The sequence below is a fragment of the Ciconia boyciana genome, chromosome 16 (genome assembly GCF_034638445.1).
Source record: "Ciconia boyciana chromosome 16, ASM3463844v1, whole genome shotgun sequence".
Classification (NCBI taxonomy): Eukaryota; Metazoa; Chordata; class Aves; order Ciconiiformes; family Ciconiidae; genus Ciconia; species Ciconia boyciana.
In genome coordinates this window covers 7,738,219-7,861,342 of record NC_132949.1, presented here as the reverse complement: position 1 = coordinate 7,861,342, position 123,124 = coordinate 7,738,219, and the positions used below count along the sequence as shown (strand labels likewise).

Genomic DNA, 123,124 nt, shown 5'->3' with positions numbered 1-123,124 from the left:
ATTCACAATAGCTAGAAGAGGTTCGGGACTTGATCCCTTTTCGTTGCTTTTTTTGAGAGGGGGAAAGCCCCATCTTTCATAGAATCATAGATCATTTAGGTTGGAAAAGACCTTTAAGATCATCAAGTCCAACCGTTAACCTAGCACTGCCAAGTCCACCACTAAACCGTGTCCCGAAGCACCATGTCTACACGTCTTTTAAATACCTCCAGGGATGGTGACTTCCCTGGGCAGCCTGTTCCAATGTTTGACAACCCTTTTGGTGAAGAAATTTTTCCTAATATCCAATCTAAACCTACCCTGGCACAACTTGAGGCCATTTCCTCTCGTCCTATCACTTGTTACCTGGGAGAAGAGACCGACCCCCACCTCGCTACAACCTCCTTTCAGGGAGTTGTAGAGAGCGATGAGGTCTCCCCTCAGCCTCCTTTTCTCCAGGCTGAACAACCCCAGTTCCCTCAGCTGCTCCTCATCAGCCTTGTGCTCCAGACCCTTCACCAGCTCCGTTGCCCTTCTCTGGACACGCTCCAGCACCTCCATGTCTCTCTTGTAGTGAGGGGCTCAAAACTGAACACAGTATCCGAGGTGCGGCCTCAGCAGTGCTGAGTACAGGGGGACGATCGCTTCCCTGGTCCCGCTGGCCACACTGTTTCTGATACAAGCCAGGATGTCATTGGCTTTCTTGGCCACCTGGGCACACTGCTGGCTCATATTCAGCCGGCTGTCGACCAACACCCCCAGGTCCTTCTCCACTGGGCAGCTTTCCAGCCACTCTTCCCCAAGCCTGTAGCGTTGCCTGGGGTTGTTGTGACCCAAGTGCAGGACCTGGCACTGAGCCTTGTTGAATCCGATACAATTGACCTCGGCCCATCGATCCAGCCTGTCCAGGTCCCTCTGCAGAGCCTTCCTCCCCTCAAGCAGATCAACACTCCTGCACAACTTGGTGTCATCTGCAAACTGACTGAGGGTGCACTCGATCCCCTCATCCAGATCATTGATAAAGATATTAAACAGAACTGGCCCCAACACAGAGCCCTGGAGAACACCAGTGGTGACTGGTCACCAACTGGATTTAACTCCATTCACCACCAATCTTTGGGCCCGGCCATCAGCCAGTTTTTTACCCAGTGAAGAGTACACCATCCAGGCTATGAGCAGCCAGTTTCTCCAGGAGAATGCTGTGGGAAATAGCATCAAAAGCTTTACTAAAGTCTGGGTAGACAACATCCACAGCCTTTCCCCCATCCACTAAGCGGGTCCCCTTGTCATAGAAGGAGATCAGGTTGGTTAAGCAGGACCTGCCTTTCATAAACCCATGCTGACTGGGCCTGATCACCTGGTTGTCCTGTACATGCTGCATGATGGCACTCAGGATGATCTGCTCCGTAACCTTCCCCGGCACCGAGGTCAGACCGACAGGCCTGTAGTTCCCCGGATCTTCCTTCCATCCCTTCTTGTAGATGGGCGTCACATTTGCTAACCCCCAGTCAACTGGGACCTCCCTGGTGAGCCAGGACTGCTGGTAAAGGATTGAAAGCGGCTTGCTGAGCACTTCCACCAGCTCCCCCAGTACCCTTGGGTGAATCCCATCCGGCCCCATAGACTTGTGTGTGTCTAAGGGTATAGCAGATCGCTAACCATTTCCCCTTGGATGATGGGGGCTTCATTCTGCTCCCCATCCCCGTCTTCCAGCTCAGGAGGCTGGGTACCTGGAGAACAACTGGTCTTACTATTAAAGACTGAGGCAAAGAAGGCATTAAGTACCTCAGCCTTTTCCTCATCCTTTGTCACTGTGTTTCCCCCTGCGTCCAATAAAGGATGGAGATTCTCCTTAGCCCTCCTTTTGTTGCTAATGTATTTATAGAAACATTTTTAATTGTCTTCTGTGGCAGTAGCCAGATTAAGTTCTAGCTGGGCTTTGGACCTTCTAGTTTTCTCCCTGCATAACCTCATGACATCCATGTAGTCCTCCCAAGTTGCCTGCCCTTCTTCCAAAGGTCATAAACTCCTTTTTTCCCTGAGTTCCAGCCAAAGCTCTCTGTTAAGCCAGGTGGGTCTTCTACCCCGACGGCTCGTCTTTCTGCACATGGGGATGGCCTGCTCCTGAGCCTTTAAGATTTCCTTCCTGAAGAATGTCCAGCCTTCCTGGACTCCTTTGCCCTTCAGGACTGCCTCCCAGGGGACTCTGTCAACTGGTCTCCTAAACAGGCCAAAGTCTGTCCTCCGGAAGTCCAAGGTGGCAGTTCTGACCCCCCTCCTTACTTCTCCAAGAATCAAAAACTCTATCATTTCGTGATCACTGTGCCCAAGGCAGCCTCCAACCGTCACATCACCCACAAGTCCTTCTCTGTTCACAAACAACAGGTCCAGCGCGCGCCTTCCCTAGTTGACTCACTCACCAGCTGTGTCAAGAAGTCATCTTCCACACGCTCCAGGAACCTCCTAGACTGTTTCCTCTCTGCTGTATTGTATTTCCAGCAGACACCTGGTAAGTTGAAGTCCCCCATGAGAACAAGGGCTAGCGATTGTGAGACTTCTCCCAGCTGCTTATAGAATATTTTGTCTGCCTTTTCATCCTGGTTGGGTGGTCTGTAACAGACTCCCACCGTGATATCTGCCTTGTTGGCCTTCCCCGATTCTTACCCATAAACACTCAACCCTATTGTCACCATCATTAAGCTCTAGACAATCAAAACACTCCCTAACGCACAGGGCTACCCCACCGCCTCTCCTTCCTTGCCTGTCCCTTCTGAAGAGTTTATAGCCATCCATAGTTTATAGCAGCACTCCAGTTGTGGAAGTCATCCCACCATGTTTCCATGATGGCAACTATGTCATGGTTTTCCTGCTGCACAATGGCTTCCAGCTCCTCCTGTTTGTTGCCCATGCTGCGTGCGTTGGTGTAGATGCACTTCAGTTGGGCTACTGATCCTGTCACCTTTTTGGGGTGAGAAGGCCTAATTCCTATGTGACCATTCTCAGGCGCTTCCATGGTTTCTAACACATCCATAACTCTTGTGCCTTTGCTGCCGCATGGATCTCCATCCCCTACCTCCACTGAGACCGCAGACCGAAGGACCTTGCTAGCACACCGTCCCTTCTTCCTAGGAATGTACATCAGTCATTGTTTTGTTAAGCTGAGAAGCACCAGTCCCTGTTTACTTTGTAGTTATGGACCATGTAAGCATTACAGAAGTTAATAAACATATGTGATGAGAGATTAGATATATATGTCTCCCACTAGCCATCTTATTTAAGTATATGTTTGATCAGGAAATGCAAAGCCTACTGGTTCAGTAATGCTAGAGCAGTACTGAAATATAGATAGTACTGAGTGGTGGGAGCAAGAACCCTTCTGAAGGGCTGATACCTCTTCCACTGTAAAAGCCAGCTGTGAAGCCATTATAGTCTTGGAAGACCTTGGAGTCAGTTTTCCAGTGGTTTCATCCAATGTGGGTTTTTTTGGTTGGTTGGTTTGTTTTGCCTGGGGACCCCACAACTCTAATGAAAACTGTGGTTTTGTAGCTAGGAATTTGATACAGCAGTTCTCAAGATAATAACTGCAGTTGAGTTGAAAGCTGTCACTTCTTCCATTTCACTCCCATTTTATGCTGCTGTCTTTCTGATGGTTCTAATGTGCTGAGTAATCTTCATCTGCAGTGCTTTGTGAGCTCTCTGCTTCTGTCAGATCAGGAATGATACAGAATATAAACAGTTTACAATGCAAGCTGATGCTGGGGGAGGCTGGAGGTTGGTGCACCTCTCATCTGAGTACTTACGAGCGTAACTCTCAGGAGTGTAGCAAGAAAAGCTACTTACGTCAAGGCTGTATGGATATGAAAGTCAGTAACACTGACTCTTCTCAGCATACTTTTCCCAACAAATTTATTTGTAAGTTGTGCTTATAAGAAATATAAGTTATGCTTGTGCAAACTTCTCTATAATGAGAATGCTGGTGTAATTAAGTCTGAGAGTCTTAAGACTAAAAAGCTAAATTTACATTTACAAAAGGGGGAACTACAGTGGCTTTGAATTTGGCCCTATATAAGGATGCATACACTTATTCTCAGGTCTAGTAACACCTTCCCTGCCCCCCCGCCCCTCAGAAATGGGTCCCAGTTAATGCTGGAAAGAAGTGTATTTAAACAAGCCATGAGTCCTGTTTCATGATATATCAGGAAGCACTTGAGATATCACTAGTTATACAAAAGAGTCCCTCTAAGGTTTGGGTTTTTTTCTTTTTGATGCTCTGGAGTTGAACATTTGAGGCTTTGAAAATGTCCTTGGCATGAAGAACTCATATATATACCTCGTAGGAGAAAATATTTGATCTTACTAGAGACTTGGCTGAGTTCTGCAACCCATGCAGCAGCCTCCTTATAGTATTTAGAGAAGTGGAAAATAATAACACACTTCCTGTGGAAAGTGTCTTGCCACCCCCGACATGGGAAGCAGCCAGGAAACTTCATATAAGTCTGCACCAAAATTGCATGTTCAGATGAGGCAATAATACTTCTTTGTGAAAGAACTACCATTGTGCATAGCCATTAATACATATTGTCCAGTGCTACCAGCTGAAATGTGTATGTGAAATTCCAGTGACTTCTTAAAGGCACTGACTTAAACCAATTGAACTGACACAGCTTTTGTCCCTCAGTGCTGGTTACCATGGCTGTTATCCCACAGTTTGCTTTACGAAAGCGCAGTTCTCTTTGTCCTTTGGCTCCTTGGCTGACGCTGGGTTCTGGGCTCAGCCTGTGGTCTGGATCGCTCACGTGGAGTCTGACACGGCCCCATGGAGTGAAAGTGCAGGGCAGAAGGATGATGGCAGTTGTGGAAAGCAGACGCTTCTTTTCTCATCTGCCATCAGTGCTGGCCCTTGTGTAGCTTTGTACAGGCCACATAATTGTTTGTGTTCCTCCTTTTTTTTTTCCTTCTTTTCTTTCTCTTCATATGCTTGTGATGTACACGACTGCTGGAGGGGATCGACTCTCAGACTGTGGTTCAGTTGGCATTTCATTGTATTGATATCTGGAGGAATTACCCAAAGGTACTTTTGAAGCTTCTTTCAATTTGTTTTTTTTTTCCAGAGCACAGAAGCTGAGCCCCATGAATAATGCAGCTGATATCAGGAAGAAACTGGAGTTGTAGAAGACATAGTGGAAATCACTAGTTATGTCCACCAGGAGACCTGAAATAGAAGCCACAGTTTAGTCGAAGAGAAGATGCATACTAAAGGCAACTGGGTGACATTTACATAAATGTTAAACTAAATCATTCATCAAACTGCCATATACAAAAGATAAGCATTCACAGATGGGTTAAGTTCTCTTCTCTAGATTCTAGAGTTTGTTTGGTTTTTTTGTAGTCACTGTACAGGTGATGTTTCTGCTTCTGTATAAACTATTTCTCGATACACAGAAAAATCAGGAAAGAAGGGAAATTGTAACTTTTCTCAAACCTGCTGATTAATTTTGTTTGCTCAGCAGAGGACCCCTGTGCCACTGTTACTCACTGGATTTTGTAATGAGTGACCCTGTTACATCACAGGTCAGAAAACAGAACAAATAAATAGAGAAATCTCTCAAAATTTGACATGTTAGGGTCTCTAAACTGGAAACTTATCTCTTATAGTGTGTAATCAGGGAGAGAAAAATTCACAGCACAGCAAGCATTATGACTAACATTAAGTGCCCTCAGTGTAAAACATTTAGAAGCATGATATATCAAATGAGTAATTTAACACTAATGTTAGAGATGGAAAGATGATACTCAGGTCAAATATATGATGCCTTCTCTATAGGCTGCTTATTTATATGGAAATACTGGAATAATGTTTGTTTGCTTGTATTCTTCAGTAAAGATTGGTGATGTTTCTTTTCATAGTGCACTTTTCTTTAGCAGATTTTAGGACTACAAATAGAAATGGAGCTACTTTTACTGTACTTTGTTTTTTACCGTACTCTGATACTTACCTATCAGAGATGTACAAGAAAAGACCTTTTCTGCACTTTGAGAAAAGTGACTGACATGCTAATGCCGGGGAATACCATGAAATATAGTGCATGTTATCATCCCATTCTTAGAACAGACATTATTTTCCTGGTGAACGGCACACAGTTCATTGTCTGGAGAAGAGAACTAAAGCCTGAACTGAGGATTCACGTTTCTTGTTTGTTAGTCTTTTCAATTTGCTGCAGTACTGCAGGAGCAGGTGCGTCTTGGACAGGTCACTTAGTGGCATTTGGAGTGAACTGTGAAATCTGTGAATAATTTATTGGGCTGGGGATCATAACTAGCTCCTTTCTTGTCTCCAGAGAAATATTAATACACTCTAGAACTTGAAAGAAGAGTGAACAGAAGCTTTTACTATAAGGCTCTTGAATAATGTAGGACTGGTAATAATTCTGATTACAGTTAATTTGTTTAATGGGATGTTCGCAATTCCTTGAGACTTCATAGATAAAACAATGCAAACTAGCAAAGCAGTGAAATGGTTCATAGACAGCAAGATCCTACCACAGTAATTCCTCTCTGTGCCTTGCCACTCACTGGAAAAAAGCTCTCCTCACTCCCATGCCTATAAAACTGCCTACCAAGTGGGTAACTTTTTCACTATCTGCTGTTGCTGCAGTGACACTTGGGCAGCTGCAGAAATTACCCTCCTTCAGCTGTGAGAAGGGGCTGATCATTCCTTTCCGACTCTCCTTTTTATATTGCTCCCTTTGCATAACTCACCTGCCTGCACGTTTGGAAACTCCCTCATTTTTCTTCTTTATGCTCCCAAACACTTGTCACTAGTGTCTAAACAACTGATTTTTCCCCAGCCTACTTTAATAGCTTCTCTCACCTGTGAGAGGTGGTCCGATGAGCAGTGTGATACTCTCCAGGATGGTGAAGAGCCCTAGAGCACTTGAGAACCTGTCCATCTCCACCACATCCATTAGCACCTGGAAGAGGAGTGCCCCGGTGCCACTCATGGCTATACTGAGGATGACACAGTAGATGATGAGCACGCTGAACTCAGCTGAAATGACACAAATGAAATTGCTCAGCCCGCAGAGGAGCACAGCTAGGCTGAACAGGTAGATGCGTCTCCCTGTGAAGACTCTGTGTCCTGAGAACAGCCCTGTCAAAGGGCGTATGAAAATGTTGATGAACCCGATAACGGAGATGAGGAGGGCTGCCTTGCGTTCCTCCACCCCGTTCTGGATGGCATAAGGCACAAAGTAGACATGGGGTAACGCAAACCCCATCATCATCCAGGCCACTCCAATAGTGTAAATCTGGTAACCTTTGTTTTGACAAAAGATGTCAAAAGCCAGGTACTTCTGCAGCATCTGGAAGCATGCAGTCCTTCTGGTTTGCTGCTGGAGCTCAGGGTGGGGGGAAGATGCTCCACTGGGCAGTTGTGCCCCTTCTGCTCTTCTCCCTGGCTCCTCTGCAGGCTTGGGTGACTGTAGTGGTGACCCTGATGCAAGCTGAACTGGTCTCATGATGGCTCCACAAACACAACAGTTCAATAGTATTCCTCCAAAGATGAGAAAAGTGTTTCTCCAGCCCATCTCATCCAGCAAGTATTGAGAAAGCAGCGGCCACAGCGTGAAACCGAGAGAGACGCCAGTGGATGCCATAGCATTGGCCAGCGTTTGCCACCGTACAAAGTAGTAGCCCAGCGCAGTCACTCCTGCCTGGAAGCTGAAGCATGATCCCAGACCTAAAGGTAGGAATGAAAGAGAAAATGACAGTGCATGATCCCTCTGCCTTGTCTTAAAGGGTGAAAAGAGCCCAAATCCAGAGTGTACCCGCAGATGACTTCATCTGCCACTGAAGCATTTCCTCACCTGCCAGGCTGCAAAACCCCCAGTGATTAATACTCAGAAACCCCACACAAGGGATGAAGAAGGATGTTGTGCATAAATTAAACTCCTTGTGTTCTTGGGTATACTAAATAGACTGATCTAAGCTGACATCTGTCTGGGGCACGCAGCCATTCCTAAAATTGTTATGGAATTGTTCATTAAAAACTTGGTTTTTATACCGCATGCAACAAGCAGTGCTGCTTTCCTGATACTTTCATCAGGGCTCAGGGAGTTACTTGTTTTTCTCTCCATGCAGCGGACAGAGCTTAGCTTGCAAGATCCAACAGGATTGGTCCCAAAGTAACCTGGCTGAAGAAATTAATTTCTCTGTGTTAGAAAAAAGCAAGAGTTGAACATCAGTCGCATAGGAGAAATATTTGGAAAGGAAAAGTTCCCATCTGTTACTTCTGTTCAAAACCAACACGTTATTTTGTTAGAAAAAGGTATCTCCACATTTCCCCAGACTGGGAGTGGTGAAATACAAGCCCAGGGAACTTGGGAAGGACGTTGTCCCAACTCATGACGTTCCAAGATTGAAAAAAAACCTCCCTTCTTCAAAGACAAAAGGCTGAGAAGCTACTAAAAAGAACAGACATCTTTGCTCTCCATTTTGCCCTCTGGAGACCTCTAGCTTTTTCCAGAGAGAAGCACTTTCCAGTGAGCTTGGCTGGATGAGGTGTGTGTTAAAGGGGTGTGAAGGGCAAGTCTAGCTGCTATACGATTCCTGCTGCACTGTGGGGCTTTTGATTTATCCTATTTCACAGATGAATGGAAAAACGTGAGCACTTAGTTGGGACTCTTACTATTTCCCGTCTCTGAAGTCAAGCACAGCAGCTGAGTTTTCCTGCTGTTCTTTGGTTCTTACCAGTGATGAGGCCAGCTGTTAAGTAAAGCTGGCTGATGGACTTGCAGAAGGAGCTGGACACCATGCCCACTCCGCTGAGCAGGCCTCCCAGCATCACAGCAAACCTGCAGCCAAATCGCTTCACCAAGATGCTGCAGAGGGGCCCTGGAAGCAAAGAAGCAAAAGGGAAGCAGTTAGGGAGGAAGGAAATATTTCGTACCTGCCGGACTGCTGCAATTATCAAATTATTTAGTCTAGAGACCCTGAGGATTGTCCCAGCCGCATAATGTCGTAGGGGAGCCAGGAAGAGAAAATATATTCCCTGATCCTCCCAAGTGCATGGTCAACTTGTCAGCTGAGGGGAAGGTTCCTGTGTTCTGCTTGGATTTTGGCCATCAAGTAGGATTTCTAAGCTTCCCTGTGATGGATTTTAGTTAAAACTCTTGGAAATGGACTGGAAGAAGGACCTTCAAGTGTAATTCTGTTCTCACATGATATAAATACTGGGAATGATTTGAAAAAGGAGAGGACTTGGATTTCTGTGCCTCTGAGTAAGAGATGCTAAGCAGGGTGATATTTCTGTTTGCATATTTCCACTGTCATTTCACTGTGTTTTTCAAATATTCTGCCACAAAATCTCCTAAATTGCCCTTGGTGTCCCACTACCTAGGTGAAACTCCTTGCAAGAGAAGGCAGATTGACTCTGAACTAGATCAAGAATGGGAGAAAAATAGACGTCATTGAGGAGGATTATTTGAAAATGGCTGGAGAGGTATATTCATGTCTGCATGGGAATCAATCTAAGCCTCAGGCAGTAGCATCCAAGCTGCAGCTTGTGGAGTCTTGCAGCTGTCCTGCAAGTCATCTTCCCCAGGAAAATAATAAGATGTTGTTGTCAGCACAGCTCTTTGCACATGCCTGTCCTGGCATACCTGGCAGGGGCGGGTAGGTTTAACTGTCCACTTCCAGGAGGACACAAGCCTAAGAGCAGACTGTGCACATCCCGGTTCCCGCTCCCACACCGCTGGCACAAACACCGCAGAGGCGGGAGTGAGACCCGGGTGGTTCCGATGGGCCAGAGCCCAGCTCTGCTCTTCTTGGGCAGAAATCTGCGTTTTACTGTGTACTTACATTGCTGGCAGGCTTTACTAGGAAAGAGTTATGTTATTTCATCAGAAAAAGCGATGAACAAATAGGCATGGAAGTGTATATTTAAGGTCAGTTAATTCTTTAACTTTCATAGACTTTTGGTGAATTTCATGAGATTGTGGTAAATTACCAGTTTGTTAATGTCATTTAGCATCCTCCATTTTGGGGTAGGAAAAGATTAGTTCAGACCTGCAGACCATCAGTGGGAAACATGCTTCTCTCTGCATGCTCTGGCAGAAGAGAATCTGAAGTTAGTTTATTTTCCTGTTCCTTTGAGGATCCTCAAGGTTTTCCAGGTTTTATTAATTTTTTCCCTCTTTCGAACACTTAAGGTTATATAAGCAAAAGCAAAATGACTGTAAGCCTCAGAATTAGGAGTCAATCAATGTAGGGAAAAATAACCTGTGGCATATTTGTGACCTAAATCAACATCTGGTTTGAAATAAAATCCACATAGTCAAGTGAACAGTGGAACATTATTAAAATTAAGACTGCAGCTGTCTGTATTTTGATCTGCTTGGGAGATTTTCACCTCAGACTTCAACTGGCCTTTGAAAACGTGTTCAGCAAACTGGTGACTGGATTATTTTTCCTCCTGCTGAAGACATTAAGGATGGTACTGCTGTTTAACCAACCCAAGTAGCCAGAAGTCATAAATTGAACACCCCAAAATAATGAGATTGGCTCTAAAAATCTTAAGGGTTTTTCATTATTTGTTCCTGTTAACTTGCTTTCTAGGTTTCAAACATTATTTCTTGCTTCCCTGGGGCTTTTGTGCTTTCCTTTGCAAAAATAATTCCAACAAAAGTGCTTCATTTGTATGAGTGTGATCCAGAGAGTTACGTGTGCGTGAATATCTAGGAGCAGGAACCTGTAAGAGCCTGAACTCTTGCATTTCCCCTTTCAGAGATGGCCACAGGATCCTGAGGTCTCTCAAATGATTCTTATAACAAAATAATCATTAATCGCTTTTACCTAGGAACATAGCATGGGTAATGAGATATGTTTGGCTTAATAAGTTATGAGCTATTGTTTACACTGTGCCCTTCCCTGTTTCCTGCCACAGCTCTGCTGAGCTGAGGTTAGCTCTCTTGCACGGGACCTTCTCACTCCACTGACCACTCTGAGGATGGGCTGCTCTGTCCATTCCCCTTCCTGTTTACCAGTTTTTGCAATGAATATTTTTTTTCCCCCTTCAGTTTCTCTGAATTAAAAAGAATAAAGGAGAAGAAAAGAGAGAAGCACCTTTAAGAGACACTGGTGACATAGCAGAATGCAATTTTGGAAAAGGTTTAAGTGCCAAGGTGATGGATGTAACCAGAGAACCTGAATCAAACAGAGCCTGGCCCACCGCAAAGGAGGTCAGAAGTTGCAGCAAAAGCCATACATGCTTGGCCTGAGAGGGAGTCTTTTATCTCTGTTTTTTCGTTGTTTTTTCTTCCTGGTTTATCGTTGTGTTACTCCTGCCTTATGCTATTGGGGGATAAGAACAAGCACCCCTCTGCTGTAACAGCCTGCAGAAGGAGACATAACTGGCAAGCAAAGTAACAACTCTCTTGTAATTCACTGGCTATGACCTGACAAATTCTGTTAGTAAATATAATTAACATGAGGCTATTCTTTCCTTGTCTAATTTGTAACTTTTGGATCTATTTATTGGCTGTCTTTATATCACCTTGTACTGTGGTCCCAGCCTCCTACAAAACAATTACTTCATTAAAGAAGATAGGATAAGTGATATTTTCTTGTGGATACTGCCAGACTTGTCCTTCTTGGATATGTTGGGACTGAGCTGCTTCTGAGACCATTTCCCAGAGCCAGCAGGTCCCATTTGGCTCCTTCCCACTAACCGCAGCAGGACCCCAGGGGATGAAAGGCAGCACAGGGAATGCCCAGCAGTTTCCAAATTCAAAGCCCCAAGGACACTGCTCTATTTCTGCTGACCTTCAGTGATAACTCCTCCTATAGTTGCTTCCCCTGAGGTCTCTGTCCATCTGCGCCTTGCAATTCTGGACCCAACTGCTTCTGCTAAGGTGCAAACTCTCTCTCTCATGTCAGGTGGCTGTCAGCCAAGTCCTGCACAGGAGAGACTGAACCTGCCACAGCCTTCACATCAGCATGACTCAGGGCTCTGCTTTTTTTTTCCCTTCATACTATAGTGTCACCTTTCACCAGTATTGGAAGGAGGCAGGTATGAACTCAGGGAGCAGGTCAGATACGTGAGCGTCACTGGATATTTTGCTTCTTTTGCCTAGGTGGGGTCTGGGTAGTCGGTTTATCAAATAAGCACAGGAGCTGCATGTGGAGAGGCCAGCAGCAACACGGATCACTCACTGGGACATCCTCGAGCTGCTGGGGATTTGTTTTTCCCTTCTATGCAGAAATATCAGTCTGGGTGGGGGATCTGGGGACCCTGTCCTGTGCAGGTCCCACATTTTCTTTGGGAGGAAAAACAGTGATTCGCTCCACTATCCACAAAGCACAACCTTCCTTCCATCCCCCTTCATCTGGAGGGTGCCGCCTGACCCACATTCTGCATTAATCCAGCTATGCTCATGTCCACCCTGATGCCTGCTTGGGTGTGCACTCTGTGCCACCGCCCAAGCAGTTGCTTTTAACACTCTGCCTCAGCTAGCAGCCTGGAGGAGCTTGGCTTTTGGCATCTTTTCAGCCATGGAGAACACAGTTGTCAGTGGCACATGGAAGGAGATGTGCTCTCGTGGACAGAAGATGAATCAAGAAAGCACCCAAGCTCCAGTGCTACCTGCCAGCTTATTCAAAGAGCTGCTATGGGAAATAATGAAGTTCTCACTGGTCTGGAGAAGCTGGGCTGAGAAAGGGATTCACCTTCTTTGACCAAGGGTCTTGGTTGTCTCTTAGTGGCAAAAGGGAGCTTGATATCTGTGGACACTTAGCTTTGGACTGTGTGATCAAAGTGGCTGGGAGATGCTGTGCACTGCTGTGCACTGCCGACGAGCCAGTCTGCTCAGATCTCTCAGTCTCTTCCACCATCTGCCTTAATGAAATGCTAAAAGTGCCCTTGAAATGGCCCCTCATCAGCGACGCAACCGCAGGAGGTGATGGAGGGCATTCTCTGCGGCTGTTACTTACCGCCTCCGTGCAGCACGGCCACCATGATGGATGGGAACCATGACGTCTCGCTATTGCTGGCCTGGAACTCATGCTGGAGGTCCGTGAAGAAGACACCGATGCAGGAGGGGAAGCCCAGTGTCAGCCCCTGCAGCAGCACAGCAGCAAGTAGGACCATCCATGCCCATCCCCCGTCCTGGGGTTTGGCAGCTTTGCGTTCTGCTGCTCCTCCTTGGGACATGATAACTTCTTTCTCCTCCTAAGCCAGCCTGCTGGGGAAGGGAGTGCAACTACCCTGCAACCCTCAGCCCAGCGAACGGACCTACAGAGAAGAGCTGGTGGTATTCCCGAGGCTCAGAGGCACCAGTGCGTCCCACACCTTTTGCAGCTGACACTCTGGAGTTCTTGCTGTGCATTTCTTCTAGCACCTCCCTTCCTTCTCGCTACAGGATCCTGGCAACAGATCGCTTCAGAAACAACTGCCTTCCCCTTTTATATTTCACAAGACTGTGACCACAGCCAGGTACAGAACAGGACCACACCTCCTCTGAGGTACGAATTGGCCTTACCTAGTTCCCGCCCTTATTTTCCCTTTCACCTGCTTTCATCGTACGGAGTCCCCTTGCTGGCAATTGCTAAGGTCACTCAGTCCTCGTGCTGAGAAGGAAGGAAAAACTCTGCAAATGCCAAGAAAAATAGAAACATATAAAGCTTGCATGTCGCAGCAGAGCCCAGTGCAAACCTTTCCGGAAAACTGCACCTACCTACCAAGTGCTAGTGGTGAAAAAACATTTTTAAAGCCGTTAATTAATTAGGATCCAGTGATCGCAGATAGGCTTTTGCTTTACCTCTGTTTAGATCTAGAGCTTCTTCTGAGAGATCCTAGTTTTGATTTCTTTGAGACCAGCAGCACGAAACGTATAGCAATAGCATTCCCCATCCTCTCCACATGAATAAACATGCATTTAAAAAAATCTTTGGCAGCTGGATGAGCTCAAAAAAAGTGCCCATAAGGTCACTGCACAGGGCAATATTTATTTAGCACTCAAATAGTGGTTTTTCCCTAAAACAATAGCTACATTTGAGTTTTGTGTGCAGCGCTAAAAATGAATAATAGTTTGATTTTGCTCATTATTTCAAATATGCCATGGTGACAGAAAGTTAGTTTCATACCTCAGGCTGAGACCAGAATTGGTCAAACGAAGGGCAGCAAGCGCGTGGCTGCGTGCTCGGTGCGGGCGGCTCATCCCCTGTGTGTGCAGCCCGGTCAGCTCATGGCCCACGGTTAGATACTTCTGCTTCAGTAGCGACTAAAAGCTTTGATGAAGCCTTTTGCAATATTAACCTAGGCATTACTTCTGCAAACAGGGCTCTTATGCCGGCTGGCTCACAGCCAAAAAAAAAAAAAAAAAGGCTGGGAGCGGAGGGGGCCCGTGGGAAGGGGCTCTGAGATGCAAATCACGGTGGTGGTGCTCAGCACACTTTAATCCTTTGTCCACTTTAGCTGGGCACAGATAATGCAACTAATTCAAGTGCTTGTCTCTCTGGTGTGAATTAGCTGGATGACAGCCTAAAACCTCTCCCCGGCAACAGCAAACCTGCAAAAAAAGGCAGAAGCACAGCTCCTCTCTGTTCCCAGCTGCCCTGTCCAACTCTTGAGTTTGTCCAGCAGAAGATTTCTGGCTCCCCTCACATCTCCCTGTGTGCCTGCTCACTGGGGAGGACTCTCCAGTGGGGCTGCAGACCCCATGGCTTTTGTCCACCTTCTGCCCCTGGCTGCAGGACACCTTTCACCCTGGGCAGCCCGACCTGCACACTGCAAGGACCCTGGAGATGTGCTGCCAAGCACCGCATGGCCTCCTCGCTGCCTCCTGCCTGCATAGAGGTAAAGGAACAAGTTTATTCCAGCGCTGGCTACACAGAACAACAGCAGTGCCACAAAACCTTGATTTAACCCTTCCCAGGGTAACTAGATAGGATGGACAGTGCAAAGGTGTAGGGCTAGTGCGTGCTTTTGTGCTCCTATGGGCTCCACGTTCTCAGGCAACCTGCTCCTGGTGTTGAGCAGTAAACATGAAAGTCTAGGGACATCTGCGAAACACAGGCAGATTTTCACATGCACGTGATCGTCTCATGCTAATGGTGTTGGGAATAGGGTTGAAATTCACAGCAATAGCCACACCCGGGTGCCTACTGCAAACAGTGCACAACAAAAGTTGGGAGCAGATGAACCAGTGCAAAGGTGCTTCCGTCTACCAGCCTATGCAATGCCTGCAACAGGTACCCTGGATGGGACAACGGAGAGCACACTGCTGTTTTCAGTCTGTCTTTCTGGCCACTCTCTGCCAGTCACCATCTGCCCTGATGAGCTAATTCTGTCTTGTTCAGGTCTGAACATTGTTTCTTCTTCTTCCAGTGACCCCCAAGACGCTAGTATTCAAGCCTTCTTGGATTTCCCTAGCTGTGATGGAGCAGCCCTAGTAGTTGTTTTTTATGACAGCCCACCAGGAGTGCTCACACAGTGATTCTCCCTGCTTCTCCCGTGCCTCAGTTTCCCTCAGCTGTGATGGGGGACAAGCAGCTCCTGGGATGAGAGCACCCAGGGTTGCTGGCTGCTGCCTGCAAGGGCAGGCAGCCCTTTATGCTGAGAAACACAAGGACATTTATGGAGCTCACCTCCTAGGAAGAGGTTTATATTTAGCCTGCAAATGATGACGGTATCTTTATATCATACTCAGTAAGAGCAGCCCAGTTCTCCCCTACAGCTGCTCAGGAGGGTGACCCAGCAGCAGGGTCCAGCGGGCAAGTCAGGAGTGTGGCTGATGGGGAAGGCAGAACCGCTGCCCCCAGTGATAGGGCTTGGAGGGGCATTCAAAGACTGGACGATGCCTGTGGCTTGGGAGCAGGGATGGAAATGGAGAAGAAAGTTTCTTGTTCATGGTACGTTAGGTCTCTATATCATGCTGTGTAGCTTGCAGCAGCATCCTCCTGCCGCCCCAGCTCAGCCCCGGTGTGTGCTAGACATGTAGTTTATGAATGTGTAAAATAGGCTGCATGCACAGAGCAAGATGTTTACCGTCAACTGAGCAGGGTGGTAAACTGTTTTTTGAGGTCACTCAGTGTCTGTTGGGGGTAGGAAAGACAAGCACTTTTCTTGGAAAATACCTTTATAAGTGACTTTTTAAGTACCTTTTCATCCTGAGATCTTGGTTTGCTTTACCATCCTCTCCCAGGTAGGTCGTATTATATCCTAGCTGACTTTTCCAAGGTCACCCAGTAAGCTGACAGCACAGAATCCAGCTCTAGCTCCGATTAAAGCGTTGGCCCAAGTGGTGCAGCCTGGCCCAACGCTATGGGCTTGCGTCTGCGGGATGTCACTTGTCAGCAGTCACTCCACAGCCCTTAAGGGACAGGCGGATGCCTGGGGCATGGTGGAGGTGGCTGCAAGTCCCCTGCTCTGTGCATATCCTTACTGGCACGTTATGGCTCTGTAAGCCAGTCCTGAGCTCAGTAGCAGTTTTGGGACAAACCATGTGCCTTGAAACCAAAGTGCAAATGCCTCAGAGCTTGCAAATTGCTTTTGAGAGACTGGTTGAATTTGTTCCAGAGATCCAGATTAGCAAATCATCTGACAGATTGAATCTCACAGAGGAAGTGGTGGTGGGGAGGAGGTGTTTGTTTTGTTTTGTTTTGTTTTTAAAAAAAAGCAAGGGAAAATAAGTGACATTTCAGCTGTGGGCCTGCAGAGTGGTTTAGGGCAGGGAGCTATTCCTGCCCCAGGTTCAGTCCCAAGTTAAACTCCTGCTCTGATCCTTCCCTTGAACCCAGACAGACCCAGCAGAAACTGAGCTCTCTGAGCACCTGAGCTCTCTGAGCACCTGGAAACAGATTCCTGCCCTGAGACTGAGGCAGGGACAGGATCTGAACAGCCCCGGCAAGTCCCCTACGGACCAGCTCTGCTGGTGCCGCGAAAACGGGACTGTGCCAAGGATGGGGGAAGTGCTGGTTTATCATGAATTTCCCAAGCAGTTCCCATGGCATTGCTCACTCCCACATCCTCCCCCTGCAAAGGGCATCAGGGTCCTGCCTGCACTAATAGGTCTTAATTAGCCCGACCAGCCTCATCTGGGGCCTCCTCCCACATCCCCTCCACCCCATTTGTTCCCCAGCTGCATTTAAGCCTGGCTCCTTGCCTAGATTGCTCTTTGATCTGTCTTACCACTGTTTTCTGGGTGACTTTGGATCTGCCTGGCTGGCTGCTTTGTGCTTCTTAATCACCAATAATGTGGGTATAACACCAGGTGAGAAATCCCACTTTTGGGACCAGGTTTAATGACCATTAGCCAGTACCAGGGATAACACTGCTTGGCATGGAGATGGGAAATGGGGGTTGAGGAGTTAGCTAGCACCAGAGCATGCACTGGCAGCTCTCATCAGCTCACAGGAATCCAGCAAGACATGGCTTGTCCCTGCTCTTTACCCTGATGGCAAATCTCCGGCTGGTGGGTGATTGCAAATGGTTTGCATGCAAGCTGGCCCTTGCCCTCCTGACTGCTGCCGTCCCCCTCGGTTGCTGCCCGTGGCTTTCCCAGAGCCTGTACTTTGTGCAGTAGGTGGGCAGGTCGGTGCCAAGAAGGGCAGCTCTCCTTGGGGCAACAGGGATGTCTCCAGAGATGAGTCTGAGAAAGATGTGCTTGCATAAATTCATGCTGAAAGTGGCTTTGGAAGTGGCTCTGGCTCATGCTGTGTGACACCCTGACCTGCCATGTTGCCCTGTGCTGTGGGTTTTTGCTGCCCTGGGAGAGGGGCAGAGACAGGGACCGATGCTGGCACAGGGCTACCCAAACAGACAGAGGTCTGTGCTAGGAACCTGGCTGAGGTTATTGAGGGTATCTGGAAGCTGCTGGTGTTTTTCTTCCATCAGTAACATAACAATAAGTGAGGAGCGTGGTGTGTTCCCTGAAAAGTGGGGCTTTTGAAGAAATGGAGTTATCGTATAATTAGCAGAGTGAAAACTAGCTAGTAGATGAGGATGAGGCACAGGGAGGGGGCAATGGGCTGTGTTGCAGCTGTGGGTGAGAGTCTAACCCTACTGCAGCCCATCTCTCCCATGGTTTGACATCGGGGGACCCTGAGCAGTGGCTAGGGCAGGTTCCCTCCAGCAGATCTTGTCTATCAAGCTCTTAATTGTCATTTACCTTGGCTTTTATTAATGAAGAATAAGGGACTTGGTGGGGAAGGATTAAAATAAGTGTTTCCCTGTGGCTGGCTGCTGGATCCTTGGAGCAGGTGGAGGAGGCTGTGGGGGATTGAAGGTGTGCAGCCAGAACTTGTGGAGTGTGGTTTTTAGGAAGCCAGCAGGTTTTTGGGCTCCAGCTACCCAAGAGAAGCAGCTTTGGCTGTGCTGCTCTCAGCAGATGCTCTGCCATCCCAGCCAGGTCCTGCTCAGGTCTCTTGTCCAAGGACAGTTGCTCCAAGGAAGGTACAGGTGATGCCTAGAAGTCACAACAGGGCAGGAAAGGAGATCCAATAACTTAGTGCTGATACTTAGGCTCTTTCTGCCTACACCCAGAGGGATCACGATGTTCAGCCTTGTGATTCCTGGAAAAGGAAAGACAGGAACTCTTCATCCCGCTGGGAAGTGCAGGTTGCTGTGCGCCTTAGGGTCATGTTGTCAGCGGTGTGCGTGGAAACAGCAAAATGTGGCCTTGAGCCTTTGCTTCATGGGCAAAACCCCTTTGGTTTGGCAAATAATGACCATCCCCTTCTTACCTTTTATGTGTTTCTCTGCATTCAAATTTTAGATTAAAACCCACTGAAATATTAGGACGAGGATGACTGTTCATTAGGTATTTCCTAGCCCTTTAGTGACTAATCCGACTGCTTTTCTGAGACTTCTTGAACTCGGTGCCTGGGTTAAGGGCCTGGCTCTTTGCTTGGTTGCCCAAACAGTTTTCCTCATTTTTAGCCACTGTCATTTGAATGCATCAAGATCACTGATGCGTGTTTTCCTGGCTATGCTGAAGGACCTACTGCCCTGAGCTAAAGCATGGCTCGCCTTTCCCAAGGATTTTCTCAGTGACGTAGAGACCAGCTGAGCTCTCGGCTCACCGAGGATCTGTTTGTGACCCATGAAACTTTGAGAACTCTTCGCACTTCAGACTGATGATGGACTTGTCAGACTCCCATCTGCTGAAGTCTGGGGAACCCCTAGGAGGGATGGAGGTCTCTAATAGGACATATTGCCAGAAGGTCAAATATCAATGCCTTTGCTCATCTGTTGCACCACAATCTGAAAGCAATTGCTAGGGGATTGCAGCTCCTTCTTTACCGTGGTTTGGAGAAACCAACGTGTTTCTCTAGCCCTGGAAGGGAGAGGGTACATGGGGGTTATTTGCCCATATGAAAGTTGGGTTAAACCTTCAGTGACTGCCTCAAAACCAGATCTAGGTGGAAGGACTTGGCTAAGGTCCTTGTTTCCCAACCAAGTTAGTAAGCTGGGTTGAAAATACCTGCAAGCTTTCTGACTGCAAATAGATCTGGCTTGATTACTTTGTTCCAGGTGAAGGTGGGTGGGTAAGTGACGAACTGATCTTTGTCTTTACGCGAGAGCCTGAGGCAGAGCAGAAGAGCATATGTGTTGTGCAAGATGCACTTATGGTTGTGGCCAGACCTCTGCACCGCTGGGTTTTACCCTCCCAGATGTGTGCAGAGAGGGGAAATGCAGCAGCAGTTTCCACTGCTTTTTGCTGGTGCCCCAGGCTGAGAAGTCAGATGCTGATAGGTGCCTCGACACTGCTAAAACCCTTTCCTATCTTTAATGTCAATTCGGGTTTCCTCTTTGTCCAGCAACATGAGTGGGCAGGCTAGAAAAACAAATGAATTGTGCTCCAGGCAAAACTGGCAGAGGCAAGGGGAGCTGCTGGCTGGGGTGACTAATGGGAGTTTTGCGGTATTGCGGCAAGGTGAGCTTCAGCCCTGGGGAGCCAGATGGCCCCCGGACACAGCGTGGTGGCCAGGATGGGCTCAGCCCGGGTAGGAGCCTGAGCCTTTCCTTTCAGAGGAGGGATGTGGGATTGCTCCTTTTATGCCCTTTCCAATACAGAAAAGGCTAATAAATGGGTTTTAAAGTGCCTCTGCTGCAGCTTGCCTGCAATAAGTCATCCGATATAGTAAAGTCATTGGATAAGTCATCTGGATGAGTAAAGTCAGTAAGAGGATGCTTATTGACGTTACTCTGTGGCTATCAGAAAATCTCAGTGATGTCTTGTTACTCATCTTCCTCCCAAGCACCTGGCAAAGCCACCTGGGGAATTTATTTCCCCCAGTTGCCTCTGGGGGGGTAGGAGGGACCAAATCCTGTCATGGGCAGGTACTAAATTCCTTAGGTGTTTTTGTGCTGCCGTCCACCTCCTGCCTTGGTGGTGGCACAGCCCCAGGGACAGAGCCCCTTGCTCACAGGAGCTGCTTGTCCCTGGGGAGGTGCCTCCACCAGGTATCCCATATATTCTTGGGGCAGCAGGGTTTGGAGGCAGCCTGGGGTGCTCTGACAAACCCAGCCAAGAGCCAGGGCCTTAACCCTCTGCTGAGGCCAGTTCTGCTGCAAACCGTTCCCCTCTTTCCTTTCTCCTGCTGCAACAGATGTAGAGCAGCCTGGGTTTTGGCAACAGGGAGAGCTGAGCTTTGGCCTGGCCCCTCGCAACACCAGGACCTGCTTATTAAAAGATGGTGCATAGGGTTCATTTTTTATTCTGGGTAAGGTAACATGCGCAGTGCTGCTGCCTCTCCAGCACAGACTCTTGCTGTTTGGTAATGCTGGGACATCGCCTGTTTTCTGCAGCAAGAAGTAAATAAATTATTTTTAAAAGGAGTTAAGTGGGTTGTACAGCCTTGGATGGGAAAGGGAAGGATGGTACAAAGGCCTGGTGGCTCCAGCTTGCAGTTTCTGCAGAAAGCGCTAAGTGACACTTGTGTCTTCTGCAGGGTGATGTAGAGGGTGTTAGAGGAACGGCCTGCCTGGCAGACCTGGAGCTGGTTAAAGGTCCTGCACAAAGGCGGCTTTTCCAGCCTATGTGGCCTTACAGGACAGCCCTAAAGTGGGAGAGCAGGGAGGTTATGGCTGCAGGCCTGAAATGACAGCTGTAATTTGAATTTCTGCTGACAAGTCCTGCCTTGTGAACGTGATCGAATATGCATGTGGTGTCAGCAGTGCCAGCCCTGCAGTTTCCATCTCTGCCCAAGATGCTGCTGGTACTTGAACATGGCTTTGCTTTGGGCAAGTTCACTGGCAGTCCAGACCTGCAGGCAGGTCTGGCATGGAGATATGGGGATGGGTCGAGGAGGTTTGAAAAGTACCGTCTTAAATCAACCCATGCTATGGGGTGACTTGGCTCAGCCATGGTTTCTGCCCCCCATGCCTGTGAGGTCCCCGTGCGTGGCCCCGTCGGGGGAGAGTCTGGTCTTCCAGTGCATTGGTGTTAAACCCTGTTTTGGGGATGTGCCAACCCCTTCCCTGCTTGGCTGCTTTGAGGCTCCTGTTGCAGTGGGGATGAAATGGAGGCAGGCAGTGTCCCTGCTGGGTCGCCTTCAGAGCAGCTATAGTGGTCAGCAGCCACTTGTAGTCAAAAGTAAGACTAAATTAATCCAATTTTTCCCATTCTTCACTTAGTCTTTGCTTCTCCTCCTTTTCGCCCTGTGTTGGGACTGAATTGTCAATGTTGTCCAACTTTTGGCATCACCAAAGCTTGAATATCTTGTTTGCCTCTTTGCCCCCCCGCTGCTTATCCATCTGTTGGTACCTCTGTGTTTCAAGCATTCCTGAGTTGCAATGCTCTGTAAACAGGAAAGAACCTACATCTCAGCTAATCTACCAGTCTTGCTAAAGACAAACACAGGGAAGGCTGGCAGCTTTCGGGGCAGAGGTAATAGAGCAACTATTTAAAACATTCTGCAGGGTTTCTGGGCTAAGACTACATGCCCAGGGCAGTCTCTTGCCCAGCAGTCAGTTGCAGGCTCAGAACACAAGGGGAAGCTAGCTTTAAGAAACTCCAGTTATTTTTCTCATGTTCATTCCATTTGTCTTGGTGATGGCAAGAACCTTGTATCTCTGGTCTTGGGTGGGAAAGTGGAGAGCTGTTTGCAAGCTTCTGAGGATGTCTGGCGTGGGCCTTTTGTGGTAGAGGAAGGGGCAAAGCTGTCATGCTCAGAGCTTTCTGCCATGTGTGTTGGTCCAGAGTCGAGTAGGGGTTTAGCAAATGAAAGTTGACAAAATTCTCTCCCTTTCTTAGCTACTCACATTTAATGCTTGTATTGACATTCTACTTGCTTGTGGTTGTCAGTGGAAACAGTAAAGAGAAATGTAGAAGTTCAGGTTCTTTTGTATAACAGAAAATCAGAAACATGCTTCAGTTTGCCTTTTTCTCTGAAAGTAACCAAGGACTCAAAAATCTAATTATACTCTCCTCTTGGCAAATCATTGTTATAAATGAACTGGAGCCACAAGCAGGTACCCAGTTTTCACATTCTTTCCCCATAATGCAGTATTTGTGTGGTAAGGCGGCAAATGGATGCAGAGAAAGCAGCAGGCTGCAGACCGTTTGTTCAAACTTTTCAAACCCATTTCAGAATCTTTATTGAAAAAAAATTAATCACAGGATCTCAACTGTTATTCAAACACATTTAATAAACAAAGAGAAACAGTAGCAAAGGGCACTGACACGTGACAAACTGTACAAAACCTCTGGGTTTGCAGGCAAACCCGAGGGGAGGAGCCCACGGCCCAGCTGCAGGACTGGGGAGCTGCTCCATCCCATCGCCCTGCAGCGAACCATGCCCCCTTTGCCTCAGCCCACTCAGTCACCCCTGAGAAAAATCGATTTTTAAAAATGTGCAGAAACAAAGACACTTTAAGAGGTTATTTCCAGTCTTGCCATAATGGAACAATTTAGGCCACTGGGAAAGTTTAAAAAACCCAAAGTGTCACTCTCCATTCCCAGGATTAATGCTTTAAAGCGAACCTTCCCAAGAGGCACAAGCACTCTTGGATATCCAGTAGATCTACCCCTGCTCACCTACCCTACACGCTACCTTTTTTAGAGTGAATGGGACAAATTTCATCCTAATTCAGCGCTAGTTTTGATATAGTTGTGACTGAGTGAAAGGCAATGGAAGGAAAAGCCCTGTCTTGAGCACAGAAGGGATGCAACTGGTGCATAATGCTGAGACCAGCCTTGGTCTCAGGGTAAAGGTGACCTAGCACAGTCGGGAAAGGAGAAATCCTCCACTGGGAATGTACCTGCTCTGGATGGACTGCATGCCTGGTCCTAAATATCACCCAAGAACTCAAGTGTCCAGTACCAATGATTGGTCATCTACCATAAACTTGTTCTGTTGAACTTAAAGACCCTGCAATAAAACCCAAAGAGTCTTCAACCCCCTGGCACGTCCTTGCAGAGAGTGGCACGGAGGGGAAAACCAAGATGCAACTTTGATAGTCTTTCTTGTGCATGTGAGTTAAATAGCTGTTCCACTCAACTGGTAATTTTTAGGCTCTCTGGTTCAGAGGGGAGCATGATGGCATCACTCTTGCAATCAGGCAGTCCTCTGGTGGGCTTCACCATGTATGGCATTTTTGGTGATACAAAAAAGCAACGAGGTATTGTTTTTATCTACTTGAGCTGTACTGGACAGAAAGTCTCCCTTTGCAACTAGTGTTGCTTTGAGCTCCATGGTTTGAACAGCAAGGTGCTCAGCTGGCATCTATGTGACAAAAGCAGCTCGACCAGTTCCTGTTGCCTGTAGTTTGATACTTCTTGACCAGTTCCCAGAATCTCCCTCCTCTGAGGAAGGGAAAGAAGACAGATGAGAGTGTTAAAGGGCTTTTTAGGCTGCTAACTTGCATACATGCACTTCTTGATTTCCTAGCTGTGAGCACAGACAGACAATGGCTGAGGCTACAAGATACTGACAGAGGAGAGATATCTATACACATCACAGTGTTATTTAGGCCCAGCCAAGGCGTACGGTCTAATCACACCAATACCATCTCACCACATTATAAACAGGGAAGATGGAGGGAAGAAGAAAAGCTGGGTTCTTCAGCGTGATGGCAAGCCAGCTGCATTTCAACAGCCTGTAACTGACACAATGTGAATTCAAAGACATTTGGCACAGTCTGTTGTTACCAGGATTAAACTAGCACAGATAACTAACCAGTCTTTCTTGAGAATGAGGCAAAGCCTCCACTGGAGGAGGTACATTGGCAAAGCAGGATGGGAGAGGACAGGTGAGAGTAGGTACAGAAGGAATGAAAAGAGGCAGAGTGCAGCGGTGTCAGTGTCTTTGCTGCATGTCTTGTTTGCTGAACTGGTTGGTGGAACGTTGGTAATGCTGCTGCAAGGCCCTGTCAGCAACAAGTGATAAGATGGGAAACCTGCCTAATTCTATTTCAAAACTTTAAGGAAACCACAGGTAGCTGAAGTCCTCCAGAAAGGAGCCCAACTCCTCAGTCCAGGTGAGGAATTTTCTGATACCTTATTGAGAAACATCTGCTCTGAGCTTGTCAATGTCTGTGAATTCCAGCATCTCTGAAGCTTTGTGTTTAATGTCAGTTTGGGACTTGACTCAAAAACACCCAAGTGCCTGGACACTTAGGCTACAAAGAACAAAGCCAGGATGAAAGGGGAAAACATGCAGCAAATTCCTAAGAAATTCCATTTACCAGACTAGGAAGAACATGCCCTTGGTTAGGGATGGCACAGATTAACAGAGGGGAACCAGTGAATGCAGTTTGGCTACGATCAGAATTCAAGAGAGGCACAAACGAACATTTTGCACATCCATCCAAGGCATTCAAAAAAAAAAGTCACAGAAGTCGACACATCACTTTGGACAAGAAACATTACAAGTTTGGCAACTTTTCACCAAACCCCCCCACCCCAACTCTGTGATGCCCCTCTGTAGTTTGAAGTGATCTCTTAAAGGTGGGGACATGAGGGGGCTGCAGATAAATCACTGCATGTAAATAGGGGATCTCCTCCGCAAAGGATCTCATGGGTTAAAACAAACCTACCTGCTTGCTACAGTACAAAAGAAATTCTGCCTGAAGCCCTCCCTTGGTGAGAAGGAAGGAGACAGAGCCCATGCTGCTGGAGATGAACAAGGCAAAGCTGAACTTGGCAGCAACAGTCCCTAACCTTGTGACTTTGCACCAGGCTAAGATACAGCCGCGGCAAGGTATTGGAGGGGAAGATGTCACCATTGCTCTTCAGTAGAGAAGTATAAAGGACAGAACTATCACTCTATTGCTGTTCTGGGTGAACACAGGTCTCTGTTTATGCATGCGAAGTAATGGGCTTTGGAAAATGCCAGGAGCCCATATGCAATAGTGTTAACAGTGAGACCCATGTTAGACATACACACACCACCACTCCCCTTAGTATCTAAACTCAGCTCTGAGGAATTGAACAAGGAACAAATAGACAGAAAGAATGGAAAAAGTTTGTGTGGGTTTTTTACAAGTGGTTGTTTTGTTCCTCCTTTTAAAGCCCTATTCTTCTGATTTGGGAGGGCTGGCTGATCAGGAGCGGGGGGCACTGCAAGGTCCCTGCACTTTTCTGGTGGCAGACCTGGGTGCAAGAAATGGCACAGCTCAAATACAGATCTTCCCACCTACGCCAGCCTGTGGAAGATGGGACTGATTACAAGGGCCTGTGGACCTGAGCAACCTTCGCAAAGGTTCCGACTGGGAATCCGGCCCAGACATTGTTGGAAAAATTCAATACAGTGCTGGCCAAGAAAATAAAACAAATGCTTGTGGAAAGGACTATCCAACTGTAAGAGTCTCTTCTTTCCTTGGTTTCCAGGGTAAGAGGGAGGCCTTTGGTTATGACCAGAATTATTCGCCATTGGCAGGATGGGCTCGGCTTTGCTTTGCATTAGCTTGGTTACTGTACAAGGGCAAGGCTGCACTGCGGAGAGATGCTCTGCTCAGCTAGGCTGCCCTTTTGACATCTGGGAGTTTTAATGGAGTGGACACTTGAATTACATCCGGGATCCTCGCTCTTGAAGAATCTGAAAAAGAAGAGAGCTTCTATAAATACCTTGGATGAGTTTAGATGCAAAAGTGCATGTTCAAAGTCCTTGCTTTTTGCAGAGAAAGGGAAGATGGACTAACGCGAGAGCAGCTTGCTGGCTTTTATGCTACCATAACAAATTACAAGCTGGTTAAAGCTGACTGAGCCCTTCTCTAGAAATTCTGCTTAGCTGTCTGCCAGGCATTAAGAATGTTGCCTTTTGTTGCTATCCTGGGGGGAAAAAAAGAATGGATTGAAAGAGGGAAAAAAAAGCTTGTCTCCCTCTCTCTGCAATATCCTTCAACCACAAAATGTGACCAGTCTCAAAGGTCTTTGCTATGCTGTCCTTCTTTTTCAAGTCTCTCTTTCCTCCAATTTTTTGGTCTTAATTTGAAACATACAAAGAGCCTTCTTGTCCTACAGTAAAACACGAAATCTTCCAAGAGGGGGAGATCATGCATACAGGAGGAAATAGGAAAGCTGGTACACAAAACTGCTACTGCAAATTATGGATCTGCTAGCATAAGAAGGTTTTTTTCTTTGCATAGGGGAATTCAAGTCAATACATCTGAGCAGATGCCTTACCTTTGCCTTCTCGCTGGGCTCCTTGACAATGCCATTGGTAGAATTGTTGAGCTCCCTGGACACAACGCAGAGGAATTCTGCCTGGTCTTCATTTCCGTAGTTATAGGAAGATCCAATGCTGATTAGCTGTGCAACAGGAGACAGCCAAGGTAACTATCAATAAGTCCTGACTTTTGCTTTATTCCTACAATTGCTTTGTGAGGTACGACTGTCCAGGGAGACCTGTTCTGGACCTGAAGTGTCTCCCTGGAGGCTCTTGTGTCACAGGCTTTCCTGTGTGTGTAAGGCAGGGACGCAGCCGAGCTCCATAGCCCTCTAGTGGCACCGGGAGCCCCAGGAAGAAATTCCAGCCTGAAACTGCAATGCTGAACGCAACAGAACATTTTCCGGTTACTGAGGGCAGAAAAAGGAAAAACACGTGAGATTTTGCAATATATAATATCCAGCCAATTCAGATACAGGGCAGGCAATGGAGACTTCCTGGTCCAGGCTACACTGAACTCAGCTCTCAACTTGCCTTTTGACTTTGATGTGTAAAAACTGGAAAGGCAATTCTTTACCACAGACAGATGTCAGATTAACTAGGGGACATGTGGCAAACTGGCACCATTCTTTACGTAGATGCTGTCAAGATGGAGTTTGATATCTGTATAAATGGGATTATATTCTATTACTGTTGTGATGAGGGGTCTGGACTCGATCCAAGAAATCTCATCTGTCTCATTTATCATTATTACATTAAAAGGACATCCTGGAGTGCAGAGCTAATTTGTAATTTACAACTCAGTTCTGCTTTCCAGATAATAAATCTAAGTAACCTGAAGAAAGCAGTATGAATCTTATCAACTGTGTGTATCTAGGAAACTTTAATATGCAGCGTGCACCCTAACTTCCATGTCCTAATGAATTTCAGAAGAGAGAGCTCCATGTTTATATGAGACAGATGACTATCTATATGGTTACAATGCAGCTGCAGGATGACTTGGGGGTCGTCGTACTGACTGACCTCTGGTACTGTTTTAAATAGGTTTTGATGTTTGTGCTGAGTGCAATAGACACAGGATTAAAAAAAAAGGTATTTTTTTCTTTTGCTTCCCTGCTCCCTGTCTTGACTGTTTAAGCTCTTGGATATTTCAATACCACACACCACTATTTACTCAACAAACACAAAGTATCTTTTGATAAAGACAGCAATTTTCCAGACTACTGAACTGTAGGTGGACAGGAGAATGGGTTTCTGTTTAAAATAGAAAATTTCTATTCTATCCTTAATTTAAGCAGGACTGAATGGTACAAGGCAGAGAACCTGAAAGGCCACATGCTTGTCTGAGAACTCAAGCCTGACAGAAAATAAGGCTGAAACATTTTTTACCACTTCTGGCTTTCCTGCAGGTTTCTGAACCAATTTTTTTGATGTTACGAAGTGACTGGATCAAAAGAGCCCATGAAGGGAACGTCTGCTCTGTTCAGTCACTGGCATCCAGGCTAAAATTTAGCAACAGGCTCTCTTTGTCCCCAGTATGCAGATCTGTTACCACCTTTCCTAACATGTCTCAGCATGCCAAGTGCTGTGATTTGGGGGAGGGTAGAAGCCATGCCTGGTTGCACATCTGGGGAAAGACCCTGGCAATAGGCTGCAGCTACAATGTGCTTCCCTGCAGGGCCTGTTTCAGCATGGGACATATCCCGTGCTGCACCATTGCTATGTTCCGGCTCTGCGACCCAGTCTGGACCGTCTCACAGCTGGAGAGAGGCTGTACTACTGTGTGAGGGCTAGCCCTGACCAAAGCATCGTTATCTGTCTGTCCTGTTTAGGCTTGCTGCTCTTGGGGGTGTTTGAGCTGAATGCAAGTCTCGGGAGAGGGCAAGAACAGCTCCTGATGGTGGGAGTGTGCTGGAGCAGGATGTGCAGGAAATTTTCCTGGTGCTTGCAGTGTCCAGGAAGGAAGAGGCTGGTAGGGATCTCGGCAGTTTGTGCAAAGGTTGTGGATGGCAGAGGGAGGAAGGGAACACACTAGCACTTGCTTGTAACCAGTATCTCAACCCTATTGTTATAGATTTGAAAAGCAAGACTAGGAAAGATGTAAGGGTGCAGATTCCTGTGTAGGGCACTACCTGTAGCCTTTTGGTTTTGGGGATGTGTATGTGCATGTGTGAAAGGCAACATCTGTTAAGTAAATGTTTGGACAGCAAAACCTGGGTGTTGGAGAACTGCATTGTCCATAAAGCAGCTAGTGGCTCTTGGTCACAAGATTTCACTACCAGCTCACAGGGGCAAGAGTTTTTGGCTGCCTCTCCACTATGCAATAGGAGTTTTCAGGCATTATAGAACAGATACATATGAACAAGTGATGCAAAGTGCTGTTGCTAATCCTATGCCTCACTTTGTGTCAGCACATTTCCCACAACATCCACTGGTAGTGAAGCTGGACTAATTGGGAAGACAGCAGAGCTGTAATCCACAGAGCATATTCTGCAGTTTCTTAATATAGCATTAACATGCAGGCAAGCTGGTTTTCAGTTCTCCATCCTCCTAAATAAGAGGACTGTATTCAATTTCAGAAACCGAATCTGGAAGTAATGCCATATGCAACTTCAGTGACACCTAGCCCCAAAACTGGCTGCATTACAAAGGAATCTGCAGGAAGTGTATTTCTCTTGTCACTCAGCACCTCTTTAGCAAATGCAGGAGTCATGGCTTTGAGCTTCCAGAAAAGTCGTGCTCTGTTTTTTCATGGCTCTATTAATTTTCCTGGATAAAACTGTTGTACTGGGGCCTGGTATATGTGATGAAATGCAGGAGAAGGGAAGAATTGCTCTGGGATTTGACAAGGATACAAGAAGTCCTGAGAGAAAATGAAATCTCTCTTGGCAGTTTGCGTGAATTCTGCCTTTCCCTGTCAGTTACTCTACATAAGTGGACTGCTGCTCAGTTCAGACTGCTTATTCAGAAGAGAAGAACAGTGTGAAGTGCAATTAAATAGCAAACTCTGCTTATTCCATATGCAGCTTTCAAAGGGATTCTGCTGTTCTTTGGTAATAGTACCTGTTCAAATTTCCAGCCGTCGGACATAGTGGACACCATCTGTGTGAGCTCCTCCTCTTGGCACTGCAGGACTCTGTACACATGCTTCACAGGTCCCTAAAGCATGGAGAATAAAAATAAGCATGAGTTTAGTAATTGTTTTACTAGTATCAAGCTAGGAAATTACTAAGCATCTCCTGCTCTGTCATCTTGTTATTTGAGGAAGTCTGAGCCCTACAGGCTTTCTGAGGTGTCATCCTTCTGACCATCCAACCGATTCTAAAACAGGCACATACGGTTGGCATGCTTCTCTTAAAAGCCTTCTAGATGTGTAAGAGCCAGTGAAGGCAAAACTTCTTTGGCTTTCAAAGAAATTAATTTCATTTGAAATTCAGATTTCATTTACTGCTTCTTGAAAGTGTTTCTCTTCTGCAATTGAATCTACTGGGTGTGTTAATATAAGCTGAACAGCAATGGGAAAAATTGCCACAGATGGATATAAAGGGAAGAAAATGGTTTAGAGAAGGAAGAGTTTGAACTATTCTTTACCTACCAAAGCAGTATGCTTTGCTTTATAACTACCCATCTTTGCTCCTGGCCCCTTTTGCTTAACTGTTCATTGCCTTTCCCTACAATGCTAACAAGATGACTCAGTGGTCTGTGCTTATAAAACCATAATGGATACTCTTTCCTAGCTGTGCCTTGGATCCACCTAAAAGCACTTATTTCCCCCTGTTAAAGATGACTACCAAACCAAAGAACTGCTACTGGAAGTGTCTACAGCCACATGTCCTTCTACTATGCTACAGAAAATGACTGGCTTCATAATGCAAATGTTCCTGTGCTTTACTTGAGAGGTTCTGTTCTCGTTATCCCGTATCCGCTCCTTCACCAACCGCACAAGAGATGCAATATTGTAAAACTCAGCTTCTTCCAGTACCCCTAGGAAAGGAACCAAAAGCAGAGAGAAATTCTGTTACTTTGCATAGGGCAGAATGAAAATGATTCTGCTACAAGATTCAACACCTGCTCCTGACTCCAAATCTAGCCCAGATGTGAGAAAACCCCAAATGCTGAGTAGACTGTGCAACTGATCTCATGTTCCCAGGCTGGAAGAAAATTACCAACTAGCTGTCACCTCCTTTTGTGACTCGGAGGATCTTTAAGAAGGATTATTCTCCTTTCCCTGGGATTGTCAGAAACCTCGTGGTACAATCTCTACTTTGTTTGCACAGCCCCATTAGGGGAAAGTCAAAAGCTGCCTGCTTGTAGAGAACTGCTGCCTGTGGAGGGAGAGGAGATGTGCTAACAGATCTTTTGCTCTGCTAACAGAAGCCTTTGAGCTAAGCGGAACAGCGATGGGTTGTGTTGTAAGCTGCAGGCCTCTGCTTTCAGGAAGATACAGAATCTAATGATTTAATCCCTGTTAATGAGCATCCTTCTGAGAAACTAATGGTACTAACAGCACTACTGGGAAATGCAGCTTGCTCACACCCTTACACATAGCCACGTCAGGAACCCTGTGCACTCAGGCAAGTTTCTGATGATGGCTCTCTGATACCACTATCAAACAGCATTTGCAGTTCTTCCCCTGTATTTTTCTCTTACCTTCTTCTGCAAGCTCCTTGTTTATGATGAGCTTCCCATGTCGGAGGTAGTTCAGTATTGGACCAAAATATGTGGGGTCTCTATCGATGAGATATGCCCCTGTCTCATCCTGTTGAGTGTAGACAGGAATGAAGTGGGGATGGTTAAGTAGCACCAGGAAAAAATAATTTCAGTTGAAAACAATAAATTGTACAGTTTCTCTTTGAGAACCTGGATTCATTTGCCTGTGAAAGGTGTACTAATGACTCCACATTTAAACCAACGGGGTTTTTTTTTCAGTATCTGAACTCAGCTACAAATGCTGCAGCTCAATAATGCTGGCAGATGCTTCAAATTAAGCACTTCTATGAACACAGTTTATACACTCTGTTGTGGTTTAGCCCCAGTTGCCAACTAAGCCCCACACAGCTGCTCACTCACCCTCCCCCTCTGGTGGGATGGGGGAGAGAATAAGAAACATAAAAGTGAGAAAACTTGTGGGTTGAGATAAGAACAGTTTAATAATTGAAATTTTTTAAAAAATTGTAATGAAAAGGAAAACAATGAGAGAAAGAGAGAGAGAGGAACGAAACCCAAGAAAAAACAAGTGATGAAACTGCTCACCACCCACCAACCAAAGCCCAGCCAGTCCCTGAGCAGTGATCACTGCCCCCCGGCCAGCTTCCCCCCAGCTTTATATGCTGAGCATGATGCCATATGGTATGGAATAGCCCTTTGGTCAGCCTGGGTCAGCTGTCCTGGCTGTGCCCCCTCCCAGCTTCTTGTGCAGCTGGCAGAGCATGGGAAGCTGAAAAATCCTTGACTAGTGTAAGCACTACTTAGCAACAGCTAAAATATCAGTGTGTTATCAACATTATTCTCATACTAAATCCAAAACACAGCACTATACCAGCTACTAAGAAGACAATTAACTCTATCCCAGCCGAAACCAGGACATAACCAGAGAGAAAAGCAGGGCTTAGCAGTTTTTCTTCACTGCAATAATAAAAAACAAAAGCTGGCAGTTGTGTTTTCCAGACTAGTTTATCTAGGAGACTCTGGAGGAAAACTGGATCTCCAGTTCTAGCTAATGGCAGATGATGGTTTAAGTAGCTCTCTTCCTTCTTTCTACTACTGAAAGTTCATGTTGCAATGTAGCAGCCATGTCTCTAGCAATACAATACCTATTGTCATTAAATAACCAACAATTCACAACCAAAAGCATCTCTTGAGCCAGCTATGAAGCGTTGACAAAGCCTGTCCAGAAATCTTTCATATCACTCCCTTAAATCACTTTAAAGCAATGTTTGTCCTGCCAATCAATCTGCTCTAAAGCAACTAAAATCTGAGAAGACATTATGAAATGTCATCTCCTCTGTTCACTGATGCTGGTGACTGCTATTTTGATCACAACCAGGATTTATCTTTTGACTAAACTCTGAACGGAGTGACAAGAGACCTGACTAATTCTTAGTCTGACCTACCCACAAAATATTTACAAAACCTCATGCAGCAGATCCTACAGAAAATCTGCAATTACAAGAATAACTGTTCGCAAAATCCTTATGATAAACTGCAATGACTTCAAAACTATCCACCCACGTCAGGAATGTGCACCGTGATCTTTTATGAGAGCAAAGTGAGATATATTAAAAAAAACCACCAAACATGCTCAGGGTGAGAAATCATTAAAATTTCTGTTTCTCAGAAAGTTTCCTTCTAGTTCCTTCTCTGCTCTAAGTAACCACTGTGTGAAGGTGCTGGTTTGCTCCTTGAGGGGAGTCATGTCACAGCGAGAGGTGGAAGGCATCGGTGCCTGCAGCACCAGGGTGTTATGGGCACAAGGACAGACTCTAAGCCCCGTTCCTGGGGATGCGGCCAAAGCTGTGGCCATGTAACGGGACACGAGGGACAAGGAGATGGCGCGTGTCAGAGCGACATGCGGCCGGGGGGACCGTGGGAGTGGGGCTGTTGTGGAGATCAGCCCGTCCACGCCGCAAGGTCAGGGGCTGCTGGGGCCGTAGAGCGGCGTCGGGGGTGCTGGCCCTGGGGACACCGGCAGCTGGGGCTGTCACCCAGCCCGTACAGCGGGGTCGGGGGTGCTGGCCCTGGGGACACCGGCTGCCATGGGGGCTAAGGCAGCTCCGGGCGGGGCGGTCGCCGCCAGGGCGCGGGGCCTCGCCGTCCCGGGGTGGGGTGGGGGGTCCCCGCCGCGGCCTCACCTTGTCGGAGCCGAGCTCGGGCCCGTCCTGGCAGCAGAGGCGGCACAGGAAGGACTTGGGCTCCCGGCACAGCGTCTGCCGGGTGCTCACGAAGTACGTGCCGCCCACGTTCAGGCGCACCCACTTGGAGGCAGCGGGCGGCCGGGCCGCGCCGGGCGGGGACAACGCCCCACCGGAGCCCGCCGCCGCTCCGGCCGCGCGGGGGCTGGGCGGCCCCGGCGCCCCCCCGGGGCCCGGACTGGGCGTGCGGCCCCGCGGCGGACCCTCCGCTGCCGCCGCCAGCTCGGCCATGGCGGTGCCGCTCAGCGTCCCCGCGCCGCCATCGCCGCCCGCTGCGCCGCCCCGCTCCGCCGCCGCTTCCGGCACGCAAAGCACTTCCGGGGCACCAGCGGCGGTCACCGGGAAGGAGAGGAAAGACGCTTTCCGGTGGGACCTCGCTCTGATTGGGCGGCGGGGCCGGGACTTCCGGCGCCGCTCGCGTCTGCGCCTGGGGACGGCGGTGGCGGTCAGTGAAGGTGAGAGCGGGGCCGCGCCGCGGCGGGGCCGGGGGGGCCTGGGGGCGAGGGACCGGCCGGAGAACCGGGGAGGAGGATCGGGGACTACCGGGGCTGGGGGAGGGAACAGGCCGGGGTGGGCCTGGGCTTTGGAGGGGCAGGGGCGGGGGGCGTGAGGCCGCGGCGGGGCGGGGCTGGGCTGGGCTGGGCTGGGCTGGGGAGCGGCTCCCCGTGTCCCGGCTCCCCCTCTCGCCCCAGCCCGCACCCCTCGGTGCCGGCGTTCCTGGACTGGAGCCGTCCTCCCCAGCCCCGCGGTTGCTGGGCCCTGCCCGCTCCCCCCCGGCGTAACCCGCCTGGTGTCATCTCTCCTGGGCGCAGCCTGGAAGCATGGCGGGCCGCAAAGCTGCCATCAAGGCCATTGACTGGGCGGCCTTCGCCGAGAGGGTGCCCTCGAATCAGAGGGCCATGTTCAACGCCCTGAAGACCCGCAGCGATGCACTGTCGGCCCGGTGAGTGTCTGCCCAGATCCCATGTGTGGGGCAGTTCAACCCCTTGGCTGAACCATTCAACCTTTGTGCTACCGGCTTGAGCCAGTGTCAGTAATTGTGGTCTTGCAGAAGTGTCCTGACAGGTATTAAAACAGGTCACCTTCAAGACAGCTGGTGGCTTTTTTTTTTTGGCAAATCATCTTTACTTAATTCTCCCCAGAGTAAAACAATAACTGCAACGTAAAAAAGCAGTTCTGTGAAAGCAGTTTGTTTTGGCATGTTCAGAACATTTTGCAAGCTTTGTTATTCTGTTAAATGCTGCACAAATTCACGAGTCTTCTCAAATGCTTCAGCATCTGCTGCTTGATACAAATGTTGTTGGCTATTACAGTTAATATTGCTCATTGCCTCCGTGTGAAAACTGCCTAATCTTTTCCTACAGGGCTGCACCCAGAGATGCCATATAGTAGTTTGAAGTGGAGCAGGGCTGCAGGCTGAACTCTCCTTGTCCGTATAGCGAAGTCTGTTTGAAGGGCAAAGGCATTTGCAGAAGTGGTTCATCACTGCTTGTTAATGACGGCCCTGAAAATATTTAAACTAAACTGAGCAGGCTCTGTTGACACTCTGGAAAGTAACTGTGGCAGAGAGCAAATGACAGCACAGGGTTGCTTCTAGTGCTGGTTGTGACTGCTGTCCTCTGTCTCTTTAGGTTGGCTGCCCTGCCAGAGAAACCCCCGACCATCGACTGGGCTCATTACAAGGCTACTGTTGCTAAAGCTGGCATGGTGGATGAGTTTCAGAAGAAGGTCAGTATCTTTGCCAGCTGGGCATTGCTCTTCTTGGAGGTTTAAATGGGGAATGTCTTTGGTGTTGAGAGGAAAACACCAGAATTGTCAGAGGAGGTTGGTTTTGGCTAGCAGATGCCCCAGCTTTACATCCTGCAGATCAGTGTCGCTAACCTCAAGGAGGTCGCTTGTTGAGGAAACCTGTGGCACTGCATGGTGAGAAAGTTGGTGAAAGAAAACTTGATAAATTATTTTGGCTGCAGGAGTGAATTATTGGGTAGTGCCTCTCCTGAAGTAACCATTCAAAGTATTTCTCTAACTCACTGAATGGAGGGAGGTGGTGAGTGTAGGTCTGCACGCTGTGAAATGTGTAAAGCTAGCGGATGCCTGCAGGGGTTGCCCTCCTCTTTATAAGCAGGAATTGAGAAGCACGAGGGAGGCTTTTGCCGAAGGGCACATGGTGTCACTGGCACCATGAAAATTGGCCTCCCAAGACTGGGAGGACCCACTGACCTCAGGTGGATCTGGGAACTTTGTCTTGGGGGAAAGAAGTCCGTGATATGATAAGTCTTTGGTATTAGACTTCCTTGCTTCCCTACAATGCTGTGCTTTGCTCTCTAGAGCGCTGTGATGAATGTGTGTACTGTTACGTGTCCTGGTGGTGGGATGCAGTATGGAATAGATTGCTTTAAACTCACAGGTGAGCAGCGCTGCTTGTGAAGGACACAGTCAAGCTGTAGTGATCAGTTTTAGAAAGCTCGGTAACTTACGCTGTTGTGAGCATATCCTGGGAAGAAAGGAGGGAATGTTCCCGTGCCGCTAGGGAAAATGACCTTAGTGTGAAGGATTATTTCATATAACATATAAAACATTGTCTCTTTCAATTTACAGTTCAGTGCACTAAAGGTTCCTGAGCCAGTGGATACACAAACTGCCAAAATTGATGCGCAAGAGCAGGAAGCTGTAAGTGTTTAAACTGTTCCCTAATGCCAGGGTTGTCTGACTTCTGTGAAGATGGGAAGGGGTGAGAGGGAGGGGATGTTCTGTACGAGCATCAGCACAGGCAGGGCAGCCTGAGCGAGAGCATGGCTCTGGTCTTCACATGTGTCTGCGGCTAAGCAAGAGGTTCTCTGCACATGGAAGGGTTTGGCTGTTTGGGATTTGATCAAGATTCTGTCTGCTTATCTAGTGTAACAATGATGAATTTTAATGCCAACTTAAAGCATGGGGTTGCAGGTTCACTCTAGGTCACTGTCTTCATCATAACCATATTCACCACCTTGTCTGCTCTCCTGCAGGCAAAGAGCACTGCTGAGTATGTGCAGGCTTCCAAAGCTCGTATTGCCCAGTATGAGCAACAAGTAAGTCTGGATTTTGCTTAGTGAATATTCTCTTTAACCCAGCCTGGCACACACCTTGTTCTTACTTGTGTGTGCTTTGCCCTTTCTTGCTGACAAGTGACTTGTAACATGTTTGTCTCTGCTCCCACTTCAAGCTTCAGAAGCTCAGAAGCATGATTCCCTTTGAACAGATGACATTTGAAGACTTGCATGAAGCCTTCCCTGAAACCAAACTGGACAAGGAGAAATATCCGTACTGGCCCCACAAACCGATTGCTGATCTGTAAGCTTGTCTGGAAGCAGTTTGTCTAAGACTGTCAGGCTCGATCATCTTTTAAATAAAATGCTTTCCCTCCTGTTTGTGGCTTAGATCTTAGACATGAGGTTGCAAGGTTTTGAGAAACGTGGAACAATACACTAACTTGCAAATAGCCCAGTTTTCCTGGATTTTGTCTTTTCTACCTGTGAGCTTGTTTTTGTATGAAAGTACTGCCACAGTAGGTGACCACAGAAAATTCTCCATCATCCAGCTCTTCGATGTATTCAATGATGCTCAGGTTGGTGGATTTCCATTCTCCATCAGTTAGGAAGTAACTCTGGCTGTCTTTCGTCATCTCAGCTGGTGTCCGTCTCGTCTTCATGATGAAGTCTGTTACTGCTTGGGCAGGAGGGAGGGGAGGAGAGAAGTTGCAAAATTGAGGTATTTATTAGAGGTCAGTTATTTCCTCTCCCTTTCCCTCCCAACTAAGAGTGTGTGCAGATGGGGAAAGGCAATGTTTCTTGCACTGCTGGGGTTTCTTAGCCCATCAAGGAGAAATTAAAAAGGGCTCTGGTGAATAAGGACAATTGTCCTTTGCAGATGGGAGCTGGAGGGTTTTGTGTCGCCTCTGCGTATTTTTCAGCCCTTCCTGTTGGGATGAACTCTGACTGCAGTTTGCATCCCTGAAACTGTCCTTAATTTCCTCTTGTTTCCATGGCTTTCAGTATGTTTGAAGATCAGTCCTGCAAAATCATATGTGAACAAGTGGGGTTGCAAGAAGCCTGCTAGTCTCTTGGTTCGTAGAGACCAATCCAGGGAGGGGACGACTTAGCACAGAACATCCAGATGCTTCTAGAGATGTTGCTGGGAAACGTGCCAAAACAGAATAATAGTGTTTTAGCTTGTTTTCCCTGGTGTTACATGACCTCAACCCCACTAACCAAGTGTGAGTGTGTGGTGCTGCTAAGGGAACCCAGGAGTTAGCCAGGGTCCATCTCATCTATTCCTCCTCCTGCAAATTTAGCCCAGCTATGGTAAAACTCAGCTTGCCACTGTACCTGGGTAGAGAAATGAAGCTATGCTCAGGTTGCACGTCTGGGTGTCGAAGGGAAACTTGGGGATCATCAAGCTGCACATTAAGGTAACCTGGAAGGGCTGGGTGGAGTTGAAGCTGCTGTTGTGCGTGACGGCCATATAATCCAATTTTGAGTTTTGTCTGTTCACTCTGGAGGAAACAAAAGTGGAGAGCAACCAAGCTCCGAGACGGTGCAATGCTCCTCGGTCCCACAAACGCCTGGGCTGTAAGCATCCTTTTGGGGGGCTCCATGCTGTCATCCGGCCATGGGAGGTAGTAGTGAGGAGAGGAAACCTTGGGCTTGAAGAAGGGCTGCTGAATGCCTCTGGGCTAAGGTTTGTAGTAGCTGAACTCACACACCAGACAGCTGGTTTTTCCCCCTGCGCCTCCTAAGGAAATTTCTTGCTCTCTCCCCTCTGCTTCCCACTCTCACCTGGGGCAGGGGCTCATTGCAGGCTCTGCTGTGCTGCAGAGCTGCCTCCCCTTCCTTCCCCCCCAGCCAAAGAACTAGCAGTGGTGCCCGGTCCCTCTGTCAGACCCACAGTGGTCTATCCTCTGTCTTACAACAGACTGCTGAGGGTCATTCCATTCCATGACATTGCTGGCCTCTGATGCTTCCTCAGCTTTAACTACAGCCCAGAGGGGACATTTCTGGAGATGTTACAGTATTACAGAGCCACAAGGTGCTTTGTATAAACTGTGGTCGCCATTAATCTAAATTATGAGGTTCTTGGCTACAGAGAGCTCATGGGAGCAACTTTTAACCATGTGAGTTTATCGCATTTCCTACAATATTACCAACAGTTTGCATCCATTGTATTTCTCTTCAGCCAGTGGATAAAAATGAAAGGGGAACCTACTGCTCTAAAATGAAGATGGAGGGAGATCAATACATACCTGTGGGCAGAACAACTTTGGAAATGTTACAGAAATCCTGTGGGTCCCAAGTTGCAAAAGTGTTTTTCCACGTCTGGGGGAAGAAGTTGCAGGAGAGAAATGAGTGCTGGGCTCGGCACCAGCCATCTTGCTGGGCATCACGAGAGAAACACTCTCAAGGGACCTACCGGGTTCAACACAAAGTAAAAAGTGACCGTCTGGAGCTTTTTGACCTGGAGAAACAAAAGGGAAGATATTTAGCTGATTTTCTTAGGTACTTCCAATGCAGAGCCCAGAAGCTCTCTCCTGTTCTTGCAGTGGATGGCACAGGCTGCAGAAACTCAGCTCAGGAGGAGACCTCAAGGATCTTGGTCCTACAGCTGAAGAGAAGAGGGAGCATATGGTCCAATGGTTTGAGAAAAAATAGATTATGGTTAACATTTACATGCCAGTGCCCTGCAACTGCATTGCTCGGTTCAGGCACACTGCACAGTTGCTTCTAAAGCCTGGTAAAAAGTGGGCTGTTTGTCTGTGCCTGCCTCTGGACTTTTTCCTGGAAGTAGGTGAGAGAAAATACTCCAGATCTTCCAAAAATGCTTTCAAACAGCAGACAGCTGAAGAAGCAGGGGGGGGCTGATTTTCATCCCCGTGGCCTTGCTGGCCCAGCCCTGCCTGGCAGAAGACTCAGACCCCAATCTAGCAATCACCCTGCTTTCTGTTATAAAGACTCGACAGGAGTTTTGGGTCCTTACCACAGAGAGAATAGCCACCAGCATAAAATCCATCTTCACTTCCAGAAGCTCCTTCAAGCTTGTTTTGGGCAGTATGTGTGCATGGAGCTTGCTGTGAGAGGAAATCTTCGGTTACTCAACAACATTGTAGTAGGTGCAGGCATACCTCGGAGCAGCCCCTGCTAGAAAAAAAATTCCACTTGAATCAGAAAAGGATCAGGCAAGATCTCAACCTGTGAGAGAGAGATGTACCAAAAGAGAAAGGGTATGGAGCTGTGGATATGAAAATCATCATTAACACAGGCAACTCCCTTCTCACATAGATGAGAAAAGAATTCCTCCAAGCTTTTCTATCCCTCTTGAACTTACCTGTCCCAAGAGAAAAGGTGAGGATAGCTATAAAAGCTCGCTGCATTGTCTCCTGCTTCCGAATAAGGAGGCAAATGGTACCGTGTGTCTTATGAGCAGTTCCAGGACATGTCATTTGTTACGTAGAAGTTGATTTGGTATTTATTAATGAGAGACGGATATTTTGTAAACAGAAGCTAGACTTTTTATGTATTTATTTGCATTGGAAGGAAGAATTTGCTAATGGTTTGATGCACTCAGCTGGCTCTTGGGAGCAGCCTTTAGTTCCAGTAAAGGAAAAATAAAGTCATTAAAAAAAAATCCAATTTGAGGGAGAGGAAAAGAAAGGGCCCATCTCCACAAAGAAAAGGCAAGGAGAAACAAACTCAGAAACAAATTTTGTCTCATTTACAGAGCTGAGACTCTGCTGCCGCCCCCTTGAAATGGAATAGGAATTACTGCTTGTGCACCGTGAGGGGTGGTGGGGAGCCAGAGGAGAGGCTGCTCTCCTCTGAGCCCCGTCCTGTTCCATAGCAGCCCAGGCTGCGGGGTGTTAGAGCATGTCCCCATTTCCCAAAGCACTGTCCCAATTTCACGCACCCACTGATTTTCTGTTTCTACCTCCTTGCTGATCTCCCGTGCTCTCAAGGTGCTGCTCCAAGTCCTCATGGTTAAGATGAAAGACTCAGAGACTTTTTTGTTTACAACTCCATCTGTCTTTCCCTCAGCCACGCTCCTCTCCATCACTCCCTACTTTTTATGCTGTGATTGCAGTCATACCTTCAGGTGCTCGAAGTGATGGTTCCCTTGCAGGGGAGCAGCTCCAATTCATGTGTGCTTGGAAAGTCCCATCCTGCTGGGACGTTGTAGATGGCACCTTATTACTGTGACCTCTGGTTGTGTCAGATAGGAGGTGGGAAGCGTATGGACCATAAGACGGGGTTTGACTTAGACATAAGGGGCACGAGGAGAAGTAGGGGTGACCTCTGTGCTGGGGCTTCAGGGCTGTGTTGGTTGTAGGAGCTTACGCTGGTGGGTGACAGTGTCACTGGAGGTGGGACAAAGTTGAGCCCCCAGAAGGGTGCTAGAGGTGACTTGGCCTTCAGCAGTCCCTCATGTCTGGCAGCAGCTGGTGGGATGTGAGTACACGGGAGCTGCAGATCTATCCAGTTGCTCTGCAGACTTTTGGCACCCAGAGTGTCCTGTCGCAGCAAGCTCCTTGGCCCCACCGTGCACCCTGCGCAACGTCCCTTCTGCGGCAGCTCGCCGTGGGGGGCAGAGGAGGGAGGGAAGCCGGGTCCATGTGGCACTTGCGAGGCTGGGTGAGGCGATGGGGTGACTCGGATGCTCGGCGAAAGCCCTCCCTGCGCAGCACCCTGCTTCTGCCTGTCCCCAGCAAAGCACCCGAGCCCTGGCTTGCAGGACCGTCCCCCGGCCCCAGCGCAGCAATGGCAGCCGGCAAGTCCCACCCTTGGCTTCCCCACGGCCTGGCTGCGGCAGCGGGCGGTCCTTCCCCCGCCGTGCCGCCTGGCATCCCACCGTGCCCCCGGCACCCGGGCTGCTCCAGCGCTGGTGCCCCGGCAGCGCAGCCGGAGGTCGGGGGGGCCGGGGGGGTGGGAGTGATGCTGGGGGTTGGCAGCAGCGCTGGGGGGGCTGCAGCACCGGTGACCGCGTGGCCTAATGGATAAGGCGTCTGACTTCGGATCAGAAGATTGAGGGTTCGAGTCCCTTCGTGGTCGGCCCTTTTTCCCCCGCTTTTGAGCCCGCACCAGCTTTCCACCCTTCTCCCCTCGCGCCTCTTCCCTTTATAGCGGGGTGGGGGGAAAAGGCGAACCCAGGTTTGGCCCCGTGCCCCCGCCGCTCCTGCTACAGCCCAGCTCCGCTTCCGCTGCAGCCCCGCGGTGGTTCCTCCGCGTGGGTTACACGCGCGACCACCTTTGCGCCCCCGCAGCACACGGTCCCGCGGGGCGGGCGGGCGTCGGGGTCGGGGCCGTTTCCGCGCGCCGGGGCGCGTGCTTCGTGCAGCCCCAGTGGCCTAATGGATAAGGCACTGGCCTCCTAAGCCAGGGATTGTGGGTTCGAGTCCCATCTGGGGTGAGCCCCCCCTTCCTTTTGCCGGTGCCAACCCCGTTTCCGTGCTCCTCTTCCCCGTTTTAGTGCCGCCAGCCCCGCGCAGCACTGCCAGGCCTCCTGCTGCTGCTGCCCGCGGGACGCTGGCTTTGGCTGCCAGGTGGGAAGACGTTTCCCATCCCCGGTTGCAGATGTCAATTAAGGAGATTCATGCAATGGGAGAATCCAGAAGTGCAAATGAAACAGCGCTGCTGAATGTGCGTGCGTGAGCGCAGCTGCTGGAGACAGCTTGCAGAGGGGGAGACCGAAGAGGGAGGTTGGGGGTGCCATGACGAGTGTTTTGGGGCAGCGAGATCCCCGTGGCAGCTCCAGGCTTTCTCACTGTGCCAACAACTGCTGTACGCAGGCCGTACATGATGCTGTTGGGACGAGGTGGTTCTCTGCCCCTGGCCAGCAGTCCCAATTTAGATCTCATGAAAAAGGGAAGCAACGAGGAGCAGCTACAAACTGCCGCAGGCTTCAGTGCAAAGGCGGATGCTTTATCCGGCTAGTCGTGTGGTCCCGTGTGCTGAGAGCTCGAGTGAGGCCGTTACTGAGGGAATAGCTACCAGCTTTTGCCTTGGGACCTGTTAATGAAAGGATGATTTTTGGAGAGGTGTTAATGAGCGGATGGTTTTTGGAGGGGAGAGCACATCCATCACTGGCTCTGCCCCGTCCGCCTGGAGCACGGGCACCTTTCAAGGTGTCCCAGAAGGTGCAAAAGCAGAGCAGTTAAAGCTGGTTTTTCAGCCTTGTCTGGGCAGAGCTGGGCCTGTGTTGGGTCAGGGCTCAGCAGGTAATTTTGGCTGCATTTTTACCCCCTCTGGGTGCTCCCTGCATCATCAGCTGCATCTGACCCCCAACAAAACGCTCATTGATGCTGGGGGATGACTACCTTGCAGGTATCATGCAAGCCTCTTCCCAGAGCAGGACAAGCTCTAATGGGAAGATAGCTTTACTCCTCTGCCAGAAACCGCATCTCCGCGAGGGGCTGGTGGCTGGGGATCGTGCAGTTTGGCTGTGCTGCCCTGGGACCAGAGTCCTCCACATAAGTGCCTTTGGGATAATGCCCTCTCAGGTCTGTTGCATTAAAAAGCTTCTTGGAAGGTCTTTTCCTATAGAGTTAATGGATTTTAAAAGGCAACTGCAGTCAGGGTGATATTACACTAGTAAAACCTAAAGTGAAGTTTCTTTCTAAGTAATTTTTCTCTATTAGGTGTGGGAGGAAATGACTCTGCTGCCTTGAAAGGAGTAAACCTGCTGAAGCCCCGGGCGCTGGACCACCGGCAACCCCAGGCAACCGAGCTGCAGGGCCCTGCGCTGCTCAGCAAACCCTGCCTGCTTTGAGGGCCAGGGAAAGGGGCTAAAGGGGTGTATCCAGGCTGGTATTACCTGGGACCAGTTGACTTCCACCTCTGTGGGTGATTAGCTTCAGGGCTGTGGTTGAAAGCATGGTGAGAGCACAGTTTTTGCATCCTTCTTACAAGTTGGCATAGCATCAGGTGGCTCTTGGGGGATTTTGTTTCAGGAACAAGATGATCACTTGGCTTCCTTGGGGTAGCATTTTCTTTGCAGCTCCTGGAGATGCTGTACCCGCAGTACCGCTGGGATGTCCTGGTGGCAGCATCGCGAGGGGCCTGGGCTGGTTCACTGCATGTTCTGAGGGACTTCCATCAGTGATGGCCTTGCTTGGGCAGCACTAGGTTTTGTTCCTGCTGTTTCTCTCCTCTCCTGCCCCTGGACCACTAAGTCTCAGGCAGCAGAAGGCTGAACCTGTGCTGCTCCTCATGAGCGGGAGCGTCTTTGCTGGCCAGTGGGTGAGGACCAGGGTGCAGAGAGGGAAGAAAACAGCCCCAGGGAGAAACGCTGCAGTGACACGAGGCTTTCTCAGGGCTGAAAATCCCCCGGTGCTGGGTAAGAGCAGGCAACTGCTGCCAGCAACAAGGAGCCCTGCCTGCACCCTGGCGTGAGACCCCGGGACCAAAGGACACTCAGCCATGGGGGGCTCAGACCCTTGACCCCTGCTCTGCCGTCAGGCACCAGACCCGTTTGGCCATGCTGTCCCCACCGCACATCTGGCATGGTGCTGCCCACCCGTGCCCCCCATCACACTGGCCTCTCCCCTCCAACACCACTGGGATTTGCACCCTACACCCTCCCCATACCCCCCCCACCTTGCTGAGCTCTTGGGGGGGCCAGGGGTGGATTGAGCTGGGGCAGCTGCTGTGTGCTCTGGTTCATCTGCTGCGTGCTCCAGTTCATCTGCTGTGTGCTCTGGTTCATCTGCTGGCTGCTGCCGCCCGCTGTACTGGGAAGCTTTGCACACCCGCGGAGCACAAGCGCTCTTCTCGTGCAGCCCTTTCTCTCCAATGTGTGTCTGCTCAGCTTTCGTTTGACAGACACATCGGAAAAGACACGCTGGCTGAAGCTGAGCTGAACATACCCCAGGAACCACTATGTCCCCAAAAACCTCCCATGGCTGTGGAAGAAGTTAAAAACGTCTTCCTGCCCTGCATCTGGCTTTGGGAAACTCTTTTTTTAGGATTAGATGAGAAACGCAGGTTTTGGGGAGAAGCAAAGCTGCACTGGGAGGAGAACACAGGTGTTATTGATAATGAACAGGAGCTTAACAAGGCCTGTGGTGTTTCTCATTGTGTCACACTGTTATGCTGTAGCGGTGCTACGTTACAGCAGGTGCCCGTCACCAGTGGCTCATTGGCACTGTGACTGCCACACTGAATGCTGTCACGGGAAAGAATGAGTTGTCTCCAGGGTCCTGGCTGTCCCAGTCCTTCTTTCTTCACCAGCAATGCCTGATCCTGGGAGTGAAACACTCCTTCTCTCCTGCTTAAGGAGCTGTAGCAGCCTTGGCTGGACATGACGGTCTTGGCTTTGCATTTCTGTGGGGCCGTGGTACGGAAGGCCTGGACTCGTGGTACCCTCGGCAGCTGGAGGAGGAGGGTGACCCCAGCTGCTCTGTGTCAGGGGAGTGCGGATGTCTCCTGGATGGTGTCTGCTGTTTGCATTTTGGGTTGCATTTATGTTCCGAGTTGCTGGCATCCCCAGCACATGGCTTGAGCGGCGGGCAGTGAGGCTGGTGGCAGGAGGGGGAATGTCGCCGCTCCAGCCTGCAAGATTCCTGCACAGCACAGTCTCCGTCAGCACACACGGGGTAAACTGAGGGGGGGTGTCTATGATGCCCTACTGGCACCCGGGGTCCCATGGGGGGAGGCACCCCTCGCCCACTCACCCACATCGGCAGCGTTGGCCCAGGAGGAACGGCTGCAGTCCCAGGAGGGATGGGAGTGTGGGTGATGCGCGGGGGGTGCAGGGACCCCCCCGGAACCCCCCCGGTGTGTGTCACGGTCCCCAGAGCAGAGTTATGGGGGACCACGTGGCCTAATGGATAAGGCGTCTGACTTCGGATCAGAAGATTGAGGGTTCGAGTCCCTTCGTGGTTGTTTTAAAGCCACGAGAGATCCTCGAGTCGTTTAATTTCCCCGTGCCGCTGGCCTGGGGGGACGGCGATCGGTATGCCGCGGGGTGAGAGCACCCCCGGGGGTATCAGTGGGGCAAAGCCCGCGGGAACGTGCCCGTGCTGGGGGCAGCTTTGGGGTGGGATCTGCCCTGCAAGTCCCCGGGGATCTCCCGGCCATGGGGTTCGTGCCCCTGGGGCTCTGCCCCACGGCGGGGCAACAGCCCAGGGCGCCCTGTTCCGGGCGTGGAGGCGAACCGGAGCCCGGCCCCACGCCGTGGCGCCGGGCGGGGCCTGAGCCCCAGCTGGGGCCGGTTCCCGGGGGGAGGTAAAAGGGCGGGGGCGGCCCGGGCTGGGGCTTTTTGCCGCTGCGGGGAGCGCCCGGTGAGCTACCGCGGGGCTGGGGCGACGCCCAGGGGTCTGTGTGTAAGGGGGGGTCCCCACGTCGCCCCTCCCTGCGGGGCGCTGCTGCAAGGAGCCGGGGTGGGAAAAAAGCGGCGGCCACCCCAGGTAGGACTCGAACCCACAGTGCCTGCCTTAGGAGGCCAGTGCCTTATCCATTAGGCCACTGGGGCCGGGCAAGAGCCACTCCCCTCCTCTGCCCCGCGCCCCCCCCCTCGCTTTTTCCGCGGGGATCCGGAGCAAACGGCCCCGTCGCTCGGGGCGGGCGGGGCGGCTTATTGCACCGAAAAGCGGCGGTGGGCACCGGCACCTCTCGCCCCGCCGCCGCGGGAGAGCGGGGTGAGGCCGTGCCGGCGGGGCTGGGCCCTTCGCAGGGGTCTCCAGCCCCTCCTCGCCTCCCCCCCGCCCCGCCCCGCCGGCATTTCTGGGCTGTGCACAGAGCTGGGGCTGCCCTGGGCGGTTTTACTGGGCCATGGAGGGAGGAGAGCTGCGTGGCTTGGGGGGGACGGTGCTGCCTTGCGCCGGGGGATGTTCAGCCCCGGGGGTCCTCCATGGGCTGCGTGGGACCCCCCTCCCCGCACTCCGCGGGCACGCTCCCCTCCGGCCATCAGAGAGTTAAGTTAGGCACCAAAAATACGTTTGTAGGCAGCCCCAGTGGCCTAATGGATAAGGCACTGGCCTCCTAAGCCAGGGATTGTGGGTTCGAGTCCCATCTGGGGTGACTCTTTTCTGCTCCGGGGATCCACACCAGCTCCTGCGGTGCCCCGGCCTGGGGGGTTCCCTGCTGCGGCTGGGGGCATCTCACCCCTTTGTGGGGCACCCCCAGGGTACCCCTGGCTCAAGCAGGCTGATGTGGGCAAGAAGGGGGTTGCTTGGTGTAAAAACAGGCACAATCTTGGAATTTGGTTTTAATCCCTGAAGCGTCCATCTCCTCCAAACCCGGGCATCGTGTGCTGGCTCCAAGGCTTTAAGCAAAATTTTGCAAATCTTCCTGTAATATCTGGGAAGGAAGACCTGAGCCCTCATACGTGGTGTGCCCGGATACGTGAGCCACAGAGGTCTCAGCTGAGGCTGTTGCTGCCCCAGGTGATGCTCATGTGATGACTTTCGGTGTCAGAAATACGTCTGCAGCAGCACCACCCCATTGCTTGTAAGGGCCAGGGCACAGCACAGAGCTGCAGACACCTTTGCCTGTGAGAGGGGCAGCTGGCAGCCACCTCCCTCCCATGCAGAAAAGCTTTAAGCAGGAGAAGAGTTTATTATCTTTGCTCCCCTTGCTGGGCAAGGTGTGCACAGAGGTGGAGGCAGCCAACCTAGGGCAGGGTTTCCTGGCAGCGGTGTCAGGATGCATCAGCGTGCTCCTGCACACCCCCCCCACCCCTGGGCAGCTCATTTTGGGGAGGATGTAGGATTTGAGCTCTCTGCTTTTTGCAGATGTAAATGCTGATCTGGACCGTGGAAGGGCAGAACTCAAAAGTCCCCCTTCCAAAGGGGACCAGGCACTGGCTGTAGCAGAGGTGTGAGTGTCAGAGCAGAGCCCAGTGCACCTCGCTGTGCCCCAATTAAACTCCAGGCACCAGTGGAGAGCACTTTCCCCTCTTATTTGGTTCTTGCCTAAAACAGAACCACCTCTCCTCACCCCAGGTGGGACTCGAACCCACAATCCCTGACTTAGAAGGCCAGTGCCTTATCCATTAGGCCACTGGGGCCCCTTGAGCAGATGAAAAAAGTGTAATTTCAGTATTTTGAGGTCCCCCCAGTAAACTGATTGGGTGAAATCCAGATTAAACCACAGAACTTTGTTCTGTTTAAACAGGATCCACTAACGAGGGACTCTTGAAGCCTGTAAGACTTTCGTTTGTGGTTTTATGGCGTTCTATCTCAAGGCCCAGAAGCCTCCTGTACTTACAGGGTGGTTTCTGTCTTTTACTGCTAATACAGAGCAACTGCCTCCTGCCAAATTCCTGCCATGGCTTTAGGTTAATTTAATTTAACAAAATGACATGCACTTTTTTTTGTTAGGAAAAAATTAACTAAAATGGAAGGAAAGTGCTCGAAATGTTGCTACTTAGGTAAGTGGTTAGACTGCTTTTACTCTTCCCTTTCTTTCTCCAGAAATCTACTGCTGCTTATGTGTTCAGCAGCAGAGGGTGCTCTCATAGAGCAGAGGGCTGGACGAAGGGGACAAAGAATAAAAAGAAGTAGCTGACAAAAATCTGACTTTTTAGTTTCTCTCAAACATGAACAATAACTTTTCTGCAAAATAACTGACAGGCTGTCACAGCGTATCATTAAGTTCAAAAGAAGATGTAAAATATTTTTATTTACATTTTTATACCAGTTTTATTCAACCCAGCTCATGAGTTTAGCATTATCTACAGCTGCCAACGCCATTTCTTTAAAAAGATGCTATGCCAAGGGCTTCGATCTCTGCTGTTCTCAGTCGAAGTCTGCCTTCCTGCTCTGTTTTATATTTGAGTGTATCTTTTTCTGTCGTAGTCGTTCACGGTTCATTTTTTCCACCCTAAAACAAAATGAAAAGATCCTTTAGTGTACAAAGAAAACATGTAAATATTCAACTTTGAGCACAGTTATAATGTAGATTTGATGAGCTGACAAATGTCCACAGTCAGAAAAAACAGTCCCTGTTCTTGGGATGCTACCCAGGAAAGCAGTTAAGATCTAACAGACCAGTGATTTTTTTAAAAAAGGAGTATGAGTATGAAGAGGCTGCAGACTAAATCATGGAACATGATAATCTGAATCAGTCTCAAATAAAGGCCATTTCAATAAAGATACCTCTCTATGAGTTTCTGTGTAGTCTCCTTAGACACCACCTTAGGCTTCTCGGTAGCCTCTGTGACCATGGTTCTGATTTTTTCTAAACAAATCGCCAGGTTCCTCATTTGGTAGCGACTCTCTTCAGAGTTCACAATCAGCTCACCAGCTCGGTTTATCTTATTCCTGTGCTAAAGAGGGGAAACCATGATGTGATCGCTGAAACCTCGTTAGACTTGTCATGTTCTGTCTGAAAGTGTGAAATTGGGGGGTAGTTACCATCGATGCCATTTTTTGTCTTGCAGCTTCTGGAATCCAGTCTGCTGACGCGAGGTGGAACCGAACTTCTGCCTTGGTATTCACTGGGAGGAAAAACAGGATTTTTTTTTCAATATAATGGCTCGCCTTCCTAAGTTTTATAAGATAATTCAGTCTGTTCACTGCTGGCTTTGAACACAGGATGATTCCAGTATTAACTTCCTGAAAGATCACAATTTTTTTCTTGCTATATTTTTCCATACCACTCTACAAGACAAACTAAATTTTTATGGAGACTCTGTTACAGCATTTGCCTTTCTAGATACCACAAGATTTATTGCTATTACCAGTCACTAACTACCTTATTTTTAATGACAATGACAGAATGGGAAGGATTTTTAGTTTATTTGAATTGAGCTGAGAATTTTTTGCACTGTGAAGTTTCAGAATCCAGTTGGCTTGTTTTACGTTTGATTAATGAAAACAGATTAGACAGAAGTGGTGTTTCGTGTGACACGTGTAGCAGCGACGATCCCAGTAAGAGCGTTTCTAGGAGAATCCAACATGGCACCACTCGTCTCGAGCATTGTGAAGACTTAGAAGTTGTGTTAAAACACAGGGTAATGATAATGAAAAATCAGCACTGGGCAGCACAAAATGCTCTTTAGTTTCAAGCTCCCAATACTTCACCACAAAGTATAAAGAAACAACTTAAAGAGTAGGATTTCTTGTTCAAAGTCTTTTCCTCACCTTTATTAACGTGCTGCCCGCCAGGGCCGCTGCTCCGGCAGTAGGACACGGTCAGGCGAGCTGGAAGAGAAGAGCGGCAGCGCGCTGACCCGGAGACACGTCCCCGGCTGGTTCTGCAGCGGGCAGCAGGGAACGGGGACGATCCAGGCTGCAGCACGCAGGCCTGAGGGATGCCTGTGACCCGGTGGCGCTTGCACTCTGGGTTTAGCTCTGCGCACGGACTCCGTAGTCCGGAGCTTAACCCACCTCTGGGCACTTAACCCAGGACAGGCCCAGCCCAGCACCCGGGCCCAGGCCCGATTCGGGGGGGAGACTCACCCAGGGGGATGTCGAGGGCGGCCGGCTGTGCCTCCTCCTGGAAAACACCGCGGGATGACTGCGTTAGGCGCAGGGGCGAGGCCGGGGGGAGGCAGGGCCACCCCACCGGCGCTTCCGGACCGGCCCCGCTCGCCCCCGGGGCGACAGCCACATCCCGGGGGAACCGGGGCTGCCTGGCCCCGCCCACCGCGACAGCACCGCCCCTTCCAATAAGCCCCGCCCACCAACCGCAGCATAACACTTCCGCTAAGCCCCGCCCACCCGCGACGACACCGCCCCTTCCGCTAAGCCCCGCCCACAACCGCAACATAACACTTCCGCTAAGCCCCGCCTACCCGCGACGACACCGCCCCATCCGCTAAGCCCCGCCCACAACCGTAAACAAAATCGTGCACTAAGCCCCGCCCACCCGCGATGGCACCGCCCCTGTGATCAGCCCCGCCCACCCGCGATAACAGCCCCTTGTGCTAAGCCCCGCGCACGCGGATGGCACTGCCCTTGACATAAACCCCGCCCACCCGCTCTAGGTCACTCAGGCGCTAAGCCCCGCCCCACCCCTCGCTCGTCTTCCTCCCCCCCCGCCCACTCACCGGGGCTCTGGTGGCGGCGGCGTCGTCGCCGTCCTGTCGCGGCGGGTACAGCTTGTCCAGGCTGTAGGCGCTCCGGTACTCGGTTCCGGCGGCGGGCCGCTGCGAGAACCGGGCGGCGAGAAGCCCCAGCCGCGGCCGGCAAAGGCCCCGCAGCGTGTGCGCCGCCATCTTGGCTTCCGCGGTGCGCCCCCGCCACGGCGTCCCTACGGAAACGGCGGCCGCGCGCCGCGTTCCGGGGCGGGGCCTGCGGGGTTTTGCTATATGGGATATATGGGCTGTGTGGGGTCTGTGGGGTGTACGTGTGGTGTGTGGGGATGCATGGGATCTATAGGGTGTGCGATGTCCGTGAGGTCTGGGGTGGTGTCTTTGTGGGGTCTGCGGGGTGGGGGTGGGGTGTCTGTGGGGCACTGTGTGGGGGGTGTGGGAGGTCTGGAGGGGTGTATGGGCTCTGTGGGGGATGTGGGGCGTTGGGGTTGTGTGGGGTCTGTGGGCACTGAGGCAGGCCCTGCTGTGGCAGGTGGTGGGATGGCTGGGGAGGAGGATGCTGGGGTGCGGTGGCTGGGTGGTGCCCTGGCATCACCCGTGGGGGGCACGGTGTGGGGTGTGGGAGGCTCCGGGGCAGGTACCAGGGGCTGGTTTGGGCAGCTCATTTCCAGCTCCCCACGGTGCGGGCAGCGGTGGGGCAGCGTGCTCCTGCCTGCACCCCATGCCTGCACCCCACGCCTTCGTGAGCTGAGCGGTGACGGCCAGCGTGAAAGTGAAGATACGTCCAGTGGTTTTTATGTACTGTCTAGTCTTTGCACCTGGGGTGCTTCAGATTTTCATCTGCTCAAGAGTGCTAAGAAGTTATATATACATGTGTATATACAATTTTTTTTTTTGAATGCTGATACAGCAGCACATACGCGTTTCCAGGTCTGTAAGAGAGATGCCGAGGTGGATGGGGGATGCAGGGGCGTGAAGCACTTGTGGAAATCCTCCAGCTCTTACTCCTGCTGGAGCTGTCAGGTTGGCTTGACAAGAAGGGTGTGTTTGAGAGGGGCAGGGATTGCTATTTCTGGCAGCAGGAAAATGCACAGGCAGGGATCGTGCTGTCATTAGCTCTGGTGTTTTGACAGGAGCTGAAGATCTTTTGTTTAAAACTGTGGGTGAAGTCAAAATGGGTGTTTCGAAGCTGATAGAAAGACAGTGTGTGATTGAGGATCTGAGCTGGGTCCCATCTAGATAATCAGCACAAAATCAGGAAACTCAGTCCTTGGGAAAGGAGCAGGTCCCGAATGTTGATGGTTGCTCTGCCCTGACTGATGCTGAGCAGTGCTTGGGAGCCAAGGAGGGTTCTGCGCTTTGTTTTAATTGAATCTCTGTGTCCTGGGGTTCTTCTGCTCTGCTTCCCCTGTCCAAACTTGGCTGAAAACAGAATGCTTTAAGGACAAAAACCAGAACTGTCAGAGACAAACCATGCCATCTGGTGACCTTAATTTCTAACAGGGAACAGGTAAACGTTGTGATTTGTAGCCAGAGGGATGGGTAAAATATCCAAAGCAGGATGACTCATTTTACCAACTGTTGTCAAACATGTCGGCGTTGTTATTGTGCTGGAAACACACACTAAGGACGGTGTCATTGTACAGTGCATAGAGGGGCTGGGAAAGGAGCTTGAAGGTCATGCAGTTGAAGTCAGACCCATCTAAAAGGACCTTTCTGTGGTTTTGCTTCATTCCCACACTGCGCTGGCTGATGCAGACATCTAAAGAGCCTTGGTGAAAAGCAGAATGACCTCCGCTTGGATGGCTGGAGACAGGTCTCCATGGAAGGCAGGGCTTGGGATGACAAGGTCTTACTTTGGCATGACCCAAGAAGAGCCAAGCTTTTGACGTATAAGCTGGAGAAATGGACTGCCTCAGTACTGATGCTGGCTTAGCAGGCTCACCTCATTTGGTGGTGGTGGTCACTGGTGAGCAGGAGCTGTAAGGAGCCATCCCTGAAATGTGATGCAAAAGCTGATGTGTCCAAGGAGCCAGTTGCTCCTTGTGTGAGTGAGGGCACAAGCCATTAAGGTAGGAGCATGTCTGATCTTTGAGGGACCTTCCAGAAGTTCTCAGCTCCTGTAAGAGAGGGAAGACTGCTGAATCGGGAAATCTCCTTCCCCATGAGAGTTTGAGCTCTGTAAGGCCCTTGAATTTGTGCTTCAAGTGGTCCATACCTATTTCTAATGATGGGAGCTTTTCTGAAGGGTTATTCAAACTGGTGGTAAAGTAAGAAGCCAGACTAGATCTGATGGAAATGCACTTGTCTAAACGTCATCTTTCAAATTCAGCAGAAAACCAAATTCTTGACAAGCTGTGCCCTTATTGATCTTAGTGGTGTGAGCTGAATAGGGTCATTGGTTTTGCCAAATTCTGAAATTAATCATTCTTTCCTATTATATTGTACTTTTTCTCATCCATTTTAATTGCATGCAGTATTTTTCTTTCTGTCCTGAATCATGGGGGTGTGCTATTAAATAGCTGCTGCTCTCTATTAGACCAGTTTCTGTGGTGAGCAGTGTGGTTGTTTAATACTTTCTTTTTACCTTGTAATGGAGTTGTGTAGTTTTCCTTGGGGTTTTCAAAGCAATTTGAAAAGTTTAGATAGAAGGTGGGATAAAAGGCCAGAAGATGCTTATTTTTTCCTCCTTTGATCGCTGAAAGCCTCACTTAAGAAAAAATCAAGTGACTCTGACTCACACAGTCATCAGGACGTATATATATGGCCACTAACATTTTTGGATGCAGAAAAAATGCCCTCAGCACTTTGCTGAACAAACTGCTGATATACGGCAGCTGTTCCTTTGTTAAGCCAAATACTAATATCATGTTACTTACATCAGTCATTTTTGGATGTGTGGTTTTCAAGAAAGACCAAAACAAAAATAGCATTTGAATTGCAAGCTTAGAAATTGTGCAGTTTTACGGAGACTTTAGAGCTGACAAAAGAGGGGTTTTTATCACATGACAAATGTTAGTAGTCCAAGTGCATAAAATGTATGTTATATAAATAATGCAGCAGTATAGTTCGGCATATCCTCTCTGCTTTCTGCAAAGGAGCCTGAAGCATTTTCTTGACCCAAATCATACGTGAAAATCAAAGAAATAACTCTTCTGCTGTTCTTAAAAGTAAAAAGAGCTGTAAAGAAAGTCTCGGCTTTGAGAATACCGGTGTTTCTTTTTATTTGAGAAGAGAATAAAGCATTTGAAAATATATTTAATCTGCTGTACACTTAACTGTGATGCCGATTCACACAGGATTGTTTGAAACGGAAAGTGAAGGTGATCCTCTTCTGACACCTCTGCAGCAACCAGATGATTGCAAGAGTAAACATTGGCTGACTTAAACCAACATTGCTTCAGATATCCCCTGCTACAAATGTTGAAGCAATAGGGTGGTGAATGCTCCGAGAAAATCAACAACGATGCTTTTGTTGCTGTTGTTGTTCATTTTTATTTATTTTATTTTATTAGACAACTGCTTTCCATTATAAATAAATAAGGCATGAAGGTTCTCCATACTGTTACAGAGCTGGTAGCCACAGTCGTGTGTATGGCTCCTAATGTTTCTTGAGTTTGGGGCCATAGGGCACCTGAAAATGCAGAGCATGGAAGAGCGGAGCATTTGGTGGTGGGTGGTTTGAGGAGGAGACCTCTGGAGCGGGCATGGTTTGGGCATTGCACTCCTGCCAACTTACCTGCCAAGAAAAGAGGGTATTTTGGGGAGTATTTTTGCACTAATTCCATGGTAAGTGAAAGAAAGGTAGCTCCTCGTAATGTCAAGACCCTAGACTTGGAGGATAATTACATTTTAACAGTCTTCCCCCTCCAAAGCCAGATTCTCATTTATTTATCTCAATGTTGCAAAAATGCCAACCATTTCCCCAAGATTTTGGGATGTAAGCTGGTGAAAATAGAATCCGAATCTGGCCTGAAGTTTCTCCAGGCAGGTACAGAATAGGTAGCTTGCACTGAACTGCTCATTTTTTGTGGCTCAATGCTCAGGGTGTTGCCTAAGCTGTAATGAAATGCTGCTTCTCTGCCTAAAATGTGTGTCTGACCATACAAGGTCAACATCTAGTTCATGAAAAATGGAAACTGGTGATTCCTGAGACTGCAGTGGCCTTTTGGCTGTGTGTTTGCATGTCTGTGGAAGCAAAAGTGAGGAGATTTCAATGCTGGAAAGTGAACTGGAACATGACAGGTGACAACCTTTGGAGACAGTATCTCAGCCAAGAAAGATTATTTTCAGCAGAAAACTGAAATCTGTCCTCTCGACTGGGGAGATGTTCAGAGCAAAAGCGTGGGGCAACGTGTGATCAGTGCTACTGCCAGGGCCAGAGCTCCTGACACCACACGAGTGTGATGCTTTATCCTTCTGCTTGCATGCAAGTCACTGGTAGTCAGTTTTGCAAGCCCATGCAAGCTGTATTTGAGGAGTTTGCTACAATGGGGCAATGACAACCTCTTGAAGAGCACAGCACAGAGGGCTGGTACCCAGACCATGAGATGAAAGCATGTCTCTGAGACCGTAATAGCACTTCTTGTCTAGCTTATGGGAAAGCCCTGGTCATCAAGTTCCTACCAGGCACAGTGCTTCACCTGGGCTGAAATACTGGGGCAGATTTAAAGCAAGGAAATCCCATATGCCTACAAAGTCTGGAGAGTATGGACTGAAATACTAAGTGACACTGATGAAGACAGAACAATCAATTTTGTGTTTCTCTTCAAGTTTTTCCAGTTGCAATGAGCTTGCATTGTAAATAGCTGAAAAACCTGACTGATAAGAGAATGGCTTAAATAGCAAGAACATACTGCCCTTTGGGGAAGGGGAAGGCGTAGACAGAAGTCTCTTGGGTACAAGCGTAGGTTCTTAGCCATAAAACCAAAGTGGAGGGTTGGGCTAGTGTGCTGGAGCAGCCCCTGAAGTTCTGATGGCTTTTTGTTTTATTTTGAAACACTGCGCTCCAGCTGTGGCAGGATGCTGGAGGACATCCAGGCTTTTGCTTGCAGATAATCGGGCTGTAAGACAAGCTGAAAAGGGTGGAGGAGGTGATTTTTTTTTTTTTTTTTTTTTTGTGGTGTGGTTTACGTTGCTCTTGTGATGTCTGGCAGCAGCAGCAACTCAGCAGCAGCAGAGATCCGTCATACAGTTTCTGAAATCTTCTAACTACAATGTACAATTGTCCCAATGAGTTGTCCAGAGCCCAAGCTTAAAAAAGTGAGTTGAGTCTCCGTGACATTTTCTTGCTGTAGACCTCTTGAACCTTCAAAGCAGTGGGGCCACGTGGCGTTTCCTGGGGCTGAAGAGAAGACTTGGCTGTTGCGATTGCACGTGGGAGTTTGCAGAGAGGCAGGACTCATTTGCTGCTCTTGTTTTTCACCTTTGTGGCATTGATGTCTGCTTTTGTTTTCTGGATGCGGGAGAAGATCTCCTTAAAAAGAGCCTTGTACTCAGGCTGGCTCTGCTCCAGCCGCTTGTCCACCGCCTCCACATGTTTGCTGATGGTCTTCTCCATGGTTTTCCGCTCTTCCAACTCGTGTCCCTCTCCCCGGAAGTCTCTGAAGGAGCTGTCGCGAGAGATGGGCCGGGATGTTTGGACCCCTGTGTGGCGCACACTGTCCTTGTGCTGCCGGCATTTGCTCAGGAGCTCTTCGTACTTCTCCAGCAAGGCGTGATACTGCTCATCCACTTCCCTCAGGATGGACATGCCCCGTTTGCGCACATTGTTAGCATGCAGCGTGTAATTGCCCTCGTGCCGGCTCACGGCATCCTTGGTCACGATGGCATTGAGGGCTGTGTCACTGCAGCTTTTCCGGACAGGGTGGTTTGGGGAAGGTGTCATTGATGGCCCATGACTTTTCCCTCCCTCCTCCTCAGACAGGTCGATGTAGTCTGCTTCTGGGGCATTATTCAGTGGCTCGAGGAGGGCCTCAGACAAGTTGTCTTCTCTGCTGAGCAGATACTTCTTGACTTGTTTCATCTGTTGTAGCTCTAGGAGCTCTGCTTCCAGTTCCTTGATGCGCAGTTTGCAGTTCTCCATCTCACACACCCGCTGCTCGAGGTCCGAGTACTCCTGAATAACGGAGGTGTACTCTCGCTCGACCCTCTCCTTCCGCTGCTTCTCCTGGTTGACTTGGGACCTCAGGGAGTTCACCATGGCTTGGAGACGCTCATTCTCCCTCTCCAGTGGCTTCTGGTTGAACTCTGTGGAAGAGCTGTGGACCTGGAACGCGTCCTCATACCTGAAAGAGAAGAAAGACCCTTGAGAGAGTCTGACCAAGTGACAGTCCATCGGGCACTCAGATTGTGTCTTACTGTCGTGTAAGTAATTCCATTGATGGCCAGAAAGGAGACCAAGGAGACCATATGCCTCGTCCCATGTGCCAGGAGACCACAAGGTGTGGCTCTGGCTTTTTTGGACACAGAGACCAGGCTCTGTCTCAGAGAACCTGCCGTCTCATTTGATAGCAGTGATGAAAGACAGGAAGGAAATGAAACCCTAAAAGGCAAAAGACTCATCTAGTTAACAAACAAGCCACCAGCGTTGCCATGAAGCAAGGATGAATGTTCAAGCGCTACCAGTTCAAGAGCTGAAAGTAGAAGGCTTTGAGTTTTTCCTGCTGGAGTTCATCAGCTGCTCACTGTATCATGGAGTTCATCAGCTACTTGCTGCACCCGCCAACAACCCCAAACCCCACCCAACCAAAAACCAGAAGTGCAGGCTCTGCTGTCCTGTGTCTGGGAGGTGCTCCAGAGAGAGTGGGAGAAGATTTATATAGCAAGGCAGGCAGAAAGAGACTTTTGACAGTGACCCCTTCATGGCTCACTGCTTGGGAAGCGGTAACATGCACTTCCCACTTCCCTCATGGTGCTGTCGGGAAATCATGTTTTTCTCCTCCTCAATGAATGCCCATGGCATCCTATCTGGTTAGAACAGATTGGAAAGAAGCAAGCACTGTGGCTTCCCCTGGGAGGCATGACCGGTGGCAGGGGTATTGAACAGATTTCCAAGTTACTGAAGGGCAGCCTGACCTTCAGAGCCAACTGCAGAGCTGCAAGCTGAACTGAGGTCCCGAGGCACTGGGGGGAGAGTGGGATTGGGGGACGGGGGGAAAAGAACCACAGAGACATTAAGTGGATTTTGCTGGGGGTTAGGTTATGGCCTCATAAACATCCCCATTGCTGCTGCAGTAAGTGTCTTTTGTTTGTATCCTCTGACAGAGGATGCTTTCAGTAACAAAGTTTATCGATTGCTTATCTATTTAAAGAAGCCTCTATTATGGACAAAGCTGAGCAAGAAATGCCCTCACGAGGTCAGTGGATTAACACAGTGGCTGGGTTTTAAGGAGAATGAGGTGTGCTATAGTGCTGAAGGTGTTTGTATAGCACTTGGCAGCATGTGGCGTATCTTGGTATGTGACTGGTGCTCCTGGTGGGTACTGGAGTCATACAGGACAAAATGCACCATCTCAACTGGTTTCAGTGAGCCAGAGATGCTGGTACTGTGCTGGGAGGCAGCTGCAAAGGAAAAATGGGCTGTGCTGCTTTGGGAAGGGAAGCTGCGTAGGCAGCTCAAGGTAAGGGTCCTCTTCACGTGATGTGTTATTGGGTGGGCTGTACCGGGAGAGGCTGGTTTGAGCCATCTAGAGCTCAAGCAATGTGTCCTGTCTGGTGTGTGTTCCGACACAGCTCCCTGCCAACGTGCCAGCAGAGTCCCAGCCCCTCCAGGCAATGCCTGTCCCCTGCAGCCTGGCCCGGTGCAGCTGCCTGAGGTATCCAGATCCTCCTGGGTAGCCATTCTTGCCCTCTGAAAAAGAGATTATGTCTCCCCATTCAAGGCATCACTGATGCTGGGATCATGAAGGCTCTGCTTTGCCAATGCCACCTGCTTAGGCGGGCAGGTAGGGGAGAGAGAGGTCCTCCCTTCACCTCCAGCATTGAGTTTCAGGCTCTGATGCAGAGCCTAGATCTCTGTGGGGGTGTATGTGGGGTTTTGTGCACCCCCAAGGGGCTAACCCACTGCATCCCCTGTTCATGGGCAGAGGAGGTGGGGGAGAAGGTTGGAGGGGTTGCTAAAGGCAAGGCTCCATACCTGGGGCTGGAGCACAGCTCCTTAAGGCAGGGGAAGGTATGGATCGTTCGGCGCCGCTCCCTCTTCTCCCGCCGAATGCGGAGCTGCTCCAAGCTCCGCATTTCTTCCACTTGCTTCTGCAGCTCCTCTACTTGGTTCTGCAGCCCCTCGATCGTTTCTGTCAAGCTGCAGAGAGAGGAGAGAGCATGGATGAGGAGTCAGGCACTACAGGTCCTTGACGCTGTTTTTTCCCTGCAAGGAAAGCCAGTCTATGGAAGGTGCTTCCAGTTTCTGGCATGTGCCCTGGGAGCATGACAGCACTTGCTTTTCATGGCAGTGGTTGGTCTTTCTCTGTGTGGTCGCTCTTGAATGGGAGTGTTTGTAGAAAAGGGTGGAGGATTGAAGCAGCGGCAAGGGATCATACTAATTTGAGACCCTCTGTCCTCAAATCAGTTGGCTAAAACAATCACCTCTGGGACATAAGCACTGTCCTGGAATATCTCTGCACTAAAAGCAAGCAGGCGAGCTATTTACTCTCTTCCTCTTGTTTCTCTTGTAGAGATAAACACAGAGAGACTGGGCAGAGATTTAGTTTTGTTCTAGCTGTGAACACAGTTTGTAAAACGCTACTCCGAAACTCCCTCTCTGCACAGTCGCTTGCAAAAGATGCTGCATTGCAAGGACATGGCTTAGTCTGTTGTTTCCAGGGATGACCTTATCGTGGGCCTATTTTAGGAAAGAAAAAGTTATTGACAAACTGGTGTTTCAGCACGGACTAGCCAGGGTTTCGCTGAATGCTGGATCTGTGCCTAATGTTTCTGCTGGGCTGTATGCTGGGGACCTCCCTGATATTATTATGTGCCTTGTCTTCAAGGAAACGCATCTGAGGAGGAGGAGGAGAGGCTGCCGTGCCTCTCTCCTGGCAGCTACAGACACTCCTTTATCCAGCCCTCATCCCAGGGGTGTCTGTGTTGTGGCTGACCTCTGCTAACCAGCATCGGTGCAATGAGCTTATGTTGTAAATAGCTGCAAAACCTGAGTGATAAGAGAATGGCTTAAATAGCAAAGACATGCTGCGCTTTGGGGCAGGGGAAAGGTGAAATGAAAGTCTCTTGGGTACAGCATTGCTGCAGTGGGAGGAGGGGAGACCGTACCACTGTATCTTCTGTTGGGATGTCTTGCTTTCCAGCACGAGCTTCTGGTTAGCTAGCTCCAGGTCCCGTGCTGTCAGGTCCAGCTGCTCGTAGACTTTCGCATGCTGTTCATTCATCTGCCGCAACATCTCTAGTTGCTTGGTCAGGTACTGCAAGAAAAAGTGAAACAGAAACACTCCACATGCAAAATCCAGGTTGTTTCACAGGCAGAAATTCCTACAGCCTTTGCTTCCTCTGACAATGTGTTTTGTGGCTGATTTATCCTCTACCTGGTTGAACCTTTTTGCACAGGTGAAATATTCATACCCCTGCCCACTGTAAATACTTTTGTGTCTAAAATAAGATTGAACTTCCCTTGCCCTCTGTGAAGGGCACTAACCTCAATCTCTCTCTATTCAGCTGCTTTTTTATTCCCCGTACCCAAAGAAAGGTGATATCCCTGGGACTTTGACCCTTCACCAAAGTTGACTGAAATTGGCCAATTGGTTACTGGATCATCTAACAGATCGATTGCAGAAGCTGCATTTCCTTGGGAATTCCGGCTAAAACTCTGAGTCCGTGAAATGTGAGGAGACTCACGGTTTCTGCATGTTCAAAGACCCCTTTCTGTGAGTCTGTCATTGCAAGATTTTATCCTGGGAGAGGGGCATCTACCCAAGAGCTCACCCTCAGCTGGGACCAGATCCCAAATCCATGTTGGACATGCTCCTGAAGGGCTGCTTGGGGGGGACAGCTAAATCCATCCACCAGTTTCCTCGGACATCAGCTGTCAGATCCCTGCAGCCATCGCATGCTCCTCTTCTGAACTCGCAGCCCTCCTCTGCCCTGCGTCTTTTTAAAACAGGGGGTTTCTGATCTTTTTTAATTCACAGATCCCTAGAAGTTTTCCAGTGGATGAAAACCCTCCCAGCACAGCAGGTTTAAGCCTCTAAGCGCAGTTCTGTGGGCTCTTAGAAATATTGCCCTGACCCCAAAGGATGCTTGAAACAGTGGTTTAGATTGCAGCTCTTGGAGAAAGAGCTATTTTATGCTTCTAACAAAGGGGGCTGTGTTACAGGCGTGCCGAGGGGCCAGCTGGGAACAAACGCGATTATGAATAACTGGAATCAAGAGGAAGCAGCAGCAGAGCAAAGAGAAGTGAGTGTAAAGGCTGGTGGATGGGCAGGGAAAGGCCAAACATGCCCCAGATGCAACTCGGTGCCAAAATCTGGCATGCACATCTGGGCAGGGGGTGGGGATGTCAGAAGGGGGAAAATCCCAGTTAGTGGGGAAAGGGGATCCTCTCCTGGCCTGGGATGGGCTTTAACTCCCATCCCCATGGCATATCAATTCTTTTCTCCTGGCATCTGAGCTGTTGGCATTGGTTCAAGTGCCCCTTCCTCACCATCGCCCTTAGGTGACGGTGGTGGCTGAGCAGCTCCCGTCCCCACCCCTGGCCCAACTATGTCCCTACCTCGATTTCCTGCACTTGTTCTTCATTGGTGGTGTACATCTGCTGCAGGGAGTCCTCCAGCTCTTTGTTGCGCTCCAGCAGCGTCTTCCCCAGCTCTGCGGCCAAATGCAAGTCTGAAAAGCAGATGGGACAAAGCTGCTGCAGTTCCCGTGGCTCCGCAGGTGGAGTGGTGAGGTCCCCAAATGCTACCACACCAGACACAGTAGCACGTTTTGCATGGCGCTGGTTTTATTGGCAGGTTTTGATATGGATGCATGCTTATGGGACATACGGGATCTGGCCTCTTTTGTCTTGCTGGGCTGCAGGAGCAAGGGGAGGCTGAGCTCGGGACATCTGCAGTTCCTCCATGCAATGAGGATTTGGTGCCTGGCTGTCTGCATAACTATTCTGCACTGCACTACACACTGCGTAGCCAGGATCAGGCCCCAGGCTTGGCTGTGGCAGGTGCTCAGCTCCTCCATCCCGTATCACCAAGACCTGTGGGGCTGAGACGGGCTCAGCATCTGCTCAGAATGAGAGTGAGGGTTGGTACAGCCCTGCAGGGCCTTGGGGATGCTCTGTAAATTATATTAGTATCTCTAATGAAGGGAGTGGCTTGCCTTCCCTGTCAGCCTCCATCCATCACCTGCTAATAGACTGACATGAGTAATAAAGCCACGCGTGGCCCGAGGGGGCTGGAAGCCCCTCCTGCATCTGCCACCCGGGCAGCGCTGCGTCGGCCAGGTCTGCGGCTCTTTCCTTGAGGCAGCTCCAGGATGAGGACAAACTGCTTTGTGTTCACTCTCTGCCGCCTCTAAACGCCCTTAGGAAGCTACTGAAATAGTTAGACTTTAGGAGAAGTGCAGGAAAAAATAGATGTTGACAGTGTGGTCGGCTTAAAATACTGAGTTTGCTGCCTCCTGGGTAAAGAGAAAGCCCCAGGACCCTGTGAGTCCTGTGTTGGCCAAAGCTTGAGCACCTCAGGTGATGCTGTTTGTGGGGCTGGGATGGCACAGCTGGCTCTGACAACATCCCTTTGTTTTCACAGAAATTAGTTGTCTTCTTAAAGCCTGACCTCCTATGATCATGTGGGTTTCTATTTTTCCTGGTGCTTTTAGAGGTGAGTTTCTAGCTCTTATGGTGGCAGCCTGAAAATCTGACCTTAAACCTTCAAAAAGGTAAGGAAATGGGTCCTGGCATGTGTTATTGCTCTTTCCCTCTCTGGTACGGTTATCATGCAGTTTTAGATAATTAAGGAGTGGCAATCCTGCAGTGTGTGAGGGGACCTGGGTCTCCTGCCCTGGTGTGTTCTCAGCCCATCGTAACGCTCCTCTCTAGTCTGCAGCTAATGATGTGTTTTGCAAAGGCTCTGCCAGGGCTGAGAGCAGCTATAATTTCTTCCAGTGGTTAATTTGGCCATGCAGTTGATTGGGAAAGAGGGATACTTGGTGAGTAAGACAAGAAGAAGGGGAACCAGGATGCCTAGGATGTATTCTGAGCCTGGGAAAATCACAGATCTCACACTTCAAATGGCACATCATGGAATGAGGCTCATGCTGACCTCTCGGACACGAGTGCTCGCTGGAAGGAGTGCTATTAGTGCTGTCAGTGCTTGGGATGGGGCTTTCCTGATGGATAACACTGCACTGTGGGAAGTGCTATGTTATTAGTTTGGGTGATGGCTGTGTTTCTTTCCATGCGGCTCCAGCGGTGCTGGAGGGCTGGCTCCCCAGGTGTGGCCCAGCCAACAGCTGCTCAGTGTGTCCTCACATCTCCCCTTTACCATGGGAATGCGCTCTCTGGCTGTGGCCTGCATTGCAGGGTGTTATTCTAGGCCGTGACCTTTTTAATTATAATCCTCATCACTGCACAGTGATCTGGTCTGAGGGCTGCAATCCCGGCTATCAGTGCAATCAAGATATTGGCATGTTTCCCCATGGACAGACCTCCTCTACCTATTTTTTTTTTTTTCCAAGCACCAAATTTCCCTAGTTTCCAAAGTGCCCTTGGGAGACCGAGTGTTTGCTACACCAGCTGGGGATGGGGGAACAGCCAGATGCCAGCAGAGATGGAGGACAATTTGTGCCTGTAAGCTGCTTGGGGCTGTATTTAATGGCAGGGCCACCTTGCCAGAGCCAGTGGTGTCGTTGGTGGAGGCCGGCACCTTGTAAATTGCATCCCTTGCAGCAAGCAGGACCCCAGCACAGAGGCGTGTAGCAAGAGGGCTCTGTGCTGCGCTCCAGGTAATGAGTCAAGTGTGTCCCCGGCCCTGTGGATTACACCAGTGCTCTCCCACCATATGGCATCCAATTTAATCAGCTGGGGTTGAGTTAAGTGGATTAGGCAGTGTAAGATCCTGCATTGTAATTTAAAGGGCTCTGTCAGCAATAATTTAATGGGGGAAATGGGCAGCGTTTGGGGACGAGTGGGAAAGAGGCAAGAACAGGGCTGAGCTCTGAGGAGGAAATTGATTCTTCATTTCCATTTTGAGCATAAGGGCCTGGGAGACTCCAGGCTTGAAGGACACGGGGGAGTTGGTTCTTTTAGTGTCTTTTAACTGCCTCAGACCTCATCACACGCACACTCACTCACTCTGCCTGCCAGCCAAAGCATCCTCTGTAATCCTGTCTCATCCATCCCCTTCGTGCCCGAGTCCTCTTCCCCACCTGTTGGTCTCCCCCAGGCTGTGGGACTGTGGGGAGGGAGGGGATGCTGCGTGGAAGTGCTTTAATGTTGTCTTTAGACCGGATCCCTCTTGATCTTTGCACTAATTGTGTCTCTGCACAGGCTTGGGGAGCACACAGCTCCTCTCCTTCGAGACCTCAGAAACCTGAATGTGAATTTTTCAACAAGTTGTTTGGGGTGGGGGGAAAGAACTATTTAGGAATTTGGGGATTCTCTCTGCATAATGCTGTGGTTTCCCACAATTTTTTGTATTCCTCTTTGCTGCTCCACTCTCAGATCAGCCAGCCAGTGCTGTACGACTTGCCCTAATTTAGCAGATATGCTGATGCCTCCCTTCCCCCTCCCCTCTCAACACAGAAGGAGAAATAAAGTGGTGGGGAGCGGCTGTGCTGTGTGTCCACTCGATGTGCCCGACCCCTCTGCAGCCTGCCTGCGCTGAAGGCACCGCTCTGAAACGGCCAATATTCAACTTAAAAACGGGGAGCCTTGGTGTTGCCCAAGTCCTATTTTGGAGAGGACTGCGGATGCAAACTGTCCTGGGCAGCACCAGCTCGGTGCCCTCTGGCTCTCTGTACTGCAAGTGCTGACGTGACCCTTCTAATTAACACCAGCCAAGGAGACACCCCGCGTCCCCAAACAAAGAGCTGCGCCTACAGAGCAAAGCGGAGGGAGGGACGGAGGCTGCGTTTCCCTGCAAGCTGCCACGGGAAAGGCGCCTGAGCAAGAAGGGAGGGGAAGAGAAGAGAGACCATATGGTGGGAAGGGAGCAGGAGTTGAATCCAAGCAGCGCTCAGTACAGGCGAGCGTGGCCAGGCAGTGCACCCAGGAGGCAGCTGTCCTGGAGCTGCAGAGATCATCGTCATCAGCCCAGAGATAATTCCGTTGGCTCTGTGTTGCTGGGGAAACTTGAAAAAAATCCTGATCCAAAAGCTGTAGCAGGTTATCTTTGACTGAAAGAGGCTGAGGAACAAACTGCGGAGTGTTCCCCCGCTGCAGCATCCTGTGGCAGCGCTGGCACAGGCAGCTGTGTGCTACACGGGGCTGCTGCGGAGCTGGGTGCTTCCCCAGCCTTTGCAGCAGCTTGCAATGAGGTTCAAAGAGTGTTTGGAGCTGTTTCCGCCTTCCCAGTGCTGTCCTGCATCTATTTGGGCAGAGCAGACTTTGCCACAGCCCACTCTCTGAAGGGGGGGTTTCCCTCCAGCAGCTCCTGGTTGTGGCTTCGGGGGAGTGTAAGCCTGGTGCCGGGCAGGGGAGGTTTCGGCTGCTCTCAGCATAACAGTGATCCAGTAGCTATTCAGATGGTCCTCGTAAATATGGCTTTCTGGAGGAAGCCACCATCTGGAGCAGCCACTTTGGGCTTTCCCCCATCATCTCTCTTGCATCGAGGGATTTGTGTGTTTAGGCTGTGAGAGAACGTGCCCGCTGCTCTGAGCACAGGCGAGGCGTGCTGTGCTTTGCTCCTCACCTTTAAATAAACCAACCTTCTCCCCCTCCTGCAAGACGGGCAGGCTTGCAGGGGGTGATAGAAGTCCTTTGGCTTGTGGTGCCAAAAAGCAGAGGTTCATGGCGCATGTGTTTGCAGGGCCTTTTCAGCTAAGCATCTATGAAGGAATTGCTTGTGGTCCCTTCCTAAATGTGGGGCTGCTCCTCTCCTGCTGCTGCAGATGGTGAATTCACCTGCTAAAGAGCGGGGAGGAGCAGCTAGGAGAGCTCTGGTGTGGAGGTCTCTGGAGGAAGTTCAGGGTGCTTGTTAGCTGATGGATGGGGTTGGTTGAGAGTTAAGAACTGATGTTTAATGCTGTTGACGTTTAATTTAATTGCATTTGCTGTCTGCTCCATTACACACGGGTACTTAGAGTCAAGGGTAGGTGCAATTATTCCTTTCAAAATCTAAATAAATGATGCTATGCTGGCTTACCCCAGGTTAGGGTGTACTTGCTGCTCATTTATTTTTCTTCTTCGTTGCAAGGGATTGCGCTGTCTGGATATATTACAATGAAGATCAGCTTTTGTATATCACTTACTGCTGCTCCATGACAGGTGATGGCGGCAATCTGTGTACTTAGCCTTTATAAGCCTTTGCAATGGAACGTGCTGGGGTACAGAGAAGCAAGTGCCATCTGACAGCATCTTGCAAACAACCTGCAGGCATATCTGGATGTGAAAAAGCATTTTCAACATGCCCATTCCACAGATGATAGTGTTTCCTATGGCCAGGCAGAGCTTTCAGAGAGGCACCAGTGCTACTGCTGAGGCATGGATTCTCCATCCCTTTACACTGGCATAACTTGGACATTCCTACCCAAAACAGCTTTGCACTTGATGTTCTGTGTGTTTTTCATGGGGACCTGCCATTCTGGTGTAATCAGGTGTACCACAAAGGCAGGGTTTGCTTTGCAGAGCAGCCCAATGCAGCAAGGGGGAAAGGTGCCTCTCGCAGGGCTGGGTGAGTGCAGGCAAGAGGTGTGCATGAAGTCCCTTGCAGCACAGCCACGTCCTCCCTCTTCTCCTCCTCATTTCAAACCGTGGCTCTAGCTGGGCTGAGCTGATGTTGGGTACATGGGCATTTCTGTTAGCCTAATGAGATTTGCTGGATTTCCTGCTTGCTTGCTTTCTTCCTTTTCTTTCCCTTTTCCTTCTCTTATGTAATCTGTTACGTACCCCTGGGCTCCCTTTGGCTTTGCAAGCTTCCCTGGTAGAGGGGGAGCTCGGGTGGTGGCAGAGAGATGGGGTTTGCAGGGGGTTGAGGCAAGCACAGCGCAATGAGAGCAGCTCCCTTTGTGCTGTCTCTAGTCCCCTGAGAAAAAGTGGCACCACCAAGGACTGGAAAACCCCGACAAGGGGCTCAGGGGTGCACTGTCTGGACCGTGCCGTGCTGCAGGGAAGCCCTCCAGCCTTCTCAGCCCCTGCTGCTCCCTTCCTTGCTTTCTGTATTTTTCAGTCCTATTCAGTATTTCCTTTCTATCAGCTCTTCTTTTTTTATTCTTCTCAGATGCTCATCAGGCTTTTTTGATTTAATTGATGCTCACCTTTTTCTTTCTGCTCTTCATTATTCTGTGTCCCAAAGCCTCCCCTATATGTTAACGTTTGAGACGTAGGATGGTTACCTCTGCTTATAAGCTGTACATGTCTATACAAATACATACACAGCAGTGCCATCCCTGTGCCCACAGCAATCAACGTGCATTTAGCCGAGTTGTTAGAGCATGATAACACAGAGTATGTTATTAGGCCATGGTTGGGCCCTATCTGCATCTTTCTCCGCTGTTCTTTTATCTAAACAGCCTCGGTACCCGTGTTTGCTTTGTAGGCTAAAATGGTTTCAAAGAGCTCAGTGATTGGTGGCTTGGAGGCTCTGATAGTGCACCTGGATCAGAAAGCGTCCTAAATAAATACATACAAGTCGAGTTGTTGGGGAGAAGAAGTGGAAGAGGAAAGAGGAAGGAGAAAGGCAGCCAGTGCTTTCCTGTGTGCACCCTGCCTCCAGGCAGCAAAGCTCTAACTAATTAATTATGGTGGGATGCAGAGAACTGTGAATAGAGGCTTTCACTCTTTTAAAGCTAAAGACACAGACACGTGGATTGATGCCACGTGGGAATCTCATCTCCCCAGTGTGTTTTGGGGGCAGGAGGTTGTAACTGACCCAGGATGGACAAGGAGGATTAGCTCCAGGGAGACTTTACATGTTGTCTTTTGCTGCTGCTGCACCACAGCACTGTGCATGTGCAGAGCCCCAAGCAAAGGTGACCTGCGAAGGGGAGGTCAGCATGCTCGCATGGCAGGGCACGGCACCTACAGCAATGGGCTGTCACAACCACGTCAGCTCTTCAGCCCTGCTCGTGCTCACTCAACGTATTCTCCTAATCTGAGCCATTGCCAGCCAACTCGGCTGCCCTTGCTGCCCTCTTGCTGGGGGGAGGCAGGCGGGACCACCAATCCTGAGCGGTCTCTCGGGGACCAACCAAGTTCCAGCATGAATGCCACCTGCAGCAGCCCCCAAGACCACCACCAACACCGCGGCTGCTTGTTACTCCTGTCTGCTACTTCTCATGTGCCAGAGGCATGTAGGTACAGAGAAGATCCTTCTTCCACAGCCATGTATTACATCTAAAGGCAGAAAACAGCCTGACCCTCTGCAGGGACACCAAAAACCTGCCCACCTCTTCTCTAGCAGCCCCTATCATCTTGCACGCTGCTGCCCCACTACTGCTCCCTTCCCATCCACTGCTGGGAAATGCTCTGAAGCCCTGTTCCTCCAGGTGCTAAGCTCACATACAGCCCAGCTGCCTTGTGACTGGCTATTGGTACTGGTTGGAGATGCTGCCCGTGTGGGAAGAGGTCCTGACCTCAGATGAGTGATCGGTGCCATTTGTGGAGCTATGCAGGAAGAGCACAGTGGTGTAGCCTTACAGTCTGAGTTTGCAAGGAAAGGGAGTGATGAAATACTTGATGTACTCTCAAGATGGTGTTATTTATGCCCATCACCAGTCCTAAGCAGGATGCAGGGGAAGGCCTCTTTCAGGAGCCCAACACCAAAACCAGTGTCCCTGAAGCAGCTCTGCTGCAAAGACTGATGCTCAGAGGGATGTGCTGCGCTGCTCCTTGCTCTGCCTCCTCCTGCAGAGACCAGTGCTCAGCCACCACCTCTCAGTCCAGCGTCCCTTCCCAGGACTCAACACTTGCTTGTGGGCCAATTAAACTTGGAGGACAGCATGATAATGTCCTAGCTCCGACTGCTGTTGCTGCAGCTGCATAGTTGGAAGAGGTCAGCATGGACCTGGATACTACACACTTGAAGGACTGAATTCTTCAGGAAGAAGACAAGTTAACTGAGCAGTGCCAGGGCAGCTGCACTGCACACAGGATAAACTAGTGACTTCCCAGAAGGCTGCAGAGGGGAACAGGCTGTTTAAACCATTAAAAGAACTGTCACCTTTTGGAGACAAGGTTTACAACTGCTTGTTAAATATGTATGGGGGAAAAAAAAAAGAACAAACCCTAACAAAAAATCCCTTTAAAATTTCCAGCTGTGCAAAGACCAGCAGTTGTGCAACACCTGGTCTCATTCCTCCAGGGTATTTTGTATTGGAGATATTTTCCTAAATTCTTGGCCCACATATGTGTTTTTGAGTGTGTTAAGTAGAAGAAGCTTTGGAAGCCCTAATGATGCATTTAGTGAGCACACAGATGTACTAGTTGGGTGAGGTGGGAATATACCACTGTGCTGCTCTGGGAAAGGCCTTTTAGCAGAGGAGATGGAGTGTGTGCAGGAGCGAGAAAACTGTGCGTTGGCCTGAGTGCTGGTACTGCTTTTAGCAGGAGCAGGATCGGACTCTGGTGCTGTCACAGCTCTAAGTGGTTCCTGACTGTCACACAGAGTCAGTGCATCCGCCCTGTCACCAGCCAGCACTGGCTGGTACAGGAGGAAAGAAAGAGGATTGGAAAATGCAGGGGTGGGGGGACAGCCTCTGCGTGCAGGGCGTTAGCGGCCGCTGCCTTGGCTCCCAGTCCCTTGGGCTCAGGGCTGCTGTGGGAGGAATGTCCTTCAGGACTCGGACCGTAAATCCTTCGCACATGGCCTTGCCAAGGAGAAATGCCACTGTTAGCTGATTGTTTCAAGATGGGAGATATGGAAAACTCTTTCTTTTTTTTTTCTTTTTTTTCCCTTTGCCTCTCCTTTCCTTTCCAGCAGTTCCTCTAATTCTGCTCCCTCCCACAGCTGGATTATGTGCCTGGGGTTCAGCAGATGTAGAGAGGAGCTTCTGTGAGAGACTAGGAGGGAGATCCTGGAAGTTGCTGTGTGGAGCTCTCTTATGCCTTGTTTTCTTGCTGCCTTCACATAACAGGGGAATTTTTATAGTAGGAAAATATGTGTGTGTGTGTGTGTGTATATATATATATATATATATACACGTGTGTGTGTGTGTATATATATATACACACACATTTTTTTCCTCCCTAGATTTGCAGGCTCTCCTCCCTTCCTTAGTCTAACCTAACTGTCATTTTATTTCCTTGTCTCCTGGGACTTCCCTAGTCCCTCTTGTCATTCCCAAGCAGCTCAGCAATTAGTCACTGAAAACTTTCCACTTCCATAAGCTACCTGCTCTACTGCACTGCTAAATAAGTAAGTGGCTCAGCTACTGCAGGCAAAACTCCATCCTTCTGGCTTGCCACTGGGGAGGAAGGACAGCGAGTTAACTGCTGTGCTCCTGGAGGACAGGCAAGCTGCGTGGCTTGTCCTCTGAGCTGGACTGCTGGGATAACCGCATCACAAGGGACAGAATTTAGGGTACCATCTGCTCCTCACTGCAGTGAATCCTTTGGGCAAGCCGACAGTGAGTTGCAGCTACATGGACCACCCCACGTAGGCTGGGTGATGCAGAAAACAGGCAGGTGTGGGTGCTAGCACTGATCCCCTGGTTCATCCCAACGTTGGGGGCCAATCACCAGAGTGCTGGTGACCCTGTGTCTTTACATGGATGAAGTTGGGAGTGGTGCAAGCTCAGCACCTTGTGTCATTTTCCTTCTTAGCATGCAAGCAATCAGATGCTTGGCAGGAGGAGGAGGAGGAATTAAAATAAGATACTTAAATGTGTAGACCTTTAGAGGTTACAGCTGTAAAGTCCTAAGCCTGCATTGCAGATGGTTTGGCCCCAAAGCTTCTGTGGCTGCCCAGGAGGAAAGGACTATCAGTCTTGCAGTGGCAATGAGATGATGTGCTGGTTCTTGTACTACCTCTGGTCCTGCTGGCTAACTCGGAGCGGTACAAGGCCATTTTACTTACACGAGAGGAATCACCCCAGCACTTAGGTTGTATTTAGGCTCCAGAGACTGCAAGGGTGGCTTTGAGAGATCTCCTCTTGGGCTGCACTCTCTACTCTTTGGCTTAGACCTGAATGCTGGCAGGGAGACAGGGAGGCTGGGAAGATCAGGGAATGCAGTGGGGTGACTGCGAGGAGGACTCTTCTTTGGAGATTGCTGCGGGGGAGATAGCTGCTGGGTCTGGTCTCTGCTCTGTTTGGATCCAGATGCGATTGAGTTGGCACGCAGCCGTTCTGAACACAAATGCTTCTGATGAACAGAAAAGGTGTCCCCACTTATCCCCAACTCAGACTCTCTAATTTTAGCTCATTCATTCTCTTGGGGTCTGGCTGCACGTACACCCTGTACACAGGGTATGATGCAACTGTAGCCACATCATCAGTTCTCAATGGCTGGAAAAAGGTTCACCATCACTGTATTCTGGTTTTAACACTTAGAGGCATAGATTCCCCAGCCTATGGAAGGTGAGGCTATGGCTGAACCAAAGCAGTGCTAACATCTATTCATGCTTGGAAAGCCTGGCAATAAGCAAAGCCATGCTACCAAGCAATTTGAGCTCCATTTTTACTGCTTTCTTTAAATCAGAAAGCCTTCCCAGAGGGAACATCATAAGAATGAAACACCTCAGAGGACACCACTACTGTTTCCATGTCACTGCCAAGTCTCCTGGCTGGGATTTGAGTTTCTGCTTCTATGTGCTAAGGCATCTTGGTATAACGCCTTGAACCATGCAGGCTTACGGCATGCTAGGAAACAGGTGAAGGAATCTGAAAGGCACCAGCTTCGTTTGGACGAGGCTGGAAGGGCCTTGAGGCTAGGGACCAGATCTTGCTGCCTCCAAGGCAAGCGGTGGATGCAATCAGTTGCTGTGGGCACTTCAGGGGAACAAAAGAGCAATTGGCATTTATTTTCTTGAAAAAAATGAGTTATTTCAGCAAGCCAAAGCTCTGTGGAGGATGGGGAGGAAAGTAACAGGTGCTCGGAGTGGAGCTGGAGGCATTTTCCTCTGTGGTGCTAAAATGGTTAATTAACCAAGTCATCACAGAGCTCCCAGTTAAGCCATCCGTTGCTTAGCAAACAGTTTTGGATGTAAATGTAATAAATATTTGATGCTGTGAAATGACGATAAAGGCCCAGCAACCAACTAGTTCACATAAGAACCTTCTCTGCTCTCCTAGCTTAGGTTGCTTCTCGTTTCTCCCACCCCTCGCTCCTAAGGAACAGTCTTTAAGCCTATGCTTTTGTCCTCCGCCTTCCTGGTGCTGCTGCCAGGTGTGGGTTTCTGTGTGACCCTGGACTGTTGGCATGCCAATCCTCTAAGTAATGCTGGCCCGCAACCGCCTTGTAATTGTGCTGTGCTAGACATCTTCCACCATACTTCCACCTTCCATTTCCAACCAACAGCTTCACAGCTGTGCTGTCACCAAAGACCTCTGGATGCTGCTATGGCTGTAATGCAAAGGCGCAGTGTACGTGGACAAAGTCTAGCACTGTCCTTCATTGATGCTTTGTGCACCATGCAAATTAATTACGGTTGTAATTACCCTGTAGGACCTTTCCAGTTGGCTGATTTTAGTTAAAGCTTTCCCCGTCTCTCCTTCTGGGTTTGTGCAAGCCTGTGCAGCCCCCATTCATACAGGAGGCTGCAAACCCCACAGCTGGGCTTTGTTTTGGGTCTGTTTTCCTCCAGTCCTGTATGTGCTCAAAGGTGGAGTCTATCCCCAGCATCAATCCATCATCCGGAGGCAGTTATTCTGCATTTACACTGGCAGGACAGAGCTGGGAACCTGGCCTGCAGTGGGAAGGTGGTTTTATTGTTGTGAGCCAGTTGTACGGTGCCAGTGCTGACTCATGAACCTGATACTGGGGACAGTGTTGGGCTAAAAATCAATTGGTCCCACGTTGTTCAACACTCCCTATATTCATCCATAGTTCTGCTGTTCCTCAGCCTGCATCCTGCCCCTGGACCAGTGCCCAGGCCCCTTGTGAGCCATGGGAAGACGTCACCCAGAAATGTGAATTTCTGACCATTCAAAGGCTGCACTGTTCATTCAGCTGATAGCTCCATCTCTGTGCTCTGCCCTGGCTTAATCTGAAGGTTGTGTTTCAAAGAACAGGGCCCAGTATCCTGCTATTGATACTTCCTGTTAACTGAGAAATTGGGTTAAAAACGAGCTGCAGCAATCCCTGGGGGGCTGCTTGCTGGGCCTCTGCCCTGCAGCTGAAGTTGTGTAAACTTTAAATCATGACATAATGTACTGGAGCAACGGTGGGCAGAGGCACTGCAGCTGGACGGCACGTCCCTACTGACAGTCAGCTGGCTAAAGCAAATATATAACTGTACCGTACCTATAGCGCAATGTGTCAGAGGGGTGCTGTATTTCGGTAGGAATGATTTTTCCCTATGCATTGACAAATCAGTTCAGTTCATTCCTGGGCCACTGGCCTGAAACAGGACTTCTTCCAGTTATTTACTTACTGCGTGTCGACTCAAAATATTAAGATAAGTAAAATAAAGAAGCCCCGAATACCCACAGCCACCAACTGTCCAGCCTTAGGATAAACATTACGTAGAACTAGTGCAAACGTAGGTACAGTTACTTCAAAACAAACTACACAAGTTTATCCTCTAACAAGGCTATTTCTGCTGTTTGAAACTTGGCCTTGATTTTTTTTTTTTTTCCCCCTCCTTCCCAATTTCTCCTGCTTTTATGGCTGATTGGAAAAAATCTCCAGCAGTAATGAGGTGACTTAGAAGCTGAAGACCCCTCTGGATTTAGGCTTGGCCAGCAAAAGCTTTTGGGAGACACTTTCAGCATCCTCAGCTTAGCAACACATTATTTCTGATGTATTAATTTCTAACTAGTACGCCTGCTAACGCTACCTGCAACTGCTCTGAGATGAAAGCAATGTCGTAACAACCCATGTTTGATTCTGGCAGCCAGTCTTCTGGGGAACCAGCTTCCTTGTGGATGTAACACACCAATTTTTTTACCCCCCTGGTGCTCAGGACAGATTTGGGCTCCCTGCCTCCCTCCGTCGGGTTTAAACTTTCCACGGCCAGGACAGTGGCTTGGAGCCGCGGAGCCGAGATTTCCACGGAGGTGCCGTCGCAGGACGAGGCGCTGGCTTTGCCAAGCAAGTATGAGCCTTGAGAGAAGGTATCCCACCCTCCTGTACCCGGGATTTGCCCCCTTTTCTGCCCCCGCATCCCCCTGGCCCCCCATCCCTGGCAGCTTGCGGGGTGTCCTCATCCTTACCCTGCTCCAGGTCCTGCTGGTCGTACCAGGGCTCCTCTTCCTCGCTCTGAAACTCCTCCATCCTGTCGGCGCTCAGCATTTAGCACCAGCGGCCCGGGGAGACGCGCAGCATCCGCCGAAGGGGACCCCGCCGCCGCAAAGCGGGGATGGACGCGGGGATGCGGGCGGGGATGCGGCCTCGGTGCCCCGGGCGGGCCGGGAAGCGGGGGGTGGCACGACGTGGCAGCCGGCGCCTCGCCGCTGCCCCGGCTCTGCCTGCCCGGGGGGCGGCTTCCTCCTGCCTCCAGGGCCGGGGGAGGCACCGGGGGAGGGATGGAGCGGGGACGTGGCGGCCGGGGCGGGGGGGCACGGCTTGCACGGGGCTGGGGGATGCACAAAGGAAGGAAGAGGGCCCGGCGCAGCCAGGCAGATCCTCTCTCCGCAGCTCGGTGGAGACCTCTAGCATGGAAATGCTGCAAGGAAACCTGGCGAGAGGGAAGGGGGAGGCGAGGCGAGACCGGCCTCCTCCTCCTCCTCCTCCTCCTCCCCTCCGCCCAGCGCTGCCGCGGTCAGCCGGGCGGCGTGGGGCCGCGCCTTGCCTCCCTCCGGGGGGCTGCAGAGAGCGGGGTTTGGGCCTGGCAAGGTGGGGGTGACCCGGGCTGCAAGGCGGAGGGAGCTGCCCCGCGGTCCCCCCTGCCTTCACGCCTCCGGCTGGGTCCCCGCACCCCGGGGAGGTCAGCCAGGAGCAGGACTTGCTCTCGCACCGGTTGGGATGCGGAGGGTGTCCTGGCCTTGCCGTGGGCAAGGCGGTGACTTCGGGCAAGTCTCGGGACCCTTCAGTGGGGATGTCAGTGCCTTCCCTGCCTCGGTGGGTTTGGATGGGTTGCTCTTCAAGGTGGGGGTGTTTCTAAGCTCCCTAGCTGGGGCTGTGAAAGGGGAAACCCCATACAAACAGCCCTATAGCATCATCTTAGCATTGTGTCTTCCCTAGCTCTTCCTCCAACTCTGTGTTCTCCCTGTTTTGCACTCTGATGAGAAATCAGTGCTTCTGATGCAGGTTTCTCTCTTATTTTTGAGGACAAACTCTTGTGTCTTTCTGAAGGGTAGGAGGAGCTTAAAATTGAGGGAAATGAGGATTCGTAGAGTTTTGAGGAGGAGATGTGTCTGTTAAATACAAGTAAGTTCAGAAAAGACTTGGGATTTTGGTACTTGCTTTTCAGCTTAAGGGAATAAGGGTTAGAGAAGGTGGCCTTTCTCCTTCTTGCTGGTGTGGAGTTTGGACCAAGGGCATTTATTTGTCCTTGTCAGTCCTGGAATCCATCAGAGACTATAAGATCCAAATTAACTCATGGGACAGTGGGTTTAGATTTTTTTTTTTTGCCTTCTGTGTGACAGAACTCCCTGGATTTATACTTGATTGCATTACCTTGCAGTGGTGCCTACAGAAAAGGCAATATAAGATGTTTACGCAAGAGCAGCAGACTGTGCATCCAGAAAAGATGGGATCTGTGTCAGAAAACTCTGTCCAATCCAGCAGTGACAGGCAGCTGAGAGCCCCTGGATGATTAAAGTGATGGCTAGTACTCAGCTCTCATGTACAGCAGCAGAGAAGGGAGATAAAGCAGGGAATAAGAGTGAAATTGTAGGCGATTCCTCTCCCCTCCTCTCCTCACAGACCTCTCTATGCACATCTACATACCGCCAAAGTTCAGGGACTGCCTGGAAAGTCTTCTGCCTTAATGCAGCTGCAGACCAGAATCAAGGAGCCTCTTTTAACTTGGTGTTTGTAACTAACTCAGCAAAGTTAATCTGGGAGAAAGCCACCTCCAACTGGCTCCCAGATCTTTTTCTGAGCAATTTTAATATAGAAATCAGAAGATATTAATGGTGAAAAGTGATATTGCCTGTGAAAAGTATTCTGTTCCTAACAATAAACTATCATCATTTATCTGTATAGTATAGCCATACTGAGTGCTTGGATGCAAAGCCCTAGGCTGTTTGACAGCAAAAGCCTCACATACAATGTTGTGAAAATATTTTTTTTCCTGTAGGTTTAACAAGAATATCTCAGCTCTGACCTGCCACTTGATATAATCAAACATTGGTGATTTCTGTACAGGTTATATGCCAACCAATGAGAATTCCCACAGTCTGTGCCAGCCAGGGAGTCAGCACATTGCTCGCTTTTGCAAAAAGATTAGAATTACCTCATTTCCTCTGAAGAAAGGAGGTTTGCAGAGCTGAGCACGTGAAATGTAACCCGGTAACACCAAAAAGACCTGCTTGCAGTTCATAGAGCTGCTTGGTGCAGAAAACAGTGATGATAGCTCACAAGGCAACACTGAATCACCTCTAACAGCTGCTTTGAGGTGTACAGTGAGGGCCAAATCCTGAATTCCCAGTCCCTGGGGTTATAAAACATCCTCTCCTTGCAGGTGGGTAGAATTTCATTAGGGTTAATGGGTCACCACATGCAACGAGCTCATTACAAGGTGCTTGTACAGGGTACTTGTTACAAGCCTGCTTGCTCCTGGCCCCTTTCAACCCAGGACTAGGCAGAAGAGGCTGGAGCCAGCCATTCCCCGGCACCCTGCTGTACCTCCTGACCATCCCAGCTCGGGGCCAGGCTGCTGAGAGCAGCTGAGCAAAGGGGCTTCAGGGGACAAAGACTGCAAACAGAGGGGAGGAAGAAGGGGGCAAGAAAGGGGAAGAGGGAGCTGATGGGGGGGCGGGGGGAGAGAAGGCAAAGGCAGGGGAAGAAGAGGAGAAAGGGGCTGTCGGGAAAGGCGATGGGTGGAGGGAGCCTAGGCCAGAGGGGAGAGTGAGGAAGGGCTGGAGGAGAAGGGCAAAATGAGGAAAGCCGTGCTCTGCCGTGGGCCCTCATATGGAGAGGGGAGACGAGAGAGGATGCTGGGGGAGCACGGCCGTGGGGAGCGGGAGTGAAGTGTGGGCGGAAAGATGGAGGGAGGGGAGGCTGCCAGAAGAAGGATGACAGAGGGAAGGGGTGAAGCGGGGAAAGGACGGCAAACGGAGGTGGGAAAGGAGGCGAGAGACTGGGGCGAGGAGGCGGAGGAAGGTGCCTGCGGAGAGGCAGCGGGGCGGGATGGAGGGCTGGCGGCGGGGCGGGATGGAGGGCTGGCGGCGGGGCCGGCGGAGGAGGAGCCGCGGCGGTGGGCGGAGGAAGGGATGCGGGAGAAGGGGAGGGAGGGCCGGGACCTGCGAGGCCGGGTTTGACAGGAGGGAGGCAGGGAGAGCCGCCGGCGCGGGGAAGGGGGATGGCGGCAGCGGCGGGCCGAGGAGGGGAGGCGGGATCGGCGGTGTGAGGGGACGGCCCCGCCCGGCCCTGCCCGCCGCGGCTGGCAGGCCGCAGCCCCGCCGAGCCGGGCCGCACCATGGGCAGCGCCGACTCCAAGCTCAACTTCAGGAAGGCGGTGATCCAGCTCACCACCAAGACCCAGGTGAGGGCCGCCATGTCGGGAGGTGGGTGAGGTGAGGAGGGGGCCGCCATGTCGGGAGGTGGGTGAGGTGAGGAGGGGGCCGCCATGTCGGGAGGTGGGTGAGGTCGGGGGGGGCCGCCATGTCGGGAGCCGCCCGCCTGCCCTGAGGCGCGGCCTCCGGCAGTGAGGTGGCCGGGGATGCTCGGAGGCAGCCGCGGAGGGGTGACGGGCCCCTCTCCCCCAGCCCTGCCCCGAGCCACCCCCGGCGCTGAAGGAAAGAGGCGGCCGGGCCGCTGCCCCCGCAGCCCGACTCTGGTGAGCAGGGCCGGCGCGGGTGCCTTGTGCATGGGGACAGGGCTGCACGCTGCTGGGGACCCGCAGGGCTCGGGGCGGAGGTGACAACGCCGCCGCGGCTGGGGGCTTCGGCCACGGCTGGCTCTGGTCCAGGCTCTCGCGGTGAGGCCTTGCCCTGAGGCTGGGGAGCCGACGGGAGATCCGGGCAAGCTGGTCCCATCTGCCATGTCGCTGGGCTCCAGAGGTCTCCTGCGGTCGCGGAGGGGGAGCAGGAGTAGGGCGGCGAGGCTGGGCTGTGCCTCGGGGCACCGGCCGGCTCCTGGCCAGCCGTCGGGTCTGGCAGGGCCGTGCTGGTAGCACGGCAGTTGCTGCCTCTGACATCTTGCGCTTTGCTAAACAGTGTCCTGCGGTAGCAGATCGAGACGCTGCTGTCGTAAGGGATGTCCACAGCTCCTAACATCACCACGAGGTTTGGCAATGCCCCCTTTTCTGTATCTCACCCCCCCCAAATAATTAGTGGAGAATCTTGCCCTGTTTTGGGGTAATGGCAGATTGAAAGGGCTGTTGGCCAGCCACGCTGTTGGGGTGAGCTTTTTGCAGCAGAAGCAGCTTCCATCTGTGACCTGTGAAATACTGCTTTATTTCTGCAGGCTGAAGAGGAGGAGAAGGAGTTAAGTGAAAGGGATTCAGGATGGTGTGTAGGGAGGGTGGTTGCCTAGAGGTCTAACAGATGTTGCTCATGTCCTGGGAGCTAGTTTAGTTCTTGTCTTAATTTGGGAGCCCAGCAACACGCTGGCAGAAAATTAGTAGACTATCCTTCTCTCTAAGGAGCAGAGGGATTTTGCTCTATTGAGAAATTGCATCTTGGGTTCTTCTGAGCTACAATGGAGAATTGCTGCTCTGAGCCACCTTTGGTGGTGAGGGAATGACAGCTGCTAGGAAAACTTGGGGATGATGGCAGGAAGATATTTAACGATGGGGAATGAATTCAGAAGAAAAGATTATGGATGCAAAGGGATAAAGAGTCATAGGAGAAAATCTGTGTGAAAACTCAAGAGACAAAGACTAAGACTGGAAAATGGATCATAGAAAGTAAGGCTGGAAGAGCTTTTGAGCAATCATGTTTATACTTTCTAAAGCAGTATCTCTTCTATCTGCATTGCTCAGGAATGGCTTCTGTGAACATGTTCTTAAAAACCTCTAATTGTGGATGTTCCACAACATCCCTAGGCAAAAAGAGAAGTGGATGAATTAATGTTTTAAGGAATTCTTCCAAAGTTTCTTCTGGATGTCAAATAGTTCAGAGTGCCTTTAGCTTTGGACTGTCCTTCCTCCACTGGGAAACATGCTTATAAAGTGAGATGGGGGGGGGAGGGAGAGAATCAAGCCTATAGGGATCTTCTCAGTCTGCTGTTCACAAAGAAAATCCTGTATGAGGCAATCCTTCAGATCGCCAGCCAAGAAGAGAGTGCTCCCCTTCCCTGGTTTATCGACATGTGTAATGAAAGAAGGTTCACTGGGGCCCTGAATAAAGGAAGGAGGAAAAGCTTCATTCTTGGCTGGATTCATTTCACATCTTCATGGTCTAGGTGAGACTAACTGCCATGTGGAAAAAGGGTGGGGTGTTGGCGCTCCCATATTTACATACCGTAGAAGGGCACTGGTGTTTGCTTGTGCAGGATGCATGACTGGACTCTTGTGGAGCCATCTGAGCTCATACCAGCAGCAACCTCCATGTAACCTCCTAGTCAGTGAAACCCTGGGTTCAAAACCAGGCTGCAGTGGACAGAGTCAAATCCCCACTTCAAAGCTATTAGCTCAAAATACACTTTGCTTTCTCAGCAGCGTCTCCTTTTTTGCAGCTTCTCCTCTGACATTATGTAGCTAGACAAATAGATTTTCATCAAATCATTGGTAACATGAAATGGTGAGCTTAGTAATGTACTATGTGATGTTTCCTAAGGCTCTGATGGAAGGAAGTGGTTGAGCAGAAAGCACTGTTCACTCACTAGTGAAGGTTCAGAGTTAGCACTGAAGTAATATTTTTATTAAAAATAAGTTCTTATAATCTCCAGGCTTTTGTTAATTAAAAAATATGAGTGTTCCCATGTGAACATTTAAAAAAATTAAATAAATCTGTAAGGAACATAACACTTGAATGCTTGTACCACATGTGGAGCCCAGAACGTGGAAGTCACACCAAGTCTGGACACAAATGAAATTGACTTTAATTGATTTTTAATTGCCAAAGAGAAACTCTGAAGATGTAAGAGTATTACAAAAGAAAAATCACTTCAGAATTATTTCAGTGATTTAAAAAAGGGCAGTAGTACCAGAAGGAAGGAATTAGCTTATGCTACAGATGTATATTAATAATCACACACGAGAAATGGACTTTAGTTTTTTTTAATAATACTTATATATTACATTACACTGCACACGTTTAAATTGATAGGGCCCACCCTTTTAATAATAAACCAGGTGTGGTTTATCATAGAGAATGTGTGAGCCCTCCCAAATCGCCCATAAAAGTGCTGTCTACTTAACAGGTGAAGGGAAATGTAGGTTGCGAATATGACAGCTAGTCAGTGGCAGAGCAGGGAACTGAAGCTGGGAGTCTTAACTGCTGGGAAAACATGGTTTCTTTTCTCAGCCAGCTGGCGATTAAATGGTTTCTGCAAGCAACCGACTGGAAGATAAGAAATTTTGATCTCGTGAGCTAGCTTGTTAGATTTTAATGCTAGCTGTGCCTCTGCTTTTAAAGAAACAGGAAGGATCAGACACTAGGGACAAGCTCCAGTCCTTTCTTTTTCTCTGATGTGCAAATGCAGTCATACAACAGGCTGTTAATTTGAGCCTGATAAAAGTACACCTTATGTTTAGAGAGAGGTTGGTTTCTGGTAGCCTATTTCTGATAGTATTCAAGTATCCAAGTCTCTCGGGTTAATCAAAAGCAAAGCTGTTTTCTTAAAAGCAAAGCTGTAACTAACACATCATACAGCTGACTTTTGTCCTAGGCTTTCCTTGTCAGACTTCCACAAATCCCACTTTCCAGTTTCCTTTGCAACACGGTCTCTGCTGTGGGAGCAGAGAACTGGCAACAGGCTCATGTGGAGCGTCTCCTTGATTCTGCACTGCTGACCACAAAGACCCTACAGAAAAATTTACTATTGCTCCGAAATCTGTGTGGAGCTCTTGTCCTTGGCAGCAGGGACGAAATCTTGCTAGTTATTAACGTTTTGAATAAATCTGTCCTCAGACTTTCCTTATGCACAGTGGCTCACAAACAGGTGGTGCAAAGGTGCATGAATTGCCTCAGACTAATCTGCTGGCCCTGCAGGGTTGCCTGATCTCCTAGAGCTCAGTCAAGTGCTGCATGAATGGCGCTTTGGTCATTATGTGCCACAGTTCTGCCTCATTTGGGATGGAAAGGAGCACGCTGCTGTTACATATTATCTGAGCTTGCATAGTACTGGCTAGAAACCCTGGTCAGGGGCTAGGGCTCTGCTCTGCTGTCGAGTCCCAGAAAAAGGAGAGGTCCCTGCCCCAAATGCCTCACTGCCTTGGCTGGTGGGATGCTTGGTTGGTGTGTTGGCAAGAAGCAAAAGGAGAATACAGTGAGCAAGACTAGTGGCTGCTTGCCCCCTTGATTTTCCACTGGCAGTTTGCAGCAACCTCAGAACTGGCTTAAGGACAGTCCTCTGGAAGGGACCTGTGGGAGGCATTGTTGGGAACAAGCGTTCAATGTCAAGGTGTAAGTGCAGAGGTCTTGGTTGGGAGGAGGGTGCAAACACTCACCCTGCCTGAGTTTGTGAGGGATTGTATCTGAAAGAGAAAGTGAAGGTGGTACTAGTGTCAGACTGAGGACAGTAACAAATGGGGGGAGGCTGTGCCTTGGGACCTTTTCCTGTTTACAGGACATGGTCAGCTCCACTCTGTTTTCCTGTTTCCTCGGATGTATCCTGTTTGTCTGGGGATTGCCTGTTCAGGGCTGTGATTCTCTGTTCAGTAATTGGCAAGGTGCTTGCAAACCGAGCGTCTTCCTTTTCCGACTCCTACAGCATGCATGTATGGTGTGCTTTACAGTCTGCTTTAAAGAACCTGAAACCCAACATTGATAACTACTGGGAAGTGAAGACTGGAGGTGTCCAGTAGGACTGGTTCCACCTTTGTGTGGCCAGCATGCAGGTGGGAGGTCTTTACGCCTTGCACAGGTGAACTGAAGGCAAAAGTCTCCCTCCTTGCCCACTCTGAGATGTCACATCACCTCAGCGCTGCCCACTGTGTTCTCAGCACTCTGCACTCCAGTCATCTCTTCCCTTGGGTGTGGAGAGCTTGGTTCAGGCAGCAGCGTCTCTCTCTACCAGTTAGCTCTGTAACTTCAGCAGCCTCTGCAGTGGGGTGCATGGGGGGTCATTAACTTCCTTTGCTCTCCACCTGTGCCAGTCGTGTTTCCAGTGTAGAGTTGAGCTACCGATCCCTTGATTCTTGTGGCAATGATGAAGTTCTCATTCTCATTGCACCGCTGGTGCAGAGCTGGTTGTCTGCACTGTGTTGGAGGCACATCAGGCTCTTTCTTATCTGTGTGCTGAAGCTCCCTCACCAAGAGAGGACACATCTGTGCTGATCTGGAGGATCCAGAGTGGCCGCAGCTCAGAGCATTGCTGGTGAGGATTCATTTCCTCGTGAGCTCTTCTGGTTAAAGCACTGCCAAGGCTAGCTGCGGTGCTGTGGGATTTGTTACTGCAGCATGTGCAGTACCAACGCTTGTAACTAAATCTTGACATTTCCAAATGAAGATATCCATGGCTGGTGAACAAGACTGTTCTAGGTCTCTCTATTTCCCTTCTCTGCGAGCTAGATACAGGTTGTTGGTGAGCTCAGCATGAGGAAATGGATATTTAGATCCCCAGAGATGCTGTGTGCAGAATACAGTCTGCTTAAAAACATCCAGTAATGTTCTGTCAAGGAAACGAATATTATGTGGATCAAGTAGCTTCATGATGCCAGACTGTTAATTAAAACAGGGGGGCTGTGGGGATGTGAGTGACTCAGTACTGAATCCATGTCCCAGGATTGTACATGGGATACCATCTGTTGGATGAGGAGCTGACTTGCTGCAGCTATTAAAAATGAAAGAAATGGTGTTTTAGCGTAATCTGCTTGCCAAGATGGCAGCCGTGACATTAATGTGGCTGCAGCATCCAACGTTGCAGCTTGGGTAATTGCTGCTATGCTTCTCCTAAAATTACCTCCATGTAATTTTAGTCAGAGACCGTGTTCTTCAATCTGTCTTAGCTGTTGCATTACCATCTGTAAAATAGCGGCTGTGTTCAACCTCTGAGGAGGCCTCAGGCTAGCGGGAGGTAAAGGGATCTGTGTCTACTGGAGGGAAATGGTTTTCTCCTTCCCCTCTAGATGAGAGTGAAGCCATTATTTATGCATGATCTCTAATTAGCAGCAATTGCTGCTCACTGTTGTCAGTGGGAGTGGCTGTGGCAGGCAGCCAGTAGGTACATGTGGCAATTATACATGCGGTTGTGGTACGTGGTTTGAACAGGGGTGTAGGAAGCGTAGGATGTTTCGTGCATTACATAGATTGGATTTCCAAATACTTGGCTCTTTTTGAGGAGTGTAATTAGAAATGAGATTTGCAAAATAGCTTTGCTTCCATTTAAGCATTTCATGCCCAGGTTACAAAGAGCACAGCTCCTTCACACACTCAGGAAGCTGAAGGTCAGGCTGTAAACACTTGCCTCTTCCTGCAGATCCCCTCTGAGGACCTGTGATCTTGAACCATGTGGAAAAAGTTGCTCTTCCCTTGGAAAGAGGTTTGGTGGCAACTTGCTTTGGCCAGCTGATAAAATGAAGAGTGTTCCAGCACTAGAGCAGAGTTTAAGAAGATGCCTGAATACGTGTAGGGTTTTTTCTGGTTTTGCTTTTAAAGACTGGGGAGTTGCTTGGGCTGATTCATTGCATAGCTGGAAGGACCAGGACAAGTGATAAGCAGCCTCTATGGCACTGGAGCTAAGGCAGAGAGCCGCAGGGCAGTAACCTGCTATACCAGTTTGGGGGTGGCCTGCCTGCCTGCCCCTCTCACTTTTTGGCCTTTGAGTGGTAGTGACACATCACCTGCTCGCAGACTGTGTCTGTTAATTCAGGAGGTGATAGCAAAGGGGGAAATGCAGCACTTCTTGGTGTCAGAGCTGTGAATGAGCTGTTCTCCCCGGAGTTGCGTCTTGGCTGCATTTAGAAACAGGATAGAGCTGGTCAAGTTTTCTGCGTACTACAGCAGAGCTGGGAGTGGGCAGGAACTGTTTAAGTTAAACACACGTTCATATTTTTGTCCCTTTCCCATCTGACATGGTAGACCCACCCACGGTGCTGAATATCGCAGTTAGAGCTGCTGTTTGCTTTAGAGCCACTGCACATTGCAGGCAGGAGGCTTCCCCTCGCCCCAAGCCAAGGGCTGGAGGTGCTCAGGCAGGTGGCTCTTCTGACCTGCTGAAAGTGCCACCATGCCTCAGCGTGGGGAAATGCCTCTGGAAAAGCTTCCATTTTCCTCTTTTGACTGAAATTGTGGATCCACCTCTGCCACTGCTTGGCATAGATACACATGTATCTATCCCACCCCTGTAGCAGGGCCCTTGGGCTGGATGAGCACTCCCAGCCTTGTTTGGGCAATGCCTGTCTCTTGGCAAATATCAGCATTTAGATGGGAAGAGCCATGCTCAGTTTTAGGCTGGCTGAAAAGTTAAGTCTTTCCTGATTGTTCAGAGCTCCCAGGCTTTGGATGCTTGAGATGTTCTGTAATGGCGATGCCTTCTTGTTCGGCAAACAGTGCTGGCATTTTCACCTTTTGGGGAGTGGTAGGTCATTGCCAGGCTTCTGCAGAGCTGAAGGCACTGCTGGCCTCATGTGTTTGAGCCACCGTTTGTCTCTGCTTCACCTTGAATGGCCAGTGCTGCTCTCTGGCTCTGCAAAGCCATAAAGGGCAAAGCAAGGTCCAGTCCACTTTGTGCAGCTGCATATAACCTGACACCCAGGTTGTCATCGTTGTTGTTTTGATTTCTAAGTTGATGCCCCGCTCTCAGGAAGAAGCTGGGGGAAATAACATTGGGACGCTGCAGCCAGCTGTACAGAGCTGTCTTTCCAGCTGCAGTCTGGCAAACAGACCATCCTTGTGGCCAGCATCCCTAGCACTGGGGTTGCAGGGTGGGCTCAGGGAGAATCGTACTCTCCCAGTGAAAAGGGGACAACAGTGCTGGTAAAAGAGGGGTTGTCTGCACCTGCAACACCAGAAAAGGTAATTGGGAGAGGTGTGTGTCCAGGCATAGGGAGCAGGCTTCTCAAACCACAGGTCTGAAATGGATTGCTTTTTTTGGTATCTCAGTCTCCTCCTTCCATCTTCCTCTTTGAATTGCACACTTAGTGCTTTTTAAGAACAAAGCCTTGGCAGTGACCAGCTGCACTGAGTCCAGTTCCCCATAAATATTTGATTTGGAAAGATCAATTCTGTTGCATCTGTAAGTGCTTTGGGGCAGGTCTGTCAGTTCCGTGGGTCTGTTCGTGCCCTAATGTGAGTTGTCCCTGATTGCTTCCTTGAGACTTTGGTTGCAATAGAAGTAATTCCATTGCACGCTCAGGGCATCCTTGGCTTGCTCTGAAGGTGACAGAATACATGACAGCAGCCTGGCCCATGTGTGTTGGTAAAGATCTTGTAATACATGCCCTAGGTTGCAGACAAGCAGGAGGCCTCATATATGTTGTGACTCCATGAAAGATTTGGAGAGTCCCAGTCTGATGCAGTTGGTCACACAAATGTCTTGCTGCTCACCCCCTTGCTGAGGGGATGGTCTGTTTGGGAGATCAAATTGGCCAAAGCCCTGGTAACAAAAGAGGTTGAGGTACAAAACCAGTGCCAGTATGTTTTATTGAACTTCTGTGCCTGGTCACATCCCCAAGCCAGGCATAATCGCTGATGTTTGGACCTCATAGAATGGAAGTTCTGCATCTGTAACCATGTTTGTCTCTCCACAGCCCGTGGAGGCAACAGATGATGCCTTTTGGGACCAGTTCTGGGCAGACACAGCCACTTCAGTGCAGGATGTCTTTGCCCTTGTACCAGCTGCAGAGATCCGAGCAGTGAGAGAAGAATCGCCTTCAAACTTGGCGACTTTGTGTTATAAGGTAAGGTTGGTGCTGTCTTATTCATTGGTGCTATGCTAGTAGGGGGTGTCCCTGGATCAATAGTCCTATGGCTCCCCAGGGGAGACAGGTATCATATTATTTCCTTGTACCACATGCTGTGCTTGCTTGTCCCGGTCTCCTCCTGATGGTAACTCTCAGCCCTTCCTCTCTTGGTTTAGCACAGACCACAGCTGGCATTTGCTCACTTTGGAGCCTTTTTCCTCTTGTCCCTTTCCTGTGTTTCACCCTGCCCTTTTGGGTCTTGCCTGCTATGTAAACTGATTCCTGCTTAGGGGACTTTGTACCAAGGCTGCATATTTGTGGGGAGGCTGGTACATCTGATTCCCTGTCTGCATCTAATTGCTCCTCACCATGCATCAGTCTGGCTTCAAGCCGATAGATCCCAGAGGGATGTGGAGATTGACACTGTACGAGTGCCTGGATGAAGTTGGGGGGAGATCTTAAGACTTCTTCCTTCTGCTGTGACATCAGAACATCCCTGATGCTGCTTCTAGTGTTGCCATGGCCTTTTCTGGAGCACAAGGGACATTGACTCACATTTCCTACCCTGCCAGGTTTGGCAAGTTGTCAAGCTGGTGAGCGACAGCTTGAGACTTATTCTGCCTGGGAAAGTTCAGGTGCTAATAATGCTCCTGATTTGAGCCGTGCAAAGAGTAGCCTTGAATTTGTAGTATTGGAAACATTTGGAATGGCATTTTCCCAGTTTTAAATGGTTGTTGTCGTCCTGTTTTTCTTTCCTGCTCTACAAAATGTGAATGAGATCTACTGAATCATAGTGAAGGTACCTCTGACTGGGAATCGTGCCTCAGACAGATGCCTGTAGTGGATACTTGAGAAAGAATACAAAAATGAGGAAAAATGGAATGGTTCTTCCCTGGCTTCTGGCAATCAGCAGCTTGGGAATTGAGAAGGGCTGGGGAGACGTGTACTGACCACATAACCCCTTTGTCTCTGTGCCCTCTGTCCCCCAAAACGAAGGCTAAAATATGGGCCCTTCTCCCTACTGGAAATGGATGTGTTGGGAGACCTTCTTGGTGCAAGGCTGTTTATTCAGGAGCCCTAGATCTTGGGATATCAGGGTCAGAGGAGGCTGCAGACTCCTGCAGTGCTTTTCCCAGGCTGAGGGCCCTGACCGGTGCCAGGTGCAGTGTGCCACTGGACTTAGCAATGCTGCATGTTTGTGGAGAGCACAACAGCATGGCTGAAATGTCATTTGCAGTCATGGCTGGAGACTCAGACTGTGCAGAGTCATAAATGTGCCTGAAAAAATAGTTAAGCTCAGTCATAGAGTAGTGTGTGGACAGACTGAGACTACACAAACAGCATTTAAATAGCCATTAAGGCAGTGACGCAGGCTAGCAGAGTCAGTGACCCAGACAGTCTGCTATGAAAATAAGCAGCTACACATGACCTCATGAATTAAAAAGCAACAGGGTGAATCCTTGGTAAATGTTTTGGCTTTCATTCCCCCTCTGTTTCCCCTTGGGATCAGAGAGTAAGAGCAAGTGGGTCCAGCTGCTGGGGGAAGGAGCTGCCCTTTTCTCTCCGTGGGTAAAATCTCCTGCCGCTGCCTCCTGGGGCTGTGGTTGCTGCCTGGCAAGACCCACATCCTATTCTCAAAAACCCACTGTGACTGTCCCCATTGGGAGTTTCAGTAGCGATTGGATGGACTGCAGAGACAGCCCAGAAGCTCTTTCCAGAGCAAGCAGTCCTATTCACAGGGTCACTTAATAGCCACAGACAGCAGCTTACCTCCCACCTCCTGAGTCAGGAGAGGTCCCTGCTGTAATCGCAACAGCACATACAGATCTGTCGACTTCGTGTGTTTCTGTGCAATCTTCCCCTGCCAGCACCTCACCATGCAGCACAGCGCTGCTGCCTTGGTTCTGCCTGTGTCTTGTGTAACTGATGTGGCTGATTAATCTGATCTGCTCTTTGCAGTGTGTGGTGTCATGGAGCAGTGCTGGAAGGAGCCTTCTGGTGCTGTGGCTGTCTGTCTCACATGGCATGACACGTGTGCTGCATGGATTAGCCCTGGCATGTAAGGTCTCTTGCAGTGGTACAGTAGAAATTCAAGAAGGTGTGTTTAAGATCATTAACCCTATTTCTGCAGTGTTGCAAACAGCAACAGCACCTGTACCATTGAACTTGGAGAAAATGGGCTCCAAGGACTGCTTATAACTCTGTGTGAGGGTGTGGCCAGCAGGACAGACCTGCCCAAGTCTTGCTAACTTGTGTCTGGGGCTTATACTACCTGCCTTGGTTTTGTTTCCTTCAGGCTGTGGAGAAGCTGGTGCAGGGAGCAGAGAGCGGCTGCCACACGGAGAAGGAGAGGCAAATCGTCTTGAACTGCTGCCGGCTCCTCACCCGTATCCTGCCTTACATCTTTGAGGACCCAGACTGGAGAGGTTTCTTCTGGTCAACTGTCCCTGGGGCTGGCCGAGGAGGGGTCTGTCTCTTGGCACTTATTCTTCTTTCTGGAGGGTAAAGGGGAGGCTGTAGCAAGGAGACCCTATATACTTTTGGGGGCAACTTTATTCCAGTTATTCAGTTATTTCTATTTGGTCAGAAATTAGGTGGCACTTTCTAAGTTCTTTTCCTTTCTTTGAGTCTTGCTGCTCTTCCTCTCGCCCTCAGCTGCTTTGTTTAGCACAGGTTGCTGCAACATCTGAATATTTCACTTGGATGTGTAGCTGTGGGAGAGCACACTAGTATGTGAGGGAAGGCTTCTCCAGTATAACTGAAGGTGTGAATCGAAATGAACATGAGAGCAGTACTAAAGGCTGCATGACTTTCTTAAACCGAAATGACCTTATTCCATTAACTAAAGTTGATTTAAGATTCAAGTCAAACTGAAATAGGGTGTCATTTCCACCGATTTTACAATGTCACATTTAAAGCAAATAGTACCAGAGAAGCTCTCAGCGTCATGACTCAATACCCTGCTTATAAGCTGAGTGATACAGTTTTAGCCAGGGGCCTAGCCTGATAGGTGAAGCCCACAACTGAGCAAGAGTGGTTAAAGAATTAGGTACTGTTTCTGGCTCTGTCAGTGATGTGTATAAGCTCAGGGGAGTTTCTGAACTCCCCTACATTTCTCTGTCTGGAGAGCAGGCATAGTAGTGCTCTTCTGTGTCTCTCAGAGGAACAGGGTGAAAGTGCTTTAGGATCTCCTGCAAATAGGAGAAATGGTGTTGAACACACAGTTGAGTTAGGCCAGGAATTTGCCTGCTTGCTCCCTCAGCAGCTGCCTGCTCTGTGCATAGAGAGCACTCTCCTATGAGTTTCTGAATCTGCAGGTCAGCGTGGCTGTACTGAAGAGTGTGATTTCCCCTGAATTGTAAGTGTACTGCAGTGTTTTTGGGGAAGGTTATAAAGGATCAGCAGTGGTTGGTATAGTACAAACTTTGCACCTTGCATTGTCTCTGCCTGTCACCTCTAATCTATTTGCCTGAGGCCACTTCAAGGGGCAGTTCTGGGCGGTGGAAGGGGAAGTCTTTGCTAGCCCTGCTGTGTTATGTGATCTGTGTGATTGGGAGGGTGGTGGTTGTCCACCCTTTCATCCCTGTAGGGGTCAGGGAGTGCTGGAGAGGCTTAACAATGGAGGAGCTTGTTTTGGGAAGGAATACACGGGGTGCCTGGTGCTCTGATCCAGCCAGGCTGCTGTTACAACTATTTTTGCACCTTGTTCAGTAGTTGGAGGAGAGAGTTTCTCAGCCTTAGAGTGGTGAGGTCACCCCAAGGCGATCCAGCCCAGTGCATGGGTGCTGGGTTTGGGAGCCCTCCCGCTTCGGTGTGCCTCCTGAATGTCAGGGGAGCTGTTGTGGTTCAGTGTGCTTCATTATTTAACCATGTGCAGAAGCAGTTTTAAGGCTGGCTGAGCTGCCTGGCAGGGGATAACAAATAAAGCTCTGAGAAGTTAGGGAAGCTGGGGTCATGCCTAATCTAGGGGCAACTGCTTTGCTGTCTGAAGTCTGATTTATCCCTGGGAACTGAGGGGGAAGATGATATGCCTGGACCATTAGTAAATATCTCTGCGATTATCCTTCATCTGCTTCATAATGCAGTGATGGATGGCAGAGCTCCTGGGAGAGGGGTGCCTCTCTCTGTAAGGAAGTCTGCAGTGTGTACAGATCTGTTGGTTTGTTGTGTGTCACCCATTTTGGATGTGGTGGTACCCAGAGCCTGCAGGGACTTTTTCTGGCAACTGAGGTGATGTTAGCAAAGATCATTCTTGGAAAATAAATCCCCTTGGACACTAACGCTTTTCATTTGATCTCTGACCGCGAGCCCAAGTAAAAGCATCTTTGCTGTGCTGGTACCATCCATCCTCTCTGGGCCTCTCCTTACATCCGGGATCTGTTTGACGGTAGTCTTCCTGCTGTCACTGAGACAGACGTCAGAGCCACACAGGCTATTATCTCTGTTAGCTGCCTGCTGTGATTTAAGAGCCATGAGTCGTGTGCAGACTGACAGAGGCCTGGCTGAGATAGATAAGCTCCTGCCATTTCTGCTCCCTGCCTTTCCCTCCAGCACCAGTGTGTGGTGGGGAAGGCTTCCCATCCAGGATGCTCTTTGACAGGCAGGATCTGGCAAGGTTTCCCATGGCAACGGCTGCAGAGGAGTAGCCATGCATGATTCAAGTGATTGCTTTGAACGCTGGAGACTACAAAATCCCCTCTGCTGTCATGCTTGCTCTGCCATGGCTGAGGCAGCCCCTTGCTGAGCATGGTGCACGGCCTCTCCTGGTTCTGTCACCTCCAGTTCTGGGCAGCCCATGCAGGACTTTGAGAGGTTTTACACCTTATTGCTGCTGGCTGGCTTCTTCCTATTGCTGTCTCTGTGCACCATCCAAATCACCTTCTTTCACGACTGTAAAGCCCTCTTTTCTGTAAATGATTCCCTTTCCTTTTGTCAAACATCTCCATGTGGCAAGGTCCAGTGCTACTCTTCTGTTTCCACGACATCTCTAGGCTTTTGCTCAGTTTAATGTCATTAAAGAGCTTGTTCCTATTTAGTCATCACCTTCCGGGGGGGGAATGTCTTTCCTTTACTGGCTGAGTTTCATGTGTTTCTCCTTCTTGTTCCTTTGTAACTTCTTGCCTCCCTCTGTGTTCTTGGGGAATGTATGTTCTCTTGCTGTGTTATACTAGTGTTACTGTGTGCTCTTTGCTAGCCCTAGGCTGACAATACTCTTCCACGTTTCTCACTTTTAGGGGGATGAAGACGATGAAAATGCCCGGCCACTGGCTGAGTCACTGCTCCTTGCTGTTGCAGATCTGCTCTTCTGTCCCGATTTCACTGTGCAGAGCCACCGGAGGAGCACGGTGGTAAGTTGAATCATGAGGTTATATGCATAGAGGTAGATTAGCTGCATGGTGGGGGTACCCTGGAAAACCCCAGCAGCTTCCTGCAAACCTGCAGGCAGGAAAATACGGAGTTGCTGAGCTTGAACCCACAGTGACTAATATTGATCAACATCTTGGGTTCGCTGTGTGGTGTTTGTGCCTTCTAAAACAGATGTTCTGAGGCATCTGGGTGAGTCTCAGCTGGAGTGGCTGACACTTACCCCCACACTACAGCTCGACCCTCAGGAGAAGGTGGTTGTGCTGGCAATCAACCGCTCTTCTGTTGTTGCCATCAGAGCAGAGACCTTTAGCACCTTGTTCCTTTCACTGGCGATTTGGTGCAGTCTGGGGCAGGAAGCAGCTGTTTGCCTGATCGCAGGTGCTGTGATGTGAATGAGTAGATGGTCTCTGTTGTGTCTTTCCACCTCCTCTCCCTCTTTGTATCATTGCAGCAAAGACAAATGTGTTCTGATCTTTATGGTGACTGTCTTTACTTCAGGTGTGCTAAGGACAGATTCTGGTGCATCTCCCTCCCTCCCTATCTCTTTCTCTCTCCCCGTCAATGACTCTGTGATGTTTCTTGTAGGTCCAGTCTATAAGCAAAAGCGGGCAGCCCTCCATTTTGGTATAGCTATGAAGTAAATTAAAAATGAATATGCTAAACCACTGTGTAATTGGCTGCAAAATTCCCTGACAAACCTGCGTACTAAATTGCTTGCTTGAAGTTTCTGGGTACTAGAAACAGGGTTAAAATCTGTCACCTGAGGATGAAGGGGCGAGACTGGATCAGAGCCACATGGGTGTGTGCTAAGAGTAAGTGGGAGTGTGGCTGAAAGAGATGGACTTGTCTTGTGCTGTCACTTGGGATGGATTGCACAAGTGGGGGTGACAACAGTTTTTCCTGGGAGAGCCCCCCCCCCCCCACCGCATCTGTGATTTCTCCCTTGGCAGCAGCCAGCCTGGTTTCCAGGGGCTCTGGGCAAGTTGAATTAGACAATGAGATCATGAATGCTTTATGTTCCTTGCTGTTAGCTGCCTGTCTGCTGCCTGCAGCCTCTGTGGTCTTTGCCTAGCTGTCTTCCGTCTCTGGATCTGGTATGACCTGTGCTCTTGGGTCTGACTGCTGGTTAAGAGCAGAGAGATGGGTACAAGTACCTCATGCTCATGACAGAACAGTGTATGGCCCTGGAGATACAGATTGTGGTGGATAGTTGCTGAAGCAGAATTGAGTAGAGAGGAAGAGTAAGAGCTGGAAGGAAACGGGCAAAGGAGACCCAGGAGTGACCCATACTCTTTTGCTGTTTGCCCTATTGAAGTCAGCCCTGGAATTATGGCTAGAAATTGGGGATCCCTCTGTCATGCACAGTGCCTGCATCTCTGTGTTTTATCACTTACTTGCAAAGGCTGAACTCTTTGAAGACACCAGCACCTGATTTTTTAGGCCTGGACAACTGCTATAATGATGGCTAGTAACATGCTGTCTCCTAGTGTTCCTGCTTAGTCACACATGGTAGAAGCAGGTTTGTGGATGTAATTGCATTTCTTTCCATGAAGCCTGTGCCTGGCAGGAGATGTTCAAGATCTGGTTGTGGAGGGAGGTCTTGGGCACTCCAATCTCAGCAAGAGTTGTTCTGAGGAGCTTGGTGAGAAACCTAGCAGCAGGTGAGCTCCAGCCTATCTGTAGGAAGTGAGTAGCAAGGCAGGAAAAGCCCAGACTGTGCAGGAAGCTGCAGTTGCTTCCGTGTTGGCAGTAGCTGCTGTCAACATGCTGGTTTTGTGGGAGTCGTGGTTGGGGTGGTAAGTGCATCTTGGTTGCCGTCAAGCCCTGCTGTCCTGAGATCAGTGCCTTTGTGGGAGGGAGGAAGGAAGGGAGGTTATGCAATGGGAACCCAGAGCAATTAGAAACAGTCCTCTGATCTGCTTTCCCCATGTGCAGAGAGGAAAAAAGGCAGGTGGTAGAATTTGCTTAATTAAACCCCCAAAAAGAGACAGACAAAGTGTGCCAAGTGCACTTGATGCAAATATATTTATCTGGGCCCTTGCTCCTGGTCATTCCTGGAGGGTTGACAGGTGGTTTTCAATGGCTGCTTGTCTCCATGAAGCTGCTTCAACCCTGACCTGACCGACCGTGACAAAGAAGAAGGGAAAACTGCTGTGGTTCATCTCCTCAGCTTGCAAAGCAAGAGTTTGGGAATCCTGCCAGCAGCTGTCAAGGGACTGGGAGGGTTCTCACTAGGATAAATAACATATTTGCAGTCACCTTCTTGCTTTACCCTCTGAAAAGCAAGTCACAGCCATATCCGCTTTTATTATAAATGAGAGTTAATTTGCTGCTTCTCCTGCCTTTGGGGTGCAGCCATTGCAAGTCACTATTATGTGGGTAAACTCAACATGACATGCTCTGAGATCAGGTCGAGGTGTTGAGCAGGACTGAACCCCTGTGTGGTGCTCTTGATCTGCAAAGGAAAAGCCCTGACTTGGTCTGTGTTTCATGAGAAAGGAGGAAAGGAGAGGAGATGGTGATGCATCCAGTAGTGAGAACAGAATGTATTTTGGATCCTTTGGCATTGGGTGACCCTTCCCAGTGGAGGTGGCTAGCATTGCACTTTAGCATGCTAGAGGAAGGGCCTCATTCTGCATGGTGCTTAGTACCTGTTGAAGATAAGAGGTCCTCTGTCAGGTGCTCCCTGGGTGGGGCTGGTATGTACAGTCCAAGTGTTTGGATGCTTCTCTGCTGGTTTCCTTGCTACTGCTAGAGAGAGGAGCTGAACTGCCTTGGATACCACTAGCGCTGTAAACTCTTGCTCTTGCCTTCTGTGGTCCAACCTCTTATTTCTCCCACAGGACACAGCAGAAGATATCCACTCCATCGACAGCTGTGAGTACATCTGGGAGGCAGGAGTGGGCTTTGCTCATTCTCCACAGCCTAACTACATCCATGACTTGAACAGGTAAGGGGGTCTGCAAAGGCAGAATGGAAAGAAACTGGGCTCTGGAGAGGGGAATCTGAGAGAGGTGGGCTCTGCTTGCCTCCTCGGGTGTATGTGATTCCTAAGGGGCTTTATCCTTGCTCCTTTCTGAGCTAACAGGGCTGGCAACACAGGAGAAAAAAACAGCTTTCCTTCCGAATAGCTTTTTTGTAGTATGATACGGGAGTCGGAGTGTCTGCCACAGGAACTGGCAAAACATAGCTGCTTTGAAAATGCCTAGGAGCCCTGTACTATATTTCTTTTTCATAAGGCAGCAATTCTGCTGAGCTTTGCGCCAGTGACAGCAGTGTTGCTTATGAAATGAAATGGGCTTAGCTCTCTGTGGGGAGGACTTTTTAGATGGGACTTATGTGGTGTTGTGGTAAGTGATTGTGCCTCCTGTGCCCAGTCTCTGCTCCTGAATGGCTCCAGGCCTTGGCTGCTTCTTCCCTTCTTTCAGGACAGAGCTGCTTAAGCTGCTGCTGACCTGTTTCTCTGAGGCCATGTATCTGCCTCCTTCCTCGGACAGTAGCAATGCCAACCCCTGGGTGCAGTTCTTCTGCTCTACGGAGAACAGGTGAGGGTGAAAGGAGGGGGACTGGGTGCCAGGGGGAGAAATACCTTCAAATCTCTTCCATGGAGTGTGTTTGTAATGGGGGATCATAGGACTTGCTACATCCAACATCCAGGGGCTGTTGTCCTTTTTCTTTGTCTCTGTCTTACATACACCCCATTAGCATCTCTGCTTAGTGAGAATTGTTCCTCAGCAGCAAAAGGAGAGACTGAATATGGTGCTCACTGGAGTTTGGTGCAGGACTGATCCCTGTCCTGTGGGAAACGGCAGATCCTGTTCCCTGCTGTAGACCCTGTTCCCTGGTGGGGATGGTGGCGTGGTGGCACTGCAGCGGGCGGTTTGTGGTGTTGGTGGTGGATGAATGCTGCCCTCTAGTGACATTGTCTCACTGGGACTTTCAGCTCCTCGGGTGACAGTTGCTTATCTGGGGGAGCACAGTCCTGGCTGAAGGCAGACAGTTTTGTCTTTCCAGAGTCTAGAGAGCTTTGAGGTCCTGTCCCCTTTTTCTCATTGCTGCACAGGATTCCTCTGGGAGGCCACACGGCCTTTTTCACCTCCCTTTCCCTCTCAGCTGTAGTCCAGGAGACCAGCTGGGAACTGGAGTGTCAGCTCTTGTCTCTGGGCTGCTCAGTCATGGGCCACTGTTAGGGAAGATGCTAGTGTTTTGTCATGACCCCAGACTGTTGGGGAGAGAGATGCCTGTCCCTCCCCAAGGCAGCACCTTTTGCTTCCTGTTTCTGCCTTCTGAGAATGTTTTCTCCTCCCCAGACATGCGCTCCCACTCTTCACCTCGCTCCTGAATGTTGTCTGTGCCTACGACCCGGTGGGTTATGGAATTCCTTACAATCACCTGCTTTTCTCTGACTACCGCGAGCCCCTGGTGGAGGAGGCAGCCCAGGTGCTGATTGTCACTTTGGACTATGACAGCTCCACCAGTTCAAGTCCCACTGTGGATGGCACAACCACTGGCACAGCCATGGATGATGTGGATGTGAGTGACACTGGAATCTATTTGCTGCTCTCCTGAACTCCCTGTGGTCCTCTTACACCAGCTTGCATTGAATGTTGACCTGTAGGGCCCAGCACCACGTCTCTCCTTGCAGTCTGCTATCTCTGGCCCAGTCCTGCTTCTTTTCTGTAGGTCACTAAACAGCTGTAGATGACCAAACCACTAGGCTGTGGTCACTGACTTAAATCAGGAGCATGTAAGTGAAAAGCCCCTGACTTTATGTTCCCTGAGGTGTTCTGTCTCCTAGCATTTAAAACTGGATTATTCAGAGAGGAAAGCTGAAGAGAGAGACATTAGCCCCCAGAGCCAGTGGTTACACTTTGTCTTCCTGAGTAAACCTTGTTGCCAGTAAGCATTTCACTCATTTTCTTTGAATGCAGCCTCCCGGACCAGACAATCTGTTTGTGAATTACCTCTCAAGAATACACCGAGAGGAGGTAATGTGCTCCTATCCTGAACTATTTCCTGTCTGATTTCATGCTGATTGCATTAGCCCTGGGCCCACCATGGTCTCTTTCCTGGTCTGTTGGCAGGATTTCCAGTTCATCCTGAAAGGAGTGGCCCGCTTGTTATCAAACCCACTGGTCCAGACCTACCTACCAAACTCTGCCAAGAAGATCCAATTCCATCAGGAACTCCTTGTCCTCTTCTGGAAACTTTGTGACTTCAACAAGGTGTGGATCTGCTTCTTGTTGAGCTTTGCCACGCCTTGCCTATTGCCCAGAGCCTGGTGTAGCTCTGTCTGGACCGAGCCCTGGTGAAGAGCTGTGGGCAGGTAGTTAGCAGTGAGTCTGTGGTACTCTGGTCAGCCGCATTACTCCCTGCTGGGTGGGTTGTGGGGGTCTGGCTCCAAGGAGAGCTTGTGAGAATGGCTGCAGCTCCTTGAAGGTCAGTGCTTGAGGTAAATGCAGGAGCAGGTGTTATAGTAACTCTACAAATAACACCGGAGTTGAGGAGATGGTGCATACACCAGCCTTTCTAATGTTCTTGAGAGACTAGTTAGCTTGAGGCTTCCTGGCCTGAGTCCTGTGGATGGTGCAGAAAACCAAATATGCTTGTGATTGTCTGAAATTCTCCCCTTTCTTCCAGAAATTCCTCTTCTTTGTGCTGAAGAGCAGCGATGTTCTGGACATCCTTGTCCCAATCTTGTATTTTCTCAATGATGCCAGAGCGGACCAGTGTAAGTTGGTTATTTTCAATATTTGGGATGATCTGTGCTTAACAGCTGAGCTAGAATGTTTTTAAGATGCTTTCTCCCTACTACTGAGATGCGATAGCATCTCAAGTGTATGTTGCTAGCCTTCTGCAGGCATAGAGTAGAATGGTTCAGTTAGCTGGGTGTTAATGTTTGTAACAGACTAGAAGCAAGACATGGTCTATACCACAACATAGGGAAGGGAGATCCTTAGCATGTGTTAACCCATTTTGAGTCCTTATGTCAAAAACTGTGTCCCTGATCCCATGAAGAGGGAGAAATGAGCAATCTGCTCTTGGCTTGGGTGTAAATCAGGCATAACTCCTTCACTGGGTAGTGGAAAGTAGTTGTATCTTTCCTACTACGGTGATGGGTTTACATCAAGAACATAATGAAGAAAAGCATGATCTGTCCAAGACTTATCATTGTACTGGCCCCATAGATGTGCTTGGGAAGGACACTGGTACTGGCAACAGAGGGAGCTCTGTGTGGGATGTCCCTTATCAGGATGGTCTGGTCTGTGCAGTTTTTCTTTCAGTCCCATAGTGTTTCCTCTCTCTCCTCACTGCCTTTCTGTATTTAGGAGTCCACTGGCCTCACTGTGATGTGTGGTTTTTTGTTTTCTGGTTTTTGTTCTGTTTTTTTTTCTGCAGCACGAGTGGGCTTGATGCACATTGGGGTTTTTATCCTCCTGCTTCTCAGTGGGGAGCGTAACTTTGGAGTTCGACTGAACAAGCCGTATTCTGTACGAGTGCCTATGGACATCCCTGTCTTCACAGGGACACATGCAGATCTGCTCATCATAGTGAGTATAGCTCCAGCAGTTCTCTTCTGTCCCTCCGAACTCCTGTTTCTTACCTCCAAAAATATTTGTCCTCCTTCCTCCTTAAATATACTCGTCCTTCCTAGATTGTCAGCCCACTGAGTAGCTAGAAAGTGTGTGGGATGCATCCAGACACTGGTGAGATCTTTGCACGCTGTTAACCTGAGGTGATGTGTCTGGCAGGGTGCATATGCATGAGGTGCAATTCCATCTGCATGAGATGATCCCAAAGAACAGGATCCTGGATGGCGCTGGACTGGTGTCTAAAGGACTGGGACTGGCATGAGTGGGATGGGTGCATGGTCTCTACCAGGTTGCAGGTAGGGAGGGCAGGAGATCTGACTGCATTGCTGGCTCTGTCCCAAGTAACCAGGGTTGTGTGGAGCACGTCTGTCAGAATGGGAACACCAGTGCTACCAAGTTCAACCCTTTGGGTTGCTGCAAGGTTTCATTCATCTTTCAGTCTGTAGTGCTGAGGGCCACAATACTGCCTACAAACAGCTGTGTGTTTTGTGGTACCAGCCTCAGGTGGTACCCTCCTGTCATGTTAGTGCTCATTTGCCAGAGAAGAATCTCTCAGCAGCTTCTGATAAACCTCCAAAAGGAGATTCCCATTAGAAGGAGTAGGAAGAAATGTGCCCACCAGAACTGTTCTTGATGCTATGTGTTTTGCTATTATATTCCATTAATCTTAGATCATCTCTGTATTTTCATTATGCTGCAGGTCTTTTCTACAGGCATGCCAGCTAGAGGTGGGAAGGACAAGACTGGGAATGTCTGAACTGGTTGCGAGGCAGTTGAATCTTTCCATGTCTGAGGGTATAGTTGAGAAAAATAGGACAAACATTTGAGTTAGAAGTTTGCACTAAAATAAAATATGAAATGATTAGTTCTGTGGCATTTCAAGCAGCTATCATTAGGGTTCAGAGTCAAAATTCATTGGAGGTGAAGATGTTTGTTACTTCCTGGTGGTTTATTTTTGTCTCAGGCTGCCCGTGCATTTTGGAACAGCTCAGTCAGTTTCTGTTTGCAGTGTTAGGGCCCTAATCAGGTCCCCAAAGGATTCTTGTAAATGAAAGCTTGTACACCTGGAGTGCAAGTCTGCAGTGAGAGCAGCCTTCCCCACCTGTGTAATTGTGGAGTGTGCAGGGCCTTGCCTAGGAAGGAATGGTGTCAGGAAGTGATTAGTGTGGGGGTGGCACTGGTTTTGGTTGAGAGGGTGCTTTGATTTTTGAGATCCACCCGAGAGTACTGAAGGAAGTGGCAGGTGTGCTCACCAAGCCCCTTTCCATCATTTACCAGCAGTCCTGGCTAACTGGGGAGGTCCCAGTTGACTGGAGATTAGCAAATGTGACACCCATCTACAAGAAGGGCCGGAAGGAGGATCCGGGGAACTACAGGCCTGTCAGCCTGACCTCGGTACCGGGGAAGGTTATGGAGCAGATCATCCTGAGTGCTATCACATGGCATGTAGAGGATAACCAAGGGATCAAGCCCAGCCAACATGGGTTTAGGAAAGGCAGGTCCTGCTTGACCAACCTGATCTCCTTCTATGACAAGGTGACCTGCCTAGTGGATGAGGGAAAGGCTGTGGATGTTGTCTACCCAGACTTCAGCAAAGCCTTTGACACAGTTTCCCACAGCATTCTCCTGGAGAAACTGGCTGCTCGTGGCTTGGACGGGTGTACTCTTTGCTGGGTTAAGAACTGGCTGGATGGCCAGGCCCAAAGAGTGGTGGTGAATGGAGTTAAATCCAGTTGGCGGCCGGTCACAAGCGGTGTTCCCCAGGCCTCTGTGTTGGGGCCAGTTCTGTTTAATATCTTTATCAATGATCTGGACAAGGGGATCGAGTGCACCCTCAGTCAGTTTGCAGACGACACCAAGCTGGGTGCGAGTGTTGATCTGCTTGAGGGGAGGAAGGCTCTGCAGAGGGACCTGGACAGGCTGGATCGATGGGCCGAGGTCAACTGTATGGGATTCAACAAGGCTCAGTGCCAGGTCCTGCACTTGGGCCACAACAACCCCATGCAACGCCACAGGCTTGGGGAAGAGTGGCTGGAAAGCTGCCCAGCGGAGAAGGACCTGGGGGTGTTGGTTGACAGCTGGCTGAATATGAGCCAGCAGTGTGCCCAGGTGGCCAAGAAAGCCAATGGCATCCTGGCTTGTATCAAAAATAGCGTGGCCAGCAGGACCAGGGAAGTGATCGTGCCCCTGTACTTGGCACTAGTGAGTCCACACCTCGAATACTGTGTTCAGTTTTGGGCCTCTCACTACAAGAGAGACATGGAGGTGCTGGAGCGTGTCCAGAGAAGGGCAACGAAGCTGGTGAAGGGTCTGGAGCACAAGGCTGATGAGGAGCGGCTGAGGGAACTGGGGTTGTTTAGCCTGGAGAAAAGGAGGCTGAGGGGAGACCTCATCGCTCTCTACAACTGCCTGAAAGGAGGTTGTAGCGAGGTGGGGGTCAGTCTCTTCTCCCAGGTAACAAGTGATAGGACAAGAGGAAATGGCCTCAAGTTGTGCCAGGGTAGGTTTAGGTTGGATATTAGGAAATTTTACGTCACTGAAAGGGTTATCAAGCATTGGAACAGGCTGCCCAGGGAAGTGGTTGAGTCACCATCCCTGTAATTATTTAAAAGATGTTTGGATGAGGTGCTTAGGGACATGGTGTAGTGGTGGTCTTGGTAGTGTTAGGTTTACAGTTGGACTCGATGATCTTAAAGGTCTTTTCCAACCTATACGATTCTGTGATTCTGTGATTCAGTAAGGTACTACCTTGTTCAAGAACTCCTTCCTTGCCATAGGTCTTTCACAAGATCATAACCAGCGGGCATCAGCGGCTGCAGCCTCTCTTTGACTGCCTGCTCACCATCGTTGTGAATGGTAAGCACTATGTGCGGTGTGAAACCACAACCCGCAGAGGGGACAGCTCTGGCTGCTCTCGCTGCCCTCTCCTTGCGCTCCTACCTGTGCCCCCTAACATTGACCAGTGTCAGTGACTGCTGCTGGAAACTGATCCTTTCTAGTCCGTGCTGGAGGTGCCAGGTGCAGATCAGACCTGCCTGCAGGGTTATTGCCTGGGCTCAGTTAGATGGGGCAGAGGGTGGGACAGCAGAGTCCCTGGAGCCCCTCTGGGGTGGCAGAAAGGCATTTTCCAGAAGGCCTGGTGAGGGTGGTTAGCAGTACTATCCCTTTCCAGCAGGGAGTGCCACTTCCCCACGGTGGCAGTGGCTTCCCTTGGGCTTAATGAGTGTCCAGGTGGCTCCAGTTCTGTAAGCTTTTCAAGAGGCATGCCAGAGATGATGTTACTAGTGTAAAACTACACAAGACCCTCTAAAAGCAGAAATGCCTGCTTTTACTAGGCAATATCTCTGTTTCACTTCTTTTATATTTGGAAATGTTTCTGTGGAACCCTGTTGGGCTCAGCTATTCCATGAGGCTTTCCCAGAAGTGCAGGGTGGGAAGGTGGTAGGAGCAACATTTTTAGTGGTATATTCACGTGAACAAATACACCTTGGTTCTTTCTCCAGTTTTCATTTGTTTGCCTTCCACAGTGTCTCCGTACCTGAAGTCTCTTTCCATGGTGGCTGCTAACAAGTTACTGCATCTCCTGGAGGCTTTTTCCACCACCTGGTTCCTGTTCTCCGCTGTCCAGAACCACCATCTCGTTTTCTTCTTGCTGGAAGTTTTCAACAACATCATTCAGTACCAGTTTGATGGTAAGAGACTGACTGCTGTATTTAGTGGGTTTGCAGTAGTTTAGTCCAAAAGAACGTGAGATGGAAGTTCAGAGAAAGTCCAAACAGATGAGAGAAGGGAAGTGTAAAAAAACAAACAAACAAACAAAAAAACCCAGCTACATGGAGACTTGCCTAGGATTGAGAAGTTGGGTTAGTAGCTAATCAGTGCTGGGTCCTGACCCAGACAGATTGGGTTAGAGCAAAATGAGATGACAGCTAATTATTAGCGTAATCTCAGCCTCCTGCAGACCAGAATATGAGATGGGTAGAGGGGAAGAAGTAGGGAAAGTGAGTGCGTAACACTTAAGTTGTGACTAGCTGAATGCTGCTGTGAAACTGCTCATGTTGCTCAGCAGTGTAGGTGAGGGGACAAAACAACTTCCACCTCCTTAAATGTTTAAAAGTGCCTCTCAGTTCTGCTCTGGCAGGTCACTGGAGCTGAAGACCAAATGACCCCAGCCAAACAAAGTTCTGGCACTTGCTATCTTTCCAGGAAATGCCTTAGGTTTTCCCTCTTAAAAGCATGACAGTCTTTTACCTCAAGGAAATTAATAGTGAGGTTCCTTAACCTGGTCAAAATTTAATATTTTGCTTTAAAATTGCAAATCCAGAGTGGCCATTCTGCTTCCCTAATGGAAATCTTGCAAATGGTGGTTGCCAGATCCTAAAACAGCCTTTGTGGCTGTGATTTGTGTTTTATTTTAGGGGATGGTTTCATTCTGTTCTCTGCCACCTTGCAGACAGTAAGAATTCTGGCCTTTTGGCTTTGCTATTTCAAGCCTGTTTCTCCTCAAATGGAATGCCCCTGATTTGTTTTGTGAACTCTTTTGAAGATGGAGAAATGTTGAATCTTGGCTAACAACCTTTTCTTGCAAAATAGGTGCTAATATGTGGTTTCAGTTGTCCTTTTTCTTCTCAGTTGTTTGAATGTCAGTTTCTAAGCCATTTCTAGTCAGCCTTCCAGCCTAGGAAGAATTTAACTGAATTTTCTGTACTGCTTTGTAATGGATAAGAGGATATCAAGCTCTGCTCTTTCTTCCTTGTGCCATTGCCTTTGTGGGTGGAAGCATGGTTCGCTGAGCTTGTGGGGTCTCCACAGTCATGCTTTGTGTACCCAGTGAGCTGCGCTGTATTGGCAGAGCTCTTTGAGTCTTCTCTGCTCACTTTGTTGCTGTGATTCCCAGGGAACTCAAATTTGGTCTATGCTGTTATCCGCAAGCGGAATGTATTTCACCAGCTGGCCAACTTACCCACAGACTCACAGTCCATCCAGAAAGGTCTGCAGCGCAAGAAGAAAACTCCTGAGCCTATTTCTCGCACCAACTCACAGGATGGGGTCTCTATGGAAGGGTCACGTCCTGCTGCCCCTGCTGAACCAGGGACGCTGAAGACAAGTTTGGTGGCGACCCCAGGTCAGCTTTAGTTTACCTTTGTAACAGGAGAGAGGTTTGTTTTCTCTGTGAGATATAGTGTGGACTCACCCTTTCACTGGGTGTGGGAGAGATTAAGAATTTACGTCTGTGAATATAAGGCAGACTTGCTGCCTTTTAGTCTGAGTTTCAGATCAGTTTGCCCAAGCTGATCACAAACAAGTCAAAGTAAACTGCTTTGAGTTTCTCTCCTCTCAGACTTGGTGTCCACGTGGCCATATGTCCTAATCTTGACCTTTTGCCTTAGTTTAACTATATCCATGTGAACCTGTGTTCCTCTTACATCAGGGAGCATTTTCTTAGAGACAAACGAACTCCTTTGGGGTGGTGAAATCAAGACGATCTTGCTTCTCCTGTTGAAAGGAAAGTATTTCAGATGTCAGCAGATGCACAGGGTGTCTGTGCATGGTAGGGCAGAGAAGAACCCCCTACTTTTAAGAGTATTTAATTCACTTGTGTTTCTCAGCTTTTTCTCTTCTGAACACAGGAATTGACAAGCTCACGGAGAAGTCACAGGTATCGGAGGATGGGACCATGCGTTCGCTGGAGCCTGAGTCTTCACAGCCTCCACCAGAGGGTAGCCCACCCGCAGCTGTGAGCGATGGGGAGCCCTGGAGCAGGGTAAGGCCAGACATTCTGGTGTGTAGGGAAGGTCTAGGGCTTGGTGTGAAATGAACTAAAATTGGGGACTTCGGGAGAGGTCTGGTTAGCCCTCTGAAGAAAGGCATCATATTAGAGGCAATATGCACATGTGCACTGTGCTGGAAAACACCATGGTTCAGAAGTACTGTTGTATCATCGTGGGTGTTTCGTGTTTGTGCTAGTGACGCAAGAGCTAGGACATTAGAGGAGTGAGCTTTCTCCATCTTGAAAGCTACTGATAGAGCAGCAAGTGCGTAATTGCAAAGGGAAGTATTCCTGATCCAGAGGCTTCCAACTCATGTTCTGACTGCCGTTTCCTTTTCCTCTCCCACCTTTCTGGGATGGAGAGCTCTACCAGAATCTTCTGGCTAGCTGGTGCTGCCAAGAATGTGTTCCCATGAGGACTTGGCTGAGACCATGCCCTCAGAGTGACAGCTGCTTGGCCATGCAGATGAGAGAGAGTCTTTGCAGTCTGTGAATCAAGGCTGCGCTGGCCTCCTAGGCTCTGGTGGCAATGTCAGCCTTCTGGCATTTGCTAGTTTTCCCTATCAAGAGCTATAAAATAGCTATCTTCCAAATTCAGTGGAATGGTAGTCTTTTATTGCTCTCCATTAACTCCTTAGTCTGTGTCCTTTCTGGTCCGGTATCAAAAAACCTCTAGGCTGTCTTGTAGGAAGTGTATTACGAGGGCTGTCCTGCACATCCTCTCTTCCTTCAGCAAGGCGACATTTATACACCTAGCATTGCCTCACGCTCTGCCTGAGCATTCACTGTCCACTGAGCCATTTCATTGCAGTGAGAACGTTGCATCCATTGCATCCGTGGCTGCCCCATGGTGAAAGGCATAACTTTCCCAGCTTTTCCTCTCTTAGTTTTCTCTGGAATGGCCTAATTGACACACCAGCTCTCACCAGTGTGGAGCAAACTGGGCAGGAGGTGATGAGTTGGGATGGGATGATGCATTTTATTGTGGGCTGCTATGGACTGTGGTGGTGCTACAAGAATCTTTCAGTCTGTTTCGCTCTCGACATGCTTTTTGTTGAGACAGTACTGCAGAATTGGGGTCCAAATGGGGGATGTTTGCAAAGGCATTGCAGTCTAGTGGAGCAGGCTGAAGACTCCTATATTCTACCCTTATGTCCTGATCCTCTCTGCTTGTTCTGCTTGCGTGTGTGTGTGGGGGGGCCTTTGGTCTCAGGCAGACAGTTGCCCATTAGCTGCCCCATCTGGCTCCAGCAATGCTGTTTGCAAGTCTGAATGTTTGTGGGATGGGAGCCAAAAAGCAGACAGGAGGTGAAGGGCAGTAAAGCAGTGGGTGTGAGATACACTATGGGGAGAATCATCACTGCTATCGCATGGTGCTTCAGGTAGCACACACCTGTCTCCAGGGATTGTGGTGTTTCAGCCTATCTGAACACTGTTTTCTTTCTGTGCTCCAACCTGGTTCCAACCTACTGAGTTAAGATAAATTAATAAGAGATACTGGGTAAATTTTAGGATACCCACCCTTATGACTGATTTAATTTCCTTCCTTTATATGTTGTAAAGTTCTCCCCTTATCAGTCATAACCATTTCAGAAGTGTCTCGTGAAATGTTCAACAGCCTTCATATTTAGGTGTAATTCCATCTTAACTCTCCTAAATGTGTCAGCTGGCTGCCAGCATTTGGATGGCAGCTATGTGGGGGCAAGGGCTGTGGGAGAGTGAGGAGGAAAGAGGAAGAGGGTGGGGTCATCTGAAGGAAATCACATTTTTTTTATGTTTTTATGAATTTTATTTTTAGAAGCTTGATGAGGACACGGTACTGAAGCAGAACAGGCTGAATGATAAGGTTGTAGCTGCAAACATTGCAAAATAATATTGCTGTTTAGGCTTTGAATAAACTGGAATTAACAGAATTCCTGAATATCCCAGGACCAGTTTTACTTACCCTTCCTGGCCTTCTCTGGTACCAGATGAAGGCCCATGGTCAGCAAGATGTCTTAAGCACACAATTAATTATGTTGTCATTAAGTGAGATCTTGGCTGAGAACTCACAGAAGAAAGGAGTTCTTGGAGCTTTCCAGCAGCCCATGAAACATAATCATGGGTCATTACGTCTCTGTGTCCAGCAGCTGGCTTGAGCTGTTCCCCAGTCAGAAAAGGACTGGTACAGCACTGTCAGCTTCCAGTGGATTGCAGCACAGCTCTGCCCCAAGCCTGCTGTTTCTTGGTTGCGAAGGTGACATGTGAATGAGTCCATGCATGTGGAGGTGCAGGATGGCTGTTGGAAGGAAGTGCTGTTCCCATTTGTTTTGTAGAAAAGTCAGCTGTAGGCTGTAGTAATGAATGGTCAGGGTGTATTGCAAAAGGAAAAAGCCTCTCCATTTTTACCTCATGCAGAGATTGATAGTGATTTTAAAGGGTTATTTCCTTCCTTCCCACCATGAATATGGAAAGCCAGGGTGTCAGTAATGTCTTCTGTATAAGAGAAATGAAAACAGAGTGATGGCGAGAAGAATAATAAGAGAGAACTGAGTCTTGGACTTTTGACCAGAGCTTTCAAAAAAGTGACTGGTAGTGCTGTTCGTGTTTGGGGGTATGAGTGTGTCGTTCCTTGAGGGGCAGGGGTTGTTAGGTAGGAGTTGCCGAGAGCCCACCCTTGGAAAAATGCTCTTTAAGATATTTCAGGATGGGGACCAAAAATCCCAGAGATAATTAGTAGATAGAGGTCTGAAAAGTTGTGGCCTTTAGCAGTTTAATCTCTGTGCTAAAAGAAAGAAGCATGCCTGAACAGTCTTTTATCAGTCCCGTTTTAACTCTCCCACTGTGGATTGTTCCAACAGAGTGTCAGCAGTGGTGGCTGGAGTTGTGACCTTACCACAGGGTCCTACAACTTAACCCCATCAAATATTGCCACTCACTGGGTCAAAGTGTATGGTTTTGGTGAATGAAGGTCTGGTGGGTTTGATCTGTTCTAGGAACAGGCTGAGCTGTCTTTCCCAGCAGTACTCTGGAAAAGCTGGGGGGAAAGTCAGCAGAAAATGAGTTGTATTTCTTGCTCTTAAGTGTGATTTGCTTTTGTTTGTTTGATTGTGTGGGGTTTTTTGTGGGTTGTTTGTTTGGTTGGTTGGTTTTTTTGTTTGGGTTTTTTTGTTTGTTTGTGTTTTTGTTTGGTTTTTTAAAATAATATTTATTGATAGGAGGCATCACATCCCCGACGGGATCGAAGGCGTCTCTCTAGTGCATCCTCCAGTGGACAGTGGACCCCAACTCCTGACTGGGTAAGGGAATCTGGACAGAGGAAATAAATAATGAGGAAAAGAGCTGTGGGAGAAATGCCACACACACCCTCCATTCCCCCACCAGCAGAGACTTCCCCAGAGGAGCATTTCCTCATAGGGAATGTCTTTGACTTGTGGTCAAAGCTCCAGAAGTTTACTACAATCTGTGAAGAAGTATTTTGTTTTACCTGTTTTAAACCAATGCCATGCTAGTTTCACTGAGTGGATCATAATTCTAGAGCTCCAGGATTTATTGTATTGCTGTTGCGCACTCAGTTCATCCACCACCTTTGTGATTTTTGTAAACCTCATCTGTTGTAGAGGCAGTGGGGATAACTGTAGAAAAACTACTAATGCAGTGCACTGATTTCTCTGCGGGCTTTCCTACTTACAGGTGATGTCTTGGAAGTCAAAGCTTCCCCTGCAGACAATCATGCGGCTTTTACAGGTGCTGGTCCCTCAGGTGGAGAAGATCTGCATTGACAAGTAAGTACATTTTTGGAGAGAAAGGGCTGTGCAGTGTGTAAAGAGCTCTGTGAGGTTGGCAGAGTTTGATGAATTTGGAGGGCCTCTAGGGGAAACCTTGTAAAGTATAATTGAAAGCATCACGGTCTCAGCAGAGGAGATGTTATTTTGCTTGCCAAGCTTCTTGTTTGTCTGATCCCTTCTCAACTCTTTTTTTTTCAGTGGAGAGTGTGTGTTCTTGATGGCCATGGTCTCTGGCTCTGCGTCTGTGTTTGTTTAGACTGATACTTTGTGCCGCAGCACTTTCGAGGGTGTCTATGGGACATGCTAAGGATGTTCCTGATCTGTCTCTTTGCAGAGGTCTCACTGATGAATCGGAGATCCTCAAGTTCTTGCAGCATGGCACACTGGTGGGGCTGCTACCTGTCCCTCATCCCATCCTCATTCGCAAGTACCAGGCTAACTCGGGCACTGCCATGTGGTTCCGGACCTACATGTGGGGAGTTATTTATTTGAGGTAAACCAGCTGGGTGCAGTCTAACTTGGTTTTTTCCAAACTTTGGGGGAGCCTGTACAGAGAATTGCACACACTTGGCCATCTCTGGATTGTCTCACATTTATAGGATAGAAAGATGTTGTTCCCTTGGAAGACACTAGGGTGAATCAGCCGCTCCAAAACTTTGTTTGAGCGGGTGACATGAAGGGAGTTGTTCTGGGAGTACTGCTTATTTGGGAACTGGCAGCTGCTGCTGCTTTTAGAGGGGATGGTGCAGAGATTTCATGCAAAGCTCTGGGTTTGTGGGATGTTGTAGATATTGTCATCCCTTTAAGGCCCATTGTCTCTCAACCAGTGATTTCCTCTTTTGCAAAGTTGGAGGCGTTCTGTGTAGCCAGCTCCTGTAATCTTGGCTGTGAGATTTGAATTCCATGTACCTGGCCACAGAGAGTAAAGTGTCTCTTGTCTGTCTTTCTCAGGAACGTGGATCCCCCTATCTGGTATGACACAGATGTGAAGCTGTTTGAAATTCAACGGGTCTAAGAGAGCACTTACCTCTACTAAGAGAAACACACTGGATCTAAGGACTGCTGTGTGCTGCTTCATCACAGCTATTCCTGCGTTTCACATCCAGCTGAGAGACCAAAAGGACAATCACTTCATTTACCTCCCTGTCATTTAAAGCTTTAATTGGGACCTGCTTGGACATCTCTTCCCCCTGCTCACTTCTCTTCCCTCGCCCTTCACCATGAATCTTGAGTGAAAGATGTCTAAGGGATTGTCCATTGTTGTGGTTGCACTAGAAATCAGACCGTTCTTAGCTCTTCTGTTACTCTTTTGCTCCTGGATGTGGTTTGGAAACCAATCTGACCCTGTCCTTGCCCTGGTCAGAGTCAGCATTTAATTGAAAAAGACTAGCTGTAAATTGGGTGCAAGGGAGAAGCTGCTATTCCTGCAGGAGGTGGGGTTTGGAAACTGCAGTTACTATCATGTGGCTCCATACAGTTTCCGGGGCATCCCTTCTGGCTGCAGGTGTCTCCCTGGTGTCTCAGTTGCATGTTGGTAGGGAAGTCTTTCCCATCCAAATGAAAGGAGAAGTTGCTGAAGGAAAACTTTGTCTCAGTTCTGAATCTCTCTACTCCTTTCCTGGAAAGCTGCTTAAGAAGTTTTGTAGTAGCCAATGCTTTGGTGTGGCATGAGAAGTTTTTCCTTGGCTTCCAGGCCCAGCAGTTTGTCCTTCATGGTGGGCTGTTGCAATGGAGTGTGTGTCACTTTGGAAAGCCCTGCTTAATCCATATGAGCACACAGGGAGGAAGGGACTGGCTCAGTGAGAGCAAGGGGAAGAGACGTGACTGTTAAACTCTTCTAGTCTTCTCCCGTTGACTGAAAGGACAGTGTCACTTGGGTTTGAAAGGAACCATATCCTTCCATCTTTGCCTGGCAGGCTGATGCAATGCAGGGAGTGGAAGGGTCTTTTGCACACTACTGTCTTAAGCAGGGGATAGAGGGAGGCACTCAGGGAAGTTGTAGGAGGAATTTGGAAGTTGTAGGAGGAAAAGCATCTCCATGTCACTAGGGAGTGGAGAGTGCTGAGGCAAAGTTCAGTTCTTCAGGGCATTTTGCTAGTGACCACATTATCAAATCTTGAATGTATCAGGTCCCAGGCATGCGAAGTCTGGGAAGCCAGAATCAGAACTGGTGGGAGACCTGCTGTTGCTGGCTTGGTTCATCTGCATGGGGTTGCACATTGGTACATGGAGACATCCTGGGGTTTGAGTCAAATTTTATGTTCTGCTGGGAGGGGCTGCTGTCTTAGACCTGCGTGGTCTTTAGACAATGAAATGTGAGGGGTCCTGTCATGGACTGACACCTTTCCCTCTCCACCAAAGCTTAGTCCTTGGTGCTCTGGTACTCAGGCTCTTGGGAGGATCACTGACCATGAGCTGTTTGCCACAGCTTGGAACCAGTGAGATCACTCCATGGAAACTGGTCTCACACCTTAAAGTAAGGGGACAGGTATGGCACACACTTCTGTGTCCTGTAACTCTTTCCTAAGTCTTGAAGCTAGAGTGATAGCAACATGACCATCCTCTCCTAGAGAGAGTGCTGCTCTAGTGCACTGCTGGCTCCTGCTGGCTTGTAGTCAGGTGGTTCCCTCCTTTGGGCACTGAAAGTGGACTGGAGTCTCAGGCCAGTAGAAAGCTGAAATAAAACCTGAATGGTTTTCTGAAGGATAAGAAATACATGAAATAGAGAGAGGTTATTTCCCTCCCACCCACCTGCATTTCCAACCCACTTTGCCATCTAGCACTACTCCCATCCTGACCCCATCTCTGTTCAGATGTAAACAGGGTGAGGTCTCTGTTTTACTTGGAACCTCTCTCGTATATAAGAATGTGATTTGGTGGGGCCAGCCTCTGATTGTATGGCACTTGCACCTCACAGCTGGAATGGGGCATTCTGTGTCCCACGCACTTGCCTCTTCCCTCCCATGGATCTGCTGGTTCTCATGATCTCTTCCGTCCTCTCTTTTCTGCTTTGTTTCTTTGTGAGTTCCTCTGGAAACCTTTTTTGTTTTGTTTCTTGGTGTTTGGAGTCTGATCCTTGTTCTGTGGAAATCAACTTGCACTGTAAACTATTTGCTTAATTACAGACAGAAAGATAAAGATTATCTGAAACATGCAGTTGGTTGCTTTTTTTTTTTTCCCCAGAGAGAGTTTATAATCTTGTTTGTCTTATGCTGGTGTGATTTGTGCTACTAGGAGACCATGTGCTGGCTTCCTTTGCAGTGTGTGGATTCCTTTTGTAATCAGAAATGAAGATTGGACTCTGGAAAACGAGCCTGTGGTTTTTTGGCCACTTCTGTGTTTACAACATGAGACATCATCAAAAGTAACTGCCTCAAAGGGAACAGAAAAGGAACTAGATCAAACAGGATCAAGTCTCCTGACTTCGTGAACCATGTCTAAAACCTTTGTGCAGTTGAGACCCATAAAACAGGCACCCTGTCCCTGGGAGAGCTCTGGAAGTCATTCATGGGTGGCAGATGACAAAAGATGGTGGAGCAGATGACAAAGGAGCAGGTGGGCCACTGACATGTCATGGCTGTGTTGGATTCAGGAGTCACAGCTAGCTCACTTCTCTAGGCTTTCAGATTACTGTGCCCAGTCCTGCTGTCAGTCTTGTGAAGGAGCTGAAGGCAGTTTTAATTGCATGCAAACTTTGTGTTCATGGTGTTACCCCTCCTGGAGGTAGACACAAATCAGTCCAGAGATAGAACCCTCCTAAGTGAAAGGGCTGAAACCTTGGTCCCTACATTTCTCTTTGGCCTGGAAGAATGCTTTTACTGTTGCCCGTTGCGGGATTTCTTACCTTCATCTACAGTGTTAGAACGGGGTGTTGTTAGGAAAGGACATAGAGGGCCTTGACCACTTATCTGATCTACAGTGGCTGTGGGTAAGAGTTGGAGCTGGTGGGCTTCATTCCTGTTCATGCTAATCATGTATTCAGGTAGTCCATCTGTTTACCAGCAAGAAATCACAAGCTGACTTCTCTTTCAGTCCATACTTGTACATAGTACCTATAGGACTTAGTATTTATATCTCAGTGGGAGACCTCCAAAGTCACCTGCTCAGTGGAGGCTCAGTAACTTACACAGTGTTTTATCTGTTACACTGCAGATAAAATCCAGGTCATGGGTTTGCCCATGAAGTACATCATTGCTTGTATCCAGGCTGTCAATAACTAGGAAGAAAGTTTGAGATCACGTTCATAATTTGAAAGGGCCAGACCTTGGCATATATCTCCTGTAGATCCCTTGGTACAAACCGTGACATGAGAATAATAATTAACTTTATAGGAGCCTAATTTATCCAGCTGTTATTTCTCATGACATATTTCTGTTGACACAGGCCTAAGTAAAAACACTTATTGGGCAAAGTTCATCCTCACTTACAGAAAGGTGCTATCATTGCCTGAATGCTGAATCCTAAGGAGAGTGGGATGTGTGTGGTCAGGAGTTTCTAGCTCTCATCACTTACTGTCTTCGGGGAGTTCGCTTTTCCATGGGGTCACAAAAAAACTCATAAATAGGCTCTGATCCTAAACCCACACTGCTTCTGGGATTGATTTATAGAGGAACAGAAGCAATAACGTAGATGTCTTTTGTATCATCCTACTTTGGCCTTGGTTAAGTCATAAAAGGTTTTGATAGCAAAAAATAGATTGACTGTATAACAAAGCCTACCCTTAAATCTCGTGTAACCTCTGAATGCAGGAGTTGTGTAAGTCAATGTCAGTTGACTTTGAGTCTCGTCTTTGAGTGCAGAGCAGACCCAGAGATTTCACAAAATACACATGAAAATTAAATCTCTCTTTATTTCCATTCATCAGGCTCTGTGTTTGGGACCCATAGTCACAAGCCCCCTTGCTCTCCCATGTGCTTTCAAAGCAAGCATCTCCTATGGAACAACTACTAATGGGTCTTGGTTGCACAGCGTGGTGCCTGCTCAGAGTTCCCTTGTGCGCAGTGCACCTTGCGAAATGTCTGTGGATGTGCAAAGCAGCAGCGAGGATCGAAGTGTCGGGGTAGGGAGGGATTCACAGCACGTTTGGCAGTAGCTCTTTCTTGAACTAGCTCTGTGTGCAAGGGTGGGACCTTTGCTAGTACACATTGGTGCTAACATTATGCATAAGTAGCATCAAGTAAAGATCAGCCATAGTAGTTCTCTAGTGCTTCTCACTTGAGGCTGTGTGAGTGCCTGTAAGGAGAAATAGTGTTTATTCTCAGTAAGGCAAGGTAATGCTATAGCTTTTGTTTTTGATAATGGAAAAAAGTGCACTGAACCGGTGCAAGTCTGAAGGCCTGTCCTGCTCTTCAGTACTGAGCTTGGCAGCAAGAGCTTGGCACTTTGGTGGGGCTGGGCCCTATGGGACTCGCATAAGTTGGTGTACCAGATATCATAACCAGGAACAAACAGAAATACTCCCTGTTATGACCAGTAAAGCAGCTACCAGCATCTTTTTGAAAATTACACATAAAAACTGTACATCTGGTTTGTTTCTGAATGACTGTGGCTGTACGTGCTTCTAGTGTGGCTGGTACTGATATGTGTCTTCTGTGTGGGTGGGCGGGTTCGTGACCAGTGGTGGGGGTGGTGGTCCTTGACTGTGGATTTTTGAAGTTCTGTGGAGTGTTGGTCAATCTTTGTTGCTTTTGTTGAAGGCTGCTCTTGCATTCTTTTGTCTGGAAGATTTTAATAGGAGCTGGTAAAGTCCCATTTGCTACCATACAGCATCCACTGGCAGACTACTGAAAAGTACCAGCATGCATCCTTCCTTAGAGCAGTAAGGCAGTTTGTTTATGGGCTTTGAGTCTGTTCTCTATGGAGAAAAAATGATAATATAAACCAAACTCCTTTTCTGCTGAAACTCATAGAGATGTTGCGCAAGGAGAAGTCAAAGCAGAAGCCAGAGGGAAAAAGCTTAAAAGCTTCCATGTGCATATCCTTTGCTTACTGCATCTTTGTTCAGCGTCATTGCTTCACCCCAGCCGCTGGGGTGGGGAGTCAGCTTGGTTCAGGCTGTCATGTAGACCTCCAGGAGTCCCCCGACAGAGTGCATTCGGTAGAACACACCCAGTGGGAGGCCAAAGTTCACGATCGCAAACCAGGTGGAGTAGCCGTAAAATGACTTTTCCAGTCCATTCTCGAAGACAGGGTGAGCCCCGAATGTGGGCATGACCCAGAGCTAAAGAGGTGTAAGGAAAAAAGAGCAGAAGTCAGAGGATGACAAACTGTCTCCTACCTGCACTCTAATCTCAGCACTGGCTCAAGTGGTTGTAGGAATATTTCAAGAGTATCAGAGGAGTCTCCCTGCCAGGGAAGAGAAGGAGAATCCCCTAGTTGTGCTGCTGACTCCTTGCTTTAAGTCAAATCCTGTCGAATTCCTGGAAACCTAATGATGGCCTCATTCTGCCCCAGCCAGCTTCATCTTTCTACAGAATTTCACTGGTTCCTTGTCCAATTTGTTTTCACTGGATTAAGGATGCAGTGAAGATCCATGTTGATTCAAGATCCCAGAGCACAGTGTACTTTATTGGGTGAGTTTCAATCCTAGAGACTCATGTTTACAGAGGCTTACAGCTGGAGCCTCATGTTTCTCTACCTATCTCATGAAACACCCTTAATGAGTTTGATAACTTTTTCAGAGGCTAAAATTTTGTCATGTAAGAATTTATTAGTGGTATCCTTCTTGCACCTGGGAAACCTAGCCATATTTGACTCTTAGGTTAAAAGAGAGGCCTTATGATTATGGGAGTCAGGTATTAACAGAAAAAACAGTCTTGACTTGCCTCACCAGTAGGTTGAACTGTGGTGGGAAAAGGTTTCTTGTCTGGAATAGTGGCTCAAGAGAAAGACAAGAAGAGCACGTCTGTATCACAGGTCATCATGGCTCAGCCAAGCTGTGATGTAGCAGAAAAAGCAATACTTACTATGATGTTGCACAAAACCAAGAAGAACGAGATCTCTCTTAATGCTCTTCTCTTCCAATTCAGGTGAGAGTAGCTATGGAGATAGGACAGCGAAAGTTTCTGGATCTCCTGTCCCAGCTCCAGCATGCTCACTCGTCTCTGGTCATAGGCTTCATGATTCTGCTCTTCTTTAACTTCTTCCTCTGTGTCAGGAGAGATCTGTGTGTGCTCCTGTTTGTTGCTTGTTGTGGTTTCCTCTTCACCAGGTAGCTCTGAAGCCACTGCATGCTTCCCAGCGTGGCCTGTGTGTCTGGCATCAGTTGCTGCTACAAAGGGCTGCCGGTGAAGCCCATCAATGATGAAGACATTTTGGGTGATGTTCTGAAAGATGAGGAGAACAGAATAGGACAGAATGAGACTGTTCAACAGGTCCTTGGGGTCAGTGGCCACAATGGCAACAATGGAGAAGTAGGACATGCCAATTTGGCCAAGGGCTGCCCCCATCAACAGGATCACATCCAGGCTGCGGGTTGGGTTCTTCAGCGTGTCCAGCTCCTTTTTTTCCAAGGCGTGGATGATTGTCCCAATCACTGCGCCCACGCTCATCAGGGGCAGGAGCACAATGTAGTAGGAATAATACATTACGAAGACCTGGAGGTTGGGGGCTGAGCTGGTGGCCTGGATCTGGTACATCATGAAGACACAGATCCCGATGATTACAGCAGCGGTGCCCAGCAGTGGCCCAAAGACCACCCCGTGGAGCTTGAACTTGGGCTTGATGTGAGGGACATGGTGGTGGCTGATGTGTCTCCCCACGTTCTTCCACATGACGTACAGCACGGAGCAGCAGACGAGGCAGTATTCAGTACTGAAGGGGTAGAGCAGGATGTAGCCCTTCTGGAAGACTTTGCAGATGGTTGTGTTTGGGCATGTGCATGAGGTAGTCTCGTTGCCTGGAACATGAGAAGAGGAAGGCAACAATTAAGAGGGAGATGGCCTGGATTTCACGGCTATCTTTGGGAGTTTCTTGTGTGCAGGCACAACATCTGTCTCTATGTATCTCAGAAACAGTGATCAGTAGGAAGTTAAGTGATTACCACTTGGTCCTCAAGGCTGTGAGAATTCAGAATAACAGGGTTTAGCAAATGTCTTTTCCCAAATACATAGTGCTCCTTCTGGCCAACTCCATAGGTGCTGCATGAGAGAGACACCCCTTCCTTCACAGCGAAGCCTCCTCTATCTCTACCCTTGGAATATTAGTTTCCCCCTAGTTAGTTTCACAGCAATTATGTGAGTCTCTTCTAGTCTGGCAATCTGTTGCTTGCAGTTGACAGGTAAATGTGAGCAAAAATGTTAATTTATAGTGGGCTTTTCCTTTCCTAGCCCTCAGTTCCAGGGTTTCATATCAGGTCCTCCCCCCTCCATGTGGAGATGTCCTCCCTGTGCAGCCCATCTCCTTGAGACAACCTCCAATAATAGGGAAGTCGCAGCATTTGGGGGAACTGGTTGTGATATCTGAATCACTGAGATCAAAAACTGTTGTCTCCCTAGAAGTCATCTATATCAGCTTAACACAAACAGGGATGTGAAAAAGGAGCCTTGCCTGCAAATCGCTGCTCCACCTCACGCAGCTGAGAGTCAATCTCCATGTGTATGGTGTCGTTGGTCACGGCCAAGAGCCAGAGGATGAGGTTAGTGGCTATGGTCAGCATCAGCCCACACCTGGGAGAAGAGAAAGCCACTTCTACAGTCTGTTGCCTGTAGAGATTGTTTACGGCCTGACTGTGTCTGTCTGCCATGCGGTGCTGCCCTTTGCTTCTTGCTTACCCATGCACAGGTGTACGCAAACACAGTGCATTTGTGCCTGTTCCGCATAGGGGCATTGGTGTGTGACTTTGCACACACAAATATGGCTGAGTATGTTCCTGTTTGCAAAGGAGCAGGACAGGCAATGCCAGGCTCGCTGGTGAAGCTGGCCTAGGTTTGCGTGCAGTTGAGGGAGGAAGGCTGAGACATCTCCCAGTGACAGGAATGGGGAGGCTGCCCAACCTCATCCTCCAGTCAATGAATTGTTTCCTGAGCCATGTAGCGGGAAGGTATTTGGGGTTAGGAGGAAGCAACAAGCTTTGCAGCAGTCCAAGGCACAAGTGAAAACTGAAGGGAGCTGGTGAGCCCAGCTCAAGGGAAGGAGGATGGGTCTGGTCAAGTCATAGCTCGGTTCTTGTGTGGTGCAGAATATAGAGAGTCTGTGTAAGATCAGATGAAGACAGTTCTAGCAGGAATAAGGGAGATCATGAGCAGACAGAAAGGAAGAGTCTCTTTAGAGGAGTAGGAGTAGAAGGCAGGTTTTTTCCCCCTATTTGTACCTGGTGAAGTTGTGCTGGACTTGAATGCAGTCCTTAGAGTGATTCCACAGTAAAAAAGCCTGCAAATCAATAACAGTAATGATGTGAGCAGGGTGAAGCTGGCAACCTGCCGCACACACAGTGGAAAGGGGCAGGCAGGCAAGAAGGCACGTGTCTGAGTGGGAGCAAACCTGCTTCTGTGTGAGTGGTGCAGGGGCATGTGTGTGCCTGCATCTCAGTGTTGAGGCTTGTGCTGGCATCCTTAGGTGACTGCAGCGTGTGTGTGCCTGCACCTAATGCAGACCTAGGAGATCTGCTTTTTTCTGCCTTGTATATACGTGGGTGTTTGCTGCTGAGACGGGAGCTAGTTTACTTTTCAAATGTGGCTTTAGGTCTGGAAAGAAGAGAGTTGGTATCAGAGTAACAAGTTGCAAATGGTGTGAGATACTTTTGTGCACAAAGGATTTTGTTGGAGGGATACATTAGTAAATAGAGAGGCCGGGACTCAGACTGCTGCAAAGACATCTTCAGCAAAATCTGAAATTTCCTCTCCTCTCTCCCTACTTTGATGCTTCAAAACAAACTATGTCAGGTATTGCTAGAGTGATTTCTTTCTAGATCTTACTACTTTGTCTCTCAGTCTGGCACATGAGGAGTGTGGGTGGGTGGTATTTGAAATGGTGTGTGATACTTTAATGTCTCTTATGGTCATGAGAATGCGTCTCGTGCACCCAGTTCCCCCTACCCCTTGGGCTCCCAGGAATGGGACAGAGAGAACAAGCGAGCTTTCAGAAAGGTAAAATGCAGTACCTGGGTGCAAATAAAAAGGATTTCAATGCTGGGGAACAAAATTTCCACCCTGGTTTTGCACTGGATGAGAATTGCGCTGTAGCCGATCTGAAACGCGTTCAGGAGGATGCTGAAACTGCCGAACAGCAGCACTGACCCTGGGCAAGCAGCAAAAGCACCAGTAAATAAACAAAGACATGTCTGTGGAGCATCTGAGCCTGGCTGGGGACTGGAGACCTCATGCTTCTTGGATTTGAGTGGAGCTGGAGGCCTTCGCATTTGGAAGTCTCATGATTTTGAGAGAAGGGGACAAAGGGGAGCCTGATTCCTGAACCTGTTTGTGTGCTTCGGCTGGTTTAAGGTGTGGAGAGAATGCAAGGTATTTTCTTGCACTTGGATACAAGGTGGGAACAGGGGTTTTGGCCTTTTCTGTGCAATCTGGAGTGACAGAAGTAAGCTAATGGCAGCTGATGGTTTCTGCCTTATGCAGAAAACCCAAGATGAATGCAGGTCTGCTGAGGCTTTTGGCAGCACCAGTCTGCAGAAGTTAGGACCCTTTAATTGTTTCTCCCTTTTGCCTTTGACAGCTCTCTGCAGCTTTAGTTACTCAGGTACCTTGCAGCTTTCTTCCCTTTAATTCTCTGTGCTTAGTTAACAAGACCATGTGCTAATTAGAAACTCCATAATAGACTAGAGGCAGGGCTGCTTGGAGAAGTGTCATTTCACAAAGTGGGGCAACAACTGATGGGAAATCTCCCAGGAAAGCCTGGATGTCACTGGGATGTGACTCACTGGCCAGGAATCTTCCCCTGGAAACAGGACTGCTGTGATGTTAAACAAGGACAAGGATGGCATGGGGCTGCTGATGCCCTTGGAAGGTAAATGTGGTGGTTCTCCTCTCACTTTGCAAAGTGGCCACGCCTAAAACCTTTCCTTTGTCTTTCCCACCATGCTCAGTTTCTGGGCTGCACGTGGGAGTTGCCTGGGTTATGCTTTGGGAAGGGACCACAGAGCAAGTTTGGACTGGAGGCTGAAGGGAAGCCAAGTTCAAGACTTCCCTGGCTGCTCTGGTTCCTCTCTGTGGCATCCACTATGGCCCTGTCTTCCCCCAGCCTTGCACCACAAGCTGGCAGGGTACTGGGAGGTTCCCAGTGCCCTTACTACATCTCCTGTGGCTTCTAGCTCTTTTAGTAGTGGGGGAAGAATTTCTTTATCTTCTCTATCAAGTACTGGGAAGAAGGGGAAAGGCATGAGATGACAAATAAAAGCAGAACATACCCCGAATCCAGATCGGCCCAGCGTGGGAATCCCGGTAGAGCACTGCGTGCGGCTGCCGACTGGTGCCCAGCAGGTAGTAGATGATCCAGCACAGGCACAAGAGCTTGAGGATGGAGAGCAGGATCCAGACGTCTGCCAGCGTGATGGCTACATGGTTGAAAATCACACTGCTGATGAAGGCGCTGCCCAGAAACACCACGTTCATGGCCAGCAGCCCTGAGAAGAGCTGCCCAGCTTTCTGAGCTTGCCTGTTCCTCTGTTGCACTGAAGAGCAGTGACGGTACAGCCAGAACTTCTCATAATGGATCGTGGAGGTGTCTGGTGGGGCTGAGGCTGACCTGCTCTTGCAGTGATGGCAGGGCTTTTGCCTTGAGACTTTGTTGCCCAGCATGGCTCATCTGCCTGGGGGGGTCACCTGCTGTGTTGAACAAAGGGGAGGTTTAAAGTAAGAAAGATGGTGAAGGACATGCTGAGATGAGAGGTTGTGTGCTCTGCTGTAAAACCCACTTGTGTGGTGACCTCCCTTCCTTGCTCTGCAGCTTACCCTTCCCTCTCCAGGGGGGAAAGAGATTGGTGTTTAGGCTAGGTTAGACATTAAAAATTTCCTGGTGGACAGAGTCATTGCAGGGCACTGGGAAAAGGCCCTTCTGCCAAAAGCTGTCCAGAGACACCTGCATTAAAATGGGTATTTGGTGTCTCTGCCCTGCCCCACCAGTACTTGGAGCTGTTGGGACCAGAGGTGCCCAAACAGTTCCCATCCTCACCTTTCGCACCTCCTCTGTGTACAGCCCTGGATGCAGGTTTCCTCCTTTCCCTTTGTTGCTGTAAGGATTAGGTGGAAATACAGAGCAAGCTCAGACCTGCTCTAAAATTCAGAGTTGGTTGATGGGTCCAACTTCTTCCTTGTGTTTTTGGGCTGTGAGAGTTACACCACGCTCCTCGTATGGTCGCACAAATTGTGGCAGAGCTGGAGAGAATAAAAAGAGGGTCTGTAAGTTTTGATCTAAGCTGCTGGGAAAAGATCCAACCTCCCACCCAGGCAGGCTGAGATGGGACAAAGTTAATACCTGGTTTTCTTTCTTTTTCTACTTGTAGCACAGAGCCGTGAGCACGCTGACATGGAGGAATTTGAGGGATTGGCCCAGACAGAAAAGCTCCCAGGCTTTGGATGTCTATCCAGCTTTTGGAAAAATCTTCGTAGGACCGTATTGCCCATGAGAGAGAAATCTCCTTGCTCATGTACAGCAATCAGGCAAGATCAGCCTCTCTATAGCTTTGGTATATGGAAAGGTGCTTTCACTCTAGGGAGTGACTCTGGCTGTGGTGGGGGGTGGCTGAAGTGAAAGCAGACCCCTGAGATGTGTTTGAGGGTGAGGGAAATTATATGTAGTTGTCTTGGGGCTTTGGGGGAGAAGTTGTCTGAGAAGGGGTTGAAATTTCAGTGCTTCCCTCCCACTTTGCACGTGCACTGAGGTGCAAAGTCTCCCTCTGGTCTCTGGGCTCTCTGAGTGCTCTGTCTCCCTTTGGTCTCTGGGGATTCGGTGCACTTCTGTTAGTGGAGATTGATCCTAAACTCTTCCCCATTTGGCTCCAAAACTCTCCTAACTTAGTAGCGCAGGAGTAGATGCCCTCCCCTCTCCTAGGGCCATAACTCCTCTGCTTCAAGGTCAGGGGCCGGAGGGGAGAGGCCATAAAATCAGAAGGATCAGATGGAAACGCATCCAGGCTGTATCAGGAGGTACCCAAGTGCCCCGACAAGGCTGCACACAGCAGCCGCTGCTGTGGACCCAACCCCTTGACCCCATAGCTGTGTGCTGCTGAGAGCAGCCAAGCCCCAGCCCTTACCTCCCTGCAGCCTCCTGCTGCCTGCCGAGTGGGAGCAGCTGCCGGCACAGCTTCGGTTAGAGACGAAGTTAAAACCACTCGCTGGAGTGCCACCAGGATGCATGTGAGTCTTTCCAATGGACCGAGGTGCAGGCGGGAGCTGTCAGGACTGCTCCCCACTGAATGCAGCCTCTGCTCCCAGCCCATTGATTTTTTTTCCCACTTTGTGTACTTTGGGTCTATTATGGTCATTATGTTAATCACTCAGTGAGAAGCTCTCGGCTCTGCCAAAGGCAGCCAATGGGGATCAGCTCCTGTATGCACCTGCTGGCTTGCCCCATATCAACAGCCTTGGCGCAGGATGTGCCAACTGGTAAAACCACAAGCTGTGGTGACTAATTCGTGCCATGGCTCAGGCAAGTATAGAGCTAATCGCCTGGCACAAGCTTGTGCTGGGAGTGCTTAGTCACACTGCTTTAGCTAAAACCCACTTGAGTTCTCCACTCCCTTGTTTTTAGGAAAATCCTAAGATTTTTTTTCTCAAGCATGCCATTACTTAGTGTCTTTATCCAGGACACAGATACCCAAACTGACCCAGAAGGCAAAACTCACAGTCCAGTCTAGGTGCAGGGACTACGCCAATTTGATGCACTTCTGGCAGAGAGATTGCTTCTTTGGGGGATGCTAGGTACAACCTGTTAATGCTGACTTCAGAGCCAGATGCTCATGTGCAAACCCCACAAGCTCAGCCATGCGGGGTCAGGGATGTTCTAGGTCCAAGCTGTGCTGTCCCTGTTCCCTTTCCTGTTGCAGGGCAAACTGATTTCTGTCTTGGGAGTCTGTGGTGAGCTGATCCCCCCTGGTTTTGTGGCTGGCAATGGGGATTTGGCATTCCTGTCTGAGCTTGTGAGCTGAGAGGGTTCATCAAGAGAGGATGGACCTCTCCATGGAAGGAGTTGTCTGCGTGTCCCAGGATGAACCCTCAAGCCCTGGGGTTCTTGCAGCTGGCAAACACATGAGTTGGGAGTTCAGAGCCATGAAACACTTCCCAAGAAGCTGATTAGGTGAGGGTGAGTGGGTGAGGGAGCACAGGTTATCATGCGTGGGGATGCGATGAAAGGGACGGATAACAAGAGTGAAAAAGGCCCATTGCTCCCGGATGAGAACACCCAGCGTGCGCTGGTGCAGCCGTTGCATTTAACGTCTGCCAGCACAGCGGTCATGTTTAATGTCTGACCAAAGCCTTGCACTGCTGTGGTGGAGCCTGGATGCCCTGATCTGGGTAGGTTTTCATGACTACCCATGGTTAGATTTGTTCTGCCTTCCCCCAAAGCATCAGCATCTCCAGCCTGCTTGGAGGACCATGTCCTTCCTCCTTGCATTGTTGCTCTGGGATCCCCTGAGTGCAATCGAGCTCTCCTTTGGGTTCCTGGCTCTTCTCTGGCCCCCATTCTAGGGCTCAGCAGGGAACTGGGATCCTCCAAGAGGTATTTGGTGGCCTCTTTGTTGAACAAAGCCAACAATTTACATGCACGACATTAACAAACCTGGCTGGTTTTCAGTGCATGTGGTCCTAAATTGGGGTGACTGCAGAACTGTGAAATGGAAGCCAGGAGTCTGAATATATCCTGAGGTAAATAAGTTTGAGTGAAAATGGAGGTTTTTCCTTTAAAGATGGGCCTGAAATAAAATGCTGGGGCCTGCTGTGCCCCAGTGGTTTTGCCCATGGACTGTGCACCTGGGCTGCAAAGATGAGGCATCCTTCCTAGCCTGACTTGCACTCTCCTGGCTTTTGAGCTGAATTTAAGCCCAGAGGAGTTGTAAAGCCCTGGGAGACTGGTTAATCCTCCTAATTTGGCCTTTATGTTGAAGAAGAGCAGCTATTTAACTTGAACGTATTGGCACAAGTTTAACCAAGTCATTAAGTAAACAAACGTGCAGGAGAGGGGCAGGAAGGAAGAGGATGAGTTGAACTAACATCACATAAGTCACTGCCCTGCTCTGCCCTGGAGAAGCTGCCTTTACGCAGAGGCTGAGAGAAAGCTGCTAAATGTTAGGAGTAATGTTTGCCCCTCTGCTATCAGCAGTGTGCTTATTAATGGTGTTATCTGTGCACTTAGCAGTAATAACACCCAGGCAGGGCCAAGCGAGATCTGTAAACAGGAGCTGGGGAAGAAGGATGTCTGTGCCCAGCTGCTGTGTTTGCCCAAAGGCCGCCTGAGGCACGCTGTGCACCTTGTGACTCCTGGCCGGCCCACGCCCTTCCTTGTCTGCCGATAAGCACGCCAGTGACGTCTCCGGTGGGGCTGGTGAGTGAGCGCCTTTTGGGGTGACTGCAAAGAGCAGCCTCATTAACGTGGATGAGGGTGAGCCATGCTGGAGCGTGTCCAGAGAAGGGCAACGAAGCTGGTGAAGGGTCTGGAGCACAAGGCTGATGAGGAGCGGCTGAGGGAACTGGGGTTGTTCAGCCTGGAGAAAAGGAGGCTGAGGGGAGACCTCATCGCTCTCTACAACTACCTGAAAGGAGGTTGTAGCGAGGTGGGGGTCGGTCTCTTCTCCCAGGTAACAAGTGAT

The 123,124-nt window shown here is 49.3% G+C and overlaps 7 protein-coding genes and 5 non-coding genes across 12 annotated transcripts; 6 read left to right on the top strand and 6 right to left on the bottom strand.

Moving 5' to 3' along the window:
- Positions 1-4,218: 4,218 nt before the first annotated feature.
- SLC16A5 (solute carrier family 16 member 5) lies at positions 4,219-13,186 on the bottom strand. The gene is made up of 4 exons (XM_072880787.1): positions 12,967-13,186; positions 8,728-8,871; positions 6,851-7,717; positions 4,219-5,191 (listed from the first exon to the last, which is right to left on the bottom strand). Exons 1-4 carry the CDS (start codon positions 13,184-13,186, stop codon positions 4,950-4,952), a joined length of 1,473 nt encoding a protein of 490 aa, XP_072736888.1. The 3' UTR covers positions 4,219-4,949.
- A 9,355-nt stretch (positions 13,187-22,541) lies between these two features.
- On the bottom strand, positions 22,542-33,809 carry KCTD2 (potassium channel tetramerization domain containing 2). The gene is made up of 6 exons (XM_072880785.1): positions 33,438-33,809; positions 31,237-31,345; positions 30,479-30,570; positions 29,650-29,745; positions 26,604-26,729; positions 22,542-26,016 (listed from the first exon to the last, which is right to left on the bottom strand). Exons 1-6 carry the CDS (start codon positions 33,726-33,728, stop codon positions 25,987-25,989), a joined length of 744 nt encoding a protein of 247 aa, XP_072736886.1. The 5' UTR covers positions 33,729-33,809; the 3' UTR covers positions 22,542-25,986.
- Positions 33,810-33,835: 26 nt separating this feature from the next.
- On the top strand, positions 33,836-36,902 carry ATP5PD (ATP synthase peripheral stalk subunit d). The gene is made up of 6 exons (XM_072880786.1): positions 33,836-33,952; positions 34,310-34,440; positions 35,129-35,225; positions 36,096-36,167; positions 36,503-36,565; positions 36,700-36,902. The coding sequence occupies exons 2-6, from the start codon at positions 34,319-34,321 to the stop codon at positions 36,829-36,831; spliced, it is 486 nt and encodes a 161-aa protein (XP_072736887.1). The 5' UTR covers positions 33,836-33,952; positions 34,310-34,318; the 3' UTR covers positions 36,832-36,902.
- A 4,597-nt stretch (positions 36,903-41,499) lies between these two features.
- TRNAR-UCG (transfer RNA arginine (anticodon UCG)) lies at positions 41,500-41,572 on the top strand. The gene has a single exon. It is a non-coding gene; the product is annotated as a tRNA-Arg (tRNA).
- Positions 41,573-41,857: 285 nt separating this feature from the next.
- Positions 41,858-41,930, top strand: TRNAR-CCU (transfer RNA arginine (anticodon CCU)). The gene has a single exon. It is a non-coding gene; the product is annotated as a tRNA-Arg (tRNA).
- Positions 41,931-45,330: 3,400 nt separating this feature from the next.
- TRNAR-UCG (transfer RNA arginine (anticodon UCG)) lies at positions 45,331-45,403 on the top strand. Its single transcript has one exon. It is a non-coding gene; the product is annotated as a tRNA-Arg (tRNA).
- A 1,064-nt stretch (positions 45,404-46,467) lies between these two features.
- TRNAR-CCU (transfer RNA arginine (anticodon CCU)) lies at positions 46,468-46,540 on the top strand. Its single transcript has one exon. It is a non-coding gene; the product is annotated as a tRNA-Arg (tRNA).
- A 915-nt stretch (positions 46,541-47,455) lies between these two features.
- On the bottom strand, positions 47,456-47,528 carry TRNAR-UCU (transfer RNA arginine (anticodon UCU)). Its single transcript has one exon. It is a non-coding gene; the product is annotated as a tRNA-Arg (tRNA).
- Positions 47,529-48,092: 564 nt separating this feature from the next.
- On the bottom strand, positions 48,093-50,709 carry MRPL58 (mitochondrial ribosomal protein L58). The gene is made up of 6 exons (XM_072880994.1): positions 50,514-50,709; positions 49,924-49,960; positions 49,606-49,665; positions 48,877-48,959; positions 48,619-48,788; positions 48,093-48,343 (listed from the first exon to the last, which is right to left on the bottom strand). Exons 1-6 carry the CDS (start codon positions 50,679-50,681, stop codon positions 48,259-48,261), a joined length of 603 nt encoding a protein of 200 aa, XP_072737095.1. The 5' UTR covers positions 50,682-50,709; the 3' UTR covers positions 48,093-48,258.
- Positions 50,710-53,505: 2,796 nt separating this feature from the next.
- Positions 53,506-74,401, bottom strand: CDR2L (cerebellar degeneration related protein 2 like). Its single transcript, XM_072881315.1, has 5 exons — positions 73,971-74,401; positions 61,222-61,334; positions 59,769-59,917; positions 58,636-58,800; positions 53,506-56,785 (listed from the first exon to the last, which is right to left on the bottom strand). Exons 1-5 carry the CDS (start codon positions 74,047-74,049, stop codon positions 55,900-55,902), a joined length of 1,392 nt encoding a protein of 463 aa, XP_072737416.1. The 5' UTR covers positions 74,050-74,401; the 3' UTR covers positions 53,506-55,899.
- Positions 74,402-77,194: 2,793 nt separating this feature from the next.
- On the top strand, positions 77,195-110,519 carry HID1 (HID1 domain containing). Its single transcript, XM_072881373.1, has 19 exons — positions 77,195-77,407; positions 85,721-85,870; positions 88,170-88,340; positions 91,108-91,221; positions 94,084-94,190; positions 94,669-94,785; positions 95,551-95,773; positions 96,172-96,228; positions 96,325-96,465; positions 96,881-96,971; positions 97,640-97,791; positions 100,611-100,689; positions 101,361-101,525; positions 102,731-102,958; positions 103,464-103,597; positions 106,801-106,881; positions 107,276-107,367; positions 107,705-107,863; positions 108,322-110,519. The coding sequence occupies exons 1-19, from the start codon at positions 77,342-77,344 to the stop codon at positions 108,383-108,385; spliced, it is 2,391 nt and encodes a 796-aa protein (XP_072737474.1). The 5' UTR covers positions 77,195-77,341; the 3' UTR covers positions 108,386-110,519.
- A 2,900-nt stretch (positions 110,520-113,419) lies between these two features.
- On the bottom strand, positions 113,420-119,117 carry OTOP3 (otopetrin 3). Its single transcript, XM_072881245.1, has 6 exons — positions 118,727-119,117; positions 117,470-117,606; positions 116,681-116,739; positions 115,918-116,036; positions 114,336-115,267; positions 113,420-113,590 (listed from the first exon to the last, which is right to left on the bottom strand). The coding sequence occupies exons 1-6, from the start codon at positions 119,115-119,117 to the stop codon at positions 113,420-113,422; spliced, it is 1,809 nt and encodes a 602-aa protein (XP_072737346.1).
- Positions 119,118-123,124: the final 4,007 nt, after the last annotated feature.

Bases quoted from the DNA above. Each gene is read 5' to 3' on its own strand.
- CDR2L (XM_072881315.1), bottom strand. From the start codon at position 74,049: ATGCTGAGCGCCGACAGGATGGAGGAGTTTCAGAGCGAGGAAGAGGAG. The intron at 59,918-61,221 runs GTAGGGACATAG...TTTTTCTTGCAG, and splicing joins AACAAGTGCAGGAAATCGAG to TACCTGACCAAGCAACTAGA. The intron at 58,801-59,768 runs GTACGGTCTCCC...CTCTCTCTGCAG, and splicing joins TCCCAACAGAAGATACAGTG to CTTGACAGAAACGATCGAGG.
- ATP5PD (XM_072880786.1), top strand. From the start codon at position 34,319: ATGGCGGGCCGCAAAGCTGCCATCAAGGCCATTGACTGGGCGGCCTTC. The intron at 34,441-35,128 runs GTGAGTGTCTGC...CTGTCTCTTTAG, and splicing joins AGCGATGCACTGTCGGCCCG to GTTGGCTGCCCTGCCAGAGA. The intron at 35,226-36,095 runs GTCAGTATCTTT...TTCAATTTACAG, and splicing joins TGGATGAGTTTCAGAAGAAG to TTCAGTGCACTAAAGGTTCC.
- MRPL58 (XM_072880994.1), bottom strand. From the start codon at position 50,681: ATGGCGGCGCACACGCTGCGGGGCCTTTGCCGGCCGCGGCTGGGGCTT. The intron at 49,961-50,513 runs GTGAGTGGGCGG...GGTGTTTTCCAG, and splicing joins CCGCCGCCACCAGAGCCCCG to GAGGAGGCACAGCCGGCCGC. The intron at 48,960-49,605 runs GTGAGGAAAAGA...TTTTCCTCCCAG, and splicing joins CGGGCAGCACGTTAATAAAG to TGAATACCAAGGCAGAAGTT.
- SLC16A5 (XM_072880787.1), bottom strand. From the start codon at position 13,186: ATGTCCCAAGGAGGAGCAGCAGAACGCAAAGCTGCCAAACCCCAGGAC. The intron at 7,718-8,727 runs GTAAGAACCAAA...TCCTACCTTTAG, and splicing joins AACAGCTGGCCTCATCACTG to GTCTGGGATCATGCTTCAGC. The intron at 5,192-6,850 runs GTGAGAGAAGCT...CTTCTATTTCAG, and splicing joins CATCGGACCACCTCTCACAG to GTCTCCTGGTGGACATAACT.
- KCTD2 (XM_072880785.1), bottom strand. From the start codon at position 33,728: ATGGCCGAGCTGGCGGCGGCAGCGGAGGGTCCGCCGCGGGGCCGCACG. The intron at 30,571-31,236 runs GTAAGAGAAAAA...TTCCTTTCCTAG, and splicing joins CAAGGAGCTTGCAGAAGAAG to GGGTACTGGAAGAAGCTGAG. The intron at 26,017-26,603 runs GTAAGGCATCTG...CTTCTTTTTCAG, and splicing joins AGCCCAGCGAGAAGGCAAAG to ATTCTTCAAGAGCGAGGATC.
- HID1 (XM_072881373.1), top strand. From the start codon at position 77,342: ATGGGCAGCGCCGACTCCAAGCTCAACTTCAGGAAGGCGGTGATCCAG. The intron at 96,229-96,324 runs GTAATGTGCTCC...GTCTGTTGGCAG, and splicing joins CAAGAATACACCGAGAGGAG to GATTTCCAGTTCATCCTGAA. The intron at 96,972-97,639 runs GTAAGTTGGTTA...TTTTTTCTGCAG, and splicing joins TGATGCCAGAGCGGACCAGT to CACGAGTGGGCTTGATGCAC.
- OTOP3 (XM_072881245.1), bottom strand. From the start codon at position 119,117: ATGCTGGGCAACAAAGTCTCAAGGCAAAAGCCCTGCCATCACTGCAAG. The intron at 116,740-117,469 runs GTACTGCATTTT...ATTGATTTGCAG, and splicing joins TCCTTTTTATTTGCACCCAG to GCTTTTTTACTGTGGAATCA. The intron at 113,591-114,335 runs GTAAGTATTGCT...ACACCTCTTTAG, and splicing joins TGGTTTTGTGCAACATCATA to CTCTGGGTCATGCCCACATT.